General features: G+C 36.2%; 9 protein-coding genes across 13 annotated transcripts; 3 read left to right on the forward strand and 6 right to left on the reverse strand.

The window, feature by feature from the left end:
- The first annotated feature begins 2,197 nt into the window (after nucleotides 1-2,197).
- On the forward strand, nucleotides 2,198-3,283 carry LOC140157914 (BTB/POZ domain-containing protein 17-like). Its single transcript, XM_072181162.1, has one exon. It carries the CDS (start codon nucleotides 2,198-2,200, stop codon nucleotides 3,281-3,283), a length of 1,086 nt encoding a protein of 361 aa, XP_072037263.1.
- A 5,052-nt stretch (nucleotides 3,284-8,335) lies between these two features.
- LOC140157915 (uncharacterized) lies at nucleotides 8,336-8,695 on the reverse strand. The gene has a single exon (XM_072181163.1). It carries the CDS (start codon nucleotides 8,693-8,695, stop codon nucleotides 8,336-8,338), a length of 360 nt encoding a protein of 119 aa, XP_072037264.1.
- A 4,321-nt stretch (nucleotides 8,696-13,016) lies between these two features.
- Nucleotides 13,017-14,388, forward strand: LOC140157916 (BTB/POZ domain-containing protein 17-like). Its single transcript, XM_072181164.1, has one exon. The coding sequence runs from the start codon at nucleotides 13,021-13,023 to the stop codon at nucleotides 14,386-14,388; it is 1,368 nt and encodes a 455-aa protein (XP_072037265.1). The 5' UTR covers nucleotides 13,017-13,020.
- Nucleotides 14,389-16,634: 2,246 nt separating this feature from the next.
- LOC140157917 (histamine H4 receptor-like) lies at nucleotides 16,635-17,642 on the reverse strand. The gene has a single exon (XM_072181165.1). The coding sequence runs from the start codon at nucleotides 17,640-17,642 to the stop codon at nucleotides 16,635-16,637; it is 1,008 nt and encodes a 335-aa protein (XP_072037266.1).
- Nucleotides 17,643-26,495: 8,853 nt separating this feature from the next.
- Nucleotides 26,496-62,002, forward strand: LOC140157273 (MORN repeat-containing protein 1-like). 4 transcript variants are annotated; one of them, XM_072180401.1, is made up of 13 exons: nucleotides 26,496-26,620; nucleotides 28,979-29,050; nucleotides 29,809-30,018; nucleotides 31,489-31,579; nucleotides 34,279-34,366; nucleotides 34,973-35,069; nucleotides 35,874-36,102; nucleotides 42,797-42,942; nucleotides 44,579-44,797; nucleotides 46,583-46,698; nucleotides 47,213-47,387; nucleotides 58,106-58,210; nucleotides 60,483-62,002. In XM_072180401.1, the coding sequence occupies exons 1-13, from the start codon at nucleotides 26,557-26,559 to the stop codon at nucleotides 60,650-60,652; spliced, it is 1,782 nt and encodes a 593-aa protein (XP_072036502.1). In that variant the 5' UTR covers nucleotides 26,496-26,556; the 3' UTR covers nucleotides 60,653-62,002. The 4 variants fall into 4 exon arrangements, with proteins under 4 accessions (XP_072036502.1, XP_072036504.1, XP_072036505.1 ...); XM_072180403.1 differs by lacking the exon at nucleotides 47,213-47,387 and adding an exon at nucleotides 48,201-48,354; XM_072180404.1 differs by lacking the exon at nucleotides 47,213-47,387 and adding an exon at nucleotides 48,201-48,354 and having other exon boundaries at nucleotides 58,124-58,210.
- A 12,309-nt stretch (nucleotides 62,003-74,311) lies between these two features.
- On the reverse strand, nucleotides 74,312-76,527 carry LOC140156393 (histamine H3 receptor-like). Its single transcript, XM_072179351.1, has one exon. It carries the CDS (start codon nucleotides 75,725-75,727, stop codon nucleotides 74,639-74,641), a length of 1,089 nt encoding a protein of 362 aa, XP_072035452.1. The 5' UTR covers nucleotides 75,728-76,527; the 3' UTR covers nucleotides 74,312-74,638.
- A 4,800-nt stretch (nucleotides 76,528-81,327) lies between these two features.
- LOC140157274 (histamine H4 receptor-like) lies at nucleotides 81,328-82,935 on the reverse strand. Its single transcript, XM_072180405.1, has one exon. It carries the CDS (start codon nucleotides 82,428-82,430, stop codon nucleotides 81,330-81,332), a length of 1,101 nt encoding a protein of 366 aa, XP_072036506.1. The 5' UTR covers nucleotides 82,431-82,935; the 3' UTR covers nucleotides 81,328-81,329.
- Nucleotides 82,936-85,668: 2,733 nt separating this feature from the next.
- LOC140157918 (N-acetylglucosamine-1-phosphodiester alpha-N-acetylglucosaminidase-like) lies at nucleotides 85,669-98,096 on the reverse strand. Its single transcript, XM_072181166.1, has 7 exons — nucleotides 98,014-98,096; nucleotides 92,284-92,787; nucleotides 90,702-90,841; nucleotides 90,402-90,513; nucleotides 90,075-90,203; nucleotides 88,303-88,442; nucleotides 85,669-86,008 (listed from the first exon to the last, which is right to left on the reverse strand). Exons 1-7 carry the CDS (start codon nucleotides 98,094-98,096, stop codon nucleotides 85,914-85,916), a joined length of 1,203 nt encoding a protein of 400 aa, XP_072037267.1. The 3' UTR covers nucleotides 85,669-85,913.
- A 7,823-nt stretch (nucleotides 98,097-105,919) lies between these two features.
- Nucleotides 105,920-116,397, reverse strand: LOC140157276 (uncharacterized). 2 transcript variants are annotated; one of them, XM_072180407.1, is made up of 4 exons: nucleotides 116,287-116,397; nucleotides 109,934-110,983; nucleotides 108,216-108,563; nucleotides 105,920-106,839 (listed from the first exon to the last, which is right to left on the reverse strand). In XM_072180407.1, the coding sequence occupies exons 2-4, from the start codon at nucleotides 110,975-110,977 to the stop codon at nucleotides 106,633-106,635; spliced, it is 1,599 nt and encodes a 532-aa protein (XP_072036508.1). In that variant the 5' UTR covers nucleotides 110,978-110,983; nucleotides 116,287-116,397; the 3' UTR covers nucleotides 105,920-106,632. The 2 variants fall into 2 exon arrangements, with proteins under 2 accessions (XP_072036508.1, XP_072036507.1); XM_072180406.1 differs by having other exon boundaries at nucleotides 105,920-106,929.
- Nucleotides 116,398-141,405: the final 25,008 nt, after the last annotated feature.

Raw genomic sequence — 141,405 nt, forward strand, 5'->3', positions numbered from 1 at the left:
TGCACATTTTAGGTGGGATAGACCTAAGGGGGACCCAGCTGTGGCTGCCATTGAGGTGTAGGAATGCGTGAAATATATCAAGAAGTATTTTTGTAGTACCTGGTACGGTTAGGGTTAAGCAATAACCCGTGTTTACTTGAGAGGCATCCCCTTTATAGTGCCAATAAAATAATGCTGTATTCAAACATCATGACCACGTTTATTTCATTCTACTTCATACTTACTTTTTGTTATTCACTTGTCTTAAATACTTGATGTAAAATGCACCTTGAACATACAATAGAGGATCATGATGCAGTCATGTCTACAGTAGAATTCATCTCGACCTTTGCAGGACTTAACCCCATTAAAAGCTATTAAACCAAGATAACACTCATTGAAACAGCTCAACTGATTAAATCGGATCTTCTCTGGTTGTGCACAAGTGACTGTTTTCATGTGCGATATCGCAATAAATCTGGTATTCATAGCTTCAGTTTGGTAACCGATTATAAAGGAAACGAAAGGAAACAATGTTATGTGTGGCTTTGTTCACGAAATCAGACAATGTCGTGCTTTTTGTAAACCAGCATTCTTGAAAATGAGCAACATAATGATTTTTGACTTAACACGGTTTAGAAATAATTTCTTCATATTTTTGGTGTTATCTGTCGTTTACATATCCTTCCTAAAACACCAAAGTACGAGTATTTCCAAACATCTAAATTTGCTAAAATTTAGGACATGTTACAAAACTATATTGTCTAGAATTTTAGAAGAGTACTTTTAATATTGGCCGGTTATTTTTCACACAGCGACGTTAACTAGGCAATGTACTATTACCTATAACATTAACTAAAACACCAAAGTACGAATATTTCCAAACATCTAAATTAGCTAAAATTTAGGACATGTTAAAAACTATATTTTCTAGAACTTTAGAAGAGTACTTTTAATATTGGCCGGTTATTTTTCACACAGCGACGTTAACTAGTCATATCCCCATACTGTTAACGTAGGGCTATTTGTAAAGGTCACGCGTCAATGGGAAAGAGCACTGTGTATTGTGTATAGGAAAACGGACAGTAACTGCAGTATGTATAGGTGCTCGGGTGTGTTTCACTAGCAAGGCGCATGTCCAGGGGTGACGCCACGGGGACATGGGGGGGAATGCCATTGTTGATCCCCCCCCCTGAAATTTGTTGATCCCCCCCCCCCTGAAATTCACTTTGCCCCATGCCTGGCGTTGACAAAAAGATGATAATTAGTAGTAATTATTAATGTGATATATATTAAAAGTGTATGCTTTTCTCTTATGTGTATAGAATCATTACCAATCACATTATACGTTGTACATAATGGAACGAATCTAAAAAAATGATGAAGAAATCCATTCCTTTCTTTACTGATATAATAGGTTATAATGAAGATACAGCTTCCCAGCAAACACAAAAACGTTTTAAAAACGTTTTAAATAAGTTATATTTTGGCTTTTGGTTTAGGTAAAAACGTTTTAATAACATTAAAATGTCGGGTTATATACAGGTCATGATAACGTTTTAAAACTTTGTGTATGAAAACACACTACAACAATATTTTGAAATGTTTTCAAAAAATGTTATTATAAACTATTTTTGAAAACATTTTTGCCAAATATTGTGTCAATACGTAAATAACATTATGTTGAAATATTGAAACCAGCAAACACAGAAATGTTCTTAAAATGTTTTTTTCAAAACCTTTTAATAACATTTAAATGTCGGGTTATATAAAGGTCATGAAAACGTTTTTAAAACGTTATTGAAAATATTTTAGGCAAACATTTTTCGCAAAATATTTTTTCAACCTCAAAATAACATTCTGTTTAGAATGTTTTGTATCAAGTTTTCAAGAATGTTGTTGGAATGTTATTAAAACGTTTTATACCATTTATATAACCCGACATTTACACGTTTTCTATAAAACATTTTTGTTTGCTGAGGAGTAGATTATCAAAAAATGTTTTTAAGGTTATGAAAACGTTTTATACTCTTAATATACCCTTTATATAACCCCGACATTTAAACGTTTTCTGACAACCTTTTATAACCTTTTGCGAATAATGTCGAAAACGTTTTGTGTTTGCTGGGTTAGTACAGCACAATGGTAAAGAGGTCTAGAATTAACATATAAAATAATTTAAAAATATTTTCCCGCTTTTATTGTCACAGATCATAACATGGCAAAACCTACGAAAGTTGACACTATTGATGAAAACTTACAATCCAAAGTTGCAGAGTCAACTTTGGATGGCAAAACGGCTGTCTTGGAAAACCTGTCTCGGCAATTATTTGTAACTGGAAATTACTCTGATGTTACCTTGGTAGTTGCCGAGAAACGCTACCCGGCCCACAAGGCGATCTTAGCCGCATCCAGTCCATACTTCCAGCGAATGTTCTATGGCAGTTTTTGGAAGGAAGGCAGTAGTAGCGAGGTAACGCTGGTAGAAATACCAAGTTGTGAAGAAGCCTTTGAGACGTTCTTGAGATATTTCTACAGCGGTTCAGTAACTGTAACTAATGCGACTGTAATTCCTATTGTAACTTTAGCTGATAAGTATGATGTACAAAGTCTCAAAAATACATGTTCGAAGTATATGGTAAACATGCTTTATAACAAAGGAGATTTTGAGGCAGCTTTGGGATGGGTAACATTCGCTGAACAAATGAGAATGCATGTTCTGCAACTAAAGTGTTACGATATGATTTGCTTTGAATTTGACAAAGCATCCTATCTCACCAGCTGGCTTTTATTATCATTAGAGCAGATTTTGACCATACTGAAAAGATCAGATATTGTAGCTTCCAATGAGTTCACCGTATATCAGGCTGTCGAAAAATGGTTACTAGGCCATACCATCACAGTAAAAGAAGTCAGAAGTGTTCTCTCACATATACGATTCAAAAACATGACTGTTGACCATTTGTGTCAAGTCGAAAAGTCTCAGTTAGTGTCTCTCGATGTGTGCAAAGAAAATCATTTACTGGCTCTATGCTTATCCAGAGCTTTTAGATATTTGGCAGTTCAAAAGTCCTATCCACATGATGCAATTAGAGGTGATAATAAGCCAGCAGAATATCAGCGAATTTACATGGAAAGCAGTGGGTCTCTATCGACTGCAACATTCGAGTGGACTGGGGATGGAAAATGTGCGAGCTTAAAACCTAGATGCACAGCACAGTTACATCTGAAACAGAATATTATACATGGGAATTGGGGAAGTTTGATAGCTCTAGCAAGTATCAGGTTAGGTTTCCAAGCGTAACCAGAGTTGACAAAATGTACTCGCATTATCATGGCCATAAAATATCAATGACCATTGATCTGTGTTTCCTTCTTCTTCTTCTTCTTCCTTATAAGTGCCTCCCTCATATGTATGAGTATTGTCGCACTGCGTACAGACAAGCTGTACTTATTTTTACTCTGGAACCTAGAGTAGATGAGTGTATTTTGAAGTACAGTCAACATGACCGGGATGATCCCCTGCTCTTTTCGAATAGCCTGTGACGTTTTTTAACGTGCACACTACATTAATGTGAGAAAATATGCATGTACACGGGACCGACAGCTTAAAGTGCCCGCCGAAGCACTAAGCAAGTAGAGTGAAGTGTCTTGCTCAAGGACACAAAGAGCCGGACCTGGGATTCGAACCCTTGACCCTTGGGTTCACAGTCCTATGCCTTAACCGCTAGGCCACGCTCTCCTCTTTAAATATGCCAAAAAACATTTGCGTCAAATTAGTATTGCTCATACGCAACAAGGCTGGTCACACAATTGAAGCTATCAGTGGCTCATTTGTAACCCAAATTCCTGAAGAAAACGAGAAAATAATTGTAGAATTTCCTGAATGTGCCAATACTTCTAATCCTACAGACAATCCTGAATTTGCACCTCATGATGTCATGTACTCTTTTACTCATGTACTCTTTTTGAGAAAGTGTGAATTCGTTGGTCGGGATATGACCTGAAAAGAGGATATAAGTGTTACGATGGGACATGGCAATTACAGGCGCTATTTTTAAGGGCTGGGGTATGAGCGACCTTGAAGTTCCGGTATCTGGAGAGGGGAAGCAATGAGTTACCCCAAATCACAGCGGCAGGTAGTGACTGGGCCGCCGAGTGCTAATATATATTTATTTTGGAAGGTTCGTGTTTGTTTTAAATTTTGGGGCGTTTTTCCAAAATTTGATATTTTTGGTCATATTTCAAAAAGCGACATGCCAAAGACAACTCTTTGGGCACATAGTTTGTTATTGTTATTGCAGTTCTTTTCCACATACCTACGTTAACATTCGATTGGGTGATTTACTAATATTATATATTTTATGACTGCAATTTGGCGTTTTCAATGCGTTTTACACGTATCATGAAATTAACGCAAATATCTAGTCACGCTGCTTTTAGAATTTTTACCTGATCGTCGGCTTTTGCAGGCAACAGAATGCAGATTGGCTCACGATAGATGTCGTATTCCTCTATGTGGTTCACTCATTGATAAAATGAGTTTGCGTTCCTTGTAACAACACACACATTGCCGTCTGGAAACCGGGTCTGGTACTGATTTTGGGACAGCCAATAGACTTCAGCGCCGTATCAAATCTCATAAAAACCACACGACTGACGACTATGTGTTTATGTTTCCCGCACGAAAGCTTGTGTATACATCTATTACTATACTTCTTTGGAAACGTTGACCTTTGACCATTCTTTGTATAACGCCCTGATATGACCTTGATATGTTCGCTTGATTGGGTACGTTATAGCACCATTTCATTGAGGTGTTAGGACTTGGTCAGTATAATACTTGCAGGGATACAATAGTTTAACATGGTGTGTGAGCATGGTGAAAGACTCATTATTGATTAGGCGCGGACATATTAAAGGCACAGGTCCTTTGCGTGTATAGCAGAAAATTATAATAGAATGTGTGAATAGAATGTTTGGAATTTTGCAACTAAAATACTAACTGCATTCTGCATTATGTATTTATTTATTTATTTAGGCCTATGCCTATTTATTTATTTACTGACTTATTTATTTATTTTATTTATTTGGTATATTAGTTAGTAGGCCTAGTTAGTAATATTCCATGATAGGCCTACGTCGGTTTATTATTGATTGTTGATAACTTGACAACTTGATTGATTGATCGATTGATAGTCATTTCACATTATATTCCTAGTTTATAGGCCAATTTGAATAACATCGTACATTAGATAAATAGACCTATCAGTATTGATTTATTCTATTCAGCAATATCAAGGATTACTATCAAACTTCTCATAGCTGATTGTCAGTTGGCTCAGTGGTAACGCAGTAGGTTTTACAACACCGAGGTCCCGGGTTCGATTCCCACCTCTGCCTATTTTTTGCAAGGCTGAGAAAAAATGAAATTTCTGGACTGCAAACTTATTTGGCGCGCGATCTGAGCTGGTCCTTTTCTGGTGGCTGTGTCTGTTACAGGCACACTCCCTCTGCATCCAAACCAGGTTCACGCTCATTAGACCTCCCTTAATCACGTCAGACCAATTAAATATCAGTGAAAGGATTTATCTTACCATGCTGACCGTGTTCAATTCCTATATATTGATCCAAAAGAGCCAACCAATGTATCGCATGCGACGTTAACAACTTTTTATCATCATTAAAATGATGATAAAATTCATAGAGATTCTTGTCAAATATTTATAGTTACTGCCTGTGGTATTAAACCATCATTGTTTTTACTGAGATCCGAAATGTTCATTTTGCCGAATTTTGGATTCCAAAAATGGTTACAATAATCAAGATGCATATATTATTATTTCATTATTTCAACGTCATATTTGATAGGTTTTATATATTTGCGGATTTGCCGTAGATCAGCATTATTGCAAACGTATTTCATACTTTCTCAGATTATTCCTAAAGGTCTTCATTCCCTATTTTTGTTATTCCGAAATTAAAGTAGGACCAATTTTTCGAAACAACAGTAAAATTTGATACTCCGAAAATTGAAGGATCAAATTATTCAGAACATTTTATTTTATAAATGTGACTGGACGCGGCGAATCAGCCGTAAAGTCGGCCCCGTGTTTAGAAAATATATACCATAGGCTTTAAAATGGTATATCATTTGACTTCAAACGATATCCAAAAGCGGGGTTATGATTTGTTGAACTCTGCTCCTTCGACAAAATTGTATTTTTTATCGGTTCTACGTGTGTCTCTTTTTCTACATTTCTGGCAATAAATATCCAACAGTCATAATTGGCGGTCATTTCAAATCATCCCCAAGTCAACGAGGTTCAGAAATATCCTCTCATTGTTCATTGTTGATTATACATACCTAGACAAAATACAATGCTTTGTTATCTACCACTTGAACAGGATTTAGCCAAAGCAAACAAAGACAAGAACTATTCTATAGAAATAGGTAGAAGCTTATTATCCTCTTCAGCAGTAGTATTATTGATTGATTTAAACAGCGTTTGATAAGATACTTGTCGCAACGAATTGATACACCTATGAATACGACCTTCACATACATTTTACACTTTAACTCAGAATACAATTTGCCGAGTTTACGGCTGATTCGCCGCGTCCACTCACAAATGTAGTTAAAATATTAAACTTTGTCAATGGTTGTGACCCAACTGTCTTCCATACGAAAACGTTTTCTTAAACTGGTTTCTAAATTGCGTATTGGTAGCAACATAGCGAAACGGGTTTATTCCAAAATATATCAACAATAAGTATTTTGTAAAAGAGGCAACTGGTTGAGAAACAAAGTCCTCGGACAAAATCTCCAATAAAATAATCACATCCATGACGTTATCATTGGATATCCAATCGGTCATCACCAGACGCTGGAGTGATAGGAACAGCTTCCAATGTGTCTGTTGTCGCACTCAGGCCAACAGCCGATATTTCGTGAACTTGCACAACTTGCGCAATTACATATCATTGCTCTTTACAGAAAGTCGCTAATCACTTTTTTATCCAAGACGCACCTGAGGCAGACCCAACCTTTTCTGATATTGGGCTATTCCAGAAAATAGGTGCACACCCCCTATAGAGGAGTAAATTTTCAATCAAAGAAATGTCCGGATTTCCAAGTCTGCTTTCCTGGAAAAAACTTGGAAATCCAATCAAATGTGGGGAAAATCACGGAAATGAGCTCTCAAATTGAGGATTTCTGATTTTAAACTATTTTTCTGCCGGATTTTTTTGTCTTTGGGCACTTTAAAAGTCTGGATTTCCAACAGTCACGAGTGGACAAAAGTCCGGATATCCGAACTCCTCTATAGGGGTGTGCATCTATTTTCTGGAATAGCCCATTCTGCACCAGCCTCTGTACTGACTTGGTCCTCGAAAATATGCTTAATGCAAGGAGATCACGGGTGTACTGAGAATGAAGGGTGTTTAGTACTGAATTTAAGTCTGCACACAACATGCAACTTGGGCTTATCTACCATGAAAGTTGGAGATACGATTGTTTTGACTATGTTCACGCTGCTCAAATTCCACGCATTTCACTTCTTGATCCTAGCATCCTCTTTTTATGACATTTTCAGTAGATATCCACGAAAAAGGCTTATTCCTAAAATTTCAGTTGATTCCGATTTCGCGTTTGCGAATCATGCATGATTATGTGTATTACCAGATTCTATCTATCTATCTATCTAGGCTATGTCAATCCACTGTTGGATGTAGCCCTCCTCATGATCACTCCATACCTTTCTATCTATATATCTATATATTTCTGGCGACATGTCCAGCCCATCTCCATTTTGATTGTTTGAATTTTCTCAAAATGTCTGCAACACCGGTCAGCTGTCTGATGGTCGAGCACCTTACTTTGTCTCGCAGTGAGATGTTTAAAATTTGCCGTTCCATTGCTCTTTGAGCGGATTGTAGTTTAGTTTCTAAGTATTTAGTTAATGACCATGTTTCAGAGCCATACGTCATTGTTGGAAGGACACATTGATTATATACTTTCCTTCTGAGTGACGTGGGTATATTTTTGTTGCATAAGATTTCTTTATGTCTTCCAAAGCAACTCCATCCTGCTTTTATCCTTCTCAATATTTCTTCCTTCGAACAATCCTTTAACCTCAGTGTTTGGCCCAGATATTATACTCCTCAACTCTTTCAATTTCCTGATCTTCAATAACGATCTTTTTATCTGTTGCCATATTTGTCATATATTTTGTTTTTCCTTTGTGCATTTTCAATCCCACCTTCTTACTTTCTTTGTTCAAGTCATTAAGTTGTATTTCCATATCCTCCACTGTTGAGGTAGTAAGGGCAACGTCATCTGCAAATCGGAGGTCTGTTAATTTTTCTCCATCAACATTGATTCCTCTTTCATCCAAAGGTAGTTTTTTAAGATAGCCTCCATAGCTGCAGTGAATATCTTTGGTGACAACGTATCTCCTTGTCTAACTCCTCTGGATATTTTAACAATTTTAGAAACGTCAGTATCCAGATGGATTCGAGATGTTGCATCTGTGTATATATCCTCCAGAATACAAACATACCCTTCATTTATTCCTATTTCTCTCAGTGCTCGGAAGAGATCCTGATGTTCTACGGAATCAAATGCTTTCTCGTAATCAATGAATCTAATACATAAGTCAAGTTGGTATTCGTTTGACTTTTCTATGAGTTGGTTTATTGCAAGTAGATGGTCCATGGTTGAGAAACCTTCTCTAAAACCTGCCTGCTCTCGTGGTTGATGTTCATCCAGTTCTTTCTTTAGTCTATTTTGAAGAATATTTGTGAAAATTTTGTACAGATGTAAGAGAAGACTAATGGGTCTGTAATTCTTGATGTCTGCTTTGTCTCCCTTCTTGTGAAGAAGAATGATTTTTGCTTCCTTCCAAGATTGTGGGATGCATTTTTGATGATGATTTGGTTAAACAGTTTTGCTAGATGGGTTATTACTTCACTTCCTCCCTCCTCGAGAATAGCCTTTGTTATCTCATCTAGTCCTGGTGCCTTGTTTTTCTTCATCTCCTTGATTGCTGTTTCTACTTCACGAAATGTGATGTCTGGTAATTCTGAGTTTTCTGGTGATGTTATTTTGGCTTCTTGGCTCTTGGCCTCCGTGTGTGAATTGTATAGTTCTTGATAGAAGTCTGAACATATTTTGAGGATTTCCTCCCTATTTGAAGTTGGTGAACCATCTTTTTTGCGCAGTTTTTGGATTCTGACCTTCTGTCGACTTTTTTTTATTTATTTCTTTGGGACCTTTTCCCATTTCCAGTATGTTTTGAATTAGTTTCTCCTTCCTCTTTCTATTTCTCTGTCTTCGTTTCTTTCTGGTTGTTTTAACAAGTTCAGCATATTCTACTTTCTCTCTTGCTGACTTGTTATTTTTTTCCCTGAGTTGCTTTCTTTTTGAATTCAATTGGTCGATTTCAATATCCTCCTCTGTCTTCTGTTTGGAGCTTTTACTTGGAGGTGCTACAAATGCTGCCTCTTCTAAGATGATGTTAGTTATCAGGCTGCATCTGTCATCTATATTGAGATGTTCATCTTCCAAGATATGAAATCTATTTTGCAATTGGATTTGAAATTCTTCCTTCCTTTCTCTTAGTTTAAGCAAGTTAACTTTCTTCTTTTTCTGACTCTTGATGAATTTAACTCTGCCTAACTTTCTGCTGATGTGAATGCAGGCTCTCACCATTCTGTGGTCACTAGCGATATCTACTCTTGTGATGACTTTACAGTTTTTCACAATTCCTCTCTGACTACTGAGTATAAAGTCAATTTGATTTTTGGTATGGCCATTTGGGCTTTCCCAAGTCCAGTATATATTCACATTTTTCTTGAAGCAGGTATTTGTGATCACAACCCAGCAAACACAAAACGTTTTCGACATTATTCGCAAAAAGTTACAAAAAGGCTGTCAGAAAACATTTAAATGTCGGGTTATATAAAAGATATATTAAGGGTATAAAACGTTTTCATAACAATAAAAAACATTTTCTGATAATCTACTGCCCAGCTCACACAGAATGTATTACAGAAAACGTTTAAATGTCGGGTTATATAAAGAGTATAAAAACGTTTTAATAACATTCCAAAAACATTTTTGAAAACTTGATACAAAACATTTTAAACATAATGTTATTTTGGGGTTGAAAAAATATTTTGCGAAAAATGTTTGACAAAAATATTTATAATAAAGTTAAATGTTATTAGAAAGTTTTGTAAAAAACATTTTAAGAACATTTCTGTGTTTGCTGGGTGCAAATATTTTAAGATAATGTTATTTAAGTGTTGACAAAATATTTGCCAAAAAATGTTTGCAAAAATAGTTTCCAATAGCATTTTTAAAACATTTTAAAAATATTGTTGTAGTGTGTTTTCATACAAAACGTTTTAAAATGTTTTCATGACCTTTATATAACCCGACATTTTAATGTTATTAAAACGTTTTTACCTAAACCAAAATCCAAAATATAACTTATTTAAAACGTTTTTAAAACGTTTTTGTGTTTGCTGGGATGACTGTGTTGGGCAGCAAATTCTATCATGGTCTCACCCCTTCTATTTCTTTCTCCAACTCCAAATTTTCCCAAGATATTTTCTTCACCTTCTTGTTGTTTACCAACTTTAGCATTAAAGTCTCCCATAACTATGGTATAATTTGATTTGTGCTCTTACCAGATTACCATATTACACTGCTTCATAGACAATGTGTTGTAATTTCGTTCTGGTATACCAGAACGAAATTCAAATTTCACGATATCTTTGCTAAACGAATTAATCTGCAAGAATTTTTTTGTTCATAAACATTATGTAGCCAGAGGTTTCCAGTGATATAAAAATCGCAATTTTTTTGGAGAAAGGTGGGGGGGTGATGCTATGGATCACGAAATGTCCTTTTAAGTGACGCGATAACGATCGATCTTCGCGCACCTAAAAGACTCTGAATTTGATAAACATAATATGCCTATAGTTTGCAAACTTTTGTCCATGACTCAAAATCGAATTCGGGAACAATGTCACCAGTAACTCATTTTGTTAGATGTACGTAGAGAGCTTTGCTTTAATTTATTAGCTTCTACTAAAATGTGTCATCCAAACCTATAGTCATTATCAAATGAACTTTCATTGTGTAATTCAAGTGACCAAGTCACCGTAAATCATGTGACTATTCTCGCCCACGTGTTAAATAAGACTTTGAACTTGGTAAACACTTATCGTAACAGAACTTTTATACTTGTATAAATGGTACGTTTGGTCTACTATTTACATGATGTTTAGCAGTTCTTATTTTTATAAAACCTGCTGAAATTAATAATTGGTTTTCACGAGGAGTCAAAAGAAAGGGCTTATAATCAAGTCATCGGCAACCTCATAAATAATCAAAGCATCGCTACGGTAAGTTTCTATATTGATATATCAAATGTTAAACCTCAATATTGTATTTTTTTTTCTCATGTTGAATATGTTCAGACGTGGCTTAGATTTAATTTAAAAAGCCATATAAATTTATATTGCGCAATTACATATAAAGATCATTGCTCTTTACAGAAAGTCTCTTTCAAAATCACTTTGGTCCAAGACGCACCAAATAAACCTTTGAGCATCATTCGAAAGCTCTAATCATAGTCAGCCTTCATAATAATAACCATCGCAACCAGGATCAGCTCGCCGAGTTTCGTGGGATAGACCAGAACAATGCGGGCAGTGCTTTTCAGTAATCATTCAACATTTGATGGAATATTATGTACGGTAAATTTGGTTCACAACAAACAGGACAAGGGAGCATTGTGACACACTGGTTAAGGTCTTTGCCTTTGGTGCGAGAGGTCCCGGGTTCAATTCCCTGTAGGACCAACAAATCTAATTTCGCTCTCCACCTGGCTAATCTGTTAAGAGACGCGGCAGATGACCGATGATAAAAAAAAGACCTCGTTACAGACGGTTCCGATCAGGTCACTTTTGCCTAGCTGAAGTTTCCTCAGTGTTATCTACTAGATATCAGCTGTTAATGCCTAGATATGCTTGACATTAAAAAAAAAAAAGAAGTTGCGGTTTATTAAAACTGTTTTAAACGATGTGATCAAAACTCAAAAGCGTAATTTACTTCAAAATAATACCTTTTAATGGGTATCGACATGCACAATGCTCTCCAGGTTGAAACGACCGCCCGAGCAGCAGTTGCCGATCGATGGCACTCGTTCATGGCCAGTAGCTGACTTTAGAGGAGTGGGAAATATTAGGGTGTGCAATTTCATACCGTGAATCTGTTCGAATTTGCAAACTTTTCAAAACGCACCGAATCAATGATTTTAAAATTTCTCACCCATTCGGCGAATTTGTTTTATTATTTATTATTATCATTATTATATTTATGAGTAGTCAGAGTTATAATCACCCAATCAAGTGTGGGCTTTTTTTTATGTGTTTACTATGTTTACTAAAAATGATGTGATATTAGATATTAGGTGCACACTCTGTTGTTTTGCCATAAAACAGATACATGGCTACAGCTAAACATTCTGATCGATTGGACTTGGCTTCCATCAAAATAAGAACTTCAATGAGGTTCTGGGTAAATATACCAAACAAATGGGTCAAAAATTAAGCTGCTCTAATATACCTTTCTCTCCCATAGAAACATTCATTAGGAGTTGCGCAATAATCATGCGACTCCAGGTAAAATCTCTCAACGTCGTGCCAAATTTATTTGCCTTCATAGTTGTGCTCAAATTCGCCCCCCCCCCCCCACCCGCCTATCAGCTTGCCCAAAAGTCATCCCGGCCCACCTTTGAACACGATAAATTTGACAGAACCCAAATTTAAGGCCTAAAGTGTTGACGCCCCTGGCCCCTGGTCTTACATAATGGGACGAATCTAAAAACAAGAAATTCTTTTCTTTAGTGATACAATAGCTTATAATGACGATACAGTTTACTCAGCGCAATAAACGAGTTATAGAATAAATATATAAGATAATTAAAAAATGTATATTTCTCCGCTTTTATTGTCACAGATCATAACATGGCAAAACCTACGAAAGTTGACACTCTTGATGAAAACTTACAATCAAAAGTTGCAGAGTCAACTTTGGATGACAAAACAGCTGTCTTGGAAAACCTGTCTCAACAATTATATGTGACTGGAAATTACTTTGATGTTACCTTGGTAGTTGCCGAGAAACGCTACCCGGTCCACAAGGCCATCTTAGCCGCATCCAGTCCCTATTTCCAGCTAATGTTCTATGGCGGCACTTGGAAGGAAGGCAGTAGTGGCGAGGTAAAGCTGGTAGAAACACCAAGTTGTGAAGAAGCCTTCGAGATGTTCTTGAGATATTTCTACAGCGGTACAGTGACTGTAACTAATAAGACTGTAATTTCTATAGTAACTTTAGCTGATAAGTACGATGTACAAAGTCTCAAAGATACTTGTACGAAGTATATGGTAGATATGCTTTATAACAAAGGTGATGTTGAGGCAGCTTTGGGGTGGGTAACATTCGCTGATCAAATGAGTATGCATGATTTGCAACAAAAGTGTTACGATCTGATTTGCTTTGATTTTGACAAAGCATGCAATCTCACCAGCTGGCTTTCATTATCATTAGAGCAGATTGTGACCATATTAGAAAGATCAGATATCGTAGTTTACAATGAGTACACTGTATTTCAGGCTGTCGAAAAATGGCTTTTAGGTCATTCCGTCACAGAAAAAGAAGTCAAAAGCGTTCTCTCACACATACGATTCAAAAACATGACTGTAGACTATTTGTGTCAAGTCGAAAAGTCTCAGTTAGCGTCTCTCCATGTGTGCAAAGAAAATCACTTACTGACTCTATGCCTATCCAGCGCTTTTAGATATTTGGCAATTCAAAAGTCTTATCCACATTATGCAATTGTTAGAGGTGATAATAAGCCAGAAGAATATCAGCGAATTTACATGGAAAGCAGTGGGTCTCTATCAGTCGCCGCATTCGAGGGGACTGGGAATGGAAAATGTGCGAGCTTAAAACCTACATGTACGTTTTCATCTGAAACAGAGTATTACAAATGGGAATTGGGGAAGTTTGATAGCTCTGGCAAGTATCAGGTTAGGCTTCCAAGCGTAAGTAGAGTTGGCAGTAGGCCTACGTACTCGCATTTTCATCGTCGCGAGATCTCAGAGACCCTTGATCTGTATTCTGATTTGCCAGAAGACATTTGTATCAAATTGGCCTTGTTCATGCGCAACAAGGCTGGTCACACAATTGAAGCTATAAGCGGCTCATTTGTAACCCAAATTCCTGAAGAAAACGGACAAATAATTGTAGAATTTCCTGAACATGGCAGTACTTCCAATCCTGAATTCGCACCTCATGATGTCATGTACTCTTTTTCAATTGAGGAAGTTTGAATTCGTTGGTCGGGATATGACCTGAAAATAGGAGATTGGTGTTAAGATGGCACATGGCAATTACTGTTTATGAGGCGCTATGTTTAATTAAGTTAAAGCCATAAAAGTAATTTTTCTCGAATTTCTACTTTTTGCATGATTGTAATGCCCAATTGTGTACTAAAATACCACATTAATAATTACAGGAGAATTTAAGTTTTCATAATAAACCCGGAGATCTCCAGTTTCCTTTCGAGTTCACCGATCGAATGATTGCTAACACTTCTCGTGCGTGAGAGCTCATGTGTACATTGAATCAGAAACTGTGTGAATATCCTCCGGGGGTCACTCCCATTGTGGCCTGTACACCATCCGCGATAATGAAAACGCGTAAAAAGGGTAGTTTTTCGTGGGTAGGCACGATACGCGCGTAACGCGTTTAGGGTGTCAAAAACATGGAAAAATGGATAAAAGGGTAGCAAAATTGCAATGGCTATTACGCTGAAATGAAATTTAGGGTATGAAATTTGATGCAAGGAATAAAATCCCTGTTTAGGGTATCGTTTTAGCCAAGGGTTCAATCCTTGTTTAGGGTACTTTTCAAAAGTTGATTATCGCGGATGGTGTACAGGACACAATGGGAGTGACCCCCCGGGCATATCCCTATTCGTCTTACGTCTAATACGTCCCAGCTGCATGAAGCTCCGCTGAATAATACAATCATAATACGATTGGCGAGCTAATACACACATCGGAGGCGATGGAATGATATCGCAATTTTCTTCGTTGAACCTCATTTGTTTGGCTTGAAATTCAAAGGGGACAATGTGATCAGTGAAAACTAACATCTAAAAAATTATATAGTAATCCATTCTTTATGTAAATCACTTATTATTGTTTTAAAACGACTAAGTATCAGTGAAACGATGTACCTTACCATGCTAACCGTGCTCAATTCCAAAAGAGCTATTGAATATCAATAATGATGATAAATTAAGGGAAGGGGTATGAACGTTTGGACAGTATTTATTGTGGGACATTAGAGCACATCAGACATATCGAATTGCATTCTGAATACGAAGAATGTCCTTCTTATATCAAATAATTTTGATTTTTGAAATTCGCAATGTAATACACATTTTATGGCAAATCATTAAAAATTGATATTTTGATATTTAACAGTACTCGAAGTAAACTTTATAAATCTGATGATTTATACTAAGTTAAAGTGTATGTAGGTGGTATGAAAAGCCGACGATCAATTGAAAAATTTGACCTTTCGTATTGAAGATATGGATTTTTTTCCCAAAACACCAAAAAAAATTAGGGCTTTTTGGGAAAAAATCCATATCTTCAATATGAAAGGTCAAAATTTTCAATTGATCGTCGGCTTTTCCTCCCAGCTACATACACTTTAAGAATATATCATTAGATTTTATAAAATTTACTTCGAGGACTGTTATATATCAAAAATTTAACAAATATAAATTTTTTATAATTTGTCATAAAATTTCATATGTCGTGATTTTCAAAAATTATTTGATATCAGAAAGACATGCTTCGTATTCAGAATGCAATTCGATACGTCTGAGGTGTTCTCATGGCCCCTAAAAATACTGTTGAAACGCTCAAAACGCTCATTCCAGATCCCTTAAGTAATTGGCTCCAAAAGTAAATCGGTAACAATGTAGTAAGAATGTGCAAGAATCCATGAAATAAGAATAACTACTACCATGACTACTTTTTGTCTCAAAGTTGTTTGGTTTTGAACATAACATTGTCTCTTATCATCCACAATCGATCCCAGCAGATCAGCAATATCGCGATCATAGATTCTAGCGTAGCGGTGTAATCCACGATTACCCACCATTTACACACGTATTCACCGAAGATCTAATCTCCGTAGTGCCACCATAAGTTACATAATCAGATAATGGTAACGACACCCATCCAACTTTTAAATCGGCAAAAGCCAGATTCAAGATCTGAGATGAGCAAATTAGCCGGTTTACTACGGATGTTCCTATCCCTTAAGACCGCAATAACTGTCAGAAGATTACCACCTGATGGTAAGATTACGTTAAGCCACATGAGGAAGAATATCAAAGGATAGAGAGAGGCATCATTGACAGATTCTACTCCGGTTTCAACTGTTCCCATTTAATCTGATCCAAGAGAATGCTTTCAATTATAACTTAGGATGCAGATGCTATGTACTGGTGTAAGTAGCAACAACTACTGACACATATTGGTAATTCCAACAGGCTCTATCTTCCATACGAAAACATTGTCTTTAACTGGTTTCTAAATTGCGTATTAGTAGCAACATAGAGAAACGGGTTTATTCCAGAATTCATCCACAATAAGTATTCTGTAAAAGAGGCAACTGGTTTAGAAACAATGTCCTCAGATAAAGTCTCCAGTATAATAACCACATTATAGGGTGCCCAACAAAGTATATAAGTAACAACCAACAAAGTCAGAGTTATGGCTGCTTTGCGATCTTTACGAAGACTATGTTTCGGGACTTTCGGAACACTCGTTGAATCTTCATCACGCTGCGATCGTGCATTCATGTCGTCATCATTTGTGGGTATGTCAGTCAATCGGTCATTACCAGACGCTGGAGTGATAGGAACAGCTTGCAATGTATCTGCTGTCGCACTCAGGCCAACAGCCGATGTTTCGTTAACTTGCCCAACTTTCGCTCGCTTACGAATAACATAAAACACTCCGAGGTTGAAATAAGAAAGTGCTAAAACTGGAATCGTAAATTGCGTCATTACTTCAAAAATAGTGAAGCTTAAGTAATAATTTGGAGGAAAATCACAATCACTGGTGTAATCGATGTTACGCTTTCCCGTAATTGGCTCCAAAAGTAAAACGGTTACAATGTAGTAGGAATATGTAAGAATCCATGAAATAAGAATTATAACCACTACTTTTTGTCTTGTTTGGTTTTGAACATAACTTTGAATGTTTCTTACCATCCATAATCGATCCCAGCTGATCAGCAATATCGCGATCATAGATTCTAGCGTAGCGGTGTAATCCACGATTACCCACCATTTACACACGTATTCACCAAAGATCCAATCTCCGTAGTGCCACCATAAGTTAAATAATGGTAAAGACACTAATCCAACTTTTAAATCGGCAAAAGCCAGATTCAAGATGAGCAAATTAGCTGGTTTACTATAGATGTTCCTATCTCGTAAGAACGCAATAACTGTCAGAAGATTACCACCTGATGTTAAGATTACGTTAAACCACATGAGGAAGAATATCTAAGGATGGAGAGAGGAATCGTTGACTGATTCTACTCTGGTTTCTTCTGTTAGCACGTCTAATGTTTGACTGGACGTGCTGGAATTGCTCAGAACGGCAGTTGTAAAATATGTTTGATTTGCCATCCTTGTGTAATTTGTATACAACTATTTATTTTCGTGAAAAAGAAAAGCAGTATTATAGTCGCGGAGATAATGCAAGCGAATGAAGAATCAAATTATCTGTATATAAACCGCTATTTGCGATGAGAGTATCTCAAAAATCAAAAGACTAAATCAAAAACATGACCATAACGCAGATATATTTTTAAAAAGGCGACTTCATTTATAATACTCAAATCATTTCATCCCAACTTCCGATGATACAGGCTGTATCAAAATTATTGGTACCCATCAGTTTCCAGTGATTATGGACAAAACTGTCATATCAATATACAGCATAAGATCCACCTCATTTGTATATTAATGTTATTACCGGTCATCAAACTGTAACAATCTAGTCATTTGAAGGAGATCCAATGCTGCATTTGTGAAGATCTGGCTGTTCATTAAAACATCCAAATTGATGGGTACCAATCATTTTGATACAGCCTGTACAACAGTTCATGAAATTGAAGCACATTGTATGAAGCAGCAATATGTCGTTAAGTTTCACCATCATTTCTGGCGTATCCAGACATTTCCACGTGAAAATTATGAAAAGGCGATTAATGGCACCGGCATAGTAGATGAAATTTATAACAGAATGATAATAATGATGTTGGATTTATACAGATTACACACTAATTTATTGGTGAAAAACTCCAAGGGCAATCTACCCGCAAGGCAGACATAACAAAACAGACAGAAATTAATTCAAAATAACAATCCACTCAGTTATTATAAACGATATACAGGGTGTAACAATTTTGTACAATTTTGAAAATAGAATGACACAAGTATGCCGCTTATTTTTTGGTTTGATATTTATATGTCTATCAAGATAATTTCTTTAGCCATCAGATAAGCTTTGTTTCAATAAAATCGATGATATACAAGTGAAGATATGGCCAATTATGTAACCTAGTCTTAAAACCGCTTGGGCCACTTTTGTCTAAATGTTACAAAAGTGACTGAATAGAGTTGAACCATGGACCAGTTGTACAGTGCTCTTATGATAGGTAGTTTTAAACAATGGGGTATTCGAAGTGGTAGAAATGATTACATAATATATAGAATATCTCCCTGAAAATCACAACTAAGCACTGACATAACAACTTCATTTACTGGAAAACGTGGCTGCAGCTCAACAACTTCAACCCAAATTCACGTTGGAAGAGCGTATTTTTATGGTTGTGATTTTCGGTAGCACATGGAGTCAAGCAGAAACCATACGATTTTTTATAGCTCATTTTTCAAACTCACGTCTTCCATCAATGCATACAATTACATAAAACTATGAGATTTATGTAGAATTTGTTAACAGAAATGCTGCAAATGTCTCTAATTAAGCTCATAATTACAACTCTGTTTAAATTACCTTGGATGACAAGTGTTCAGAAGCGTATCCAACATTTTAGTGTGAGGGGGCATTTTTAATTTTGTTGTCCCATTTTAGGCATTTTTAGTCATTTTAAGAACACTTTACTCTGCGCCGTCCCCATTTTATCCCTCAAAATTTTCTGTGGGAACCCCCCCCACACACACACACCCCATCCACCCTCTTCCCACACTGCCTACGCGTCGCCCCTGCAAGTGTTGACAGATGCGACAGAACTAGCAACACCGGTAACAATGTAGTTTTACCAACACTCGGAATATCGTTCACGAACATTGTAAAAGCATTGCCATTGATCATGATCATATAATAATAAAATTAATAATAAATTACGATAAATAAATATGCCACGTGCATATACACACGGTATTTCTGACACATGGTGTTTCTGGAAGATGTACACCGGAGTTGTTTGGCCCTCTGGTTTGGCTCCTATCGATCCTTTGCTTTATACTTAAAGTTCCAAATTGCAACTCGGAAATTCAAAATTGGGGTTTTACCATAATTCTTTTCAATTCAAATCATCAAATTAAGTTGCTTACGTTGTGTATAAAATATGTCAAGCTCCATTCTATTAAGGGTTGGTGACAACGTCCGTGCGGATAACAGCATCTGAAATTGACTCAAATGTCAAATAAGATCACTTTGTCTTACTTGCAGTGTATATTTTGCTTACCTGCTTCTTACAAAATGTAGCGGTGAGAATGTTTAGATTTTTTTAAAGGCGACTCAAGGGCTTGTTAGACAAGTGGGTAAAAACCCGTTGGGTAAAATATTTTACCCAACATTGGGTACCCAGCCCATGAAGGTTGTTCATTAGACCCAACTTCAGTAATACAACCAAGTTGGTAAACTTTTACCCGACATTTGGGTAAAAAAATGAAAATAACCTAATGTTGGGTAAAATGTTGTACCAACCAGTTGTTTACCCATTGTTCTAACAGTGTATACGATGTACGTATAGGTAGGCTATTCGTAGGATGCACATAAAACAATTCAAGCAAAGTGTAACGAGTACCTCAGTCTCTTTGTGGCAAATTTTATTTACAAATACAAATTTGGATTTGAAACTTTAAAAATGCGATTTTATTAACATAATTATTGTACACCATATCAAAATACATCACTGTGCAACACTTATGAAATTTAGTTTTAAAAATAGGCGTGACATGAGAAATTGAAGACAATGTTTTTGTTTTTTTCATTTTTTTCAAAATTACCATATTCCACTGAATTGACATGATATACATGTACGAATTTGAAGAATATTTTCATATGTACACGTATAAAAAAATCTTACGATTTCAACATTTCAGCCTGGGGATAAAACATAGAAAGAACACGCCATATTCAGTCCGCTTTAAAAGGTGATAAAAACCCGCGTATACGATAAACGTAAAAAAGTCGGCACCCTTCGCCAATACCGTATTTTGGATCTCTTCATCGCCGCTAGTTCAGTGATGTATTATAATAAGTGATACAGGGTGTCAAAATGCCAGTGTGCCAATTTAATCATGCTTATCAAGATGCTCAAATAGTGATAGTATAATTTGTAATTGTCATTTTAATGTGTCTTGGAAAATCAAATCAGTTCTTATATTGTGCTAGACATGATCGTGCAGAACATAATTATTCCTAACTGTTTATAAAATGCCCCCTTTCCGCCATATTTCTTAAGGCGGGTTTACACGATGAGTATGATTCCAGTGAATGACTTTCTTTTTTAATATTCCAAACACGTGCACGACTCTGATATTTCAATATGTGACATTTGATCTTCTTCAGAATTGTGCATCTTCCATTGGCGCATGGTGTGAGCTTATTTTCTTCTTTTTCTCTTCTTTTTCCTTCTGCTGCATTTCCAAAAAAATCTTCTTTAGTCTGGCACTATTATCTCTGTGAGGATTACATTTCTTGCCCAGAATGAAAAAGATAATCCATATCAAGAAAATCGTTGATGCTATAGCAACAGCCCCAATGGCATATCTGTTCATAGGATTATATAAAGTCAAAAAAGTGACCGAGGCCATCCCGAGTGTATCTCCAGAGGTACCATTTGTCACTAGTGTGTATGTAAAAATCTTGTGATATCGCAAATCTGTAAGTGTGAACGAGGTTGTCCCAACATCAGTGATAGTATCATTCCGTGTATTGTCATCATCGACAACTTTCATTAGGACGTAATTGGAAATGCCTGAAGTATCATCTGGAGTGACCCATGATAGTTCTGCGGAAGAGGTTGTGATGTCGGTGACATTAAGAATGTTGACGTAATTTAAGGCGTCTGCTGATTGGACGATGATTACGGCAAATAAAAGAATGAGGAAAATGAGGACTCGGTGAAGTTGTGGAAGAGATTGGTGAGGTGACGACATTGTTGGTTAGGTTCGAGTCATCAGTAGCGTAACTCAAAATATGTCAAAACTGCAAAAGAAAATAAAATAAAACAAAACCGAAAATGATTTTAGGTATAACTGTTTGATTATCTATAAATTATGCAAAATAATAAGATAATGATGACACTGCACCACACTGTAGAAATTCAAGAAAAATATATTACATTTTGTGGGTTTTTTTTAAATAAACAAATGTGTTTTTTTTTATTAAACAAATATTGGAAACAATGGCCAAAATCTTGCCATATTTAAGTGTTTTCCGCATGATGTGGCAAGACTTGTTTTGTACTAAGACGAGTTTTTGGTTATGCTTTTAATTGTATTCTGATTTTGGAAAACACATTTTCAAATTGTCGATTCATGTCCATTATAGTCCTACTCAAAATGTTGAATTCGTAGATTTGTGCCAATCTTTGAATTTTGTGTGTGACTGCAATTGTACGAAATATGCAAAATTGTAGGTTTTGACCTATTTTCCCTCAAATTACAAAAATATTCAAATTGGACTTTTATTGCCAGAGTACCTAAACGCTATATTAGATATATTTCATTTTGTAAAACAAGATAATATTTTTAATGCAAAAAAAAAAATGCTGTGGTTTTCTGGAATCGGGCTGGATGTAGCCCTGTCTTCAACATATTTATTTCAGAACTAGAATCATACATAATAATAATAATAATAATAATAATAATAATAATAATAATAATAATAATAATAATAATAATAATGCGCCATCTATCTAGACAACCTATTCCGAGGCGCAAACATTGAACAATTAAAAATTAACACACAATTATAAAAACAGTCACATATAGAAGTCAATTGTCATATAAGCAATCTTAAACAGATGAGTTTTTAAAGTCTTTTTGAAAATATAAAGTGAATCACAAATACGCAGATTTAAAGGAAGCAAGTTCCAAAGTGCAGGTGCACAAGCATACATGTACAATTTAAGGTGGTACTACACCCCAAAAAATAATAACACACTGGTAACAAAAGTTAATAAGGTTCTAAAAAGAACCTTATAAAGTTCTACAAAGAACCTTTTCCTTGGCTACAGAACTTTTTTGGTTCTACAAAGAATCACATTGGCTTCTGTGGTAGAACCAAAAAAGTTATGTAGCCAAGAAAAAGGTTCTTTGTAGGACCTTAAGCTTGAAGAACCTTTAAGAGAGAACTCTCAAAAGGTTCTAGATAGAACATAAAAAAGGTTCTTTATCCAAGAAAATAATTTTTAGCACCCGAAAGGGTTAACACTACTTTTTACTTTTCTTAACATTGTGATGAGTCCCTGAATGAATGAATTAGAATGTCCCTAGGCCTATTTAAATCTTTAAGGTTCTTTATAGAGCTTTGTAAGGTTCTTTTTAGAACCTTTATCACTGCTTATCACTATACATACAGGACAAAAAAATGTTCTAAGTTGAACCTTTTTTTCTAAGAGTGTACAAATCAAATAGGATACCCCTACATGATAGGCCACGATAAAGGGAACCAACTGACATTTTGGCTAAACGGAGTTATTACCTTAATTGTTTAAGGGTCGTGGTCCAAGCAAACCAGTATCTCACCAGAATCCAGAAAAATAGGCCTACCCCACTCAAAATGGGTCATTCTAGTAACAAGTCTATGGGAGACTGGTTACGGTGTTTACCCATAGGCCGTATCGTCCCCTCCCTCCTCCATTTCTTGGATTTGTCAGATTTGTTTAAAGATTTTTTTTAATTGTTTAGACTCTGGAATATTTTAGGAAAACTTAATACATATAAACTATGTTTATTAGAAAACATGGATCACTTCCAAGACGTTTTGTGGTATAGGCCTACTCTTGGGAGTTTATCCCTCAGAATCTCACATTGAAAAAGGGTCCTCCTCCTTTCCTCGAGCACTGTTGGAAAAGACCGAAAAGTAGGCCTATTAACAATGCTAATTTTACATTGGGGAAAAACCTCCCTGCCTCATCAATTCATGAAAATCCTCTGGACAAGAACCAAAACATTAATTTTATATACGGCCTTATCTCAAAAACGTCAATATTTCAGTTGATTCCTTCTGTCGTGGTATAGGCAGTACTGTTAGTGTTGGGCTATAATGCCTCATCTGATATTATAAAACGTCTTATTTCTGAGAAGATAATATCTTAGACATTAGATGTTATTTAGCCTATAATATCAGATGAGGCATATATGGCGATTATACATTTTTTCATCTTTAAATTAATACTATGGTATATCTCATTATAGGACTACATACTGGATCTGCAGTCTACCATGATAGTCCTGCACAGCATTGTGAATAGGGCCTATACGTATAGACCTAAAGCCTAAATCTTAAATAACACATGACATGCATAAAAACAAACTTACCATCATAGATATTTGGCATCAAAAATCCGTGAAAATGTCAACCACCTTCATTTGTTGATTACGATGTTTTGTATAAAAGACAGATTATTAGATGAAAATTACGTGTATATTTCGGTTTAAAAGCTGCAGTGGTAGTCTGTGCAGTCACGGAAAATTGTCAATAAATCACTTGTTATATAATTTGGGTATTGTAATGTAAATAAGTAGATATTTCAAGGTTTTCATTCTATTCATATTGACGTATGTCACGACAGTCTATGTTGGCAAGGATACATGATGCTTTATTATGCAAATTATAATGTCCTCGCAAGTATCCGCTAAAGTCTATGGGATTTTATGCAGTGTAGGGGCCTATATAAATTGCCGGGAATTTAATTTAAGTGATCCGAAACAAAGTGACCTCCTCGACGATTCGACCCAAACACTGTCACTGATGTACATGATCAGGACTCCAGTTACATTAGTTGTACAATTATTTAAACTCCTCAATGGTTGTACAATTATTTAAACTCCTCAATAGAATAACCCCGGGGAGAATAACATTATTATTGAAAATGGCACCACAATTTAAAAAAATACCATGATCACGAGATATCACTGTAAAATAATCGAATGCAATTAAATAAACTGTGAATAGTATTTATTTCAGCCGCAAAGTAGGCCTATAAATATAGGCCTACATGCCAGTATTATAAATTAAAAATATATTATAAATTGGTGTTCAATAGGGAAGACTTTATCTTATTGTATGATAACTGACGTGGAAAGTTTTCTGTCGAAATAATGTAAAATGAAAGAAACCACTCTAGATATTTTTAAAACATGCCGTTTAGGCGACGAAAACAAGCCGACCCCCGACTGACCCAGACTTATGGCGTTTGTGGAGATTTTTATCTTATTTTGATAAAATCATGTAAAATCAGCCCCTTTTTTTGCCCAAAAATTGATAATTTTGGCTGAACATTTTTAGAAAATATGTTTGCAAAAAGGCAAAAAATATTTTGGTGAAATTTTGGTGAAAAATAGACAAATGGAGACGAAAATTTGACTTTCCCCCGAAAATGGGGAAGAAAATTAAACACAAAATTCAATGTAATTGTTAGGCCGTATACAATTAAATGTTTTGGTTCTCGTCTCCTCCGTCCTCAATTTCTGGGATTTGTTAAGATTTTTTTTTTTTAGAATTTTCAAATTTTTTTAGACTTTGGAATACTTAGTAAAACTCCCTTTCTCATCAATTCATGAAAATCCTCTGGACAAGAACCAAAACATTAATTTTATACGGCCTTAAGGTGGTACTACACCCCCTTGATAGATTTGTGACAATTTTTGCATTTTCTCACAAAATAATAACACACTGGTAACAAAAGTTATGTATATTATAGGGGCAAGGAATCCAGTTACTACACTGGAATTTCATTGACTCAAGACAAGCGGTAGGCCTACGTTATTTATGATAAGAATGTAGGCCTACCTCATTTCTTAACATATATTATAATGAACCACTTGTCTTGAATCACTAAAATTTCAGTAAAGTAATTGAATTCTTATGCCCCTATAATATAATAACTTTTGTTACCAGTATGTAGTTATTTTTTGAGAAAAGTGCAAAATTAGTCACAAAATTTATCAAGAGGTTTAGTAGGCCTACCACCTTCAAATAACCAATCTGCCGTGAGTCTCAATCATAATCAAACAATCAACTATGATTGAGCAAAAATTATTTTACTTGAAATCTGTCTCTTTCGCATTTGCACATGTAATTTGCAGTACATGTAATTTATTTCTTGGTGCTGTCTGTCTGTCTGTGTCATTCTTTCTGTCGTTCTTTCTTTCTTTCTTTCTATCTTTCTTTACTTCATTCATTTCATTTAATTCATTTAATTCATTTCATTCATTTCATTCATTTCATTCATTTCATTCATTTCATTCATTTCATTCATTTCATTTATTCATTATTCGTCCATTTCTTTCTTTCTTTCTTTCTTTCTTTCTTTCTTTCATTCATTCATTCATTCATTCATTCATTCATTTATTCTTTATTTTTCTTTCTTTCTTTTTTTCATTCATTCATTCATTCATTTATTCTTTCTTTCTTTTTTTTTCTTTCTTTCTTTCTTTCATTCATTCATTTATTCTTTCTTTCTTTTTTCTTTCTTTCTTTCTTCCTTTCTTTCTTTCTTTCTTTCTTTCTTTCTTTCATTTCTTTCTTTCTTTCTTTCTTTCTTTCTTTCTTTCTTTCTTTCTTTCTTTCCTTCCTTTTGTTCCTTCCTTCCTTCCTTCTTTCTCTTTCTTTCTTTCTTTCTTTCTTTCTTTCTTTCTTTCTTTCTTTCTTTCTTTCTTTCTTTCTTTCTTTCTTTCTTTCTTTCTTTCTTTCTTTCTTTCTTTCTTTCTTTCTTTCTTTCTTTCTTTCTTTCTTTTCTTTCTTTCTTTTCTTTTCTTTCTTTCTTTCTTTTCTTTCTGCGCAGTTTCCTGCTGTGTTGTTGCTATTCACATTTTGAGACAGCCACTGTCATTGGTGTATTCTGCAATCAATTATAACTTTGAGCTAATCGTGTACCGTGTAACATTTGAAGTCGGTTCCGTATTTGTGTACAACAGAATGGCGTCTGGGGTTGCCAAAGTGCACCGGTATATGGGCGAGACGAAAAATCAACTGCGAAATGGTAAATATATGAATTAAATAAAATTTATGAAATGTAATCTATTCTTTAAAAGGTATTTGGCAAGCGTTAGATGATTTCACTAGTCAAATAAAGCAATAATTTATGCGTTTTACGATGAATGAAGTGCTGAAGTCGAAGTCTAAATTGCTCGAAAGAGCAGAATTCGTCACCCTAAAAATTGGGATCGTCATGATCGTTTTGTTTCTCGCAGACTCGTTTCTCGGGCATCCTCCCCAATGTGAAAACATCTGGTTAAAAGCATGAAAGCCTCCAATGACAAGCGTCAGCAGCTCAGCTCATTTGTGGATTATTTTATCTCAGACTCAGCAGTCAAGAGTAAGACTCAAATCTACTAAAGAGTTTCTGCCAAAAGAACGGCACTTGTTGTTAGTGCCGTACTATTACGCTGACTTTCAGATTCGGCAAGGAGGGCGATTTCGACCTCCTGGTTTGTTTACAAACAGAGAGGTAGACAAAAGACCGTTCCGCTTGTCCAAACACTCAAGTATCAGAAGGATGGTCCACAATAGCGTGATTCACGTAACATGAATAGGGATTAAAAAGCTGTCACGTAGAACCATGTGCTTCTATTGTCCAATTTGCCATCAAGATTTCATATGGAAACAGTTCAGACCCAGTACACGATCATGTCAGAAATTAATATTTTGTTCTGGGTCTGATTATTCGGACTAACTTGTTGTAAACATTACATGTAGACTAGAGTGTGCAGAGCGTCAACACAGAAGTAGGGTTCTGATTAGATAAATCAATTATCTGACAATCATAGCAACAGACCGATAATTTGATTGGCCGATTGGCGATTACGGCATTTACGCGTCTTAAATGTATTATGTAGCAGCGATGTTCGTTTATACTATACTAATTTATGAAGGAAAAAAAATCTATGCTGTAAGTGTGAGCTGGATGACATCGCGAAAACATATTTTCGTGTTACGGTAGTTGTATTCCCAACTAAGCAAATTGTAACAAAATAATTAGATGAATAAAGTAGTGCTTGTTATTAGGTATAGTACCGTAATTGTAGTCCTTTATGAGAATGACAGCTAATTGCAGTAAGTCGACTTTTACACAGTAATTTGGCTCAACTTAGATAAAGTTGGGTGCCGAATTTAGCATACCATACTTTAATGGGTCCAACATAAAAAAGTGGACCCGGTTATTTGAGAGCAAACTGTGAACCCTGTTTGTAGTGACAAGATGGTTAATGAATGAGGGCAGCAGTCTAGAACTCAACCCTTTTTAAGAGTCATACCCATGCGCGATGGAGTTCTTAGACCCCAGGAGCAGAGGTCAGTGCCAGGGAGCTGCCATTATGCTCTACATGCCATCTTCTCACTAGATACAGCGGGTGAGAAAAAAATTTCGATAACGGGTCATACTAGGATTTTAATTTCTAATGAAGTTACTTGTTTGAGGAATTTGACAAAGCTTTTTTCAGAAAGTTTTGAGTTTATTTCATTTTCAACTGGTGGTGTTGGATCGCTGTAAGTGAATTTGTGATAAGGTTTCCTTGTTTCAACGATAGTAGGATACAAGACGTAGGCTAGAAAGGGTCATACGCATGCGCGCCGGTGGTGTTCTTGAACTCAGAATTCGCTGGTATCGTTTTGTACTGTCTTGGGTAACCTATAGTTAACCAGTCAAACAAGGCCATTTTAGTTAACATCATAACATTTTGGCTAATATCAGTGGCCTGGATTGAGGAAAGACTTCTTGATCAAATCATCAGCATCACTTCCGCTGTACGCAAAACTGTCCAGTTGGTACAAAAGAAGGGATTCCAAATGAAAGATTTGCTATCTTGGAATTGTGAAAGCCTGCATAGTAGATTGTGGAGTGTGTGGCATGAGTGAAAGTGGAAAACACATTGCATTTACGCTCAGCGCATGCAAGCGCGGTAGCGTAAATTGCCAGAATATAGCAGATGTACAATACATTACAATATGCTAACACAGAATACACAGAAGACATAAACTCTGCATTGTCATCATCGAAAGCTTGAAATACCAGGGTAGCCGTTTAGTGCATTATAAATCTGTATTACTTTACTTACTGTAATTTTTTTATTTGAAGAGTGTTATAACCGAAATAATATAATGATAGTCAAGTTATTATTAGTCAGGGTATGAGAATCTTTTCATCGCCTCCATTTACATTTAATGTATCACACAATTTTTTATGAGAATCTACCACTGCTATTTGGATTCTTGCAAATCTACTCAGGAGATTCTTTGCATGAAATTAACAGATTCTCACAGAATTTCTCGCCCAGTGATATACCGTACCGTAATTAAAAAAGTGATTAATATTTTAACCTAAATCTGTTTTTGCTCCTAGGATATGGCGTTTACCGGTACCCAAACTCATTCTTTCGCTATGAAGGAGACTGGAAAGAAGGCAAGAAACACGGTAAGTTTAAAAAAATTTCAATATTTTGAAGCATAAGTTTTAAAGTATCGGTATTGTGCAGGAACAAGAAATGTTGAGGAAAAAGTTTGCATAACACAAAATTAACAAGTTTTCATTTTTATCATAATGAATGTCAAATCAGTTCTTTTCGAACAGTCAAATTTAGAATACAAAATAATTGATTAAATGTGAACTTGTAAGACTTGGATCTATAAGTATAAAGATGCATGCATAACTAATAACTGTGTCATTGAATGTATACGTGCTGGTGATAAACAATTTCAAGAAGTTTTTAAACTGACTTTCAGCACCAAAATTCACTAACCTTGAATTTTTTATGTGTGACACACATCAGCATCATCAGAAGTCCTAAGATGTTGTGAAGGACTTACCCTTTTGTTAACCATTGTTGACTTTTGGTCGAATGAGGGTGTTGTATATAAGGTTGGCAATTTGAGTCCTTAATCGCGATAGAGAGTACCCCCCGTTTAGGGCTGGAGGCCATCCAGATCAAGAAGAAATCGCCAGAACTAAATCGCGATCAAGGACTGGAATTTCCAACCTTGTACAACGCCCTCATTCGAACAAAAGTCGCCAATGGTCAACAAAAGGGCAATTCCATCACAACATCTTGGGACTTCTGATGATGATGTGTGTCACACATCAAAAATTCAAGGTTAGTGAATTTTGGTGCTGAAAGTCAGTTTAAACTTCTTGAAATTAACTCTATCATATCTTTATTCCTCAATATCAACCAGGACATGGTAAATTGATTATGAATGATGGCAGCTATTATGAAGGTGAATTTATCAATGGTGAGATAGAAGGACATGGATTTAGAAAATGGGCTACATCAGGAAACACATACTCAGGACAATTCCTCAACGGTGAACTCAATGGTCATGGGGTCATGACCTATGGTGATGGCTCTGTGTATGAAGGAGAATTTCAAAATAATAGAAAACAAGGTACGTCTGATAACCTTTGACCCCACTACATCCACTTGATGGCTGACCAAAATTGATTAAAAATCTATGAGATGTTTTCAAGGTCCTTTGCGTCACGTTTGCACTGTCAAATGACAACCCTTGCTGACACAGTAAAGCAATGTGCAGGCATGAGAATTTTTAGGCTTTTGCCTAAAATCAGGCAGTTTTGTTGTCCAAGTTTATGCATTTCAGCCTGTTTTAGGCCTTTTAAGGCCGAATTCACTCGCTTTTTCAGGCAGTTTTCAAAAAAGCCATTCCCATGCCTGAATGTGAACCTGTTATTGATCAGTGAGTTGCATACCGATTCTAATACCGATCAATCACTATATGGTAAGATGCACTACGTACAGCCAGCAAAATATCAATTAATCAGTTTGGCAATGCAATGGGTTAGCTCTGCTCTTTACTCCTGAAGCAATGTCCAGTGAAGTGTGTTCTTCTTTCTTTGATAGTCTTCGAAGGTATCCATACACCTCTTTATTACTGATATGACGCTGTTTCCAATGGGTGTTGAACACTGCCCTGAGTATTTACATTTGTGACAGTCATCCAGCTCTTCAGATAGTTTAATGGTTCAGGCTTCACAACCATTATGTATTAGCAGTAGGCCTGGCATTTTCGGGTAATTTTGTACCCGGGTACCCGCCGCATTTTTCGGGCGGGTAACCGGGTACCCGAAATTGCATTAAAAAAATGGACCCAGACCTAAATGCCAGGATCATTCATGGTTGACCTAAAAAAAAAAAAAAATAATAAAAAAAATTTCAAGATATTTTGTATTTTTAATATGAAAATCGATACTTTGTATTCATGTCATACTCTATTAATGATTTCAAAATGCATTCAAATTCAATACATTTTGAAATCATAAATACAAGTTATCAACTTTCATATTAAAAATACAAAACATCATGAATTTTTTTTTTTTTTTTTTTTTTTTTTTTAAATTCGGTACCGGGAGGGTATTTCCTACCCGGTAATGTAATCTCGGGCGGTACCCGTTTACCCGACCGAAAATGCCAGCCTTAATTAGCAGATGACTCCTTTGTTGTACTGAAGACCAGCAGTTTGAATATCTTTGGTCTAGAGTAGACTTCCCGATCTTGACGAGGTTGTTAAATGTTCTCCAAGCCGATTTATTTTGTAACTGTATAGACCACTTGACATCATTGTTTATCAACAAAAAAAGCGAGGGACTGGTCTATCGATATGCTTGAACGAACCGCTACACTGTTCAGCGGCTTTCTTGTACTATATGGAATGTGGTGGGCAATTTAAAATGCACATGCCCTGAGCAAACTACGATGCGCACGCACACTGCAGTGCAAAGAACAATGGAAATTGCCATAATTCGTGCGCATACTGCCGGGCAATGATGTCACATGTCAAGTGGTCTTGTCTATAGTACAATATAGTGAAAAAATTATATTATGTTGTACTTTTATTCAGGACGTGGTGTAATAAAAGATTCAACTGGTGCTGTATATGAAGGTTCATTTCACAATAACATGAAACATGGGGAAGGCTCAATGACATATAGGTAAGTTTATTTATTTATTTATTTATTATGCTTCATCACTGGCTCATATACAATTACAAAGATAAATATATTATATAAATATTGCACATACTAATAATCAAGACAAAGTAAAGAATAAAATGCCAGCGAAAAGAATGGGACAAACAGGTGCAAAATCACCTCTAGGACCATCCCACCTTTCGATTTTTGAAAACAAATTATTGGAAAAAAAAACCCATCACAGCCCCATCCCAAATTAAATAAGCCTGCAATTCGAGCATCTGCAGTAAGAGCTCCAAGAGCATGTTTTCAAAGAACAAAAATTTTGAGTAAAATGAGAATTCAAAAATTCAACCACCCCGGATTTGAAGGAAGAAAAGGAACCGGCTGTCCTTGTAGACAAAGGCAGCTGATTCCAAAGCTGCACAATGCGATTAAAATAAAAAGTCATGTGCGCTTCGGTTTTGCAACGTTGAATTTTGAGTTTAAATGGATCGGAAGATAATCTAGTGGTGGGATGGTCCTTCCCATTCCCTTGGCTGAATTTAACATAATTATTGACATTAATATCATAGTGACCCTCCCTACATCTGTAAAAAAACAAGAGATCACTTTTGTCTCTCCTGAGAGTAAGGGGGAGTAAGTCCAAATTGGTAAGCCTCTCCTTATAATCCTGATCAGGATAATGTAAAATGAATTTGGTAGCTCGTCTTTGGACTCCTTCCAACATTTGGATGTTATGTTTGGATGTACCGCTCCAAAGACAGCTACCATACTCAAGATCACTCCTGATCAGGGAACTATAAAGAGTTCTGGTAACTTTTACTGGGGCATTGAACCCTACTGTACGCATGATCATGCCCATCTTACGATTGCACTTTTTGACAACTCTATTAATATGGGTATCCCAGACAAGTTTAGTTGATATGTCAACACCCAAATCTTTGATGGTATCAATTTTACTGAGAGTTGTGCCATTCATATTATAATCATAAAGGATGGGTTTCCTGCATCTTGTCAAGGAAATGACCTGGCATTTGGAAGGGTGAAAATTAAGCTCCCAGGTATTACTCCAATTGACTAGTGCATTTAAGTCTGACTGAAGCTGCTCACAATCTGAAGGTTTTTTTACATTAATAAAACACTTAGCATCATCGGCAAATAAAGCAATCTTAGAATGTTGGGCAACACTAGGCAGGTTGTTTATGTATAAAACAAAAAGGAGTGGCCCAAGGATAGAGCCCTGTGGAACCCCGGAAACCACTGGAAGCCAATCAGATTGGACGCCATCAACAACAACACGTTGGTGTCGATTTGTAAGATAAGCTTTAAACCAATTAAGTAGACCAGAATGAAAACCAAAAGACCTGAGTTTGTATAAGAGTAATTTATGACTAACACTGTCGAACGCTTTGGAAAAATCAAGATAAACCATATCGACCTGCCCAGCGTTGTCCAAGGCTGCACTGACTTCATGAAAACTTCAAGCAACTGAGTGACAGTGGAACGCCCTTTTATAAAGCCATGTTGAAGATGATAGAGCCTCTCTTTTATATGAGGAAAAACCAAGTTGACAATTATTGCTCTCTCCATGATCTTCCCACATATACAAAGTAAAGATACTGGCCTGTAATTTCCAACCTGTTGTTTGTCGGCCTTTTTATAAACCGGTATTACATTGGCTTCAAGCCATTCCTGAGGTAATTTACCTTCACTCAGAGACAAGTTAAAAATATGGCATAAGGGAGATACAATTTGATATGCACATTCCTTTAGGACACGTGGTGATATACCGTCCGGCCCTGATGCTTTGGAAACATTCAAATTTTTCAGAATATCAAGTACATCATCATTTTGAAGTTCAAAATTGCCCAATGATTCATGTTCAAAGATGGGAATATTTGGAAAGTTCAGATCATTCTTTGGTTTGGTAAATACAGAAAAGAAATAACTGTTAAAGAGAGTAGCCTTTTCTTTAGCAGTGGAAGCGGTTACACCATTGGTATCACTGATGACCTGGGGCAAGGATTTTGATCTGGTTTTGGATCTAAAAAATGACCAAAAAATAAAAAATAAGTCAAAAGTAAATACACATAAGACATTGATACCAACACTATTTACTAGAGTTGCATGACTTCAGGTTTTTAGAAGTCGACTATAATCCAAGACTGAATTAAAAGATTAGTTTGCATCTGAAGTCATTGTCAATCAAACTCCCTACCCTTGATTGGTTAGTAGCACATAAGAGGGAGGTTGATTTGTGCCTTAATTGCAGAAAAGGAATCACAGTAAATGAAAGAAAATATGTGACATGATCAAGATATATATATCGATTTTGAGATATTAGCAAAGAAAGTGTTAAAATTCTTTTGTTTTTAGCGATTGATAAATTGACATAACTTTGTAAAGAAAAGTCATATTAACATCGGCTTTTCAGTTTCTGAAAGCTCTAAATGTCCTCTTTAGAAACAAATGTAAAACTCATTTTCGACCAGGGTCATCATGTGACTCATTCCCCTTGATCATGTCACATATAACAAAACAAAATGCAACTTTTCTAGGCATTGTGGACATGGTGCTTTCAGGAGAGAAAGTTTCCTGTTACTGAGGCATAAGGCATACCGTATTATCACTGAGGTTTAGGGTTCATAACTTAAATCCTATTAATGTTTTACTTTATTTTACCTGTCATAATGTTGTGGGCATCTTTGCTTTTGTAGTAATGGTGATAGATATGTAGGTGACTGGATACAAGACAAGAGGCAAGGCAGTGGGGAACTTACATCTCTAGATGGCACAGTATATGATGTAAGTAACAGCCAAGGGATGGGGTATTCCAGTTGAAATTCATACACCCTCAATGGATTGGAAGACACAGCCTTAATCTTCCACACAGGTGGTGTTGATTTCAAATAGAGTCACACATTCAGGTAACACTATCTGAAATTCACACTCCCTGTTCGGAAGATTAATGAGATGTATTCCATAGGGGTTGTATGGACTCAACTGCAATAGCCCAATTCAATACAAACTACTGAGTACAGTGCTCAGAAACCTTGGGATGCATTCTGGAGGTGTTAAAAATTTAAAAACTTCTAGAACGTGACAAAGAAGCTTATTAGTTCTTACCTCCAAAATGTTTCCGATGCATTAAACTTCTGTTACAATTCAAGACACCAAAACATTCAGATTTTGTTATCGTCTCTAAAGCTATCGTCAAAATCAAGAGCAGAAAAATTTTGCTCTGGAACACTTCAAGGCTATAACGTATAACTGTAAAACCTGGTTGTGAAATGCATGTTCCCTTCTGACAGCAGACCCCTGATACACACCTGGCTGCAGTCTGCAGGTGTATTCATTTTTAGTGGTTGCTATTACAGTTTTAATGTATGATTTCTTTCTTACGTTTTACAGGGTCAGTGGAGGAATGATTTATTCAATGGTGAAGGTACGATGATACATAGTTCTGGCATGACATATGATGGCATGTGGACCAATGGACATCCTTCAGGTAGGTTTTTAAAGATCATACGCCTTGAGGCTTGAATATAGTCTTTGTGTGTATATCGGAATAGCCAAGTTAAAATCCATATGGAGATTAAGGTCATGTCTTCCATGGGGTGTATATGGATTTCAACTGGCTTTCAAGTCATTGTCTCCAGATGAAGGGGGGGGGGTTCAATTCTAAGCCCATGGACTATACATGTATCAATCAGAAGTATTTAGCATGTGACATGATCTGCTCCATGGGGCCAAAGGAGGCAATTTCGAAAATTGATAGCTACATGTATAACTATTACCTTATACAAACATTAGGCCATCATATACTGAAAACATCAAAGGTCTAGCATACTTGGTTTTAAAGTAAAGTTTTTTTTTGTGATATATATTTTCTTATGTACCATATTTTATTATTCTTTTACTCCATATTTTTGCCTTTATCTCAATTTCAAATTTGCCACCCTTGGCCCCTATGGACCAGATCATGTCACATATATAGATAGCAGATCACCCATCATAAATAGGTCGCAATGTCGGTAGATCTAATTTTGAGGTATGGTTCATGAAACTTTCAAAAAATAACAGAAAACAAAGGATTTACTTACCTATTTTTTATTTTTTTATCACCTTGCAAACAAGCAATATAATAGGGGCATGTAATATATTATTGTAAAGCTTATTGTACGGAGAATTTATCTTTCCATTGTCTCAAAGGTTAGAATACCAACATTGCAGGTCCCATTTGTGGTGGACAGTCATATATCAGTCATATTCAGGCAAGCAATGACTGAATGGCCTTATTTTTTTTAAACAGAGGATGCTGCAGAGATTGTTATAATTGGAGACACTGAAGTCGACCTAACGCAAGGCACTCCATTTGATGTAGACATAGAGATTAGGACATCTGATGGCAAACTGGTATTATCAGAGCAAGCCAGAGAATTACACATCTCAGCTGCGTTTAGACATTACACACCCAATGAGAACTCTCCATTATTTGATTTAATAGAAGAAATGGAAGAAACACCAATGACTACACCATTGTAAGTACTTTATCCACAGAAGGGAGGGATCTTGCAAGGGCTATATATTCTAGCTCAATCCATACAACCTGTATGGAAGATATGGCTTTAATATGCCACACAGGGAGTGTGAATTTCAAATAGGGTTACCTGAATGGGTGACTCCATTTGAAATCTACACCCCTTGTGTGGGAGACTAAGGTCATGTCTTCCATAGGGGGTGTATATGTATAAATAACCCATTGTAGAGAATGATAATGGCTTGAAATTAGAATGTTGAAACTTCTGTTAATGCTAGAAAATGTTGTCAATGTGATTCATTTTGACTGGGTGGAGCACAAAAGTAATTATAGGGGAGCAAAGATTCTTTAGCAGGCCAAAAGGGGGAAGCATTAATTGGCAGGTTGAAAAGGGGTCAAGCGATTTTTAGCAGGGCAAAAAGGAGGGGGCAAGCGATTTTGGCACAGATATTTTGGGCACTGTTTCTATATTACACCCTAAAAGGTGTAGGAAAGTATTACTTAACATGTTCAAACATGCAAAATTTCCTGCTCGCTGCGCTTGCATTATATGTTAAGACAATTGAAGGTTTTAAATTTGGGTTCCCCAAAATCTTAGTGTGTAAAGGGGGGGGGGGCAAAGATTTTTTAGCACATCAAAAGGGAGGGCAAAGGGGGGCAAGCAATTTTTGGCAGACCACTTTGAGAATTCACCACCTTGGGGTACACATAATTATTGCACAGCCCCTTAGCTAGCCATCTCATTAATTTCTGATTATTTGGTGGAATGCCAATCTTATCAAAATTGGAATCACCCGAATCATCAATACATCTTCAAAATACTTCAGAACTGAAAATGTACCTCTTCACAATATGATGAGAATTTAATTATCAAAACCAATTTTAAAATTCATTCATGTTTTATATTTTCTGTCTGATTTCTGAAATTCACCTAGTACTCCATTTTTTAAATCTTGGCTCTATTTGGTCAATTTTTGGGGCAGTGATGATTTCTTGTAATACTTTCTTCCATAATACTCTCTCACAGAGTCTTTGTAAAATGACTGAATATAGACATTCATCTTAAAGAGCACCACTCAACACGGCTGCCACGGGAGAATTTGCTCTCCCAAAAACCAGCAAAATTACCCTATTATCATGCGTTTGATGGGTCAACATTTCGTAGTGGATGATCTGTAAGTAGTTGCTGTAACAATCTACGCGAATTTTGATACGGATTGATAACATTTGAAACTGTACTTTGATAATAATCTCTGTAACTGCATCGTTCATAGCCTACAAGCTTATTACCGTATTTCGAATTCGGCATACTTAACATCGATTTGCCAACATTGATTTGTGAACTATGAAACCACTAGCCTACAGTCGCAAAATTTTGTTACAGATCAATAAAAGTGTGATCAACAATGACAGTTTTTCTCGCTTGGACAATTGTTCATGGAATAAATTGAAAGAACTAGATATTAACAAACGTATGTGTGGCAGCCGTGCCGGTAGAAATAAGATTCGTATAATTGACAATTCAGTGACAAGAATACGTCGTGATGATTGCTTTACACCAAAGTCAAGATGTGTAAACAAAAACAATCTCATTCCAGTGAAATTTTCTTCCTGCTATAAACAATCAATTCGGCACGTTTCTCCCATTGGAACGCTTCGATCTATTGGAAACAAAACTGCATCTATATGTGATTTTGTGATTTCAAATAAACTTGATGTATTTGCTATCACGGAATCGTGGTTGAATGGAGATAGCAAAGATGATAAAGCCCTCGCCGATCTGCAAAGTACTTTACCTGACTTTGACTCTTATAGTATACCACGGTGCGATCGTGGTGGTGGAGGTGTTTTTCTCCTCTTGCGCAAAGGATTTAAAGTCATCCAAAATCCACGTCTCAATTTCAATTCCTTCGAAATGGGAGATTTCACGATTGCTTCAGCCTCGTCTTCAGTGCGATTAGTTGTGGTCTACAGATTGCGACCTGACAAGAAAAATAAACTCACTGCAAATATGTTCTTCAATGAATTTCCAATCCTATTGGAATCACTTGCTACTGGTTCCAGCAATTTGCTTCTCGTCGGAGACTTTAATTTTCACGTAGATGTTTCAACTGATCGTGAAGCAATTAAGTTCCTTGATCTTCTTGATTCCGCAAATCTCCATCAGCACGTGGTTGGGCCTACACATATCCATGGCCATACATTGGACTTGATTATTACGCCAAAGGATGTATCTCTTGTCTCAGGAGATATCGCAATACAACGTGAACTGCCCTCAGATCACTTCGCCACAACCTGTAACATCGACATTGCTCGACCTGCGTCAACAAAACAGCGTGTAAAAGTGCGGCGTTACCGCAGTGTTGATCTCAACTGAAGCAAGACATTCTAACATCATCTTTGACCACGGATCCTGAAAATGACATCAATTCGTTAGCTGTGCAATATGACGCTGTCCTAAGAGAGCTGATGGACAAGCATGCTCCTCTGAAAACACGTACGCGGATTCTACGACCCCACTCATGCCCACCGTGGTATTCGGATGATCTCCGTGCAAAAAAGCAAGAACTTCGTCGCAGTGAAAGGAAGTGGATCTCGTCAGGTCTTGAAGTTCACCGACAGATCTTCAATGACAAGTCAAAGCAATACAAGACTATGCTTGATTCTGCTAAGACAGCATTCCATAGATCTCAAATTTTGGATTGTGATCACAGCAATCTGTTCAAGGTGGTCAACAACATGTGTGTCGCTAAGGTTTCTAACGTGTTGCCATCTCATGACTCTTCTCAGACACTGGCTGACAACTTTGTCAGGTTCTTTGGCGACAAAGTTAAGAACATTCGTCAGAACCTTGACTCTGTTCCATCTTCGGACACATCCTACGATTCGTCACATCCACATTGCGCAGTTGAGTTTGGTGGTTTCCACGCGTTAGCTGAAGACGATGTACGGAAATTGATCTCCAACATGGCATCAAAAACTTGCTCCCTAGACCCTATGCCAACATGGATGTTGAAACTTTGTTTGAATGAATTGCTGCCTGTCATTACGCGTATTATCAACTATTCGCTCCTCTCTGGTGTCTTTCCAGATTGTTTCAAGATAGCGCATATCATTCCATTGCTTAAAAAGAGCAACGCTGGATGCTGAACAGCTGAAGAGTTATCGCAGTGTGTCCAATTTGAGCTTCATGTCGAAGGTTGTGGAGAAAGCAGCTGCTGAACAGATTCAAGCATATCTCATCAATAATAACTTGTACTCTAACCTCCAGAGTGCCTACCGAAAGCACCACAGCACCGAATCGGCGTTGTTACGTGTCATGAATGATATTCTTCTTACTGTTGACAAGAGGGAGGACGCGGTACTTGTACTACTTGATCTCAGTGCCGCGTTCGACACTATTGACCACAAAATCCTCCTCCAGCGTCTGAAGCATCAGTATGGCATCACTGGTACCTCACTTTCGTGGTTTGAATCATACATGCATGGACGTAAGCAAGCTGTCAAGATTGGTGACACTTTATCATCATTCTGTGATCTTACCTGCGGTGTCCCGCAAGGTTCGGTCTTTGGACCACAGATCTTCACGATGTATACAGCTCCCATCGAGAATGTTGTTAGAGATCATCAAGTCAAGGGAATGTTCTACGCGGACGACAGTCAGCTGTATGTGTCTCTCAATGCTGACAATAGGAGTGATAATCTTGTAAAACTTGAGGCTTGTGTTAACGACATCAAGAAATGGACAGTTGAAAATAAACTTGCACTCAACGACGATAAGACTGAGGTCATCCATATACGCTTTCGCGCCACGTGGATTCTGACCCCATCGGTGACTTCAAAGTTGGTACATTTAATGTTCCAATTGCCTCGCAAGCAAAAGACCTCGGTGTTGTAGTCGACACGCACCTCACCATGACCTCGCACGTAAATCAAATCTGCAAAAATCTGCCATCAGGAAAATCGGCCGTATTAGGAAATACCTGGACAGAGAGAGCACAGAAAAACTTGTGCACGCTTTTGTTTCTTCTCAGCTTGATTGTGGAAATAGTTTATTGTTCGGTCTTCCTGAGTTCCAGTTAGCGAAGCTGCAACGTCTCCAAAACTCTGCGGCTCGGTTGGTAACACTTACATAGCGACGCGAGCATATTTCGCCAATTCTCCGTGATCTTCATTGGTTGCCGGTGAAAAGCAGGATCACATACAAACTTTTGCTGACGACATACAAAGCACTTCATGATCTCGCCCCAGCTTACATCCGGGAACTTGTCGTCATCAAAGATCCTGTTTCGCTCGCTGAGATCTAACGTGGCTCCTCAACTTCATCACACATCTGTCAACACTGTCACCTACGGACAACGTTCATTCAAGTACGCCGCTCCCGAACTCTGGAATCAACTGCCACCACACATCAGAAACTCATCTTCACTTGCACTGTTCAAAAAGAAACTCAAAACTCATCTGTTCATACAACTCGACGCACCCTGACTCACGAACTTGAACTGAATTGTTTGTTTTCCCCCATGATTATATATGTTTTTAAAGTGTGAATAGTGTGTTTAATTTCGTGCAATAATGACTGAGTTATACATGTACTTGCAGAATGAATTCTCCAGCTTTTTTCCTGTTTTTAATATATAGTTCTTTTGTATATAAGTTGTTTTTGTATTTTACTTGTTTTTATAATAGTATTTGCCTATAAGGTTATGTGTATTTTGTAATTAAGGTATTTTAAGGCTTTTCATATAATTATTTTGTAAAGCGCACTGTGACGCTCCGTGGAGTGCGCTTAATAAAAGTGTGTTATTATTATTATTATTATTATCTCAGACCATCAAATTGTTGATACATTTAGGTTACTGGACATCAAGGTGTTTGTATATGAATAAACTTATTTGATCTCTCATATTCTTAGTTGATTAGGTGACAGGTTGGTATTTTTATGCCCGCGAGGCATACTGTTTTTGCACTGTCCGTGCTTCCATCCTTCTGTCCGTGGTCGCATGTCACAAATAGGTCACCCAAAAATGGAGGAGTCGTAACATGAAAATGCTTTCTTCACAATTCAAGTTTGGTTTATTCTAAAAGTATAGTACCTATTGTGGAAAGTTTGGTGTCATTTTGTAGATAATTATGTTCTTTATCAAATACAAAAAACCCCAAGTCAATTGGACAACTACTTTGAGATTTATACTTCAATATGTAAGATTTGTCAATGGGGAGCCGGGGCGGGGGAGCCCCATAGAGTTGTACACAAAATTGTGAAAATATGGCAAACTTCAAACCTTTGTATCTTTAAAAGTACAACTAGCATGGACCACAAATTGCACATATATCATCCTGGATTGTAGATCTACCTCATAGTAGATCAACTTTAACAAAAGATGTAACTAATTAATTGCCTAATTAAATGCTAGTTAATTCCTATATGTTACTGTACAAAGTGTGCACGTAATGCTCTGACATTTCTAAATGGCCTATCTTTGGCCCGAATCATCCTGCTTATTCAAAAGTACACATATTTTTAAGGAAATTTGATGAGGAATTCAATTATGCTATTAGTTTTAGTGCCAGAAATGGAAGAAAAAAGTTTTGATTGATAAATGTCATAAAAATTGTAAAATTATTTTACAATTTTTGACCACCCTGTATGTTTAACACAAGGGATACCAAACTCTTTCTTCCTAATTTGTTAGATGGGCCCATGAAATGTCTTTCTGAATCCATATTTATTTTGAGCTACATAGCTTTCAGAAAAGAAAAATATGGGGTTCACTGTGACAAGAAAGATACTAATTTTGTTGATGTTCCACCCTGTATATTTCTTACCCACCCTGTATTATGATGTTATATTTTGTTGATTTGGCATCCTTGTAATATAAGCTTTCCAGAAATATATACTTATAATGGTCTAAAATGTATTTATTAAAAGTTGTGTTGAAGTGAATCACAATTGGTGATATTTTCCTCATTTTACATTATGTTACACAAAAGATGACCAATTCATGACATGCGACCCCGTCCGGATGCTGTATCTCAGGCATGGATGGGCGGATTGACTTCAGATTTTCAGGATAGGTGGGTCATGGTCAAAAAGTCTGGCAACTTGTTTTGGGTGAGGTTCAAGGTCATATACTAAGGTCAAAGGTCAATCTGCGGTCAAATTACAAAAACTGTCGTATGGGCATGAAACTTGGTGGGTACAGTCAACATTTAGAGCCAAATTTTTGGAAGGTCATTTTGGGGTCATCCAGGGTCACCAAGGGGTCATCTGAGGTCAAATTAATAAAATTGGTTGTATGTGCTTGAAACTTGGTGGGTACGGTCAACATTTAGAGCCAAATTTTGGAAGGTCATTTCGGGGTCATCCGGGGTCACCAATGGGTCATTGGAACGTCAAATTAATAACATTGGTCGTATGGGCAACCTTATTTATGTGACTATTATTTTTGCCCATATTTTTTATGTTTGTTTGATTACCACTCAGTTGACTTTTAGCATTATAATATTTGTACACATGTAAATCGCCCCATGGTGGAGGCATCCCATTCGACGCCTTGCGTTGAAAACTGTGTCGTTTCTAGTTATTTTATTTTTTTGAAAAGAAAGAAGAAAAAAGAAGATATGTGCAGTAGCTATATTAGTTGGCAACAGATGTGACATAAAGTTTTCATGTTTTCTTTTATTATTTGCAGCGGTTATGAAGTGGTGCCATATCCCCTGACAGATTTCATTTACATGGAAGATAGGTTAAAAACGTCAGAGACACCCGGTATCAAAGCACCCTCCCCTACATCAACTATGGGAGAGTCGGTAGCACTAGATGGAACAGGTCCTGCAGGTGAGCTCTCAATTAGACTCATGTTTATAGTAGGAAATGTTTGCAAGGATTTATAATGCTTTTTTCATTTGTGTGGGTGTTTGTTTTCACCAACAAACGTGTATCATTTGACTCATAAAATGCGGAACCATGGCCATTCACAGTTGTAAGAGAGCGGCAGAGAGCGCAAGACACCGTAATGATGCATATGGGTATAGGTCTCCCATCGTAGGTGTAATACCAGGTCCATGGTTTGGCAGTTAAATAACATATCTCACCACAAAAGTTCTCACTTGCAATAGTGAAATGTCAGTGTGTAGAGGTTAATGGTTACGCTGTTAACTAGATAAGGAGGTGTATGCGTTTGCTGTCAATCGAGGACACTTCACATTTAAACTGTGGACCTCTCTGCAACCGGGTACTGTACTCTGTTGAAGGAGGTCCGCAAATGATCACAATTGCATGTATAATGCATTTGCAATATGTGTCTTCTGTCATACATTAGATATTACTTCTGCAGTTGCTTGGTAGAATTTCATCTTATACACAAACACACAAAAAATGGCGGAAAACGTCCTCGGTATGTCGTTGGAATGCAGATTTAGACGTACGAGTTTACATATTACTAAACTGTATCAGTGGTTGTAGACAGTTGGGGTGGGGATGTGTGTGTGAGGGTTGTGCACGCTAATACCATCAATCAAAGACATGTGCACATGTGAGAAATCTCTGCACAAAAGTGGATATCCATGGACCACCAACAATCTTTCCTTTCTCAATTACTAATCAAAAATAACATAAAAATGCAGTAGAAACAATGTCCACAGATGAAAGTGTAAGGAGAGTATACACTCAGCGGTAAAAACTCTTAACAGTCCACAGTAAGGCAAACAAAACTGTAATGGGTATGTCCATGGTAAGGTGAAAAAATGTTGTGTGTATTCCTGTCCACAACATAGCAAGGACTTTAATGAGCATGTGATGTGTACATGTATAAGGTCGATACATACAATTTAGTTCTAGCATTTTCATTGGTGCAATCTCATCAAACTTTGCTTTACAACCTCATCTAGCAAGTACTTTGTGGAATAGACATGATTTTAGGAGAATCAATTTTGATTTTCACAAACTAAGTTTAAGGGGAATCATTTCAAGAATCAGTTCTCTGATTCTCACTGAATTTGCAGCTCTAATAGACTCAAGTAAATAACATAGAATGCATCTAAGCACTTGAGTCTTGAGGTTTATCAAAGAACTACAGGTGATATCTACAAAGAGCTTAAAGAAAGAGAGCCGACACCTCCATGTTGGTGTGTCGCTCATGGAAGACAAAAGTAATGTACCTGTAGATTATTTTGCCATGTGCTTGTAAACTTTGATTTTAAGTGTGTGCTTGTTTGCATTGTAAGAGTAGTGTGTTCTGCCAATAACGTCTGGTAAGTGCTACAGGTGCAAACTGTTATAATGGTCAAGCTTAACTTGAAGATGCAAGTTATTGTTCAATATGGGGCCATAAATGCAATAGGTACACTGTATTTCCTCCATTTTTGACAAAGGAATATGGATGATTAATATTGCATTATGTGAGGGTAATTCTGAGTTGTTCTCTTTGGATATTTCTATGTAAGGAAAGTTATCATTTTGTTATATTCATCAGATGATGGTAGTGTCATGTCAACCAACAAGTCTGAATCTTCCAACATGGTCAATGCGGAAAAGCAACCTACATCAGTGGCTTCATCCACTCAGAATAAAGGAGGCAGTTCAGAGGTCAAAGGTGAATCAAAGAGTGATAACCAGGGTGCTAAGGATGATGCAAGTCGGATGACAACAGCACAAGGGGAAAGCAGACCCACAACTGAAGGTACAGCTGAAAGTGAGGACATAATAATTGGATATTAAATTAAATATATGATGTACTCACAGCACAGCAGGACCAGAGCAGAGTAGACCAGCATTGAAATCCATCTGAAGGTTATGGTATAATGGATGGGGATGTAGTAAGGAAGCTGCTAATGATAGTCCAGCTGTCAAGGGTCAAATAGAGGTCAGGTTTCTTAAAGCTCAGCAAGGGCAAGGCTTCTTAGGGAACAAACCAAAAGATAGATGACGTCCTATAAACGTAACTAGTTTTGTTTCTCAGCCGACCCCGTCCCTCCCTGCCAGAAACGTAATAATGAAATGTTGAAAATTTTGACATAATAATATTAATGACACATTCTTCAGACCGATGTTTTTGTACAAACGTAATCAAGCATTTTTACCCCCTCCCCCCTAAACGAAACGTTTATAGGACGTCATGGATCTTTTGGTTTGTTCCCTTAGACCAGTGTGCTAACTTTTGACATTAACTGTTTTCTGGAGTTATAATCACTGCAAACATGATTTCCAAAATGTTGCCTTGCTGCCAGCCAAGCTTAGAGGAACCATGTCTAATGCCTATGGGTGTTGTAATTCACAATGGACAAGTAGTTATGACAGGGTGGTTGCATGCAGGGGCATACCAAGGGGTGTCAGACAGGCAGATTGCTCCCTCTAACTCTGAGAAATATTGTCGGGTCAAAGCAGGACGTAAAGAATGAAAATTATGGTTAACTTAGCCTATTTTTTATCCTACTCTACTCAGGACATAGTTCTCAATGACTGATAAGCTTATGGTCCTTGGAATGACCAGGCTGGGTATTTGAAAACTTGACATTTTGCTGCACAAAACCTAGACTATGCCATAGCCGAATTTTATTAAAAATATGTATGAACCCATTTCGTTGAACTTAAAATTATACTGATGTTTATTAAAATTAAAGTATTCAATAGTAAAATGGTCATAAAGAGTTAAAAATATCAGATGATTAGTGACAATAAAAGTAATTGAATGCAACATTATCTTGCATAATTATAATGGCTTACTTTAATACTGAACAATTCTGATTTTGGAATCTACCAGTTTATTGATAGCGAACCCGAAAATCCGACTATGGACTTTGAATTGTAAGCAGAACTTTACCCCCTGGACTTTGCTCTCTAAAAACACACTGTCAAGCATACTTGTTTATCAGTCCATTAACCACAAGTACTAAGCATGCAGCTGCATGCTATAGTACAAAACGCGCTTGATGTTTGATGAGAGATTAACTTTCGCGTCACACAAAAGCGCCGCAAATACCACAGATACTATGTGTACGGTGTAGTTAATTGTAATGACGCGGGCCCGGCAGATTTAAACCATAGCGAGATATGGGCGACCAATCACAAGGCAGATCCATAAAGATGCATTACATCATGCCCAATTTTAGTTAGGCCAGTGGCCTAACTCTCCATAGAGTCCCGTGTTAAAAATCTTAACCGCAAGGCAAAGTCAGTAGCCCACTTGGGAAGCTAACAAACAGAGGGAGTGCGGTGACTGAAAAGATCAGATACAGATGTGAAAATCTATCAGTTGCACACAAATGACAAATCAATATAAATCAGAGTTTTATGCTTAAATGTGATAGCCATGTGCAAAATGGGCAAGTGGACTACGGAGAAGTCTACACAAAACCAGAACAGCGTGACTTGATAATCTTTACACCATAGCAGTGGGATTGAAAATAACAAATTTCATTTGTAAGCATTGATGGTAAGGAAGCATTGTAAAATATGTTCTACTTTCTTCTTACTTTAGCCGCTGATGGTGATGTTCCACAAGAAGGAAGCAGTAGGGCACCAGAATATATAGATTCACCTGTACCACCACCTGTTAACAACAAGAGAACTGATGGAGCAAAGGCATCTTTTAAGGTAACAGGTTTCAGTCAATCAAGCAAGCTAGATAAGGGACAATTGCATTCTTTCGTATCTATTCTCAATGGTGCTGAACAAAAATGTTTTTCAGTTTCATGGGACATCAGTTTCAGGAAATGTATAGATATATGTGACAGGATCTGCTCCATGGGGGCCAAAGGAGGCATTTTTGAAAATTTAGTTACTGAAATTGTTACCATATACAAACACCAGGCTATCATATACTGAAAACACCCAAGGTCTAGCATACTAAGTTCTGAAGTTTTGTGATGTGTATTTTCTTATGTATCTATTGTTTTTTACTCCATATTTTTGTCTTTATCTCAATTTCAAATTTGCTGCTTTTGGCCTCCATTGACCAGATCGCGTCACATATGTGAAAGATGTGCAAATCTATTTTCAGACCATTTTCAGGGTGCAAATTGTTTTGTCACTTACATCTCTGAGTCTACATTACAATTTAGTGACCAACTTTGTTTTTATAAAACTTCACAAAATATCCCATGCACAGGATATGATTCTTCCTGGAGTGTCTGAACATGGTCGCCCCTATGCTCCCTCCCCAATCAAGTCATTGCCATCTGCTAAATCATCTGTCTCTCCTGGAGGAGGGGGTAAAGATGTAGGGGCCAAGAAGAACAAAGGCAAACAAGGCAAAGCATCTAAAGGAACAAAGCACACTGAAGGTGATGTATGAGTATTTGTGTTGCTGCTGTTGCTGTTGCCTCATTAACAAAGCGTTGACTTAATCATCATCAGCAGGAAACATGATCATCATCAGCTGTAGCTGTAACAAACCTGTTGCCTTAATCTTCAGCAATTTGCTTCTAACAAGTTGAAAGCATTACTGCATTTGTTTCCCATAGCAATACCCATTCTCAATAACATCTGTTTTGTGGCATTTATCACAACCAGCTTCCTCCAGGATCGGGTACCCTTGTGTGAGGGGTACTCCATGTGTACTTCTATGTTTAAGGGACCAAAAAAGGAAGGAAGCTGGTTCTGTATAACAGATTGAAAAGCATTTTTGCATTTGGCAAGGTTTCCAGTGACTAGTAGGGTATTGGCATGTGTTAAATTGTTAATCATTTATCTTGGATATGTGTTTAGGCAAATTAAATATCAGATAAATTGGAAATTATATATGGAAATTGTGCTTTCCATTCTTTTGTTATAAGTACACTGTAGAGTGTTGCATGTACATTACACTAAAAAAACAAAAATAAGTGGGAATGTCGGTTTCAAAATGATTAACTCTGACCAATTACATTTGAAAAACATACTCCCCCCTGTGGAAGATATTTCCAAAATCTTCCACAGGGGTAGTGTGGATTTCAACTGGAATAGCCCAATAAGTCTGAATATTTATGATATTTAGTTTAGTTACTGGAAACCATGTCATTTCATCGCTACAATAATCAATTACGTATTGCTTAATGATTAACTGACAATACAGCTTTTCCTTTTTGCTTTGCATATTTAATCTAATGCTTGCGCAGGATTTGATACTAGCACCGCCACCACCCAGCTATCGCCCATTCTCTATTCTTGACATACTAATTGAAGAAGAGGCCCGCCAGAAAGAGAAAAAATCAAAAACCGCTGGCCTTGCCGGTCAGCTACGATTAGGCGCCAAACTTGGGAAAACTGTTGGTAATGTATTAAAAATTTATGCTTTCTTATGCAATTTTTATGGGGTAGTCACTTGTAATATATGCTGTGCACTGGCTGTATTGGATGAACTAATATTAACTTAATAAGATATAACCTACTGCAATTACTAAATCAGTGTTTCTAACTTGACTTCGGAACAATTTGTGGATAATATAACATATGCATACTAATTAACTCTGCTACTAACTATAGCCTAATAGTTCATGATTTCTGAATAAAAGATTTTAGTTGTCCATTAGGTTTTGATTTTTCCCTTAATTTGGAGTAAAACAGAGCTATGAAAATGAGCCCTTTTGCCAGTGTTCTTAAGTCACTAAAATTCAGGTCAATTCAAGTGATTTGGCCTAGTTTATATAGCTCAAGTCACTGCACAAATTAAATGGGGTCAAGTCACTGAATGTCACTCAGGTTAGTTGCCTTATTTTACTTCAAGTGAGAAGTCATGACTTTTTACATCACTGCCTTTTGCAATTCCAATGGTTCTCATAACTTCTACATTCAGGACATAGACAAGAGATGAATGATCCAATCTCCTCCATTGCCAACTGTGGTGTGGATGGGAACTGCAACTTTTCAGGACTCAAAATTGATTAATAACATTTGCTGTTCTAAATCCAAAACACAAATATGAAACATTTTTTACAAAGTTCAATTTCACCCACACTGAATACTGTGTGAGTTCCATGCATATTACCCACAATGCAGTCTGTCTCATCGTGCATTATTGGAATTGAAAATTGGCTGTATAGAATTTAGTTACTGTGGCCTCAACCCTCAAGTGAACATTTCTAAATATGGCTAGCGAAGTATACATACCTTTTTATAGAGGTTATCCACTTTACTCATGCGTGACTTCTAACAAACGGCGCTGATTCCCGTAGTATTCCTCATTCAAACCAATTATAGTAGTCGCTGATAGGATATGCAACTTATAGAATATGGATAACCTCTATTACTTTCAAATTGATTTTACTGTTTTGATTTGTAATAATTCTCACATATGTTCAATGTTAAGAATGCAGAGATGTTTGCACCTTGTAGAAGTCGTTTAAGTCCCATTCTTCAATTTCTAACAACTAAACAAGAAAGCGTTGCTTTTATTTGGTACTGGTATCACTTTAATCATTGGGCTATTTCACTCAAAATCCAGATCTATAGAAGACATGACCTTAATTGCCCACACAGGGGTGTAGATTTCAAATGGAGTCATGCACCCAATCAGGTAACCCCATTTTAAATTCACACTCCATGTGTGGAAGATAAGGTCATATCTTCAATAGGGGATAGCCCATTTTTGCAGCCAATATTTACCAAAGGTAACAAGAAACTAACAATTCTAATCCATAACAATTAATGTTTCTTTTATAATGTCAATGTTTTAATCTTACTCCTCTTTGTTTCACCTTTATGTTGTGATTGTTTTCTTTCCGAAATCCTCACTCAGATGAAGAAACAAATGTTTCTTTTATTGATGTAATTGATGTTATTCAGGTCTTGAGTAAGTACTTAGATATCAGCGATAGTATTGTTGCCATGGTCATTTCGAGGATCCACAATCACTGTAGTACATGTGGCATTAGTGATCATTTTATATCAGTGTTAGTAAACACACAACATGAGATGATGTGTTGTCAACATGGAAACTTGTACATCCATATCACCTCCACACATGAAATTAGTATTCAATGTTGGTGTTGGCAAACTCTTATTGGATGTATGGATTAGCATATAGAAAATGAGACATATGCACCTAGTAATCAAGCATGTCATTTGTGTTTGTCTTATATTTGAGTGCAATAATAGCACTCTCTCCCATTAGGTGTGTAGTTAAAAGTAGATTATTCGGGATGGCCCATTAATCCAAAGGGTCATTAGTCCCAAAAGGGTTAAAGTTAGGGTTTAGGGCATTTTATGTTATTATGTTTTATGATTAGGGTTAAGGATGAGGTTAGGGTTCGCATTAGGGTATGGGATAAGGTTAGGTTAGATTTAGGGTGTTCGGATTAGAGTTATGGTTAGGTTTTTGGGTTAGGGCTAGGGCTATGTTTAGGGTTAGGATTAGGGCTTAGGTTACAGGTTAGGGTTAGGTTAGGGCAAAGTTTAGGATTAGGGTTTATAACAAAGTTATAGTTTTTGGACTCATGTCCCTTTGGACTATCGACCTGTGACCAGATTATTTTTGCACCTTTACCTGAGTAAATGGTTTTGCATTGTTTGTGAAATTGCAGCTATGGTAAATTAAAGAAATATCATGTTCAAAAGTGAGTATTCAAAAAAAAGTATGGCCGCAGCAGCCACCACACCACACCACATCAGCATGGGGGTAAGAAGGAGTGTTCCCTCCTGCTAAACAGTCGGTCTCTGCCCATAGACAGTCTATGTTCAACCATGTTACGCTTTTTTTTTACCCCGGGAAAAAAACTTCATTGTACACTCATATGCACAGTTTATTATTGTACATACTTGTAATTGGTGCAAAATAAGGCTTAAAATACATGAGGGAAATGTTTAGAGGTTAATAACTGCGCATCGGTTATTTGGAGGGCATTGTGAAAAATCTAAACATTTTGCCTTTGGAACCGAGGAATATCCCGAGGGGCGAGGGATATTCGAGGTCCAAAGCAAAATGTTTAGATTTTTCACAATGCCCGACTATATTACCGATGCAAAGTTATTAACCTCATTCATAACCGTCACTTTAATCTCTTCACCTTACAAAATAACACCAAATTTTGCTCAAAAGTTTATAACAATAGATGATTTTTACATCTTCCATTTCCAAAAATCGATCAGGCTAAAACAGAGCGACCAATAACAAAAGTGCGTATCACAATCTGTGCAAAATATGGTAGCGCGTAATCCAAATACGGGGAGCCAGCGCAGCAAGAGTTTGTTGGACGCACAATACCGCGCACGCAGAAGTCAATTGTGTGCGACATTGTAACAATAATTACGCATTTTGCGGTCAATTGTGAGATATTAATGACCTCGATTTGCGTTCGCGTTTCGCAAATAATAAAATATGATTGGATCGCACGCATCGCGTTTATTAATGAGGTTATGAATACAAAATAGCCCCTGTGAAAAATATTTGCCATAGTGGATATATACTGGAGGGCTACTTAATGTATCAAAATACATTGCAGATGAATTTTTGTAGAGATTTTTGTATCAATGAAAGTGCTCCAAATATGTTGCTACTGACAATCTGCTAATGTTGCTCTACTATAATGTCTTTCAATGAACATTAAAGAATGAGACTTATAATGCACCTATTACAGAGTAGGCAAACCCGATGCATCTATTCAGTCACACTGAGCACATACACTGTTTTGTCACTCGATATGTTAACTCTCTTCATGCGGGTGTCGACTGCAGACGACAAGTTTCAATTTTTTTTTTTAATTCAAAAATTTCAAAAATGTAAATTTTCATGACCATATTTGGAATCAGCATGAAAAATGCATTACAATGGGTACAAACAAGCCTAGTATTGATTCAGTAGTTCTTAAGATAGCTCTTGATATTTTGAGAAAATATTTCAAAACTTGAAAATTTTTCCATTGAAGCGCATGGATAGCACATAGAGCATTAATGATTCAATTAATCACAATGACCATGAACTATCTTAGTAAAGGGTTAGCAATTAATGGAGTTTTTGTTATCTATTTACATATAGTCCTAAACATCAATGATCAGAAAGTGGAATGACTGTCAGAAATGTTGACTGTGCAGTTTTACATAATATGTTACTATTTGTAGACAAAATTTTTCATCTTTCTTGCATGTTCTTAACATTTCTGTCTTTACTAACCATCTTGTGTTTTCTCTCTTTTTACTACTTTCGTACACACCCCCCACCCCCACACCCCCACACACCCCTTTCACAACCACATACCTTCTCTCTTTCTTCCGTCACTCTCCCTCTACCATTCCATATCTTTCTCCCTCCCACCTTTCCTTCCTCCTGCACTCCCTCCCACTCTCTCCTTCTCCCTCCTCCCTCTCCTCCGCCTCCCTCTCCTCTCCTCCCTCCTCTCTGACCTCTTGTTTCTCTCCCTTCTCTCTCTCCTCCTCCCTCCCTCCTCTATCCCTTTGTCTCTTAATTCCTCCCGTCTTTATCTTTCACCCTCCTGTTCTATCTCTCCCTCCCTGCCCTGCCTTCATGTGCACCAATCCATCTCTTTACTACAATAGAGTCACCTACTTTGTCATTTAGTGATGTAGCACAAATGATGCGTAAGTAATCTTACATATATCCAATATGCAGTGTATGCACATCATTCAGTTAAAAACAATAGCCTATTGGTAATAACACGTCAGAAACTGAATAGAATTGTGGCTCCAGAGTTGAAAATTAGATTGAAAGGGCTTTAACTTTTAAGTGTTCAGTCATTTCTTTATTTATTTGGTTAGTTCATGTAGTATATAACCTTGAAGCATTTTCAAATCATTCATTTAAAAATAGTAGCCTATTGTCCATAACATGTCAGAAACTGAATAGAAGTGTGGCTCTTGAGTTGAAAATTAGATTGAAAGGGCTTTAACTTTTAAGTATCTTATAATGTCTGCATGAACAGGAAGATTACTCAATTATTTCTTTTATTTATTTGGTTAGTTCATGTTGTGTATAACCTTGAAGAAAATAAAATCACAGGAATCAACTTGAAGCATTAAGAGTTATATATTTGATTGATTAATGCTATATTAGTCTGAATTGGATTGAGAGGGTTTTTAAAGTTTAAGTATCTAATATGTCTGCAGGAACAGGAGGATTACGCCATCATTTTTATTTGTTTAGTTTATGTAGTATATAACCTTGAAGCAAATAACATCAAAAGAATCAACTTGAAGCATTAGAGTCATCTATTTGATTGATTAATGCTATATCTGTCTGAATATCATGCATGGATGGACAAAGTTGCAAAATACTATAAGTTGCCTATGTCTGTTTTCTAACACTACATATTATTTTAGTCATATCTAAGAGTCATTTGACTGATTAATGTCATATTAGTCTGCATATCAGATGGCTTAAACGGAGCCTTTAAATGTTATCACAATTACAGATACTCCTAAAAAGGATCGACCAAACATGGATGGTCAGTCAAAAGATTGTTAAAGTTTGCCTCCATTGCCTATATAAGTTGCCTATATATGTTTTCCATTTAACATTACACATGCATTTTATTGTTGGAGTTGTTGGAATTTAGTCAATCACGCTATATGTCATTTTGAATGATCGTTGAAAGCCTTATTAAATCCACCTTGAAATTGCTGGCTGCATGTAATGCGTTGCATGATTAAAGGCTATTTTGATGAGCTTTCTTCTTGTTTTTTTTTACTTAATGGAAGCACACATGTCAAAATATTTTTGTGTATACCCGCCTAAAGCATCCAGAAGCTGCAAGACAAACAAGACTGGCCTTTCAAATGTGTGTGTAGCAGAGATTTCTCTTGAACTTTAAGCAATATTGCTTCTTTTTGCATGAATTTTTTTTTTTCAAACCTGATTTTTTTTTTCATTTTACCTCATTATTTTGGCTTAAATTTTTGACCATAAATCTTTCTGACAGTTGTTACTAATGTATTATTTAATAATAATTTTGGACAAAGAATAATCAAATTAAAATTTGACAGAAATTATATTAAGTCTACACTTTACATATTAAATTCTTATAGAATTTCAAGACAAGTTCTGAAAATCCTTTGAAGAGAGTGTTTTTAAATTTTCATATGAAATACTGATACAAAATATATCCCAACAACCCTTGATATGATGCATACAAACCTAGGCAATGATGAGGTGCGATCTCGAGCATCTCGTGATTCTTTGATAGATGAGGAAGGGAATAATGAGGAGATAAAGGAGGAGGAAGATGATGAGGGTATGTATAGGACAGAATCAAAGGGTGTAAATTGTAATTGTGGAATATCCCTTCCAGTTGATACCCATCTCAGCCCTCATCTGTAACTGTATAGTGTTCCTTAAAGGATTCAGCTAGCTATTCCATTTAGAATCAACACTCCCCCTGTGGAAGATTTTGGAAATATCTGCCACAGAGGGAGTATAAATTTCAAATGGAATGAACACATTAGCAGCTCTATTTGAAACTCGCTCGCCCTCAGGGGAAGATTCGGGTTAATTCTTTCTTAGAGGGTGTATGAAATTCAAATGGAGCTGCCTAATGTGCTTATTCCATTTGAAATTCATAGTCCCCCTGTGGCCGATATTTCCAAAATCTTCCACAGGGGTAATGTGGATTTTAAATGGAATAGCCCAACTTGTATGCTGTCAGTTATCATAGTATCGGTGCAGTCATGTTGTCAAGCTTTGGTCAGATGTGTCTCTGATTTCATCAGTACTGAAGAAAAGTTGGATAGCAGAAGTATTTATATGTGTAGGTATAATGTCTGTTTGATTGAGGGAAGGCTGCACAGGTATTGTGATAACTGACAGAGTACTCTATATAAGTTACTATGAATTCCTGTCAAGAAAGCCTCTACATATATACATATATATTCCTTTTGAACATCCTAAACCTACACAAGTCTTAAGCTTGCTCTAATCATAAACCTACACATGCCATGCTCTAATCCTAAACCTACCACTAAGTCACCAAGTCTACCCCCAGCTCACTAACTCTGAGTCTAAAATTAATCTGTAATGCCTAATCTTTCCCTCACTTTCTTTAGCATATAATCATATCTATACTCTGATCAGCTTGTAATCGGCGGAACTCATAACATCGTGGATTGATAGAGAATAGCGTACAAACAGCTTGTTGCAAAACCATGCGAATCATGACCATGGTATGGAAAGTTGCTTTTCAATAAGTTGTAGCTAGGGCCTACTGATAGTGGATATTCCATTTATAGGTGGATCTATGACATTATACCCATCCCATTGTAAATTTGGACCAGCCTCCACCTCATGTATTTTCATGCCATTTTTTTACTGTGTTTGCCATATTTATAGCAACCAAGAAAAAAATTATGTACGATCCTGCCAATTGGCACCCTAATTGTGTACTGCAAATGTGTATTGTCCTAGCTGTGTGCTTTTGTCCTGTCTGTCACTGTGCAATTGTCCATGTGTTATATTGTGTCATATTGTAAAATTCTTTAAATTGTTGCCTAGACATATTAGTACTTTGCACCTTGTTTTTTGCCAAACACATACCTAACTATTTTCACATGAAAATCATAAGTCACACTATGGACCACCACAACAGCCTCATCCCAATGCATAGTTCAATAACCTCAATTAAAAAATCATAGTGCAAAATGACCTCAAGTTCCAGAGGATGAGTTTTTGTACTCAAAATTTCAAAGGTCATGCTGTACTAAATGTATTGGGGTTAAAGAACTGTGCATTAATAGATGAGCATGTTGTGGATCCTAGTGGCACTACCCTCAATGTAGTCTCTTCCACCATCACTTTAATTCCGCTCACTCCACACAGTCTGCCAGTGATAACATTACAGACCCTATTTGATTTGAAATATGTTTATCGGCTACTTTATATTCATGAGTCACATGGAGTGATCATATATAGCATAGACCCCAATTCATACTATTTTTAGAATCGAACTCAAAGTTTCCAGATGTACCTTAAGTGGCATATCTGTAGCCAATCAGAAATGCTGTTTTATGTAAAAATTAGTAGACATGGGTTAGACAGTTTGTGTGGAGAGTAACAGAATCAATGCAGTAGTGGAAGAGACTATATAATTTATGTCAAGTTCACCAGCATTAATTATGTGAAAAATGTTTCCAAATAGGTTGCTATTCACCCATTGCACGGTTCTGCCATATGCAAGGAGAGCCTCGATCTGGCAGCATGCATGAATGGGAATTGAACCAGTCATATAACATTGCGTAAAGTTACGTAATTTACTTCCTTTCATGTCTATTGCCAGTTTGAGGCTCTCCTCGCATATGGCGGAACCGTGCAATAGGCGAATACGCTCATCCGTGAGGGTGTTGACCTAAAGCAATCAACATTGGGAGATATTTGTCAATAAATCAATTAAAAAAGGTTTATTTTTTTGCATGTTATTTCATTACTTTGGATAGTAACAATGCAGCTAAACAAAAATGAATCAAAAATCAATGATACAAATGTCAGTTTCAGCTTTGATGCATGTTTAACTTTGACTATCAGTTCAAAAATGAAATACTTTTAATCTGTATAATTTGAGTAATAATACAAAAGAAGTTGGATGGGTTGTCTCTGTTTAAGCATGCAAATTACAGAAATTAAACTGCATGTATTCATTAAAGTAATGACATATTATTGTTGTTTCATAATATAACTTTTCCATTATTAACATAAAATTGATTTCTTTTTTTACCAATTTCTAATACATTTTTTTGCATGTTTTGATTAATACAAATCAATTTAATTAACTCTTTTTTTAGTAACATATTTGACCTGATCAATTTTACTCATTGTATTGGATTGTTGTATGTATGTTAATTGCATGATTTTCATCTTGTATTTTTGCATGCACTCATTTGACCATTTGTCACCGTGATGGTAAGCATCTTGTTGTCAAAATAAATTCACCAAGATATTGTTTGTGGCTCATGAGACACAATTCATCAAAATTGATATTTGTTATCTGTTGTATATTCATACCTTCCTCAAACAAAATGATGGAAATAAGCCAAATCGGCATTGGAAATTTGCAATGCATTGTGGGACAGCTTGCCCTCTGACCTATTGGGAAAATTCACAAAAATTGGTTTTTGTGCATACAAAATATAATCTAAAATGTTTTACAAGAATGAAAACAAACCCAAAAAACAACATCATTGTATAAATTAATTATGTTAATATTTTCAATGATACCATTATGACGTAATAAATAAATTAGTAATAATTACAGCAATTTCAGCAGATATGTCAGATGTCAATGTGTCCCAAAACTGCTCTCAAAAACCGGAAGTTACAATGGCGATTGGTCTTATTGTCAATAACCTGGCCGATGAGGGGTGTCAACCGGGGGTGTCAAGTCTATGATATGTGTCAGTCAAAAGACACTCTGTTTTTAGTCATCACCCAGAGACCCCAATTTTTGTGTGGGTGAAAGACCCCGGCACTTTTTGATCAAAGTGGGTATCAAAGTCGTCCTCAAAAACAGATTCTCACCACAGAAGTACACCCACATATGCGTTACATAATAGACCCCATTTTCAAGTATTGGCCACCAAATGATCCCTAAAATTTACCCAAATACCCCAGTTAGTTAAACAAAAACAAATTCTAAATTAGTATTATTTCTTGTCAACATTTTATTAACTGCTAAAAGGGAATTACACTGTTTCTCCAACATCTGGTAAGCCTAATATGGAATATATGACTCGTTGCATGCTTGTGTTTTGTATTTCCCATTATCCATTATTTATGCATAAAAATCACAGAAAATGATTGAAAACTGGATTTTTTAAAATGTTTTGATCAGATTTGTCTGAGTATATTGTCAGATTGAGATGTCATCTTTTGTTACATTTTGCCATATAGGCTAATAAAAATACAGATTTGGAACTTTCTGTTCTTCCCAAAGACGCAACAGCGGGCAGGAGGGGGAAGCCCTGACAGAAAGCTTACAAGGTTTCTATGATTGGACAATGGACAATATAGGTACAGATCCATAAGACTAGTGTGATGTGGTAATAAATTAATTGATTAAATGTGATTTGTGTATGTTTTGATTCAATACAGGATTGGATGACTATCCAGACCAAGTTGTGCTGAAGGAGAAGGACCCTAAGGCATACAAAGCAAAGAGGGAGAAGTTGTATGGAGATGAAAGATTTGCAAGACCTGGTAAGGATGTTAATAGTGATGCGCTGTTTGTTTATGCAATATCAAATATATCGTTGGTTTGGGGTCTGAAGCGGCCTCATCATCAGCTTCAATATAATTTCATTTTACATGATAACAAACAGGGGATAATGAATTTATTATCTATCATTCAATAGATGTGAATTTAATGTCAACATCAAATCAATACAATCCAAGGATGATCAAAGTTAACCCCACAAAAAGTGCTTTCGAGGTAGACCCGTCAGGGGTAGTGAGTGTGATGCTCATTTCAACTGCCTAGTATGATTTGGGGGCATAACTCTTTCATCAACTCCAACTGAGTACATGTAGTATGAAAATATTTTAAATGGCAATTGACCAATGAAATTACAGTATTGAGCATTCATTGTACTGAATGCTGCATGCTAAATGCCTTTAGCTAGATTCCAAATATATAGATGGAGGAAGAAGATCTGTAGTGTAAGATCGAGTTGTAGCGTGAGTCATCAAAAATTGTTTTCTCCAAAATCAGTGGGGTGATGAAGAGGGGGGCTTCCCCCTAATGCCCATTCTAGGGTCTTGATTTTGGATGAGTAGGGTTGTGCAGCTGGAATGCACCAAATTGTATGAAAATATATGAAATTTCAGGAAAAAGAGACCTAAAAATAACTAATTTTCTGGCCCAAAGTTATACCAAAAAGCCTGAAAATGCACCCAAATCTGCAGCATATCCCTGTACCAACCTTTCCACTAAGACCCCTTAGTGCCCATTTAAATGCCAGTGTTATGAAGCTTTGCAGTCAAGCAAATAGAATCCATCTGCCCATTATGGTTGATAACAATTTCAGATCAGTGTGTGACTGTAGGTTACCTATAAAGAAAGTTTAGAAATTGGCTGGAAACATTTAGGAATAACAGGCATATATAATATTTTGATTTATGACCGTCTTTATCTTTGAATTCAATAAAACCTTTTCAAAATTTATGTAAAACTATCATCTGTCAACATTGCTTTTGTCCATATCAGGAACTAGGTCAATGACTAGCCAAATGAATAGAATTCATTACTACTCCCATGCTAAAACACTGTGTCATGTGTCCTTGTGGAGCTAGCCAACCTTAACTAAACCTTGAACTAAAGTTAAAATCTTGTTTTTGGTTTTGTTTTTCATGTAAAAAAACACTGTCTTTTTGAAGCTAGCCAACCTTAAAGGTCCATTCAGTGATTTGCTCATCCGGATGATCGTAAAAATTATTCAGATTTTGGTACCTTTGTCATTGTCATAAATGTGTTAACATAGCCTGCTAGTGGTTCAGCCGAAAGCCCAAGGAATTTACACAAATAATTTATATATATATTACTGACAGTATATAAATTAGCTACATGTATTTGAATGAGGCTTCAACTTCGTCATGATGTTTTCTTTGTTTTTATGCCAAATTTTTCATTTCAAAAATACCAAATGACAATATCCTTCACTTTTAAGCAATTTACAAACAATTTTGATTTTTTTTTACACTTTTGATGAGATCACTGAATAGATTTTTAACTGAAGTCACAAGTGTTTTTGCAGGCCAACTAAAGTCACAAATAAGTTTTATCTTGCAAAATATATGTGACACGATCTGGTCCATGGGGGCCAAAGGAGGCATTTTTGAAAATTGAGTTACTGTAATTATTACATTCCACATACAATAGGCTATCATTTACTGAAAACACCAAAGGTCTAGTCTAGCATACTTGGATCTAAGGTTATGAAGTTTTTTTGATGTATATTTTCTTATGTGTTTTATTATTTTTAACTCCATATTATTACCTTTATCTCAGTTTCAAATTTGCCGCCTTTGGCCCCCATGGACCAGATCGTGTCACATATTACCTTGCAGTTGTTAGTATTTAATGACATGCTGTGTTCAAAAAATAAAAATGGCATGAAAGTGTAAAGAACCAACATACACTCAGTACAAATGACCATACGGGGACGTGCTACCAACATAGCATTTTGGTATTTGGTATTGGTATTTGAAAAGGTACTTTTTCTTGATTTGTTCAGAAAATAGCCCAATTTTTCCTGATGGTAGCCAAAAATGTTGAAATTTCTCCAAATGTGGTCATGTAATTGATCAATGAATTGATCCTTTTATTTTGGGCAGTTGGACAGTATCTTAAAAATCTTTTTTAAAAGATTTAAATATATTTGAATCTTAAAAGGTTTATTTAGTTTTTACATTCAAATATCATTTAATGTCAATGTTAAAACTTTTCCTTTCATTTTTTGTTTGTTTGTTTCAGCCGAGTATGTAATTATGGTTAGTGACGTGACCAATCCACCATTTCTTGGTAAGAAACTTCCAACAGCATATATGCTCATCAAGATAGCACACCCAAAGAAGTTTAAGAAGGCTAAGACTCCAACTAAAGGATCCAAAGCAAGCTCCAGGGCTTCCAATAATAATGACTAGACTCCTGCCGAAGTATCCAATATAATGATTTGCAATCAAAATAATGCTTCCAGTACTCCGTACTTCCAGTCTACATAGACAGCCAAGTGCAAAGCTCTGATGTAAGCATATAGGCCTATAACATGGTAAAATCTTTCTTTGTTATTCATCAGACTGATCTGTAGCAGCAGAGTTCATTTGCAGTGTCTAAAATCAGTTAACAAAGACAAATTGATAACCGTGACACTTGATGTTGCAAATACCATGTTGGGTAGGTTTTGAAGCCTTTGTTTTATTAGGTTAACCCCTCACCATAGTTACACCCTCAACAAATACATACTCAACAAGCTTTTAAAACATTTGATCAAAATATTTCAAGCATTCAAATACTGGGTTATAAATCAGAGCTGAAATTATAACAGAACTTGGAAATAGTATACAAATATTGACTGCTATGAGGGACATGAGTTAATAAAATTATAGTCCCAAGGTGATCTCATCACCGCAGGCCTATAATTTTAACCATGTCCCGAATATAAAGCAGTCAATGTTCGTTTTATATACCGATTGGATGTATGCAGTTACGATTGCGCAGTTTGATCAGGACGCATGTGACCGGTCAATAGCTCATTTCCATCACCAGTCAATAGTTCATTTTGATGAAATTCTCTCAAATACAGGGCATAGTTGAAACAATGCCCCCAATTTTAACCAATCAGATGACAGGAATCTACATATGAGGTATATAATGAATAATAATGTAAAACCTTAAATCTGTGATGAACAAGTTTTCAAGTTGTTCCAGTTGTAGGTTTGAACAACACTGTTATGCAGTGATTTAGGTATAAATATGTGGCATGATCTGATCCACTCAGACCAAAGACAGATAGATTGAAAATATAGTAATTACCACTACTTACTTGATTAGTACCGACACGTATGTCTGAACTATATCAACAGCAACTATCAGTGCGATAGCGCTATTGGGTTGGCTCCGAGATAGTTGTTGACCTCCCACTAGAAGCTCAGCAGATGTTGAAACTCGTAAGTTCCTGGTATACTTTGTTGCAAAGTTACGAACTTTTTTTTTAATATGTCTGTTTTCTTATGTATTTTTTTTTCTCCTTATTTTTGCTGATCTAAACAACTTTGGTCTGACTGGATCAGATCGAGTCACATGTATTAGATGGTATAGAGTATGATGTAGTTAAAATCAGTTGAATGGACAAAAAAGTTGAATCTTTTGAGGAAATACAGTTATGATCGGGATTTCAGCAAAAGCTAGATCTATTAGGTCCTCGAGGTAAATGTATGCTGAACAAAATGTATTGCTTTGGTGACTATGCCTTATCCTTTGTAAACGTTAGTTCAAATTATATACCTCATATATAGATTCCTCTCATCTGATTGGTTAAAAGTGGAGTCATTAAAATAGCTGTGCCCCCTTTTTCTATCAAGATGACGCCATAAAACAACTGTGCCCGGGCACAGTTGATTCTATGCCCGGAAAATAATTGGATATAATTGGATAATCGCAACCCGAATACACAGATCGTCAGATACATTGCGCACTCCACTATACGGCCGGGCGTTGATTACGAGTGTTGAGACTATCGCGTTCACAGTTCGCAATGAATTTGACTTCTCCTTGCTTGACGACGATCTTTAACCGGCCGCCGTAGTGAGTGCAGTGATTGTTTACAAAATATTACATGTCAAGGATTTATACCTGCCAAATGTCACTTTTTAGACAAATTACTACGACCTGGAGACTCGGCAGTGTGTGATGTTAGCACAGAAACGGTAGGGTTGTTTTAGATTATGACATCGGTAGATATCGGTCCAAATTCTGCACCCTTGCTCTTGCATGCACTGTCATGCTGTGTGCATTTAAGCCTAAAGGCCTATGCAGTTAAAAGCTTGTAGGCCTTGTCAGTCAGGAAATCTTTTAACCAATCAAATGAGAAGAATCTATATTATTCGGTATATAAAACAAATATTGACTGCTTAATATTCGGGCACAGTTTAAAATTATAGGCCCTCGGTGATGTCAAAACCATGACTATGCCCTCAGCTTCGCTTCGGGCATAGTCATGGTTTTGACATCACCTCGGGCCTATAATTTTAACTGTGCCCCTCATAGCAGTCAATATTTGTATACTATCAAGTGTAATTTGATTTTGCCTTGTATTTATGTATTTACTTCATTTGTTCATTGTTTACAATTTGAGTTGGCAACCGTTTCAAACTATAATTTATTGCAACTGGACTATTCCAGTTGAAATCCATACACCCTGTGGAAGGCATTTCAAATGGGGTTTCCTGAATGGGCATCTCCATTTAAAATGTACATGCCCTGTGTGGAAGATTAAGGCCACGACTTCCATAGGGGTGTATGGATTTCAACTGGAATATCCCAATTAGCCACATAACTGCAGATTTGTTTTACCAAAGAAAATATGAAGACAAAATAAAGCAACTGATTATACACATACATTGTTCAGCCCTCACTAGCTAGCTTGTAATTCATCAAGCTGGGGGGGGGGGGTCCAACCTTCATGCAATTATTTTATGTAAGCTAATCCTAACCCTAACCATATTCATAACCATATTCATAACCATAATCCTAACCCTAACTCTAACCCTAATCCTAAACTAGCCCTAACCATTAGAATGAAAGTTCATCTGTGTTGGTAGTAAACATAATTTAGAGGTTTAAACCTTTGATCACAACACAAAAATTTGCGTACCTGGAATTTTCAGTCGACACTTCAACTTTCATCAGCAGACTGGCAACCCAATTCAGAGTTCAGCGACCTTTCGGACTCTTGACCCCAAAATCGGGTCGTACACTCTAGGTATGACCATGTACCTATATTACCCATTGGGAGATGAACTACTGGGAACGCTCGCTGCTTGCTTCGCTCCGTATTCATGGGCCTTAGCGGTTTGTGACTCAATCGCGAGTAGTCTTTGACAAATACTATTTTGTTCTGGTATTTAGAGCAAAGGGGCATAATTGCCCCTCCTCTTCCTGCACCCTATAGGGGATATTGGTTCACTGGGTGTATCATGATTAGGTCCACAATTTGGGTCCACATTTGTGGGTGTGCTATTTTTGTTCACAGTTGATGGGTCATAGCCATGTAGGGGTGTACGTGTGTATGGTGTTGTGCAAGTGTAAATTCAAGTTCATGGTCAGGTCAAACTGTTAATTCTTTGTTCCCCTACAATAGGTATCTAATCAAATAGAAAAGGCCAGAGATAATTTGGTATTTGCTACCGTAATTGTACTGAATCAGTCAAACAGAAAATATTGACCCATAGTCTTTCTGTTAATTTCACTTTGGAATAGACCAGACACAACATAATTTGCACTTTGGTAAAAAGAAGGTCATATTTGCTGTAACAATATTTCTATATTGACAATTTCATGCAAAATTTGCAGATCAAATTAGATTGCCCTATATTCTTATGATAGTTTTGAAGACAACATTTCATGCAATGTAATTTTATGGAAAACATGATGAGATAACAATAGCCTTGAAATGTCCCCAGCTCCACTCTTCCAATACCACATCTTGACTATTTTCACTTATATACAATTTGCTAAATTTAGATTTTGCTTTACATGTATATTCAATCGTTAAAAAGGGCATTTCATGATCCACAGCATCATCCCCCACTTTTCTCAAAAAAAGTTGAGATTTTTATACCACTGGAAACCTCTGGCTACATAATGTTTATGTACAAAAATTTCTTGCAGATTAATTCGTTTAGCAAAGATATTGTGAATTTGAATTTCGTTCTGGTATACCAGAACGAAATTACAACACATTGTCTATGGAGCAGTGTAATACACATAATCATGTATAACTCGCAAGTTACGCAAAATCGGAATCAACAGAAATTTTGGGAATAGGCTCTTTTCGTGGATATCTACTGAAAAATGTCATATAAAGAGGATGCTAGGATCATGAAATACTCCTTTAAATTAAATTGGTGTTTTTTTTCTGTATGTACCTATTTTCTTGTAGGCCTATTTTGTATTTATGTACAATTTAACGTGTGATATATTGTTTACAAAAGGTTTACTAATTGCAGCAAGTCATTCTCTTTAATAGATGTGTCAATATTTTCACATTTTGGAAGCAGAAAGCGCTTGTAATTGAATGGCCATGGTAATCTGTGTACCAAATCAAATGTTTGCATGATTTAGGGCAAGAATGAAAAGAGAGGATATTGGACATCACAAACAAAATGGAAGCAGGAAGGGGATGTAACTGAATGGCCATGGTCATCACTAAACCAAATCAGACGTGGCATGAAGAATAAAAAAAAATGTTGGAAATTAATATCTTGGACAAAACCACCCACATGATGCCATCTATAAAAATTACAGAGGTTCTTTTATTATATTAATTTGTGATGAAAGGGTTTTTTTTTTCACTTTGAGCAGGAAAATGTGTTTCTTGTGTCTTTCATTATTTTTTGGGTGAAATCTGTGATGTTTTATATCCTCACTTTCATTTGAAAACAAAATGTGGTTCTGATGTATATGGAATAAAAATATGGAGCCTTTTTGAAGACATCACAACTTTCATTACAAAACATTGTAATAATATTGTTTTGTGAAATTTGTGATGACATTTCCAAAAAGGTTTCATTTCTTTTTCCTAAATCATGCCATATCTAAACCAAATTGGCTTAATTGTTGTTGTTACAGAAAAATAAATGTAGTAATGAGTTTATATAGGACACTGCTATTTATAAAAGCAATATTTGACAAGATAGTGTGATAATTGCATATGACACAGTCACACAAAAAGTCATTTGTCACTAGCATAACAAGGGTTTTGAGTATGGGCTAAAAGAAGTCTATTCTTCAGTCATTTCATTGATTACAACAATATGAAATAATTGGTATCTCAGGAACCAGAATTTAGATTGAATTTTCAGCATATTATTTTTTTTATATCACTCTTACATACATTCTAGACAGTTCATTGGTTGGTTGCCATTTGATATTTTTACCAGCAACCAATGGCATTTGATAGTTTTCCATCCCAACGACCTTTATGCCGAGCAATACGTAACCATGGTAATGAGCCTCCGTGCTTTGGTCAGACACAGCATGCTACTATACTTTGCGCTATATTAGCATGCATTACCTTGTGGACTCGCCGATTTAAGTTGGGGGTGAATTTTGATATAAAATTAATTAAGCCAAGGCAGAATTGGTTGTTGTGTTGCATGTAAAATAGGAAATATTCTTAAAATGTTATTGAATTTCAGTATGAGTGATATAAAACAAATAATAACTGTCTTAAATTTGTGTAATGATCGAATTACAAGATGTATTGTTCAATTCCACTTAAATTTATCTTTCCCCTTATGCTTATGTTTCAATATCACATTTATAGGCGGCTAATATTAATATACTATTAAAAGTGAAAATTTATTCTTTTTATGAATAACTCATTTTGATACATGAATACATTATTGAGAAATGAGGTATAATTTGTTTTTCCTAGTGACATTACTCTCTAAATTCTAAAGAGTGAAAAAGTCAATCCTCCTCGGAGTGACTCTTAGGGTCAATCGAAAAGATTGACATTTCAATCTACCAAGAATGAAAATCGCATATTTTTCTCCATACGAGTAAAATTTTCACTCTGCAAAGAGTGAAATTTCAATCTTTTTAGAGTGAAATTTTCAATCTTTTCACAGAGTGTTCCCTCAGCACAATCTCCCTCGATTGAAGTTTATTTATGTTTATTAAATTTAAACACACTTCAATCGAGAGAGATTGTGCTGCGGGAACACTCTATGAAAAGATTGAACATTTCACTCTAAAAAGATTGAAATTCGTATTTTACTCGTATGGAGGAAAATATGTGATTTTCACTCTTTGTAGATTGAAATGTCAATCTTTTCGATTGACCCGAAGAGTCACTCCGAGGAGGATTGACTTTTTCACTCTTTGGAATTTAGAGAGTATACATAAATTGCACAATGGTTCATCACCTTGAAATTGTCAGTCGTCGTTCAGAAGACACATCTCCACACAGGGAGATAAAATATCCGTCCATTTTATATTTGTTATGTATATATGACCCATTTACATGGATTTGAATGTTTTATGAATAAGAAAGTTCAGCGACTAACTGCATCGTAAACAGGACAAAAAGGAAATTGCCAGTTAGAACTTACTAAAAGATTAAGATTGGCAAAACATGATAATATATTTTTAATTCCAAAAAAAAAGTGCTGTATTTATCTGGAATAGGCAAGTTCTCCTATGGCCAACAAACACATTGGCATTGAGCTAATAGAAATGGTATTGGGAGTGCAGTTAGTTGCTGGAACAGTCCATTGACTTCTGTTTCACTGAAATCATTGTCTCCTTCAATATTAATATTAGGGTTGTAACTTTGTAGCTCATTTAGTTGTAACTATGTATTTATGTTAAATTTGTTAATACTTATGTACATAAGATATCTTTATAGTATCTATTATAGCTTATTAAAATGTCACAATTTTGTATCGAAAATGTTGTCAATAAAGTACAAATTCAAATAAGAATGTCTTTTGTGTCATTAACATTTGTGACCAGGCAATTTCTCAGAGTAAATTACAAAATCTTAAAATATTGTTTTTTAGAATGCTTAATAATTTGTAAACGGTTTTAAGGTTGAATCTTTGTATGATGCCGCAAGTCCATCGTATATAATACATACAAGAGTCCTTTAAAAAGGTCTACCTCAACTTTCATATCTTTAGCTAAGGTTTCTTAAGTATAGTTGTCTTCTGATTTCCACTATCTTGCATGAAAAGTTTTAACTTTAATTTTAATTTAATTTTTTATTTAAAAATAGGTAACATTTGACAGAACTGAATTCTGAAGTTTTATCTAAAAGCAAAACTCACGTTCGTCCGTTTTCAGTTGCGTTGCTAGGAGCTAGGGCTTCGTTGACCCCTTTTTATTCCCCCCCCCCCACCCCCATGTGGTGCCCAGGGCACTTGCCCCTCCCCTCGCTACGCCACTGTCCATTTTGCCTCGAAGATTAAAAAAAACCAGAACTACGTAACACAATTTCGTTATATTGCCATTGTTCTCTTGAATCTGATTTTATCACTGCACGAGGGGTATCAAAAAGTTTTAGAAATCGCCCAGAAGTGAAAGAGCTATATCAATGAAATTTTGTCAGTGCAATCACTGGTCCTTATGTACACTATGATGCAATAATGGTCTCATAAGAATGTTTACTTTTTTTACAGGCGCTAGATGTCAGTACCTGCCTATGTAACCGCATAACCAGCAAAATGGAGAAAATTGAGGCATGTAGCATGATTAAGTTCCATTTTAAGGGTTACAGTGCCCAAAAAATCTGTGATAAAATAAAAATGCATTTTCCAAAAAGCAACAGTGACAATATCACAATCACCACCGAAGATAACTTTCATTTCATCATCGATTTTCTAGGCACTGCAACCCTTCAAATGCAGGATCTTAATAACGCTGTTTGCCTCAATTTTCTCAATCTTGCAGTTTATGCGCAGTAACTGGGGCAGTAGGTTATTAGCATCTAGCGTCGCCTGTAAAAAAAGTAAACTTCTGAGACCATTTTTGCACCATAGTGTACACAAGGACCAGTGATTGCACTGACACAATTTCATTGATATAGTTCTTTCACTTCTGGGCGATTTCTAAAACTTTTTGATACCCCCTCGTACATGGTGTTACACAGATACCAATATAATTTATGACACAATGAAAATCGATGACTTCGGCAGTTTTGTAATAGCTTTAATTGAATTTTGTTGTTTTTCTTCAAGTGAAGGTGTTTACCTAACATAAATAACATGTAAATACCATATATTATGTTACAAAACTTAACAATCAAGCTGTCAATTCGTAAGTGTTTGTACTACTGAAAATATAATGCCGTAACAACGATATCTGCTTGGTAGCTAAGAATGGGGTTGTCGCAATTTATTAAATGCTGTGTGATATTAACAGCATGTTTTCACAATAAACCTAAAATTTCAATAACCTAAGTTTGATAATAACTTTGAAATGGTGATGTGTGTATTTTAGTCATTATTTTCGTCAACGTCATTAGCTTCTCTCCATGGTATAGCATATAGGCCCTACGGGTACAATTGCACGATTGTCAAGGAAGTCCAGAAAATCATATTACAGGAATTGTACATTTCTACTTAATTTAAGTCACTGTGTGTAGAGTCAATGCATTTGAACGTAGTTTAATGAACATACACCTGAGATCAGGATTAGACTTTCTCATCTGGACACATCACACGTAGGTAAAAGCTTAACGTCAGTTTGATATCACTTCAACTGCTGTAACCAACTCGTCACTCTTTAATCACATCAAATTGAGTTCACATCCATGTGCGAAAATATAACCATGTCTAGTATTTATTCAATAAATGCTATCTTCCGTAGACAGCATTGTATTATTGAATGCTATCTTCCGTAGACAGCATTTAATCATTGAGTGCTGTCTTCCGTAGACAGCATTTAATCATTTGAATGATATCTTCCCTACAGCATTTAATCATTGAATGCCATCTTCTGTAGACAGCATTTAGTCATTAAGTGCTATTTTATGTAGTATGTGTAGACAGCATTTAATCATTAAGTGCTATCTTTTGTTGACAGCATTTAATCATTGAATGCCATCTTCCGTAGACAGTATTTACTCATTGAATACTATCTTCCATAGAGAGCATTTAATCATTAAGTGCTGTCTTCTGTTGACAGTATTTAATCATCGAATGCTATCTTCTGTAGACAGCATTTAATCATTGAATGTTATCTTCTGTAGACAGTATTTAATCATTGAATGCTATCTTTAGTAGACAGCATTTAATCATTGAATGCTATCTTCAGTAGACAGCATTTAATCATTAAGTGCTGTCTTCTGTAGAAAGCATTTAATCATCGAATGCTGTCTTCTGTTGACAGCATTTAATCATCGAATGCTATCTTCTGTAGACAGCATTTAATCATTGAATGTTATAGTGTAGACAGCATTTACTCATTGAATGCTATCTTCTGTAGACAGCATTTAATCATTGAATGCTATCTTCTGTAGACAGCATTTAATCATTGAATGCTATCTTCCGTAGACAGCATTTAATCATTGAATGCCATCTTCTGTAGACAGCATTTAGTCATTAAATGCTATTTTATGTAGTATGTGTAGACAGCATTTAATCATTAAGTGCTATCTTTTGTTGACAGCATTTAATCATTGAATGCCATCTTCCGTAGACAGTATTTACTCATTGAATACTATCTTCCATAGAGAGCATTTAATCATTAAGTGCTGTCTTCTGTTGACAGTATTTAATCATCGAATGCTATCTTCTGTAGACAGCATTTAATCATTGAATGTTATCTTCTGTAGACAGTATTTAATCATTGAATGCTATCTTTAGTAGACAGCATTTAATCATTGAATGCTATCTTCAGTAGACAGCATTTAATCATTAAGTGCTGTCTTCTGTAGACAGCATTTAATCATCGAATGCTGTCTTCTGTTGACAGCATTTAATCATCGAATGCTATCTTCTGTAGACAGCATTTAATCATTGAATGTTATAGTGTAGACAGCATTTACTCATTGAATGCTATCTTCTGTAGACAGCATTTAATCATTGAATGCTATCTTCTGTAGACAGCATTTAATCATTGAATGCTATCTTCAGAGACAGCATTTAATCATTGAATGCTATCTTCTGTAGACAGCATTTAATCATTGAATGCTATCTTCAGTAGACAGCATTTAATCATTAAGTGCTGTCTTCTGTTGACAGCATTTAATCATTGAATACTATCTTCTGTTGACAGCATTTAATCATTGAATGCTATCTTCAGTAGAGAGCATTTAATCATTCAATGCTATCGTCCAGAGGCAGCATTTAATCATTGAATGCTATCTTCCGTAGACAGCATTTAATCGTTGAATGCAATCTTCTATAGACAGCATTTAATCATTGAATGCTATCTTCTGTAGACAGCATTTAATTATTGAATGCTATCTTCTGTAGACAGCCTTTATTCATTGAATGCTATCTTCCGTAGACAACATTTAATCATTGAATGCTATCTTCCGTAGACAGCATTTAATCAATAAATGCCATCTTACGTAGACAGCGTTTAATCATTGAATGCTATCTTCCATAGTACAGCGTTTAAGCACTGAATGCCATCTTCTGTAGACAGCATTTAATCATTAAGTGCTATCTTTTGTTGCCAGCATTTAATCATTGAATGATATCTTCTGTAGACAGCATTTAATGATTCAATGCTATCTTCCATAGACAGTATTTAATGATTGAATGCTATCTTCCGTAGACAGCATTCATTGAATGCTATCTTCCATAATACAGCGTTTAAGCATTGAATGCCATCTTTTGTAGACAGCATTTAATCATTAAGTGCTATCCAGATCCCTTAATGTTATATAAAAGTACACCATATTTTCAAACCAATTACATACAAAGCAAAAAATTGTTTATAAACTGCTTAAAAGTGAAGGATAAGTCATTCAAATTGTCATTTGGTATTTTTGAAATGAACAATTTGGCAAAAAACGAAGAAAACATCAGTGTGACGAAGTTGAAGCCCCATTCAAATGCATGTAGCCAATTTATATACTGTCAGTATATAAATTACAGATTCATTTAATTCCTTATTTTTGCCTTAAATACACAGCTTTCGGCTGATTCACTATGTTAACACATTTATGACAATGACAAAGGTACCAAAATCTGAATTTTGATGATTTTTACGATCGTCCAGATGAGCAAATCACTGAATGGGCCTTTAATCGAATGCTGATATTTTTCTCCGACCAATTATCGTTTTAAGTGTTTTGTTAAGTGGCTTTGTTATTGGAGTAAAGGCAATAAATATGATAGATTGACAAGATATATAGGTCAATCTAAATCTGTTCATTCGCAAAATATAATTATTAAGTGTTTGCTTTCATTTCATGCTATAATCGAGAAATAAGCCAACTGGTATCGTCACACGTTCTAATCAACCGAGTTTGAAACTTGGAAATAATTATATACTTAAGGGATCTGGAATGAGCGTTTCGACAGTATTTTTTGTGGGACATGGGAGCACATCAGACATATCGAATTGCATTCTGAATACGAAGAATGTCTTTCTGATATCAAATAATTTTCATTTTTGAAAATCACGATATAATACAAATTTTATGACAAATTATTAAAATTTGATATTTTTCACATCTTGATATATAACAGTCCTCTTAGTATATATTATAAATCTAATCATATTTTATTAAAGTGTATGTAGCTGGGAAAAAAGCCGACGATCAATTGAAAATTTTGACCTTTCATATTGAAGATATGGATTTTTCCCCAAAAGACCTAATTTTTTGGTGTTTTACATATCTTCAATACGAAAGGACAAAATTTTCAATTGATCGTCGGCTTTTCATCCACCTATACATACACTTTAAGTATAAATCATCAGATTTATAAAGTTTACTTCGAGTACTGTTAAATATCAAAAATATCAATTTTTAATCATTTGCCATAAAATGTGTATACATTGCGAATTTCAAAAAAATCAAAATTATTTGATATCAGAAGGACATTCTTCGTATTCAGAATGCAATTCGATATGTCTGATGTGCTCTAATGTCCCACAATAAATACTGTCCAAACGTTCATACCCCATCCCTTAATAAGAGAAGAATGTCCTTCTGATATCAAATAATTTTGATTTTTTGAAATTCGCAATTTAATACACAGTTTTTCACAACTTCTTTAATTTCAATTATTGCGCTTGATCAAATTTGTGGATTCCGGCTGTGATGGTTATTCTATGTGTAGGCTGATTAGGGTACTGTGCCTGTGTAGAGCCGCGGCTGTGATGGTTAATCTATATGTAGACTGATTACTGACGTAAAATTGCGCTATATCCGTGTTGTTGCTGTTATTTTTGTTTTTAATTTGAATTAACTTTTGTTGATAATAACCTTTTGAAAACTAAGGCGCATAAAGAATGACCTTGCACAGAATTGAGTGGATTTGAAATAGCATTACTTTATCTCTCAATTGTGCTTTATTGGTTTGCGTGGCTAGAGAGATAGTATTTTGCATTAGACATTTTTGATTGCAAATAAATCGTAATCTATAGAAATTCGTATTTCTAATAACTCAGATGCTTTATTGTCATCTAATTAGAACCACAAGGGAAATTTCACCGGTTACCGTTCCTCGCGATTTCGTGTTGTTGTTTTTTGGTGTTTTTTGGTGTGTGTTTTTTTTCATTGGTATTTTGATTGCATGCCCAAGGACAAGAACAAGAACAGTTGAAACAACCTACGATTTTGACAAAAGATAATTCTTACAATGCTTTTGTTTTCCACATACACCCCCACCACACCTGAGTCTCAGCACCACGCCGCATCACACACCACTCACCATAGGCGTAGATCCCGGGGGGATGGGGGATAAATCCCCACAATATTTTGCCACGGGGGATGGTCCATACAATTCCCCCCCCCCCCATGTTGACGCTTGATAATGGGTTTCTGACCAAATTAACCTCATATTTGCCCATTTTAACCCCAAAAGTGCAAATGTTCTGCGCGCTTCGCGCGAATTTACCCACCAAACACAAAAATGTTTTAAAAACGTTTTAAATAAGTTATATTTTGGCTTTTGGTTGAAGTAAAAACGTTTTAATAACATTAAAATGTCGGGTTATATAAAGGTCATGTAAACGTTTTTTAACACGTTTACGTTTTGTATGAAAACACACTACAACAATATTTTTAAAATGTGTTCAAAATGCTATTGTAAACTATTTTTGCAAACATTTTTTGCCAAATATTTTGTCAACACTTATATAACATTATGTTAAAACATTTGCACCCAGCAAACACATAAATGTTCTTCAAATGTTTTTTCAAAACGTTTTAATAACATTTAAATGTCGGGTTATATAAAGGTCATGAAAACGTTTTTACAACGTTATTGCAAATATTTTGAACAAACATGTTTCTCAAAATATTTTTTCAACCCCAAAATAACATTCTGTTTAGGATGTTTTGTATCAAGTTTTCAAAAATGTTTTTGGAATGTTATGAAAACATTTTTATACCCTTTATATAACCCGACATTTAAACGTTTTCTGTAAGACATTTTGTGTTTGCTGGGCAGTAGATTATCAAAAAATGTTTTTAATATTATGAAAACGTGTTATACCCTTAATATACCCTTTATATAACCCGACATTTAAACGTTTTCTGACAACCTTTTATAACCTTTTGCGAATGATGTCGAAAACGTGTTGTGTTTGCTGGGTAATCTACTTTTACACCATATTTCATCAGTTTAGCTTCAAAATAGCAAACTTTTTCACCAACAACACACATAATTTATTATTAAAGTACTTTTACTGTGAAACAGATATGTTAAACTGCTATTTCGCAGTGATTCGTAAATACTATTGTGTTAGGCCATTACCCTGCGCGAATTAGCAAAATCGCCCACTTTTTGTGCGTTTTTTCAGCTGGATTGAGTAAATTTTTGTCGAAAAGCCCCACCAACATTTTGATTTAAAAAAAAAAAAAAGTAAAAAACAATTAAAAACACATTCCGCATGATGGTTGCAACTTTGGAAAGGCTTTAAGACAAACTATTAAATCAAGATGGCCAAAATCTATTTGGTAACATGAAACGTTTGCTTCGGATAAGACAATCTTATAGGCCTACTTCGGTTCACAGCAACGGTATAACTATCTTTTCACATTAAATGTCCGATATGCTTTCGTTTTACAATGAAATATTGTTCAAAGGCTCTGGTCTTTCACAGTGCAATGTTCTTTTCAGCGGTTGAAATCTATCAAACTGTCGTTTCACAATGAGTCGTTTTCTTAAAACGATTTCTACAACTTTCGCTTCACAATTAAATGTGTCCCATATAAACCCCTAAACTGCCGTTTCACAATGAAACGTTCTTTTAAGATGATTTCTAAACTGTCTATTAGTGGCTACATACAGGAATGGATTGACGGCGGAATTAAGCCACAGTAAATATTCAGTAAACGACGCTACCCATGTAGCTACATTATCTTTCGATAAGGTCTCCAAAACAATTACAACATTGTATGGAAACCAACAAATGGCGTAAGTCACTACTAACAAGGTTAATGTAAAAGCTGCTTTACGATCCTTTCTTTGCCGCCCTGAACTTTGTGAAGGTGGCTCAATATTAGCAGGATTCGCACTCGGGTCCTGCGTTGTCCTTCGATTAGGTTGGTGAATAGAAAACACTTGGTTTCTTTGATTTTCATTGCATGGTCCCACTAAAGTGTCTTGAGTGGACATTGGCTCGCTAGGCTGTATTCTTTTAGCTCTTTTACTGATTATAACAAACACTCCGATATTGAAATACGCTAATGCCAACATTGGTACTGAGAATTGTGATACAACCTCATATATTGTATATTTCAAGCTATAATTGGGTGGAAAATCACAATCGATGTTGTAATCGATGTTCCAGTCGTTACTCACCGGCTCCCAAAGTAACACTAATACAAAATAATGGGTGTAGCAAAGCATCCAACTAAGAATTATGATCGTCACAGTTTTACGCCTCGTTTGGTTCTGCACATAACTCTGAATATTCCTCACCATCCACAGCCGATCCCAGCCGATCAAAAGCATCGCAATCATTGATTCTGTACAAGCAGTGAAATCAACAATAACCCAAAATTTGCACAACTTTTCACCAAAAATCCAATCTCCATAATGCCACCATAAATTAAACCATGGTAAAGACACGAGTCCAACCTTCAAGTCGGCTATTGCTAGATTTAAGATGAATAAATTGGCGGGCTTGTGGTTGATGCTTTTATCGCGAAGAAATATGATGATAGTCAGTAAGTTTCCTCCTGAAGTTATCAGCACGTTTATCCACATTAAGACAAATATTACTGGGTGAAGACTGGACACTTGTTCAGTATCGACGAAATCATTCGGCGCATTTATCGTATCTGTATGGTTAATCATCGACATTGTAATGTTTGTCAAAGATTTGTGATTGATACTATAAAATGATATCGATATTATACACTAATGATAAAACGGCGTTAGTTCAGATATACTCAATTCAGTTTTATCAAACGGACAAGCAAAAGACAGCAGCGAGGGCATAGTATGCACCACACACTATTCGTACAGAACATAAGTTCTGCGCATGTACTACTGGCATTACAATAATAGAAATGTTATCTTCATATAGATACCCGGTAGCATAATCATTGAATGTTATTTTACATTTTAATCATATAACTTTTCATGCTATATAAAAATACACCAATATTGACTGATATTACGCTGTACAAGTTAATAATTGAATGTTATCGTCTATAGATAGCATAAAATCATTGAATGTTATTTTACATAATAGAGCATTAATCATTCAATGCTATATAAAAGTATACTAACTTTTCATGCTATATAAAAGTACACCAATAATGACTGATTATGGCGTTGACGTGAAAGTTAACAATTGAATGTTATCGTCCATAGATAGCATAAAATCATTGAATGTTATTTTACATAATAGAGCATATAATAATTTAATGCTATATAAAAGTACACCAATATTGACTGATAATTATGACGTGCAACCCAGCAAACACAAAACGTTTTCGACATCATTCGCAAAAGGTTATAAAAGGTTGTCAGAAAACGTTTAAATGTCGGGTTATATAAAGGGCATATTAAGAGTATAAAACGTTTTAATAACCTTAAAAAACATTTTTTGATAATCTACTGCTCAGCAAACAAAATTGTTTTACAGAAAACGTTTAAATGTCAGGTTATATAAAGGGTATAAAAACGTTTTAATAACATTCCAATAACATTTTTTTAAAACTTGATACAAAACATTCTAAACAGAATGTTATTTGGGGGTTGAAAAAATATCTTGCGAAAAATGTTTGCCCAAAATATTTTTAATAACGTTTTAAAAACGTTTTCATGACCTTTATATAACCCGACATTTAAATGTTATTAAAAGGTTTTGAAAAAAAAAACATTTTAAGAACATTTCTGTGTTTGCTGGGTTCAAATATTTTAACATAATGATATTTCAGTATTGACACAATATTTGGCAAAAATGTTTGCAAAAATAGTTTACGATAACATTTTTTGAAAACATTTAAAAATATTGTTGTAGTGTGTTTTCATACAAAACGTTTTAAAACGTTTTCATGACCTTCATATAACCCGACATTTTAATGTTATTAAAACGTTTTTACCTAAACCAAAAGCCAAAATATAACTTATTTAAAACGTTTGTATTTGCTGGGATCTTTCATAGACAGCATTTCATTATGGAATGCTATCTTCCGTAGGCAATATCTAATCATTGAATGCTATCTTCCGTAGACAGTATCATTTGAATACAATTTTCCGTATATAGCATTTAATCGTTGAATGCAATTTTCCATATGTAGCATTTAATCATTGAATGATATCTTCCGTAGACAGCATTTGATCATTTAATGCTATCTTCCGTAGACAGCATTTAAGGGCCAAGTGGACTTACGGTCTTCTTGCGCTCAGGTCTTCATTTGTAACAAAAGAACTGCGTTACATCTTTGACTGTGTGACATTGGTCCATTTTTAAAAATCATTTCTATATATTATACTCTGGAATCAACACAAGATGTTACAATGATATCAATTAGCACAATTTTGAAATACCGAAGCTTTAATCGAATGCTGATATTTTTCTGCGACCAATTATCGTCGTAAGTGTTTTGTTAAGTGGTTTTGTTATGGAGTATAGAAGTAAACATGGTAAAGGCCATAGAAATGATAGATTGATAAGGTATAGGTCAATATAAATCTCTTCGTTCGCAATATAATTATAAGTTTTTGTTTTCATTTGATGTCAAATTCGAGAAATAAGCCAACTGGTATCGTTACGTGTTTTAACCGAGTTTGAAACTTTGAAATAATTATATCCTTAATCCGAGCTTTTCAAAATTTGCTTCTCATATCCATGGTACACCTTGCATAGATTTTAATTTCTCGATTTGCAAAATAAGTCACTCAAAATTTCATAAAATAAAATGTCTGTCGGTCTGTCGTAAAAATAATTGTTTTCTGCACTATTCATGTCGATTGGCTGATTTGGCTGTAGTTTAATGACAATATAAATGGGTTAAAAGGCGTTTAAAGTCCTAGAAATTTCTGTATAGTTTTCTGCATCATGCGTGTTGATTGATTTGAGTGTAGTTTAATGGTAATGGGCTATTCCATTTAAAATCCACACTACCCCTGTGGAAGATTTAGCTAAAGTCTGCCACAGAGGGAGTATGAGTTTTGAATAGAATGAGACAATTGGGTAACTTCCATTTGAAATACTCATTCTAGTTGTGAAAGTATAAGTAAAGACATAATACAGAGGGAGTATGGGTTGCAAAATGATGAACCCTGACCAATTACATGTGAAAAACATACTCCCACTGTGAAAGATATTTCCAAAATCTTCCACAGGGGTAGTGTGGATTTCAACTGGAATAGCCCAATGTGAGGAAAAGTCGTAAGAAAAAGCTGTACAACCAAATAGATACCGACGAGAACAGAAAAGACTAACAGGGTCGTGAATTTTTTTTATTATTACATCTTGATTGTTTTTGCTTTGTTTTGTTTTTTTGGTAAAAAGACATTTCCTGTTTTAACATCAATATTAGCCATACATGCATTGACCGTCATATGATAAACAATTGCAACAAATGCACAACTACCCAATACAATTGAATTGAGAAAAAGCATTTTCCTATTTTCTTTTTCAAACCAGCACAAAGGTATTTTTCACAACTTCTTTGATTTTAATTATTGCGCTTAATCAAATCTGTGGATTCTGGCTGTGATGGATAATGTAAAATGTAGGCTGATAAGTGCCTGTGACTGCGGTCCAGGGCTGATATTCATAAAACCACGCTAGGCCTAGTTGACAGCTAAAATTGACTTTAGCAAGCTGCTAAGCCTAGCTGATTGCTAATTCTTATTCATAAAACCCAGTTAGAGTTAGCAACATTCTAAAATTTTGCCAAAACTTAGAGTTGATCTGGGGCAGCGCTAAGTCACTAGTTGACAACTAGTCTTAATGATTTTGAACTAAGTTTGACATGATTTATTGTTTTAATTTCATATTAACTGTTGTCAATTATGAAAAATAATGTTCTCAGAATATTCTGTTTCTGAGGTCTTCAGTGTGTTTTACACATAAGAAACTGTCTTAAAAACACACAACAAATTTAGGGTGAATGAATAAACATTGAACTAAGCCAGTATTGTTTAACCAAATTTGCACAAGAAAAATGATTATGATTATGATATACTGCAAGTAATCTTTAGTTAAGCAGATATGTTCAATCGAAGCAATTCTGTTCAATTGTTTGATACGTAAAATATATATTTTGGAGACATGTTACCAATGTTCTCTTTGGTAAAGATGCATGACTTATTTTCAATAACAAATTATATGTCAATTTGATAAAGATAAATCATGCTTGGCTTTTGTCAGGACAACAAGCAAGATATATCATATGCTATTAAATTATCTAATATTATTTACACAGTGTTGCTCATGAAGCTAAATGAGCAGCGTTAAGTGGATGCATGTTGTTTTCTATTTGATGAAGCAATATAGTATGTATAGTATGTTTTTACAACAAACCAAGGACTTAACATGTATATGAACTTTACTTGTTCAGAGTATCTTTTTTAATTTAATTTGCCGTAACAACCTTGTAGGCCTATATAGCTTACAAAATACACATGTAATTTTATTAACGAAATATCAATGAAGACCATCAGCAATGAGTCATTACATTTTGATCATTTTGACTGTGGTTCAGAGCTCAAGTATAATAGACATGTATTATATAAGCCTATTGTATTAGATGTTACACAACTGTTGAAGGCCATATCACCCAAAACACCCAAATAAGTTATCAGCTAAATATTTCTAGTTGATAGCTAGTTAGCAAAGTGTTTAGCAAGGTGTTATGAATAAGAAATTAGTTGATTGCTACGTAGCTATCAACTAGTGGATTTAGCATCTTGCTAAGCACTAGTTGGTTGCTAATTTAGCAAGGCTTTATGAATATCGGCCCTGGATGATAATAAATGAGTTTTGGTTGTGCATGAAAGCGTGATCCAGTCGCTATGGTAACGACAGAGACAACGATTTTATGTCAAATTGCGCTATATCCGTGTTGTTGCTGTTATTGTTGTTTTTAATTTGAATTAACTTTTGTTGATAATAATCTTTTGAAAACTAAGGCGCAGAAAGAATGACCTTGCACAGAATTGAGTGGATTTGAAATAGCATGACTTTATCTCTCAATTGTGTTTTATTGGTTTGCGTGGCTAGAGAGATAGTATTTTGCATCAGACATTTTTGATTGCAAATAAATCGTAATCTATAGAAATTCGTATTTCGAATAACTCACATTAGGTGGAGGCGCCGTATTTAGTGTTAGCTTTGGATATTTAATTATATTATTTATTTTCACCCGACTTATGTTCAAGTTCAAGTTTATTTCACCATCATCATATCAAATAAGACTTACCTGGGTGGAAAATCAAGAAAATAATTAAATGGTCAAACTAATGAGATTTGCGCTTTATCGATTAAGTCAAGTCAAGTAATACTTTATTAGATTCACAAGGGAAATGTCACTGATTACCATTCCTCTCGAGATTTCGTGTGTTTGTTTGTTTTTTCATTGGTATTTCGATTGCAAATAATAATTGCATGTGCCCAAGTAACAGTTGAAACAATCTACGATGTTGACGAAAGATAATTCTTATAATGCTTTTAATGTTGTCCACATACACACCCAACACATCGCATCACACGCCACTCACACACCTGCCACACCAACAGCAGACACAATATATTAGCGTAGAAATTATTGTTAATAATATGTAAGTAATGTTACTGTGAAACTGATACGTAAACTGCATGCTATTTCGCAGTGATTTGTAAATGGTGTTAGGCCATTTTATTGTCTGTCCCCACGTGCATTAGGTAAAGTCGTCCGTCCGTTTGTTTTTTGCGCGTTTTTTTTCAGCTGAATTGAGTAACTTTCATTTTCCACACTGGTTTTTTTTTTCAAAAGTGATAACAAACATCTCACTTCTGACATCATCAGATGTAAAAATAGCATTAGTCGTAAATCACAATACAATTCTTCATCTTGTAACAGTACGTGTGTATTCCCCGGCGGAGTTTTGTCAAAAAGCCCCTCCCACATTTGTTTTTAACCATTCCGCATTAGGGTTTCAATTTTGAAAAGGCTTTAAATTAAGATGGTCAAAATCTCTTTGGTACCATGAAACGTTTGCTTCGGGTGAGACAATATTTAGGTTCGGCAGTGAAATTTTACAGTAACTTACAACTTTTAACGTTAAATGTCCAATATGCTTTCGTTTTACAATGAAATATTGTTCAAAGGCCCTAGTCTTGAGCTGCTATTTCACAGTCCAATATTATTTTACAGCGTTTAAAATCTTTCAAACTGTCGTTTCACAATGAATCGTTTTCTTAAAACGATTTCTACAATTGAATGTGTTCCATAATTATAAACCCCTAAGTTGCTGTTTCACAATGAAACGTTCTTTTAAGATGATTTCTAAACTGTCTATTAGTGGCTACATACAGGAATGGATTGACGGCGGAATTAAGCCACAGTAAATATTCAGTAAACGACGCTACCCATGTAGCTACATTATCTTCCGATAAGGTCTCCAAAACAATTACAACATTGTATGGGAACCAACATATGGCGTAAGTCACTACTAACAAGGTTAATGTAAAAGCTGCTTTACGATCCTTTCTTTGCCGTCCTGAACTTTGTGAAGGTGGGTCAATATTGGCAGTAGCAGGATTCGCACTCGGATCCTGCGTTGTCCTTCGATTAGGTTGGTGAATAGAAAACACTTGGTTTCTTTGAGTGCGATTTTCATTACATGTTCCCACTAAAGTGTCTTGAGTGGACATTGGCTCGCTAGGCTGTATTCTTTTAGCTCTTTTACTGATTATAACAAACACTCCGATATTGAAATACGCTAATGCCAACATTGGTAATGAGAATTGTGATACAACCTCATATATTGTATATTTTAAGCTATAATTGGGTGGAAAATCACAATCGATGGTGTAATCGATGTTCCACTCGTTACTCACCGGCTCCCAAAGTAAAATTAATGCAAAATAATGGGCGTAGCAAAGCAACCAGCTTAGTAATATGATCGTCACAGTTTTACGCCGCGTTTGGTTCTGCACATAACTCTGAATATTCCTCACCATCCACAGCCGATCCCAGCCGATCAAAAGCATCGCAATCATTGATTCTGTACAAGCAGTGAAATCAACAATAACCCAAAATTTGCACAACTTTTCACCAAAAATCCAATCTCCATAATGCCACCATAAATTAAACCATGGTAAAGACACGAGTCCAATCTTCAAGTCGGCTATTGCTAGATTTAAGATGAATAAATTGGCGGGCTTGTGGTTGATGCTTTTATCACGAAGAAATATGATGATAGTCAGTAAGTTTCCTCCTGAAGTTATCAGTACATTTATCCACATTAAGACAAATATTACTGGGTGAAGACTGGACACTGGTTCAGTATCGATGAAATCATTCGACGCATTTGTCATATCTGTATGGTTAATCACCAACATTGTAATTGTAAGAAATGTGTATTATCCAGTCAACTGATATTGATATTAGAATAACTGATAATAACACGGCGCAAGTTCAGACATTTCAGTTTTATCAACCGAGCAAGGGTTACAAAAGACTGTGCAGTGAGGGCAAAGTGTGCGCCACACTATGTTTAATAACTACAATAAAATAATGTATCATTCTGCGCATGTATCACCGACATCACAATAACGTCTTGACCTTGTTGGGCTTGTTTGTTGGGGTTTTTCCTAACACAAGGTACCTCATAAAGAAAATACATAAAAGTCCAAAAAGATGCTATTAACAATAATGACTGATAACTATGCTGTGCATTTAATCATTAAATGCTATCTTCATTAGATAGTGTAATAATTTAATCACTGAATTTCATCTTCCGTAGACAGCATTTAATCATTGAATGCTATCTTCCGTAGACAGCATTTAATAATTGAATGCTATCTACCGTAAACAGCATTTAATCATTGAATGCTATCTTCCGTAGACAGCATTTAATCATTGAATGCTATCTTCCGTAGACAGCATTTGATCATTGAATGCTATCTTCCGTAAACAGCATTTAATCATTGACTGCTATCTTCCATATAGACAGCATTTAATAATTGAATGCTATTACCGTAAACAGCATTTAATCATTGAATGCTATCTTCCGTAGACAGCATTTAATCATTGAATGCCATCTTCCGTAGACAGCATTTAATCATTGAATGCTATCTTCCGTAGACAGCATTTAATCATTGAGTGCTATCTTCCGTAGACAGCATTTAATCATTGAGTGCTATCTTCCGTAAACAGCATTTAATCATTGAGTGCTATTACCGTAGACTGCATTTAATCATTGAGTGCTATTATCGTAGACAGCATTTAATCATTGAATGCCATCTTCCGTAGACAGCATTTAATCATTGAATGCTATCTTCCGTAGACAGCATTTAATCATTGAGTGCTATCTTCCGTAGACAGCATTTAATCATTGAATGCTATCTTCCGTAAACAGCATTTAATCATTGAATGCTATCTTCCGTAGATAGCATTTAATCATTGAATGCTATTACCGTAGACAGCATTTAATCATTGAATGATATCTTCCGTAGACAGCATTTAATCATTGAATGCTATTACTGTAGACAGCATTTAATAATTGAATGCTATCTTCTGTAGATAGCATTTAATCAACGAATACTATCTTTCGTTAACAGCGTTTAATCATTGAATGCTATCTTTCGTAAACAGCATTTAATCATTGAATGCTATCTTCTATAGACAGCATTTAATAATTGAAAACTATCTGCTGTAGATAGCATTTAATCAACGAATACTATCTTTCGTAAACAGCATTTAATCATTGAATACTATCTTTCGTAAACAGCATTTAATCATTGAATGCTATCTTCTATAGACAGCATTTAATAATTGAATGCTATCTTCTGTAGATAGCATTTAATCAACGAATACTATCTTTCGTAAACAGCATTTAATCATTGAATGCTATCTTTCGTAAACAGCATTTATTCATTGAATGCTATCTTCTATAGACAGCATTTAATAATTGAATGCTATCTTCTGTAGATAGCATTTAATCAACGAATACTATCTTTCGTAAACAGCATTTAATCATTGAATGCTATCTTTCGTAAACAGCATTTAATCATTGAATGCTATCTTCTATAGACAGCATTTAATAATTGAATGCTATCTTCTGTGGATAGCATTTAATCAACGAATACTATCTTTCGTAAACAGCATTTAATCATTGAATACTATCTTCCGTAGACAGCATTTAATAATTGAATGCTATCTTCTATAGACAGCATTTAATCATTGAATGATATCTTCCGTAGACAGCATTTAATCATTGAATGCTATCTTCTGTAGATAGCATTTAATCAACGAATACTATCTTTCGTAAACAGCATTTAATCATTGAATACTATCTTCCGTAGACAGCATTTAATAATTGAATGCTATCTTCTATAGACAGCATTTAATCATTGAATGATATCTTCCGTAGATAGCATTTAATAATTGAATGATATTACCGTAAACAGCATTTAATCATTGAATGCTATCTTCTGTAGACAGCATTTAATCATTGAGTGCTATCTTCCGTAGACAGCATTTAATCAATGAATACTATCTTCCGTAAACAGCATTTAATAATTGAATGCTATCTTCCGTAGACAGCATTTAATCAATGAATACTATCTTCCGTAAACAGCATTTAATCATTGAATGCTATCTTCTATAGACAGCATTTAATCATTGAATGATATTACCGTAGACAGCATTTAATCGTTGAGTTCTTCCGCAGACAGCATTTAATCATTGAATGATATCTTCCGTAGGCAGTATTTATTTTTTTTTACATTTGCTGAGCAAAACATGCTCAGTGAGGCTTATTAAACAAACTCTTTAGGCCACCGGCCCATGGAGAAAAAAACAAAATTATACAGTGTTGTCCTTGGAGGACTTTATACAAAATGCAATATACAAGAATTTGGCTAAATTAATTGAGATTTTTACATTTGTGAAAAGCGAGTATAATTTATTGCGGTTTGGACTTTGCCAGAATTTTTTAGCATTTAAAGATGCTATGCTACCATTGAATGCAATCTTCTGTAGATATGATTTAATCCATGGTAGCTGGGATGGTATCTTCCGTAGATAGCATTTTTAAATGATTAAATTTTCAGTAGGCAGCATGTAATCATTTAATGATATCTTATGGAGACAGCATTTAATCATTAAGGGTAGACTAAGTATTGATGGTCGAAGCAGCCAAAATAATCGATTTTGATTATCTGAATCAATATATTATTGAAAAATAACACTATGGTGTTTTGCCAAAGTTCATTCATATACTTTGAAAACTTGCTTGATTATGAATGAGTTATTTACGTTTACAAAAGTGTTGCTATTTCAGCCCTCTTGACAACATAACTCAAGAACCACAGGACCTACAAAAGTATATCTGTGATATTTGAATTCTTCTACACACTCGCTATGATGTGATCAATGCAATTTTTGAAAGATGTTTTGAAGTACCATATCGCAACAGTTTAAATTAGTTGCTAACCTTAAGTGTTAATCATTGAATGTTATCTTCCATAGACAGCATTTAATGCTATCTTCCGTAGACAGCATTTAATCATTTAATGCTATTTTCTAGAGACAGCATTTATTCATTGAGTGCTATCTTCCTTAGACAGCATTTAATCATTGAGTGCTATCTTCCGTAGACAATATTTAATAATTGAATACTATCTTCCGTAGACAGCATTAAACCTATCGTCTGTGAATGCCAACTTTCCTATGTTCTCAAACATTTGGAATGTGTTAAGGGGGAGGGGACAAGCGGGTTTTTTTTTGCAGGCCGAGAAGGTGAAGGGGGGAAAGCAATATTTTCCATACAGTTGGAAAATTTACAGCCCTTCAAGTGACCCGAATCGAGTTGACAACTACTAGTTCGGATTGAAATAGTTCAGATCTACCCAATCGTGAGGCGTCTTGTGCTGCAGTTCTGCGATGCTTTCTTTATGGTGACAATGGTTGTCATCTGAAAAGGATACACAGCAAAGATGATATGAATGGAATTAGAATATTCTACACAAAACAGACAATCGTAATTGGAATATTCTACACCACACAGACAATCGTAATTGGAATATTCTACATCACACAGACAATCGTAATTGAAATATTCTACACCACACAGACAATCGTAATTGGAATATTCTACATCACACAGACAATCGTAATTGGAATATTCTACACCACACAGACAATCGTAATTGGAATATTCTACACCACACAGACAATCGTAATTGGAATATTCTACACCACACAGACAATCGTAATTGGAATATTCTACACCACACAGACAATCGTAATTGGAATATTCTACACCACACAGACAATCGTAATTGGAATATTCTACATCACACAGACAATCGTAATTGGAATATTCTACATCACACAGACAATCGTAATTGGAATATTCTACACCACACAGACAATCGTAATTGGAATATTCTACACCACACAGACAATCGTAATTGGAATATTCTACATCACACAGACAATCGTAATTGGAATATTCTACATCACACAGACAATCGTAATTGGAATATTCTACACCACACAGACAATCGTAATTGGAATATTCTATACACCACAAAGACAATCGTAATTGGAATATTCTACATCACACAGACAATCGTAATTGGAATATTCTACATCACACAGACAATCGTAATTGGAATATTCTATACACCACACACACAATCGTAATTGGAATATTCTACATCACACAGACAATCGTAATTGGAATATTCTACACCACACACACAATCGTAATTGGAATATTCTACATCACACAGACAATCGTAATTAGAATATTCTATACACCACACATACAATCTTAATTGGAATATTCTATACACCACAAAGACAATCGTAATTGGAATATTCTACACCACACATACAATCTTAATTGGAATATTCTATACACCACAAAGACAATCGTAATTGGAAAATTCTACACCACACAGACAATCGTAATTGGAATATTCTGTGGTGTAGAATATTCCAATTACGATTGTCTGTGTGGTGTAGAATATTCCAATTACACAGACAGTCGTGATTGGAATATTCTACACCACACAGAGAGTCGTAATTGGAATATTCTACACAAAACAGACATTCGTAATTGGAATATTCTACACCACAAAGACAATCGTAATTGGAATATTCTACACCACAAAGACAATCGTAATTGGAATATTCTACACCACACACACAATCGTAATTGGAATATTCTACACCACACACACAATCGTAACTGGAATATTCTGTGGTGTAGAATATTCCAATTACACAGACAGTCGTGATTGGAATATTCTACACCACGCAGACAATCGTAATTGGAATATTCTACACCACACAGAGAGTCGTAATTGGAATATTCTACACAAAACAGACATTCGTAATTGGAATATTCTGCACCACACAGACAATCGTAATTGGAATTTTCTACACCACACATACAATCGTAATTGGAATATTCTATACACCAAAGACAATCGTAATTAGAATATTCTACACCACACAGACAATCGTAATTGGAATATTCTACATCACACAGACAATCGTAATTGGAATATTCTGCACCACACAGACAATCGTAATTGGAATATTCTACACCACACATACAATCTTAATTGGAATATTCTATACACCACAAAGACAATCGTAATTAGAATATTCTATACACCACACATACAATCGTAATTGGAATATTCTACACCACACAGACAATCGTAATTAGAATATTCTACACCACACAGACAATCGTAATTGGAATATTCTACACCACACAGACATTCGTAATTGGAATATTCGACACCACACAGACATTCGTAATTGGAATATTATACACCACAGACTTTCATAATTGGAATATTCTACACCACACAAACAATCGTAATTGGAATATTCTACATCACACAAACAATCGTAATTGGAATATTCTACACTACCCATGGTAAATTTGTGAAATTGTGCTGAATCAACCTTTTTCTTTGCTAAATAGACAAGGTCAATTACAATGCAATACTAATTGCAACCAGTATATTAAAGATCAAGGTAATCGCAAGAAGATATTCCAATGGACACTTAGCCTTGATGACTTCTTTACCTTTTTTTTTATGAAAAAGCATGAGCTAATAATCATCAAATTGAATGCTTTTTTGCAATTTGTGGAACAATTGATGATATATTTTTTATTCATAATATTTCTAAAATTCTTAATGGTTTATGCCAACATCCTTATTGAGAAATGGCTTCACATACCTATTGCGCAATCATAATGGCATTCTCCTGCTATGCATCGTGCATGTTCATTACGGCAGTCAGCTGAGGATGAGCAGTTTGGCTCGTGTACACATGCTATGTGGGCCACTGGACGGCTACATGTAAAATCGCTTTCCACACTATAAAGGATAAGGAAATATATAAGAAGGACCCCTGGAGTTTTCATTATTGTAGGTGAAATGAATCGAGGGTGTGTTGTTGATTGTTTTATTCAATGAGCAACGTCACGTGTGATGATATTTCAACAACGCTGGATTCGAGTGTGAGGATTCGCACGGTCAACTATCCGAAACACTCTCTTGTGCCTAGCTCCTCAATCCAAAAGTTTGATAACGTCATATCAGTCATATAAACGAAGTCTTTCGTTAGGTGGGCTTAGGCCTATAGTTGACCACCTTGGTGGAAATTTTCAACATTTGATAGGGCTTACTTGTATTTAGGAAGGATAGGGAGCCGAAAGGCCTCCTACTGAAAGCGCTTTCGTTCAGGCCTATAGGACGTCATCGAACTGTAAGTTTGTTCCCTTAAGTTAGATACGTGTTGTTGCAGAGGATGTCCTTTCTACGGAGCGAATAAGAGAAATGGCTTTATTCTAACCTAACCCTTGTTGGCAAATTGAAAAAATAAAAGTTGTTCAAAAAGACCTGCTTTTTGTGTTTTTTTAAAGTAAATGTATCACTACTTTCAGATGTAAAAAATTGCCAACACCACTTGCATATTTTTCTTTCAGGAAGTCATGATGTTTTTTAACACTAAAACTCAATGTAGGCCTAATGTGAGCTACGTTACCGACTATAAAATGGGCTGTTTTTACTCAATCCAAGGTCATAAAAAGCAAATTAAAGATCACTTGAGTGAAATGTAAAACAGATTTCACCATTTCATAGAAGTTTTGAAGATGCATAAATGAGTGTGTAACGTAGCTCACAGTAACGTAGTTCACTGGTTTTTAATGTTTTTAATGTGATTTGCGAACGTTAGAACGTTATGTCGGTTAATTCTAATATAAATGGGGTTCGACCACTGGTAGCTTTCAAATATTATTAGGAAGTACATGTAATACAAGTGCATACTATAGAATCCTGGTAACGTAGCTCACCAATTTTAACATGGTCGGTCGAAATTTCAATGTTTACAACATTTCTATGCCAAAAATGCTACAGCATCACGATTTTTACTGTGATTTTTAAAAACCTATGAGTGTTTCCTTTCAAAAACCGCAAATTACATTGATACCTCTGTTTTACTTCTTTCCAATAACGTGTGTTAAAAAAGGGTAACGTAGCTCACAGCGTTTTGGTGGAAAGTGTAATTTATTTTAGAATTACACAAAGACATTTTAATCACTAAAAAATAATGTTAATAAACAATATGATGATGCGTTATCTAATTAAAAAACAACAAATATGTAAAGAAATCGCATTTATTCAAAGAAAATATTTAGGGTTAGATGTGACACTTGAGCTGTGGAAACGCATTTTTAGCGATTTTTGAGCCTTTGCAAGGGTTAATCAGGCTGAAGAAAGCATTTAAAGTATGGAAAACTATATATGTCCGTGTAGATCTCGTTGAGTTCTACCAGAAAAACAACATATTTGATGCCCTAAATGCTCGACAAAGTTTTTGTGGACCAAAGAATGGAAAAAAGGCTATTGGCACCCGATTTTGTAGAATGAGCGATAAATATAGGCCTATATTGTGGGTCGATTTGAGATCTAAGTGTCGGCAACGCATAGCCATGCAGTGCTTACCAAACATCAGTCGGGTAGTTTATCACCACTCCTTTGTACACTAAAGTTGATGATCCACCTCCATCCAAGTTAACGGCATTCACTGCACCATGTTTGATAAGAAATTCTGCGAACTCGGGCAATGTTACCCTGAAACATCAAAGGAAACGTAAAAACTAAAACAATTCAAAATCGGCATAAAAAAATTTGCATTTCTAAACAGGTCCGCTCGTTTCAAGTCGATGATAACGTGAACAAGCCCTAAATCATTTATCATAGCAGCCCTCTGGCTGATCGGTATCGTGATGACGATAGGTTCTTCGTATCGCTTTGGATGTCTTCCCTTACCCAGTAAGATCCGTACGGCCGTCTATTTGCACTATCATCAGACGCCCATGTCGATCACTTGCAATAGCTGTTCTGGCAGAAATACTATTAAATAATCTATTTATGGAATACACTGCAACAAAAACAAAAATATAAAAATACTGTTAAATTATTAAGGTGTAAATTCAGTTCATTTTATATGTACATGTATACATTCGGTGCGACGTTCCTGCATTAGTAGGCCTAGCGGTAAGATTTTCTTCCTTAAGTATAATTATTTAGGCCCTATATTAAAACCAGTCATTGTTTTATGATAAATACCATTTATCGCGGTGTCATTGCATTCGATTTGTTTGGTTTCTTCTATATTTAGTTTGCCATCTCTTACGATCCATCCGACCCCAGTAACGAGTTGTGTGAAGGGATTGGTCTCGTTCGCGATGTCCTCTTTTGTCAGGTATCTGTAGTGTAAAATGAAACAAACAATTTTTTTAAGACTCTGTCAAAAAGTATGATTCTCAAGCAGTATTTCAACAAAAGTAGGTCTGATGCTGATTTCATACTTTCCTATCGCTTGCCGCTCTGACGACTATTTTGCTACATTGCGCAGTCGCGTCGCACCAGAAATGATAGCGGTGGTCAGCGACAAGCCGATATAGACGAATCCAAATCCACGCACTCCTACACCTGACTAGCAGCCTTTAGTTGGATAGCCGTCGGCTACAATGCACCCAAAATGTGAAATGATTCGCCCTTGGCGGAAATTTTAAACTGCATTCCATCACCCGTTTTATACCTTCCGCGAAAACACAGGTAGACAAAAGAATGATTAGTTTACAACACAATAGGCCCTACAGTTCCCTTCGGCAAAACACACAGCTTTTACATGAGCTTACGTGGTATATTCGCTGCTGAAGTGACATAATAATCGGATTAACTACACGCGGTATCTATGCATTGAACCATATCATTCTGATCACTCACACCTGTACGATAAGTATCTTTGAAAAAAGCGGTATTGTATTCAATCTATGATTGCAGACATACACAGGTGATGAGTGCTTTTATTTGCACAATGGGGCGCTCAAAACACCAGGTTGGTGCAAACGGCTACCCAAAGATGTCCGACCAAATCCTGACCATGACTTGGCTACTTGGATTCGTCTAGCGGAAGATCGCTAGGATTACATTAGAAAAAGTTAGAGGACATCTCACATTCACCCGTGTGTGGTGAATTGACTCCTAATAATCACACACTGAAGGGTATATGCCAACTGATCACACAATAGAAGTTGTGCATATATACCGTAGATATGGCGGACCTCAAATGCATTCAACAAAAGCATTATTGCAATTCAATCTACCGCGACAGTTCGTCTCACACACATAACAAATGCACTACGATCAAATAGGTTGAAGGCAACATTTGATTGAATAGACTGCACTGTGCCATGATTACGGTGAAGGACACCGGTTCAAATCCTTTGTTTGGAGCCAATCAATAATTTCATGCACAACCTCTATAATGGTCATAATACCCGTATTTGGCAAACCATTTCTTATACACGAGTACGCTAGAAATTCCCTGTCATTATTTGACACGGAAATCAGCTAGCTTCTGATGGACGTATGGCCGGAGGAAAGCATGTGCACTCAGCTAGCTTTTGATGTTTACTGAGGTATGAAGAGTATGGCCTTCAACACGTAAAATTGGGAAGGCTATTTAGCATAAATAAGGGTTTGTTCCCGATAGGCTATACTGTGGAGCAAGGAAAGTAGTTATTTGGATAGTAAATACACTATTAAACCCTTTTCTAGCGCATTTGTGTATAAATGGTAGGCCTATGTCATGAGACCAATCATGCCAATGGTGCTCCAATTGTATTGGTTGTGGATAACTTACCCAAATACAAAACTTCCATCACTTCTGATTCCAAAATGTGCATTCTGATACCTCTCATCCTTCTCCGTCTGGACAAATCTTCCATCACTGACAACGTTCCCGTAGCACCCCCCGGTACTTGCCCAGAAAAATCCCGCGTTAATTGCCAACAAACACTTCCGTTGTTTTGCCGAATCAATCACCGATGCTCGTACATTATCTTGACATCCGCCACGTCTGCCAGGCTCTAGGATCGAAAAAGTTCTCAAGGGATCATTGATGTAAGCTATATGTCCCGGTGTAACTCGATCGGAAAATCTTTTGTAAAATCTTTTCAAATACACGATAGGCGATGGCGTAGTAGAAGTTTTCGAAGCGTTATGGCTGTTTGATGGTAGCGTTGCGAAGTCTGTCGTGGGGATATCACCGAGGAGTTCACAATCAAGGTCGGGTCCCCAGTATGGAGTAGAAGATTCTGTAAAAGCTTCTGCGATGTTTGGGGGAATAACTCCAATTAGAAATGTCCTGTGATGGTAAGGAATAACAAAAGCGGATTTAATATAGGGAATATCGCGATATCGATCCACCGTTTCTTACTTGCACAACATCATCCATCAGCCTTAAACTTCAAAATAGGCCTATGTAATAGTTGGACGTCTTGTGGGCGTTAATTTTGTCGTTGCGACATTCCGTAGCGTCTTCCGTAGTGGGTAAAATTCCCATCATCGTCCAAAGACGAACAAAGCCCAAACAAAGCTGATCATTTGAGCGTAAACGGAAACATCCGAAGTGGGTCGAAGCGGACAACGAAAAATCGTGACGAACAACGGAAAACGCGACGTCCGACGCAACGGCAAAAACGGTGGACTATATTTTGACTTTTTTTGACATCCTACTTATACCCCATCCTTAACACCATGATTAGCTTGTGTTTACATTATACGTTTAGATATCAAACATCAACCTGTATTATAATCTAAATACAAGCTAAACAGTCTATAGCTGGTGTTTAGATTTATATATACAAGAGCTTACAAGTTGATGTTTGATATCTAACAATGTCGCTTAGGTCATATTCAGAGTATTTAGGATAAGTGATTTGGATGCGTTTAGATACAAATTCAAAGTGTGATAACTTGCAAACCTAGGAAGGGTATTGATTTTACTTTGCATTTGTGATGTATAGCAGAATGGTTTTCAAAATACGAAACCTTTTTCCTGAGAAGGTACAGGTAGATAATAATAACAATTTAGTTTAACGCCTGTGTTTTAAAAAGTATTACAACTAAGGATTTACAGTGAGAACATGTCATTTATGGGTGTACTACAGCCAAAAAGTAGTACATCGGTGATGTACCACTTTTTAGCTTCTACCAGTTTAAAAGCATGTAAGCTGATACCAATGCCACCGATAGAACGATATGATTCGCCCCTTCATTTTGTATACCACTTTGTTCAATCTTTTTCTCATTTCTTCACAAAATGCAAAAAAAAAATGCAATGGGTGTAGTATCCCCTTATAGTGTTGTCTTTTGTGATAACTCAAACAAAAAGAAAGGGAGATTTGCATTGAAGTTTATTTTGGTATTTTCACACCTATTTTCAAACCTTTTGGAAAACCCCTTGCTATCTACTGAAGATAGGAGACACATAAAAAACACAATCCAGTTTCCTCCAAGTTCTTGATTTCACATCTTTTGTCAAACCTTTTGGAAAACCCCTTGCTATATTATGTTATGTACTGTACTGAAGATAGCAGACAAATAAAAAACAAAGTCAGTCCTCCTATATCTTGAATAAAAACCCATAAAATAATATAATGGTCTTTTAGTAGGTCAATGTATGAGGGAGGGGTGGTGTGGGTGCGTGACCAAGGAAAGTTTATTTTGCTATTTTCATACCTTTTATCAAACCTTTAGAAGCTTGCTAAAAAGATGCCAAAAGGAAAAAGTGAAAGAAAAAAATATCTTTGGAATTCCAAAGGGGGATGTTCGAGAAGTTTATTTTCGAGAAAATCCTTAGCTGTCTACTGAAGATAGCAGACAAATTAGTAAGCAAAAGTTGGTTCCTCTAATTTTATAGATAACCGATAAAATGCATGAGTCTTTTGATGTGAGGGTGGAAGGATTGCGTGTGGAGGTGTGGTTGGGTGTGTGGGTGCGTGACCAAAGAAAGTTTATATTGATATTTTCACACCTTTTATATAAGCTCTTTTCAAAAACTTGATATCTACACAAGATCGCAAAGAGGAAAAGGCATACAAACTGTATACCATTTTGCTGTCTACTGAAGATAGACATGTGCCTTCTCAATTATTCCTTGTCTTTTTCTCCCTTTTCTTTTCTCTTTTTGTCCCTTACTCTTTCTCTCCTTTCCTGGGGGGGTCATTATTTGTTATCACTGACTGCATGTCATTTACAGAGGCGTAGCAAGCGGGTGGACAGGGTGAACGAAGTCCATGGACCCCGAGAGTTCAGGGGTCCCGAATAAAAGCGAAAATAAATCAGTGCCTTTTTGGTGGCCCTGGGCCAGGCCAAAATTTGGAAGCCCCCAAACTCACCGGGAGGAAGGCATGTCCTGTAAGATTCACCATAAGGCAGTTTAATAAAATTATACGCCAAAATGATACTCTTCAAATTTAACATTTCCATCTTTGTGGTATTTACAGCAAGAGGCCCCTAGTATGTCGAAAAAAAATGAAAATTGTATTGCCATGTTCAAAAAATAGTATCTTTCATTTGATCAATTTATTACATGATTATCATTAATGAAAAACACTGTTTTGTACTGTATTAAATGTCAGTAATTCCATAAAGAATTAGTCTCATTTACAAGGAACATTTGCATGAGTGCTTGAAAGGGACAACATTTTATATTATACATAAGTTTTTAAAGAATTTGATTTTCCAAATATCAGGTCACCTTCCTTTAACACTACATTATGAAAACGCAAATGTTCTGTAAGTACGAGTGTACGTGGGATATAATCGCAATTTTTACTTATTTCAATGCCAAATATATTCTATGGAAAATTAAACGGACAAATAATATTTGTTGACAAGGAATTATTTAAGCTGATTTATATGGGATTTAAGTTGATTTTTAACTGGTATTTATGTAAACATTATTTTTTCAAAGGTTTCCATGCCCGGGTTTCCATATGACTACTTGATTCATGAAAAGACGCATAAATAATTTCCATTGTATTTCACAATGATCAGGGATGTGAGAGTGGGAATTCTAAACTCCTCAACAAAAGTTTGGAAAGTTGTTTCAAGCATCTGTATCTCCAATTATTTGTGACATATTCATATCGTGTTGCATATCACTGGATTGCTACAATACTCCCCTTTACAATGACACCCCATTTGAAACCATAACATTTTTCACGGCAGAGTACATGCCTTGTGAATGTAGTGGGGTCTCAAAAGTCTCAAAATGAATTTGCCAAATTGACCATTATTCTGTGCAGCAAGCTGCAATCTCATAGCTTCACAATCTGGGACCTAATGCAATCCTCCAAGATGACACCGGTCGCCCCACATAGCCACGGTAGTCAACGACTACCTACAGAATATGGGAGTAGATTCAAAATGGCCTGCCATCAGGCCAGACCCGGGGGCCAGACCTCAACCCAATTGAACACTTGTGGGACCAGCTTGATCGTGCTGTGCGTGCCAAAGAAGCCCATAGGCAACCACATTGAATGACCTGCAACGAATCCTTGTGGAAGAATGGAATTCCATCCCACAGTAACATGTAACCAGGTCGGTGAGCAGCATGAGGAGAAGGTGCATGCCTGACTATTGTGGCTGCCTGTGGTTTTTCCACCCGCTATTAAGGTTAGTGGCTATAGCTTTGTTTGAGCACAGAATAATGGTCAATTTGGCAAATTCATTTTGATACCCCACTACATTCACAAGGCGTGTACTCAGACGTGAAAAATGTTGTTGTTTCAAATGGGGTGTCATTGTAAAGGGGAATATTGTAGCTATCCATGCAGTGATATGCAACACGATATGAATATGTCACAAATAATTGGAGATACAGATGCTTGAAAAAACTTTCCAAACTTTTGTTGAGGAGTTTATATAGCTAAGATTAAGAATTAAGTTCATGCACATGTTACAGGTAGACTTACTGGCCCCGAGGCTTTTGCTACGCCCCTGGACTGATTTTAATATGTTCAAGTGGAGACTTGAGAAGCTGCTTTAATGCTTAAGGTAAACTATATTGCGATTTGGTAGTTCACAGCATCTTGCGAATGGTAGTGAGCTTTGGCAAAACTTGCATTGATCATTTCATAGGGAGTGTGTAGAAGAATTCAAATATCACAGATATACTTTTTTAGGTTCTATGTTCTTGAGTTATGTTGTAAAGAGGACTGAAACAAAACTTTTGTAAAATGTACATAACTCATTAACAGCAATAAATCAAGCAAGTTCTCAAAGTATATGACTAAGAATGAACTTTTTGCAAAACATCGAAGTGTTGTTTTTCAATAGGCATACTCTGATATAGGTCTATTGATTTAGATAATGAAAATCGATTTATTTTTTTGCCAACAATACCGAGTCTACCCTTAAAAGTGTTAGTACAAGTTGTTGGGATTTTAACCCAAGGTCCAAAATCGTTGGCCTGGTCAACTGTCAGGTTTGTGCAGGAACTATTAATACCAACAATTACTCCCGGTACCCCAGGTCAACATAAAAAGTGGTAACCATGTGTGTTCTTCCTTTTTCAAAACCCCCTTTTCACTGATTTTTCATTGATTTTACCCCCTTTTTTGCCAAATCACTGACAAAATCAGGGTAAAAAATACCCCCTTTTTCAAGGTTTTCAATGAGAAGATTTCCAGACACCCCTTTTCAATGACTCCAACTATTTTAATATATTAAGTACAAAATGTGCAAGTATGAACATTACTTTGTGTCTGTTGTACTCCCAGATGATCCTGTGTTATTAACTGGGGTAATTACAATGCCTGTATAGGCCTACTGATTTTAATTGAAAATGAACCAAAGAGGAACAATCCCTCGAAGTTTTGTGTACAGAGGTTCCTTTAAAGTATTGTGGTACCCAAGTTTTGACACAAGACCTCAGGCTGCACAACACTATGGGTTGGATACTCAGATCAGATATATCTTAAACACATACAGAAACAGATAGTAGAAATTCAAATGTACAATTTTGTGGTATCAGTCCAGGTTCCCATCCAGGTTATCCCAGTTCAGACACCTCTGGGAGATCATCGTGCATGTACAGCTTCTACATTATCTAGGAACATCATGCATGTTCATATTATGTACATAAAATATTAAAATATCTTCTATAATAAATTCAGGGAAAGTACTGTCCACAAAACTGTTTTAAAATCCCAAACATGTAATGATCCAGGAACATTATTAACCTGAGTTATTAACACACCATTATCTCAGGCAGATTTACCAGATTATGAAGCTGCAGTTCACAACTGAAGCTTGGTTTTCCAAGCTCACTCAGGTCAATTAAGAGTTGCCACATGCCAGATCTAGCATCATATTATGTCAGAGGATGGAGGCTGAAGACTCGGGCTGAAGACATCGATCGAACGAACCTGTGAAATACCCCTTTTTTTTAAAATTTCGCGGAGACAATGCTCAGAATACCCCTCTTTTTCGCGATTTCGCGGTCCGCGATTTCAGTCAACAAAATACCCCATTTCCGCGAAATTTAGAACACACATGTAAATAAATGTGAAAATAAACTTACAGAAATTCGTCACTCCTACGGAATATTAACACAGATAGCACAGACAAGTAGAAAACATGCCACATAGGCCTACAGGGTGCCATTTGGTTGAAAGCATTATTGTCGAGATCCGAAATTGGCAGAACAACTCTTTTGCTCTCCGCCGCTGTCACGTATCGATCACCGAGTTTTCATAATGTTGTCAAATTGTGCTTTCACTCGAAACGTTGACATGGTTGAAGTCACTCGCTACGAGGACGGTCACAAAGTTCGTAGGGAGTGTTCATAAATACTTTGGTGGGGGGGGGGGGGGGGAAAAAAAATTGGGTCCTAAAAATGAATTTTAAGTAGGCCTATTCAATTTTGTAATCTCAAGCTACAAATCAACAAAATGTGCGCACTTTACTACTTGGGTGTAACACTATGACTCCAGCTCCAATGAGTAATATTATAACTCCAAACGGTAATTTTTAGCTAATGAGTTAATGACCATAGGGGTAGATCCCGGGGGGATAAATACCCCCCAATATTTGATAGGGGATGGTCCATACAATCATCCCCCAATGTTGACGCCTGTATATGGGTTTCTAACCAAAATTAACCCCATATTTGGTCATTTTAAAATAAAAAGTGCCAATTTTTTCCGCTTCGCACAAATTAATTCCAGTTTCGTAGGCCTACTATATTTCAACAGTTTGGCTTCAACATGGCAAAATTTTATGCGAGCTTTGCGCGCATTTGTAGGCCTACCATAAACTTATTTTTGTCGGCAAAAGGTGCTGGATTCTCTGGACTTTAAGAAATTTTCTCCGACCCCAATGTCAAAAAGAAATCTATCCCACTGTTAATGATGTATATTTTTGGTTTCTTTTTTAGGACATGAAGGGGGGGGGGGATCAAAAAAATTTTAGACGATAAAAAGGGGGGATCAAAAAAATCCACCCTTTTTTAGGGGGATCAAAAAAATGTTGACGTCCGAGGTTCAAACTTGTCCAATTATCGGGGCGAGGGGGGTGCAAAGTGAATTTCAGACAAATTTTGTGCAAAATTGTCACAAATAGTCGAAATTTATGTAATTTTGGGTTTTTTGGCTCAAAAGTGTGTGTGTGTGTGGGGGGGGAACTAGGGGAAAGGAAAATATTTGGGGGCTAATGCCCCCCGTAGCGCCGTCACTGCCCTTCAGGCTGAACTACTGTCCCAGTATTATATACTCATTGACTTCTTCTATGTTGCATCCATTGACAGTGACTATTCTTTCCTGAACGAGGGGTCCTGTTATTATTTTGTCTCGGCATGTTCATCTTGAGGCCACGATCCTCTAGCTTCAAAGAGCTCCCTGCGTATGATTTCAATTTCTTCCAGGTTTTCTGTTATGATGATTAAAATATCATCCACAAATCTGAGATGGTTGAACTTCTTTCCATTGATATTTAACACCCTTTTCGTCCCACTGAAGTGATTGGAATATGCTTTCCAGACATGCTGTAAACAACTTTGGCGAGATTGTATCCCCCTGTCTCACTCCTTTTTGATGTTGATCTTTGCAATTTCTTTGTGAAGAGTTACTGTAGTTGTGCAGTTTGTGTATATCGCTCTACAGTAGATTTATGTATTTGCTTTCTACTCGTTTTTGATGTTATGCATCCAACACAGACTGGGTTTCAATGGAATCAAATGCCTTTTCATAATGTAAAATAACAGGACATTATTTCAAAATTGACAAAAAATGTCACAATTCCGGAAATTCTGCCACACAGAAAAAAATATTTTGCTAACAAAGCCTTTTTAAAGAAACTTTTACATGTATTCATAAATTTAACAAATATTTCAAATCATTTGGAAGTTTAACATTTGTGTATTTCCCTTTTTTCAGATTAGAAAATGTGATTTCCAAAAAGCACAATGCATGAAATCAGTATAAGTGGCTTGATTGTCACAGCATACAAATAAATGCCCTAAAAACGCATGTTTTTAGCCATATTTCCAAAAGTTTACCAAATATTAAATTGACTTTCATTGCCAGTTAGAACTAACAGCATGAAGGATTAGGGTTTAGCTGTTTCATTTGGCAAAACAGAATATTTTTTAATCAAAATAATTGGTGCTGTATTTTTCTGGAATAGGGAGTAGAGCTGTTCCTATGTGGCTTTTATATCTTTACCAATGCTGACCAAGGAGAACTAGTAAAACATTCATGCAATATTGTATTATACATAAAATATACAATACAATATTGCATGAATGTTTTACTTAGTCCTCAAAAATGACGAACAAAACAAAGAAAACATTTTTCTTTGTTTTGTTCGTCAGTTTTGAGGACTAAGTTGGGCCAAGCCCCTCAACATGGATTTGATACTGACCCTGGGTCTGACAAAAATCTCAAATATGTGACCATCCACATCGAAACGCTCGAAAGTCGGCCCCTGGTCAATTTTGTTTTCTTCCATGTTTAGAAAATATATATCATAAGCTTTACAATGATATATCATTTGACTTCAAACGATATCCAGAAGTGGAGTTATGGCTTGTTAAACTTTGCTCCTTCGGTAAAAAGGTACATTATTTTGGTGCTACATTATTTCTCTTTTTCCACATTGCTGGTATTAAATATCAAATGGTCATAATTGGCGGTCACTTCAAATCATCCCCAAGTCAACGAGGTTCAGGAATGTCCTCTCATTGTTAATTGTTGGTTAATCCGCCACTTGAACAGGATTTAGCCAAAGCAAACATTGACTAAAGCTATTTACTATAAGTATAAGCTTATTATCCTCTTCAACAATAGGATTAAAGATTGGTATATGACTGGACTGAAATGAGAAACTTGTAGGACAATTATTAGGTACATTATAAATACAAGCTTTATGCACATTTTGGACTGTAACTCGAAATTCAATTTGCTGACTTTACGAAGCGGTTTGAGATGGATGGTCACATATGCCACTGTAATGGTGCACCCCTTACATGGCATGGCCCTACCTAATTTGTATTTTATCAAAGATACTAAAAATAAATACTATAGGATCAATTGTTTCAAAAAATGACCATGATATTTACAATATTTGATTGTGGTACACAATTTAATTTTTATGAAATTCCTGACCGGTCAGGGAGTTGAATGCATTCATTATTTTCTGTGTGTGTGTGTGAATAAGCGGAACATTCATTCAAGGTCTTTTTGTGCCATTGTTATACCAAGCAAAAACAACAAGTAAACTAACAAAGAGGCAATGTTATTTCTTATCTTGACATTTTATTAAAAGCAAGTACAGCTGACATTTTCAAATAATATTCTTTGTATACAAAGATATCAAATAAACAAAAATGCTCTCATTATTTTGTATTATTGCAGTTATATGGTAATAGAATACGAGGGGGTATCAAAAGTTTTAGAAATCGCCCAGAAGTGAAAGAGCTATATCAATGAAATTTTGTCAGTGCAATCACTGGTCCTTATGTACACTATGATGCAAAAATGGTCTCATAAGTATGTTTACTTTTTTTACAGGCGCTAGATGTCAGTACCTGCCTATGTAACCGCATAACCAGCAACATGGAGAAAATTGAGGCATGTAGCATGATTCAGTTCCATTTTAAGGGTTACAGTGCCCAAAAAATCTGTGATGAAATAAAAATACATTTTCCAAAAAGCAACAGTGACAATATCACAATCACCACCGAAGATAACTTTCATTTCATCATCGATTTTCTAGGCACTGCAACCCTTCAAATGGAGGATCTTAATAACGCTGCTTGCCTCAATTTTCTCAATCTTGCAGTTTATGCGCAGTAACTGGGGCAGCAGGTTATTAGCATCTAGCGTCGCCTGTAAAAAAAAAGTAAACATACTTATGAGACCATTTTTGCACCATAGTGTACATAAGGACCAGTGATTGCACTGACAAAATTTCATTGACATAGCTCTTTCACTTCTGGGCGATTTCTAAAACTTTTTGATACCCCCTCGTACATGTATACATTAATTTTGTGATATATTATTACACAATATACATGTAAAACCCAATATAATACTGATGCTCTATTCAATTCATATAATGCAGAGAAAAAATATTACAAATTGTATAATTTGCCAGCAAATGACAACTTGAAGATTTTACAAAAAACCTGTATAACCTGTTTACATGCACCCATTATTGTACATCATATTCTTTATAAGGCAAAAAAATGTATGTCTCAGATGCCGAGCATGCTGGGTAACTGTAAAAGATAGAAAACGAAATGACAGAAAAGACCAAAAAAAATAGGAGTTATGAATTATGGAGTTGACAGGAAGTTGTAAGAGTTAATGTGTGGTTCAAATGTGGTAACTGTTCTCATCATATTGAATGATGCTCTGTTGGATTGCCATGTGTCCATGCCCAACTACCAACCCTGTACATATTTTCACCAGCGTCTATGCCGACCACGCAACATAAAAACCAAGACCGTTTCCATGCAGAATAGCAAAATAAAAAACTATTGTACACAAAACATTGAAATAAAATACCCCTCTCACCCACAAAACTCCAAGTCAAGTATACCTACAACCACTTACCAACCAACAATGTATGATACTATACCCCTGAGAGGGGTATTCTATAGTTACTCCTCAACTCTCTAATTCATAACTCCAAACTTTTCTGTCTTGTCTCTCATTATTGTTTTCTGTCTTTTACTGCTACCCGAGCATATGTGTTTTTTGTAGCGCGCATTTGTCGTCGCAGAGGAAATTGACCAAATTAATGTTTTCCTTAATTTATTTTTTAAGCAAAAATATTGGTAAAAATGTTTTCAAAATGCATTTAAAGCAATATTATAACATTTTCAAACAAAATAGATTAGCATTTCTTTGCCATAAAATGTTAGCTTTTACTGTCAGATATATCCCCTTTATTTTTGAGCCGAACAACTACGGCAAAGCAAAGACAATTGAATTTACTACCAGCGACATATATGCCAATACGCACTACTCCTTCGGTCATGTTGTGGTACGACCCTTTGTTGTGTATATCACCGTCCGCATGCCGTGACGTACTGTGTATTATGAACATCGTGTATGCGTTCGACTAATAATTCCATCGTAATAATAAAGCGCTGAATCAGCGTTTAATTCAAAATCCCGGATTTTGACAAAACTACAGCACTTAGAGTCTTGATTTTTGCAGGGTATATTGGTTTAATAAAGTACAATTTAATCGTAAAAAAGGAATTTTAAAAATTCAGTGAGGGCGTCTTCCTCAGCAAATGTTATAATATGGCTTTAATGGAGGAATTGTGTTATAAACATTTACAATTAGTGAATAATAAGTTTTGAAAGTTTCAAGCATCTCAATCTCATTTTGACTGAGTTTGAGTCAGCGGAAAAAAATGTATTCCGCATTGAATTTTAAACACAAATGTGATGCGATCAAGCAAAAGCAGTCGGAACTCGGGAATATTGATTTTGAGATATAGCCATACAAAGGAAATATTTCCTTTTGTTTCCTCTTGTTTTGGAAACTCTCAAATTGCTCATATCTTTGGAACTGGTTGTTCAATTTCAATGGGGTTTACTGCCAAATCTAGATTTGTAAATGCTTTTTACTATCCTATAAGAAACTGAAAATTTATTATTTCCGAGTTCCGACTGATTTTGCTTGATCGCATCACAAATGACCATACGGGTATACTCCCCAGGAAAGACCTCTTTTGGATTTCGCAGCTCTGAAAGACCCCCTAAATTTGACCAAAATAGAGCTCCGAAAGACCCATTTTGATAATTCAGCTCTAAAAGACTCCTAAATTGCTCATTCCTCACACTTTTAGTTTTTTCAGGTGATTTTCAGGCAATTTTCAACCAGAAAGCCAAGAAAGACCCTTGATTTTGACTGTTCGTAGCTCCAAAAGACCCTCTTTTACTCTTTCGCAGTTCCAAACGCCATCAGCTCCCAAAGACCCACATCCTCAAAATTCTGGGGTGCATACCAACAAAATTTATGTGCCCCCCCCATGAGCAGAGCTGTCAACTTTTTGGAATAGCTTGGAGTGAGGTATTATCGAACAGGGGCATACTGGGATGGAAATATTGTTTGCTGACTAAAGTTGTTTATTGTTGACCCCTTTTTTTACCAGGTGCTCGAGAATCTAAAAAGGGGGGCGTTGGGACAAAAAATTCATGAATAATATTTTGACGATGAGTGCGAGTTTACTATCTTGGAGTGAGAAATTGCCCAAATGCATGAAAATGTGTGAGAGAGTTACCCGTCTTGCTTAAGGTAAAGTAAAGTGGAAATAAAAGATAGTGCCTATACCAAGAAACATAAGGAAGACTTGTGTTAACCGTGCCAAATTTGCATGAAGAACAAACTGCACTTTTGGAAGCCAAGAATGTGCAATATCGTTGACTACGATATCATATCATTGTGATATTATTTTCATATCAAAATGGCAATATTTTGCTGTTAACAATGTACCTACGATGTACAAAATGTATAGCGATTTTCTTATTCCTGATGTTAACACCCCATAATGCAATGCACAACCCTAGAACTACTTGTCATCAATCCAAAATGGTGCCTACAGCAGTGCTATCGGAAATTATGAAGTAATTAATTCGCCATATTTGATGGTACATAGCGACAGTGTCTGCAATAAGTGCGTAGCAGTAGCAAAATGCTACACAGTTTTCATCATTTTCTACACAATTTTGGAATGTGTAGCAATTTTGTACCATTCATAAGCATTCGCTCCCAAATTTAGTGAGCATCTTTGCTACACAAATAAAATTGCTTAATGCGGACCCTGCCAAGCGATTTTGTGGAAACCTGAGATAGATAATAATTGTGTAAAACATACTTCCATGTACAACAACACTTAAAGTGTTTACTATAGTCTCAATATTAGGGAAACTACAGCGATTTTCATTTAGCAACTTTTAAGGTTTTCAAGCTGTTTTGAAGCTTTAGGAAGCTCAGGAAAATTTCGCGATATGGCCAATATTGTGAAATTTTCCCCAGCGATGGGAATTTTGCAATATGGCCAATATTGTGAAATTTTCCTCAGCAATGCGCAATATGGAAAACGTAGGCGATGCACATGCCTATTTAAATAAATGCAATCATTTGTCTCTTAAATTGCCTCATGATTATGTTGCATGATCTACCATTGAGTAAAACATGTCTAATAACGGCTGGATACAAAAGGTGCAACTTTAGGTCACATCGTTGTGCTCATCATATTATTATGGTGAAGTATTGCGATTTATTTTCTGCAAGTTTTGGTATAGGTTTTAAACATCGTTCAAGTACCAAAGCTGAAAATTAAGTAATTAGTAATTAAATAATTAAATTGGCGTATGGTATAGAAAATTGTAAAAAGAACCCCAGAAATCTGTGTATTTTATCCTATGTTTACAGCATTTTCCTGTTTCACATGTATACTGACATACAACTTTCGGATCATTTTTTACCTGTTTAAAAGCTGAAATTCTAAGTAAAATAGAACAAGGGGGGTGTTTTGAAAACTTAGAACAGTTTTGATACTGTGGATTCAAAATTAGCACAAAAACACAGCAACACAACCCTATTATAATCAGCATTTTTTCAAACTTGTTTTTCTCCGAATTTGTACTTTCCTTACAATATGTCTCTATGTGATGAACTCAATGATAAGCAATATTTTTGTATTATATAAGTAGACAAATTCCTATATGATATTGGCCCTTACAAAAGAAATCTGCTGGAATATTTGGTTATCTCCCATGTATGACATTACAATATGGCAGATTTCATCATGAGGTTTCCATTCCCCCTTTTATATTAAATTATTTGACCTGTCATTTCCGCACCTTCTATAGGCACTATCCATATCCAATGGGGGGGCCCATTTTCTAAGTCACATCTATGACCCAATCATCTCCATGAGCAGTGCGCCTCTACAGGCCAAAATTACCGGAGGTGTGTGGACATAGATCACTCTGAAGAAGAGTGTCGCCCAAGGCACTCGAAACTGTCAGGTCAGTGAAAAACAGTACTTATTTGGTTTTGAAAAATGAACTTTGTATTCTCAAGTTCAATTAACATTTAAAAAAATGCATTTTTGCAAAATCAGTCCTGTTCTAGTATTTATCATTTATTAATATACATTTAAGCACAAATGAAAGATGTTGAAAGGACATGATTTCTTGTTTTCTGATTGGAAGCTCTAGTGAGAATTCCTGCTGCCATTTTGTAAGCCCAAGCCACCATGGACTAGCGGGACTGGCATTTTGTGGTGTGAGATCTGTATGCAAAGGGTAACAAAACCCGGGGGTGACGGGGATGTGCGGCCACATTGACCCCCATTTTTCAACTCCCCTCACCCAATGACTCCTTTTTTTGTTTTACTGAACTCTCTTTCACTCAATGACCCCCTTTTTTGTTTTTCTGTTACTAAAAGACCCCTTTTTTTTTTCAAAACATTTTCAAAATTTTTGAAAATTTTGTATCAACTTTTATATTTTAACCCAAAATTTTTCCCAGTCTCACTGAATGGACCCCGTTTTTGGAGTCTAGACTCTCACCGAGAGTCCCAGTTTCAAACTGATGTCCGCACATCCCCATCACTTCCATAGTCAAGTAGCCCCCAGGAACAAAACACATCAAATCTAACAACTGAACACCTTCAGTAATCGCTGTTATCATCACTCCAGACATCCCTGTATCCTCCGGTCTCCTCCATGTAACTATAATCCTCTTCCTCCTCCTCGTCATCTTCATCATCATCATTGATGGCTGATGAGGATAACATTACATCCTTCTCACCCATTACCTGCTGTAACCTCTCACTGGTTGATGGGGTTGATGTTGATTGAGACGTGCCAGGGGGTGTCTGTCGGGAAAACAGAGAAGTAGATTGAGACGTGCTAAGGGGTGTCTGACGGGAAAACGGATTAGTTGATTGAGTAGTGCCGGGTGGTGCCTGTTGGGAAAATAAAGAAATTTCAATATAGGATAAAATTATTAATTTACCAGTTAGAATTAGATTTAAGTTATTACAATGTGGGAAAAATCCTTGTGTTTGGACAATGATAATAACAGCCACAACAACACAACAACAATAATAATAAATAGAATTTTGCGGTTCTCGACATAACACGTCGGCCGCATTGCCTCCACCTTGGCGCATATCATTTTAACCATGGCAATTTGCCTGGGGTAGTGTAAAAATGAAAAATTAAGGGGAAAATGCAGGTGAAGGTGAGTCCAATATGCAGCAGGTCTCCTCAACCTAGATGGAAGAACATTGGCAGGTTTCCCTTACAGCAGATTTCCTTCCAAGTGCTATCATTTTACCAGGGGCAAATGTTTTGTGTTTGATTGGCCCTTAGGCCAAAAAAAAACTTGTTTGCTTGTCCTCGTCCAACTGACCGTCTCGGTACTCCCGACCATAGAACTTTTTTTTTGGTTGAAAAAAAGGTGTTTTTTTACAATTTCCACGAAAATGTCATGAACTTTTTGTTGTTGAAAGATAAAACACAAACCGGTATAAAGTACAACTATCCTACATACAATGGATTCATATGGAGTATATGGTTCACTCCACTCCTCTACTGTCTCTTCTATCTACGTGAGGATAAATTATAATATGTATTCCATAATGTGAACAGGCATGATTCAAAATAAGCAGATATAAGAAATATTGTATAGTTCATATATTCAGTTTATGGTACCTAAACTGTGTGTGTACACGTAAAATGAGTACAACTAACTTTCTTATCAGTTCTCTGATATCATGGAATAGAGTTTTCAGCAGCCACTAGCAGAGTTTAACTTTAATTATACCCTTCTTGTTTACACCTATTTTGAACCATATCCCACATCTATGTACCAAAGATATTATACCAAAGAGTTCCGACTCAAAATTGCAACATATGTAACACTATGGCAAATCTGCCATCTTGGTTTGTCGCTCAAAGGTTAGACAAGGTACCTCCGGCATCACACAGCAAGAGCTCAAAATTCAATGATAATTTGCATCTTTAAGCATGAGCATTACAAAGGTTTGCATACACAGCACTTAATTGGTGTGCGTTTTGGAGCAATGCGTTCTGCGCGAAACAGCCACACCCTTTGAATCTAAGTTTACCGGGCGTATGTAGGGAAATAATCTGGAGGTACGGTACATTAAGCTGCCTCCATGAACGACACATAAACATGGCATATAGCCGGCACTCTTTGGTTTCTACCTCACTGAATAATACTCACCAGGTCACTGATACTTGCTGATGATGAACTTCCTGAAGATGCTGCACTTTGTGGCAGACTCAAACGAGGTCTTTGCGGCTGTGAGAACCCAGGAGGTGGAGGAGGAGGAGTGAATGCAGTAGGCAAGGATACTTTCTGCCAACTGGATGAAGTCCACATAGTTGATGAAGGGGTATGAGTTGGAGTGAATGGATTAGGTGGAACAGGGAAGCCTGGTGGTGCCATCCATGCTGAAGATGGGACTGGTGGAAAGACATAATGTGCACTTGTGTGTGCTTTTGTTTTGGGCTGCTGTTGCTGAGGCTGATGTGATGCTGATGATGATGATCCAGGCTGCTGTAGCTGTGGCTGTGAACAAAGTAATATACAGTACATGTTGGTAAATAATTAGCTAAAGAAACTAATACATACATATGCATATTGTATGAACTTAAGGTGGTACTACACCCCTTGATAAATTTGACTATTTTTGCATTTGTCTCAAAAACTAATAACACACTGGTAACAAAAGTTATGTATATTATAGGGGCAACAAATCCAGTTACTACATTGGAATTTCAGTTTGGGATTTGCCTCAATTAACGTATGTACACCTCCCGCTGCCTACAAAAATACTGCCCCATTAGTGTGATTAGTCTAATTCAGACAGTCACCAAATCCAAAATGGCAATAGAACGACTCACGCAACCGATACCCCGTCAAATCAGAATTATTGTGCAATATATTACTGATGGAAATAAATTATACCATGATTTGCCATTTTGAGGGGGTTAGTTGCTTCAAAAATGGAAGTATGTCACAGTTGTACTTTCCCATGGAATATAGGCCTATCTTTTTCATCCATGGCAATGATATGGGACAAATGAGATACTACATATGGTGGCCACATGAAAATTTCAAACCCACCCCTAGAATTACTTTTTTTGTCAGGATTGTTCCTTCTGCAAAAATGATTTAAAAACACCTTTTGAATCAACTCATTCGGACAATCCATTGCGAAGATACAGCCTTCTAAAGATGTACAAAATTGGCAATTTTTACCCCATTTTTAGGAAAATCCTGATTTTGTCATAAATTTGCATATTCATGGAGTGATAATTGTGGGAATAAAGCTAAATAAGGCATGAGATGTATTGTTTTTTGTTTATTTAATGTTCTTTTATGCAAATATTAAAAATCTAGGGTCATATTTTCTTCTTTACAACATTTTTCAAATGGCTGAAATCACAAAAATAACTCTTTTGCCAGCACTTTTTTTAAATATGTGTGATTTTCACCGTTGAGGGTGCTATTATGTGCCAATTATGACCTTCAAAGGCTTGTATTTCCTAAACCACACAACCAAATTGTCTGGAAAATAGTTTTATTTGATGACAAAAAATGATTTTGTGGGTATCTTTTCATGCGTGACCATACAAAAATGCTATATTCACCTTCAGTACGTCGTTAGGTAGTCGGGTTTGCACAGAAATTACTAGGAGACAAAAATATATGGAATTCAAAATGCTCTCTAGTTTTCCAACTGCTGCAGATTCTGTTACATTTCCACCATACATTTGTGTATGTAAGCAGGGGTACACATAATAGCCTAGCATTGTGGCAACCCTATGACAAAATAAATACAATTGGACTCCTTTCAAGTTTGGGCTATTTCAGCTTGAAAATTTCATGCAAAAAAAAAAAAAAGGTTTTTGTAATGCACAAGTACAAACTTATACCTTCTTGCTAACTGGTTCAGATGATGTTGTTGGAGTAGGCTGACGGCAAAATCCTCGTAGCTGAGCCTTCACCTCAGCCATTGACTTACATATACGTAACAACCCTTCCTCCAACCCTGTGGATACTGAATTAGGTGACACATGTGGAATTTGCGGTAGAATCTCGTGAACGCTTGTTCCTTCTTCGGACGAGTGCTGTAACAGCTCTTGATCGCTTTTCTTCAAAATTTTATCAAGTTCGTCACTTTGCTTCTGGCACCTTTCTATTCTGTTCGAGATTGTGTGATTGTCGCTAATCATCCGTGAGACTCGGGTACTCAAACTACGGTCTACTTTGTTCATCTCTCGTCTGAAATCTCCCATTACTGCATATAGGGCATCAAGCTCTTGATTTGCCTTCTTACAATGATTGACCACCTTTTGCATGTCTTTGTGCTTACGCTGACAGGCCTGCAAAGATTTCTCAAGTTCGTTTTTTCTTTTCACAACACGGTCTCTTTTTGTTTTGAATCCATCCCGCTTCTTCTGTGCGATTCTATGAACTGAGGAAATGTCATGCTCAGGCGGGATGTGCTCATTAGCTAAACATAGCTGGCAGATTGGTTTATTACATGTCTTGCAAAAAAACAGCAAAGTTTCACCCTGATGCTCCGGACAACCTTGCTCCATTTTCTTTTTCAACATATCCAGTTGACTTTCAATGTGAAAGTTTGTCTTGAACTCATTTGCAGCTGCATTTACCGCTATTTCTCTTATGTTCAGAGGGTGTGGCACGGAAACGGGAAAGTTAACATCGGCTCTACAAGCTGGGCACGGAAACGAGAACATGATGCAATTGTTGCCGGGATAATTGACAGGATCCGGCATCTTGGGATGTGCTGAGCTTTGAATGGTTTCCTGGAGACACTCACGGCAGAAGTTGTGTAGACATGGAAGTGTTTTTGGCACCTTGAAGTGATCTAGACAGATGCTGCATGTAACCTGCTGTGAGATATCCTGCATCAATGTTGTTGCACTACTCTTTTGGTCTGTACCTGAAGCCATGGTTATCTGCAAAGGTAAGAAAAGATATGCATGAAATCATCAAAAAGGTCTATCCATATTACTCACCACAGGGTCAAAGATTTGGAATAATTTACCCCCGGGGGGGCCCACTGGTCATTGACAAGGGGGTATCATGCGTGGCCACAAAGTCTCAAATAGCACCCTAAACAAGTATTTACAAGGTCTGAAAATGCACCCCTTAACAAGTATGACAAGTGCAATTTTATACCCTCAATAAGTATTGACAGTATTTTTGCCCCCATTAGAAGCAAGTAAATCAGTCATATTTTGACTCTAAAACCCTTCATGATAACTGGGAAAACACAACTTCAAAAGTTCATCACTTTTAACCTTTATTCCATACTACATTTGTCTCAAAGGATCCAAAACACTGTGATTTATTGTACAAGGTCATGCTCATAAAACCCATAACCACATGACGAGAGCATGCTCTCAGGGAAATCTGGTCCCCCTTCATGCAAAAATAATTCTGACAAACGCAAATTTATTTCAAGAGGGGTGGTGTCTTTTAATGAATTACCTCAAATAGCAAAAAATCCCCTTCCAGTAAGTCTCGGAGCATTCAAGCATATTTTATATTCATAACACCATTTTTATTCATTACTTTTCTTCGTGCAATTTTGATATTTAAAATGCTCCTTCACTATAATTATGTGTATCTAATGTAATCCCAGCTGGCATGGGTATTTAAATGTATTTTTACATAGTGTCTTATTAAGTATGTTGTATACATGTGCAATTCTATCTTATTATCTGTATTCCATATTTAATTTTAATGTATGTGTTTTTAAAAGATTTTGATGTATTTTGTTTGACCCCTGGGCACCCCTGAAAAACAGTGCTTGCACTGATGGGGTTTCCCCAGGCAAAATAAGAACTTATAAAATAAAATAAAATAAAATAAGGTACCCCCGGTATACCCTTTTTCTTAAATTTCCTTGTTTTAGACACCCTATTCACGATACGTAAGTACAGTGCCTGGTCATGAAAAAAGACCCTTTTTACTTGAATCTTTGGCCACATATGATACCCCCTGGTCAATGACCAGTGGTCCCCCCTGGGAGTTTACCTGACTTCATTAAAATGGCTGTTAGGTTAGTGTGAATTCTTTCATCAAAAAACGTATTTCATCTCTCATCCAGAAAAATAATACCAGTTTAAATGTAATTTAAAATAAATCAAAATACTAGTAATTATATATTATTATATTATTTTGTCACTTCAGTATAATTGCAAGTTCTCCCCCTTCTAATATGGGCTCTTTATCGCTGGTGACTTCTGGGGTCCATGTGCCTTCTTGTGAGGTACATGGCCTACATGTTCAGTTCAGATTTGAATGAGTTATTGTTCAAATGTTTGTAATATGAATGATTCTTTTCTCATAATATGTATATTTTTGTGTGTGTGTGTTTCTCGGCCACCGTTCTTGTCTTGTTAATGTTTGGTTTTTTTAGTGTTTTATTTAATTGTCAGGTGGTAAAGTCTTATTCAGATTTCATTTGACAGCTTAACCATCGCGTATACGCGCACGACGTCAAGCGTGTGCATTGGACCTTGTGCAAATAATACGTGCTGGACGGCTAGCAGTACGCTTAATTTGTAAAAGGAAATCTGAATAAAACTTTACAACATTTTCTCAGGCTTTTGCTTTCAGTTCCACCTCACCCATCTTGTATAATTATAAAAAGTTGTTGGTGTTATAAATGTGTGTGATTTTGATGGAAATAAATTGAACAGAATTATTCACACAATACTGTGGCATAGCAGTAAACTGAATTGCTGATATTGTTCAGAAACAGTTCAAGGTCCAAACAACCCACTTCCAGTTTAGCTCAACGAGCTGTTATAGGAAGCCACCCACTGAAGACTGAAGATGTGCATGCATTTGTCGTGGACTCATGGTAATCTCGTACATTCGGTTTCACTTTCCGAGAAGAACGGCAGTCTCTAGCTCAGATTGATGCGAGCACCCAGTGCCGTACTATTACGATGACTTTCGTATTCGGCGAGGAGGATGATTTCGACCTCTTCGTTTGTTTACAAACAGAGAGGTAGGCAAACTTGGCAAAGGGCCTGTCAAAACTTACCCTGAGTAAGGATAAACACTTGTGCTGAACGTCAAATTGGTCATTTATCGCTCACTGTTCAAAATGTGACATCTACACCAATTACAGTCCCCGAAAAGGTCTACTTTTTAGCCGACTTCAATTCCGAAAGATTTAGTGATAGTTAAAAATGCAATCCCCAACCCTTTGGTTACCTTTGGACGAATTTGTAGAAATCTCTGCGGAGTCTCCGTGTCTGAAATTCCCCGGTACAAACATCGAAAATGTCGCATTTCTCAGTCCCGGTGATGATACTATACATCCGCATCACTGTTTTCATACATGAATATGCATATCTCTGACCCCTGTAAGGTCAGAAATGTGGCATTGATTTCAACCAATCCGATCCACCGATTGTGACCATGTAGTCGGTTTCATGAATATCTGCGGTGACCAGGAGGCAAGAGATAGGCCTACCATTTTGGTCAACTGAACTTGACTCGTGCGTTCTTTTGGTTGACGTAAATCGAACAAAATTTTCAATAACGGGTAATAGTAGGATTTCAATTTTTTATTAATGAAATTACTTGTAGTTTTGAGGAATGACAAAGTTGTTTTTGGAAACTTAGATGTTTGTTTCAACTGATGATGTAGGATCGCAAGGTGAGTGAATTCGTGAAGAGATTTGCTTACATGTAGTAGGATACGGGATGTAGGCTAGTCCTCTGTGTTTGACCGGCTCTGACGTCTCAATTCACGCGGAATTATTCGTACCTGCTTTCCAGACATAGTCAAAACTGTTCCGCTTGTCCAAATACTCAAGTATCAAAAGGATGATCCACTAGGGCCTACTATAGAGTGATTCACGCAACATGAATAGGGGATTAATTTAAAAAACTGTGAAGTAGGACCATGTGCTTCTTTTGTCCTATTTGCCTTCAAGATTTCGAATGAAAACAGTCCAGACCCAGAACAGGATCATGTCAGAAATTAATATTTTGTTCTGGTTCTGATTATTCGGACTAACGAGCACCCCCTGTTATAGACTAATTGAGCGATACGCGGTTCCCTTCCAGTGCCGACTAACGTTTTGACGTGTAAAGCGGCCAATCACATTATCGGTCTTATATGATCAGATTGTCAGATGATTATAATAATATCAGCCAATCAGAATCCCACTTCCGTGTTTACGCTGTGCACGCCTTCTCAAAATGTAAACAACTGCCGTTCTTCTCTAACAGTACGACGGCAACTTCGTGACCTCTTTTGTTCGATAGAAAATTTTTACGGGTTGGTGAACACGGGTTACGTAACTAAATGTTGAAAATTTGGCCGGCAAACATGTTTTAGCGAAATAGCTCCAGAAATGGGAGACACGGGTCGTTTTTTGCTTAAATTGTGTACCATGATCACAGATAAGATACCAAACATTTGTGCAAAGAACAAAAAACGAGTAAAAGTTGAATAATATTGAAAATAAAGAAGCTTGAACATGTCCAAAGTGGCCGGGAAAATGAGAAAAATTGCATGTCACGATCACCAAAATGGTTATATCTACAACTATGAGCAAACGCCGGTCTTATGCTTTTCTGTAATGATAGATATTAACTAACTTGAGCTTGTATTAAATTTTCAGCGAAAATGATTGGTGGAACAATCGAGTCGTAGGTTGTAAAGTTACTCTCAAACGGCCCGTGTCTCAATCATGCGTGTCCCGTTAGTGACAAGTGTCACTAGCAAAATAGCAGCCGGCCTTGTCATTATATCGAATAATAATCGTCAGAATCGTCCAGTTGACTCCAGTGATATTTCTTTATTCAAGTAAAATACTGCATTGACTTACAAAATATTGAAGTCAATATAAAAGGTAATATCACCTCATTTGACTGAACTTAAAAGCAGTTTTAAAAATATTATTGTTGATCGAGTCCCTGAATGAGAAATAAGGTTGCAAAAGATACGAGTATGTTACAGCAGGTTGTGATGGTCTAGTGGTTGACGCCGTGGTTTGAAGTGCGAGAGGTTGAAGGTTCGAATCCTACAGCATTTCGATTTTTTTTTTCTCTCTTGTTGTGTTAGGCCTATGGTGCATGTGTAGGCCCGTCAGTATTATGATCAATTAAAATATTTCTATGCAACACGTTTGCAATGTTTTTCTTTATCGTAGGCCTACATATTAAAAAAAAATAAGATAGCGTCAGCCATAATTTACTTAATTTCAAACCTGATATTTTGGCATAATATTATTTGTAATTTTTATACCGTTCTTACACCATACCCACTGGGGACATACACATAATTGGAATCAGCGTTTCGTTGTCTAGAGTAACTTTAATTATCTTCAATAGAACACCACAAGCGGTCAAGATAAAAAAAAATGCTTTCTTTCATTTTACCTCATTATTTCTGCTTCAGTTGTAGTCAACTGGACGATCCTGACAATTATTAATCGATTATATGGACAAGGCCGGCTGTTAATTTTCCTGCTGACACTGGTCACTTATGGTCACGCACGATTGCGAGGGGAAGCCGTTTTGAAAGCAACTTTCCAACCTACGACTCGATTGTTCCACCAATCATTTTCGCTGAAAATTTAATACAAGCTCAAGTTAGCTCATGTCTATCATTACAGAAAAGCATACGACCGGCGTTGGCGCATAGTTGCAGATATAACCATTTTGGTGATCGTGACATGCATTTTTCTCATTTTTAGGCTACTTCAGCACAATAAACATTCATTTTCTCCACAATAATTGGACTTTTACACGTTACTGTTTGCCTTATACTCATGTTTCATATCTTATCTATGGGCTCAATATGGAAATGAAGGAGAAACCACTCATGTATTCCATTTTTTGATGTTTTCTGAAAAACTGTATTTGCCACCTGATTTACAACATTACGTTACGTAACAGCAAAGGTCACGCCGGTAAAAATTACCGGAAGTGAGCTAAGTTGCTGTCGTACTGCTAACTGCCAGAAATTGTAATACAGTACATCATACAAATGATACATGTCGTTCATACAAATTGATTCGTATATAATCGTACCCCATAGTCATACATGTACACTATTAAACACTGCAGCTGTATAGCATGCCCATGTCGTAAGCTTACTGTTTTTAAAAGCTTTGTTTGCTGGCATGAACTATGGATTTATATTATTTTATCACTATAAGAATGTTCCCTTTCATTGTTTAATATATGGTATTATGTAAACACTTTCTGATTCATTATAACATACCAGAAATTCGTAGATTTGTGGGATAAAAACAGCTGCCTAAAATCACAAAAAATTCGACTTCGTCCCCCACTTCCCACACTTCCTGTTTTGTTTTGCTCTGGTAATAATCTCCTCCTGCAGTCGTTTTGAAGAGCATAAATTTTTAATGGGCCAGTGGGTGGCAGGCAGCGTCTGCTCTCACTTTGCCAGGCCCTGAGCTGCATGCAATACATGTATGGTAAAAACAGGGAATTATCAAACATTTTCCAAATTAATGTGTGAACATACCCATCAAAGTATTCTAGACTTTGATTGATACCAGTGATGATTTTGCATGCCGATGATAGGCACTTGGCGTAGATTTCCAGATCACCGGCGGCCCGTTCCAGCAGTGATCTGCTCGATCGTAAAAATCACTGAGTCAAAATTCAGATTTTGGTACCTTTGTCATTTCATAGATGTGCTAACATAGCCTGCTAGTGGTTCAGCTGAAAGTCCTGTATTTAAGACAAAATAAAGGCATTTGCATTTATTGATGGCATAATTTATAGGCCTACTGTCAGTATAAATTAGATATTTGAATGGGGCCTTCAGCTTCGTCAATACTGCTCAGTGCTTTGTTTTTTGCCAAATGTTTCATTTCAAAAATATGTGAATGACTTATCCTTCACTTTTAAGCAATTTATAAACTTGTTTTTACACTTGCACTGGGATCACTGAATGGGTCTTTAGCCTAAGCAGCGGTGCCCTTAGGCTCTGAAAACCTATATAGCCATTACCCTAAGTCCCAAACCCTAAATCTGAACCCTAAATTATATGTGACGTACGTCTCATGTCAAAAGAGACACTTAAGTTGGGCATGATCGTAAATGGAGAAATAGCCAAAAATCTGCCCGGATGATTTTTTCAAGTGGGTTTGTTGCGAATTTGCGATGCCTAAGTAATATTTAAAATATTGTCTAGTATTAGCTGAGATGAATATGCGGCCATTAGCTATCTTCAGTACCGGTAGATAGCAATGACTTCACATAGCCATCCGCTAACATCAGTTGGTCAGTAGCACTGACATCACGTAGCCATCAACTATCTTCAGTAGATAGCAATGACTTCAGATCATTTATCTTCATAATAATGACTATAGCCATCAGCTATCTTCAGTGGATAGAAATGACTCACAATGCCATCAGCTAACCTCAGTAGATAGCAATTACTTCACAAAGCAATCCTTAGTAGATAATACTTTCTTCACATAGCCAACAGCTTTTTGACAAGGATTCCATATTAGATATCAGCTATATCTTCAGTAGATAATAATGACTTCACATATTATAGGCCTACATTACCTAACTTCAGTAGATAACAATGACTTCATAGAGCCATCAGCTAGCCTATCTTGAATAGATAGCAATAACTTCACATAGCTTATAGCCATCAGCTATGATCTTTAGTAGATACAGTAATCAGCTATATCCTCACCATAATCAAGACTTAACAGAGCCATCAGCTATCTTCAGTATTTTATATAGAAATGACTTCACATAACCATCAGGTAGCCTCAGTAGATAGCAATGACTTCACAGCAGTGCACAGAGCAACCAGCTATCTTTAATAGTTAGCAATTATGACTTCACAGAGCAATCAACTATCTTCAGTAGATAGCACTGACTTTACTATAGCAATCAGCTCTCTTTAGTAGATACCACTGACTTTACATAGCCAACAGCTATCTACATTATAGATAGTAATGATTTCGCAGAGCAATCAGCTATCTTCATTGGATAGCACTGACTTTACATAGCCATTAGCTATCTTCATTTGATAGCACTAACTTCACATAGCCATCAGCAGCTATCTTAAGTAGATATAAATGACTTTAAACATGTTAAATAGCCATCAGCTTTTCTAAGTAGATAGCAATGACTTCACGTCACAGAGCAACCAGCTATCTGACTTCACAGAGCCATCAGTAGATAGTAATGACTCATCATAGCCATCAGCTGTCTTCATAGCAATGACTTCAGAGAGCCATCAGCTAACATCAGTAGATAGCAGAGCAATCTATCTTCATTTAAAAGCACTGACTTTTAGCCATCAGCTATCTTCAGAAGATAGCAATTTATACTTCACATAGCCATCAGCAACCTCAGTAAATAAATATGACTTTACATAGCCATCAGCTTATTTATATCTGATACATAACAATGCCTTCATATGGCCATCAGCTTTCTTCATTAGATAGCACTGACTTTACGTGGCCATCAGCTAACCCAACAATGACTTTGCGTAGCCATCACCTATCTTCAGTATATAGCAACGTCTTCACATAGCCATCAGCTATCTTCAGTAGATAATAATGGTAGACCCATATAGTCATTAGCCCTCTTCGGTAGATAACAATGACTTCGCAGAACTATCATGGGTAGAAGCTAGACATTTCGCCCCCCATTTCTAAATTGGCAAATATCAAGTTGACAATTGATATAGGGCCCTAACCTTAAACCCTAACCCTATAAGCCCTAACCTTAAATCTTAACCCCAAGTCATAAACGGGCTGCAGGTTGGAAAACGGTTCGTGAAGGGTACAGGAGTATAGTGAATCCAGCCCCTTTTGGCGACATAATAAGTTTATGGTACAAATGCGAGCGAAATGCGCAAAAAAAAATGCCATCTTGAGGCTAAACTGGCGGAATATGATGCAAAACTAGAATGGGCGGCACTTAGGCTAAAATGACCTTATATAAGGTTCATTTGTTGACCCTCAAACCCCACATACAGGCGTCAACATGGGGAGGGGGTGATTGTATGGAGCCCCCCCCCCCGATCTACGCCTGTGGAAATCATGGCGTACATATCATTTCTGCATGATATTCGAAATAAAAGTACTGATAACATTTTAGATAGATAAGTGGAAGGGGAAAATGCCATAGGGCCCATGGTGAAATAATCCGCACGGCCAATTCTGACTGACAAAACTAGACCCGTACGATATGCCTTATAGGGTTGGGAAAATAGAGAATATATAATTATTACTAGTTTGTTTGTTTGTTTGTTTACCCAGGTTGGTCCGTGAGGAACACATGCTAATCCATGGAAAACCATGGACCGTTCCAAGCTCATACAAATGCACAAGCCTGGTGTAGGCTAATATATGCATGCTGGCCTAGATAGCTTTGATAAACTAAGCAAGAAATGGAAGAAAATAGCTAGGAAAAAGAGAAAAGAGAGAAGGCCACTCCCAAACTGAAACGCTAAAAGTTAACCCAAAAAAAAAGCTTATTGGCCAAGTTCTGGTCTATGCCTAATTTTAACACCAGGTTATTTTTTAAAGCTATAAATCCAATCACTGTGGTTTTATCTGACATAAGGCCAATTACAATTGATTCTTAGTTTCCTGTTTCCCACCCGCGTCCAAAGTAGAGAATTGCAAAATATTTAATTATTTTATTTTTATTTTGGATTTTCTCTTTAAAAATAACTTTTAATGACTACCATTTGCTACTTTCTGACTTTGATCATATCATCTATAATGATGAATAAACATAGAACCTAATTGTACCATTACTTATGTATAAAATCGAACATAGTAAAATAATTAAATGCATGCTCCTTGTCAAAATGGGCTATTCCAGAAAATAAGTGCACACCCCCTATAGAGGAGTGAATTTGAAATGAGTGAAAAACTCGGATTTCCAAGCTTATAACTCTACAAAAGTCTGGATTTCCGGTTTCAAATAATCAAAGAAAAAACCCGGATTTCCATATTCTTCTTGAAAAAGTGAAAATAACCTGGAAATTTTAACCACTTTCATGTTGAAGTTTCGGAATTCCAACTTCACATTGTACAGAAGGGTATAGAGGAGTGGCATAAAATACGAGGAAAAAAATCCGGATTTTTTAGTGACAAGTGGGTAAAAGTCCGGATTTCCAAGGGGTATAGAGGAGTGACATCAAATATGTTGAAAAAATCCGGATTTCCAAGGGGTATAGAGGAGTGACATTTAATATGTTGAAAAAGTCCGGATTTTTTAATGACAAATGTCAAAAAATCCGGATTTCCAAGGAGTATAATGGGACAAATGGGTGGCCTTAGATACGATGATATGTCTTGATTTTTTAGCGACGAGTAGGAAATGTTCAGATTTCCAAGGGTTGTAGGGGAGTGGCATTCAATATGATCAATAGTCTATTAGAAAAAAAATATTTTGAGGTGATAGACATTAATTATGATAAAAGCAACAAAAATTTAAAAATTAAAATTTTTTGACTGTGAGTGTATGGGGAACAATTTGAATACAGTATTTGTATTTTTAGCCACAGCCTACATGGTTGATTTTTACTGGTTTAAAAGTTTAGGACTTATAATTTCTCTTTTATATTTTTACATATTAAATAAATGTCATTTTTATTTTTAACATGATTGTGAATTTAATATAAGCTGTACAAATGTGTATGTTGTTTATTATTGAAGTTAATGGGCTACTAAAGTACTATTGAAAATTCCTTTCTTTTCAAGACATATAAACCAACTGCATGATGTTTTGAATCACACTTCTGATAGTAATCTGATATGCGTGTATTAGGTGCGCTTCAGACTCCTTATTGTACGTGCAATATTGTATGTACAATATTTTTCGTGACGTCAAAAAGTATTGCACGTCCAATAAATATACGTGCCACGACGAGTTGAATCAGATTAAATAACGCGCTATAACCCTGACGGTTCATTGTTTGCTAAATCCAAGCGAGGTCACCCGAAAACCTATGCAAGAGAAATTTCTACTGCTGCTGATGAAAAATCCTAGAGTGCGTTTGGGGTTTTTTCTGCACTTTACCAGTAGGCATAATAAATTCATTATCAAATAAAAATAAAATAAACATTTAGAGGGAATGTTTTTACTCACTGCTCATCTGATCCACTTTCCCAGGAAACTAAATACCGATACTCCTTAGTTTTATCCCTGACTTTCCAGATATAATTATGAGTAAACATCAAAACAATCAAATATATATACATTCGTTTGCATTTTGTACATTAATATTAATAATGTACAAACATTAAAAAGGGGCCTAAGAGTATGTCTATTTTTAATCATATACTAATTCCGCCATGCCCAAACATATTTTATATATGAAATCGTGTAAAAACAGACCACTTGTAAATCTATGGAACCCCAAATTCCAATCAAAAATAAAAACAACTTTGTTATCAAATACACTAGGCCTATACATGCATGTGATTACAGGATTTTAATAAATAAATAGATTAACACGGATAACGGACGAGAAATATTTGGCAATACCGCCGGATTTACCACAGAGCCAGTGGATAAAGAAATTAATTAAAATTAAAACAAATTAAATGAGAAAATGAAAGCAAGGACATTTGGTGAATTATTGTTTTAGAATGCGCCGGGAAGGAGTCCTAAATGTTACCCAGGCCCAGGACACTGATTAATGTAAATTCGACCCATAGTTATTTTGTCTACTTTTGCCAGCATTCAACCTGTTCAATGTAATTTATGCCTATTTTCAATAAAATTCCGAAATCTGACGTACGGTAGGCCTATCAACGTTGTATCGTGCACAAATTATGATTCGAGACTATTTCATTTGACACGCTTGTATGGATTTCAAAAGATCGGTCCTATAATAGATATCGAATAGAGAATTACAGCAGGAGGCTTTGAGGATGCCGTAATCCTCTTGACAATCAACCAATCAGAGAGACATATTCAGAAATATGTTCGTATAGCTGAAACTCTTTCAACTCTGAAATATATATTTCAAGTAATCTCGTTTCACATTTAGCAGCACTTTGGCTTGCAATAAAGCCACGAAGGGACGGTAATGCTAATATACGATTTCAGTCAAATATTGGTACAAATATACGATTTCGGTCAACTATTTGGCTATTCTTTGCCCAAAATTATGAAATATTTATTAGTAACAACTCTTAGGAGGGTTTTCGAGTACTTTTAACGAAATAATGAGGTAAAATAAAAGAAAACCCACTTACAATTTCGGACGCTTAACTGTGGTGTTCTAGGGAATTAAGATATCACAATTAACATGTTTAATTCAAAATCGTTGTCCTACAAGCACATGTTAAATGGCTCGATTCACATTATGTATAAGTTGGGACATTGTCAGATTGTGTGAACATTACAAATACAAACAATAAGGTTGAAAAAAAAAAGCCATTTAAAAATGATTTTAAAAGATCGTCTATTTATTTTGTAGCTTACACTGATTAGACCAAATATCTGCCTCTGACGAAAAAAAAATGTTTTCCATGCTGATTTGTTTTTGTAACGAGTATATCATTTCAAAAAAGAAAGAAATAAAGGCGGATATTACTTTTTAAGATCTCAACGCATTACTATTAATAGGCCTATAATTAATGAAAAAGTATAGAAGGCGTTGCATCCGGGTCTGATGAGGGGGGAGGTGTTGCAAATTCATAACACAACGTGTTATAATGTAACAAATGCTATGCCAAAACTTAAAAAAATTATAAAAATATCAATATCAATAAAAAAAATAATAAAAATATCAATATCAATAAAATCAAAACCAGAATAAATACATAGGCCTACAAATAATACTTAAGAAACTGACTAAATCAATATATGACTAAATATAAATGAATCTCTAAATCAATTAATCAATCAGTAATCAATCAATCAATCAATAAATAAATAAATAAATAAACAAATAGGCCTAAATAAATAAATCTATAAATAAATAAATAAATGAATAAGAACTGAATGTGCCATTTATATTATCATTGCAATTTTAATTTTTTTATATTAATATCAGTATTAATATTATTAACTTTAAAGGTGCCCATTGATTATGTAATAATTCAAGTACAGTTGAATACAAGAAGACATAAAAAGATGTTCATTATTCCGTGCACGAACACTGCACTAAATTTAGCACTCTTAGAAATTTGGCAACTCCGTATCAATTTAAAAGCAACCAATGATTGTGGCAAAATATATATTTTCCCGGTACATACTTTTTATTGTACGTGCAATACTTTCTGACGTCACGAAAAATATTGTACATACAATATTGCACGTACAATACGGAGTCTGAAGACTATGCTTTATCACAGACACAGGCAGAGTATCTGATCTGGTGTTTGTTTGCAACTTTGACCTTGAGCCAACCACTAATTTAACCTCTAGCTCTTTGATACTGTATGTAGCCGGCAAATTTGATTTTTTAAGGTAGGGCCCACTGGAGTATTTGCACTGACATACAAATTGCATGTATATAACTATAAGTAATACTAGTAGGCCTACATGTACTTTCTATGGCATTGGCATTATGCTTTTGGCATTTTGCATATATTTTTTTATTATTTACACCTATTGAATATGTCATAGGCATTATAATTATAATACATGAATTTGTTTGTAACAATTTCCATGAGGAGGTTCTTTTTGCAAAAATGGGTTTATGGAAGTTCTATCCGGAGAGAAGTTCATTGCTTGAAGGATAGGAGTCATATAGGACTACTTCCAATTCCAGAATTTGGGATCATATTATCCTGTTTTGCTAACTTGCTAGCCCAAACTATTACTAACAAGAAATGTCTTTAAAAAAGACAACGCAGTGATTAAAGGAAACATGATGGATTTGCCTCGGTTCCGGAGCCACTGATTTAAAAGTAACAGGTTTTAAAGGCCCATTCGGCGATTTGCTCATTTGGACGATCGTATCGTGAGTCATCAAAATTCAGATTTTGGTACCTTTGCATTGTCATAGATGTGCTAACATAGTAATTCAGCTGAAAGCTATGTATTTAAGACAAAATCTACTTTCGCTGGAATCACTGAAAGCACTTAACTTAAGAGAAGTATAGAATAAATAATCTTTGAATGAAAACATGTCACATCTGAGACGAATAGTTATATTCGTCTCCGTTTAATGATTTTGTCACTGCAGGTTTGTCTTCAATGTTGTTAATGTTGTTAATTAATATTAATTGAAAGGTCAGCACAGCATTAACACTCAATGCCTAACAAAACTGAGATTTTGTATGAATGGAGTTACATGTATAGATGCTGTAGGCCTACAAGCACAATGGCCTATTTGACTTCACTTTAGTATATTCATATAAAGACAAGTAATTGAAATAACCAAGGGCGGCGGAACCGGGGGGCATGGGGGCCAGTGGCCCCCCCCCTTTTTTTGACTGGGGGCCCTGTCCCCCCCCCCACTTTTAACCCATAATGTGCTGTGTGTAACATGTCTGGGTGAACATAAATAATCAAATCTCTATTCTAGACCTTAACATGCTTAAAGAAAGTGTAAAAATTATGCACAAAATGGCTTCAATTGGACCTTCATTTTGCAAAATTTTCCAACTCCCCTGTATTAGGACACCCAACACTAAAAGCAATAATTTATACAATTATAGTGAAAACTTATCCACGAATGGCTTCAATTTGGGCCTTCATTTAACCCATTTTCGGAATTTTCAAACTAAAATTGTACACAATAATAGTGCCAGAATGGTCCACCAAATGGCTTAAATTGGGCCTTCATTTTGCAAAAGTTTCTCACTTCTGACGGGGGCACATCCCCCCTCAGACACCCCCTGTGTCGCGCAAGCGCGACGCGGTGGCCGCTTCGCGGCCATTATTTTAATTTTTTACATCCCCCTGACTGGCCCCCCCCCCCCCACTTTCAACATCGTTCCGCCGCCCCTGGAAATAACAGGTTGCTGTAATTGAATTTGTAACAATGTGTGATATCTGGTTTAGGGCCCAAGCCGGCAAATTTGTAATTGAGATCAAGGCAAAAATATGGTGTAGGGGCCAACAAAAATAACATTTAAGAAAATGGATACTACAAATCATCAGAACTCTACTAGAACCAAGCATATTGAAGTATGGCGGTTGCCCGGTAGGGGTCACTCCCATTGTGGCATGTACACCATCCGCAATAATAAAACAGGTAAAACGAGTACTTTTTTGGGTAGGCGCGATACGCGCGTTTCGTGTTTAGGGTGTAATAAACATGAAAAATTGGGGGAAAAGGTAGCAAAATTGCAATTGCTAATACGCGGAAATGAAATTTAGGGTATGAAATTTGATACAAGGAATAAAATCCCTGTTTAGGGTGTGAAACAGGCGCGTGTTACCTGGGGTTACCTGTTTAGGGTGTCGTTTTTGCCAAGGGTTAAATCCTTGTTTAGGGTGCTTTCAAAAGTTGATTATCGCGGATGGTGTACAGGCGACAATAGGAGTGCCCCCCCCCCCCCTCCGGGAAATGAATTGTGAAAAATGCTTCCTTTGGGCATGATCAGATTGTGTCACATATATTTAATAGGTAACTTCTGGAATTTCACAGACTTTGTATATTGGGTTCAAAGGGTTGCTTTTAAATCAGTATACACATAACTTAACGGGAATCACAAGAATGTGGTTTTTAGTTTTCTTTAAAACAGCATTTTTGGAGTTATGATACTTTTTATCTGAGTAACAGGTTTGTAAAATACTTGAAACTATAATACTAACATAATACTAACAGTTCACATAAATGAACGCGCTTTATAAATCATGTGTGCACCGGTAATATAAATAGGCGATGCACATACTAAGTACAGTAATAGATGTTTGTCAACTGAAATCATACTATAGACCCTGTAAAGGTCTATAATTATGCTGAAAGCAGCATACAGAGAACGTACATGTCAAGTCCACTGTGTGAGAGAACATGCACAACTTAAGGCCATGCAAATGTTTACCTTGGTGATGCTACAAGAAGCAATTAGTGCACTTGAGCTTGGGTTCATAAAAAATCTTGATAACAAACTCGCAGTATGCACTGACGTGCTGACCTGGTCAAGTCATTTCGCATGGTAACCTTCTATATTAACCCCACTACTCCTTTAACCCCATCACAAAATGTTACGCCAGCCGTTATTCGCTGGTTTCCGATTACATCACAGTGATCACACGTTGTGTATAAAACGAGAAAATAAGTTTACTCCAAACCCGGAACAACAACCGGAGACAAAGACTTTTTCAATTCACGTGTCATCCACGTGCAAGCTGACCGTTTGACATTATCTGAACGTTAACTTAATGTCCCTCCACATTAAAGCAAAATATAGTCCCATGACAAACATTTCCTCATCATTCTTCATTATCTTCTTTGAATTGATTTTGTCAGCTTCAGTAGACCTATACAACAATTGTAGGCCTATACGACAATAAAACAATTTAACATTTCCCACAATTATTATTACTTGACATGCATAATTTATTGCACGTGTCTGCAACTCCATGTGCATGTCCACGTGACTTTGACCATTTCACGTTTACTGACCTCTATAGCTCCATGTCCCTCCGCATTAAAACCATAACAAATAGTCCCATGACATAAATTCGTCATAAATGCACGGTTATTTTCGAAATTTTACTGTCACTTTCATTGACAACAATTAATACAACAGTAAAATAAAAATGTCAGCGAAAATTTTACTTGACATGCATTATTTCTCAATCTAAAACAAATCACTTTTCGATGACGTCATATCTCTATCCCTACCTTTATCGTGAATTAAGTTATCCAACTTTAACTATGCCTTGCGCGAAGTAAATTAGCGGGGCTAAACTTTTCGAACAAATACAATACACTAGGACATATTATTACACGTAGTACAATATTTGCCATTTGCGACATGCCTGGACATTGTGCAGATTTACAAAAACAAATGTTTCAACAGTTTAAATATATACGCATTATATCATCAAACGCAATCGTGCAACTTCATTTTACTGGAACTCTACTATCACCAAGTACGCCACAGCCTTATCAACGAACTTATGCATATGCAAATGAGCCCAATTCTATACAAAATTGACACCACGCATGCGTCTAGCTCAGTGAAGAGGCCAGAGAGTTTCTAAAAATAGTGTGTTTCTAAAAATAGTATATTAAAATGAATGTTTTTTCCAAATTATCGTACACAAACTCAACGCATATACAACAACAATTTTACATAAGTCAATCTTGTTATACATAAAGCTACCAAACACAAAAACAATTTCCACAGTCACAATTATGTGTCAAATAATTATATTTTATCCCCAGCAAATTCCGTATTATATCCGCCTGCGGAAAAAAGTCATATTTATTTTGGTTATAGGTCTATACCAAAAACATGTGTTATAGGGTGTTTTTGTATGCTGTGATAATCAACCCTATAGTAAATTGTACATATTCAGTAAATACCAGTCTATCATGAATCATGATATCAATATGTGACCCGCACTGACAAAACCAGGAACAAGTCGCATTTTTGACATTTCATGATTTGAATAAAAATGTAAACACAAGACAATAAGCTTTAAAATGATACCAAAATTATATAAATAGCATCAATACTTTTCAAGATGAATAATTTTGTAAATGATACCTTGATATTTTTGTCAAATTGCTATTCTGAGTAATGGCCAATTAGTTTCATAGCATCAATACTTTTCAAGATATGGATAATTTTGTAAATGATACCTTGATATTTATTTACTAAATATTTATTTATTTATACCATGAAATTAAGAATTCCACAATTTAATTTTGTTATGGGAATGTAATCTTTAAAGGCCTATAACTCAAAAAACATGTCTGGTGACTTGTTCCGGTTTTGTTGGAGCTGGTCACATATGCAAAGGAGTGTTCAGAAATGGGGTTTGGAAATAATATTTTGTAATGAGTCGAAATGGGTCCAACTATTTACCAATAATGGAAATAGGTCCAAAATTACCCAAAATAATAATATTAATAATAATTATGATGATGATGATGATAAAGTTTTGTAACCTTAGGCCAAGTAAAAAATTTTCATTCTGGTAGGTAGACCCCTCTAATGATCACAAAACCTTCCAAAAGTGTTTCTTATATAAAGCATTTCAACTTCCTAGACATCTTTCAAAAAATGTTATAACTCAATTTCAAAAAACAAAATGAAATTGAAGTTACCAAAAAAAAAGGAAGCGGTAGGGGATGAGAAACATGTTTTTTACATGGCCTTATACTGACTGGTATAAAATGAACATTTTATTTTAAAAGTTGATTAGTTGAATATGAACCGACCACAGAGAAAAGGTCCATTGTCTACCCTGAGTGTTCCGGGAGAGGGGTACTCCCACTTTTGAGGTGACTTTTTGCATGCTTTGCACGCATTTTGGACTATTTTCACATTTTTAGCTTAAAAGTTATTTTTCAGGGTCACTGACAGCCAATTTTTTGCACATGTGCATAATGAACCCAATTTTCTTGGTGCCCTCTTTTTTCGACAAAAACTGCCATAAATTGCCTGTTTGGGCCCCGCCCCTAGTGCTATTTAGCCCCCCTAAGCGCAAGGAAAAAGAGGAAACAGGAGGAGAGAGAGAGAGAGAGGAAGAAAGGGAGAGGAGGGGAGAACAAAATGTGTTGCTCACCACGGGCTAGCGCCTATAATCGACACTTTTTCAAACCACCGGAAAAAAATTGGGTCAACCTTTTGATGAAGGCGGCAAATTTTTTTTGCTTGGTGGATTTGGGCCCCCCCCATACAGGCTTGCAAGTTCCCCGGCTTAATCCTTTAGTTAGTTTTAACTGGCAATAAAAGTCAAATTTCAATAGTTTTGCAATTTGAGGGGAAATTGGCTAAAAACATGCAATTTTGCATGATTTCTTACAATTGCAGTCACAATATTCAATGCTCAATTCTATGTATTCAAAATTTTGAGTATAGGCTATGAGTTTGTTCATAAATTTAATATTTTATGTTAATTTTGATAATTGAGAATAAAAGATATTTAGAAATTGTGTTTTCTGAAAATTAGAATCCATAACCTGAAATTGGTTTTAGTACAAGGCTGGTCTTGATTGTCACGGCCAGGATTAGGATTTAGCTAAGCCTATATCTCATTTGCCAAAACAGGATAATATTTATTTTATTACAAAAAATTTGTATTGTATTTTTCTGGAGCCGGAGTAGTGTGGGCATCGGTATTATTGGGATTTTAGATGCAAAAATTTAACATGGACTGCGAAAAAGGTCTAGTGTATATGGCAATTAAAGCCACAAAACGTTCTGAGAATTACTTGGGGAAAAAATGCAGACCTCTGTATTCATTTACTCAGATGCACTAGTCCAAGCCTGGGCACAAGAAATACATGTGATGTGGCTGGCGGAAAATCTCACACCAGTCACATTATCATGTAGTTCCACATGTGTGCACTGTGCAGCATAGTAGTAGTGGAGTGTATTTGGATGGGGAATATCAAAATGATTAATAAACATTGAAGCTATATAATAATGATATTTTAACATGATATCTTGAAATTCCCCACAAACGAACAAATCTTGAAATGTTTTCCCAGTTTGCTGGGTTTTTTTCTGTATTAATTGATCAGTCATTGTGTGAATATGGGACATGTAGCATATGCCGGGAGCATATGATGCATGGATATGGGTGGCAATGTGCACAGGCTGTTACAGTGTAGCAGCATTCATGATCATTTTGTCAGTGGAGCCAGGGCTGGGTTTATCTTTTTCAGGGCCCTGGACCAAGCTTAAATAAAATTAAGGGCACTTGCTATAGCTTTCTATCTGGATCCATGTGTTACTCCCCACCCAACACTGACACTCCTAGTCAGGACTTATGTCTGGCCTTGGAGGAATCTGCTTGTTTTTCACCTGCCGTGGTGTGAATTCACATACATTTGCACCAAAACTACATGATTTGGATGCATTTCTGTGTTATCATACTGCAGTTACTGTCCGTTTTCCTATACACAATACACAGTGCTCTTTCCCATAGACGCGTAACCCCTACAAATAGCCCTACGTTAAAACTATGGGGATATGACTAGTTAACGTCGCTGTGTGAAAAATAACCGCCAATATTAAAAGTACTCTTCTAAAGTTCTAGAAAATATAGTTTTTAACATGTCCTAAATTTTTAGCTAATTTAGATGTTTGGAAATATTCGTACTTTGGTGTTTTAGTTAATGTTATAGGTAATAGTACATTGCCTAGTTAACGTCGCTGTGTGAAAAATAACCGGCCAATATTAAAAGTACTCTTCTAAAATTCTAGACAATATAGTTTTGTAACATGTCCTAAATTTTTAGCTAATTTAGGTGTTTGGAGAGGGTCGCATACTTTTGTGTTTTAGGAAGGACATCTAAACGACAGATAACACCAAAAATATGAAGAAATTATTTCCTAACCGTGTTAAGTCAACAATCATTATGTTGCTCATTTTCAAGAATGCTGGTTTACAAAAAGCACGCCATTGTCTGATTTCGTGAACAAAGCCACACATACCATTGTTTCCTTTCGTTTCCTTTATAATCGGTTACCGAACTGAAGCTATGAATACCAGCTTTATTGCGATATCGCACATGAAAACAGACACTTGTAGGCTACTTGTGCACAACCAGAGAATTAAGATCCGATTTAATCAGTTGAGCTGTTTCAATGAGTGTTATCTTGGTTTAATAGCTTTTAATGGGGTTAAGTCCTGCAAAGGTCGAGATGAATTCTACTGTAGACATGACTGCATCATGTTAAGTTCACAATTACACTCACTTGGCACCACCAACGGACTAAATTCTATAATTGTAACTAATTATTATCAGGTAAAAAAAAAAAAGGTTTGTCTCAAAGCTTGCGCGCACGTTTGTACAATCGCATGATTTTTAGTTTTTTCCAGAAAAAATCGGCGAAAATCCGAAAAAAAGCTATGAGACAAACCTTTTTTTTTTTTGGCCTAATGTAAATTTTTACCAATACATATAGGTCCTATTGAAATTCAATTACAAAATTTTACCAAGCTGTATTACATTTCAATACTAGGCCTACATGCAGTAAGTTACACGGCAAATGAAATAAAGTGTCCAGCTTGTCCGAGTCCTTTTGTGTCCGAAGTCTAGACTCGAGTCCAACTCGATCCGGGGTGCCGAGTCCGAGCCAAGTCCGAGTCCAACAAAAATAAGACCGAGTCCGTGGACTCAGTCAGAGTCCATGCCGGGTTTGGTGTTGGGAGTCATTTAACTTTATGTGACAGGTATCTGTCTACTGGCATTGCTTAGTAGGGGTCTATTTGTATATTAAATGATGCTCTAAAAAGGGGTCACAGGGTATAACAAAATGAAAAAGGAGTAATTTGGTATAACATCTTGAAAAAATGGGTCATTTGGTGGAACATTTCCAAAAAAATGGAGAAAAATTTTAGATTTTGCTGAAATAAGAAAATTTGACAGTTTCCTCTTTATATTTTATGGCATTTTGAAAATTATAGAAAGATAGCCGACCTAAAAGTAAAGGGGTCATCCAGGGTATGACTGTGAAAAAAGGGGTCATCAAGTGTATTTGTTTTTGTTTTTTTTTTTTTTTGCCTATAGTGACAGACTCATAGTACCTGTCACTTGTAAAGTTAAGTGCCCCCTGTCAAATCCATGTCGAATATTAAGTTATAATGTTATTTTATAGCAAAGATTTTAGAGAATTTTGAACCAATTCTATTAATATACATGTACACTGTCACTGTAAACAATAGAGATAAAGATTAATCAAGCTGCTGCACAGTAATGCTGTGGTCAGACTCTTCTCTGTTCTTTTACAATGAGACAACTATACCACCCCACCCGGGCACCCCACACCACTTCCTCTATACACACCCACTGTCAAACCCCACCCCACACAGGTGTCACAGTCATTTCCATACCCTAGGTAACTCCGAAGGTAAAAACTACATGTATCACATGTCAACAGTCCGCTGCAGGGGTGTGGGGGTGTGTGTGTGACACACTACATGTAAGTGGCCAGGTACTAGAGAAGTGTCAGTAGGTTGCATGTGGGTAAAGTCATAAATAATGGCACCGTTTGGTTTTTGATGCCTGCTGTGCAAATGAAAAAGACCAGCAAAAAAATTCATCTTTCAAAAAGTGTGTTATGATTTTCTCTTTAACCACAGCAATTTGTAGTGTCATAGCTGTCATGTAAAAAATAACATGCCCAATTTTCTTCCCCATAGGGTCAGGAGTGTTACACTTTAGCGTGACAAGAAAAGAGGTACTTGTTTTTTATAATCATGCACTGTAAAAAATATACTTTACTTTACTTTACTTTTGTCCTCCGCTTGTTCCTCTCAGAGTCGCGGGGAAATGATGGGACGTCTGTCTTGGGCTGCATGGGTAGCCTCTGTCAGGTTGGTGTTGTGCCTTGTCAGGATTTTCTTGACCCCTCAATCCATCTTCTTCTTGGTCTTCCTACAGGCTTGGTACCGGACAGTTTGCTGTTGTAGGTCCCGAGGGCTGGTTGATTTGTGGGCATACGCATAAGATGACCAAACCATTTGATGCGCTGGCTTTCAATCTGGTCTATCATAGGCTTGGTGCCAACCATGTCTCTGATGACTTCATTTCTAATTTTGTCCGTCGTGTCTTGTTTACAGCTTTTCAGTAGGCATTTCATTCCACAGGTGGTGATCTTCCGTTCAGTCTTTTTGTTCAGCCCATGTTTGTGCCTGGTAGCAGAGAGTCGGAGTATAGATTGCATTGATGATTGTTCTTTTTGCATCCATTGGCACAGCTGGGTGGGAAAGTATAGGCCCAAGCATGAAGGTGATGTTGTTTGCTTTCTGGCATCTGGTTTCAATTTCTCTGTCTATCTTCCCGTCTTCAGTAAAGATGCTGCCCAGGTACTTAAACTACTTTGATTGCTGGAGGGTTGTGTTGTCAATCTTGATGTCCAAGGTCTTTTGGGATCGGCTGATCAGCATGGTTTCTGTCTTTGGGATGCTTATGCTCATGCCATACTTCTGGCAGGTTGCGTGCAGTCTGTTGGTGTGGTTTTGTAAGCTAAGGCTGTCTTGGTGGATGAGACATTGATCATCTGCAAACAGTAGTTCATTGAGAGCTTCTTCATCTAGATTTGCTTCTTGGGTGATCCTGTCCATAAAAATGAGGAACAGGAGAGGCGAGAGGACACATCCTTGTCGGACACCTGACTTCACAGGAAACCACTTGGTGAGTCCTGTCCTTGTCCTGACAGTACAGAGGCTGTCCCTGTAGATGGCTCTCACACTGTCCAGCAGTTGCCCTTTTACACCGTAGTCTTCTAGCACAGTCCAGAGTAGATCTCTGTTTACTCGATCAAACGCCTTTTCTTGGTCTATGAATATAGTGTACAGATCTTGGTTGTACTCAATACTCCTTTCACACAGCTGTCTCAGAGCAAATATGGCATCAGTGCACCCTCTGTTCTTCCTGAACCCAAATTGCGCTTCGCTCAGCTGATGTTCAACAACTGGTCGTATTCGTTTCTCTAAGATCTTTGCATAAATCTTCCCCGTATGGCAGAGCAGAGAGATTCCTCTATATTTACTACAATCTCTTTTACTCCCTTTTTCTTCCAGATGGGGACAATTATTGCACGTTGCCAGTCATCGGGTACAGCTCGCTCCTCCCAAGCCCTGTTGAACACTCTTGTCAACCATTTGACTCCTGGATCTCCACAAGCACGTATGGCTTCTGTTGTGATGTCATCAATTCCAGCTGCCTTGTTTTAGGGACTGGTTTTAATAGCATTTCTGACTTCCTCCTGGAGTATGGGTGGATCAACTTCCTCTTGGAACCGAGGATGGAAGGGCTGCTGCTGTTGTCTGTCACCGTCACCGCTTGGGTTGAGCAAAGCTTCGGAGTATTCTCCCCATCTGTTGGTGATTTCGCAGCTGTCTGTGAGGGGGTTTCCATCCTTGTCGTTTATGATGGCGGTTGGGTCAAAAGGCTCGTCCCGCTGTTTGTAGGCTTTAACTGCTTTAAAGAACTCTCTGCTTGAGCTATTTGATTTTTCTGCCAGATATTCCCCATATGTTTTCCAAGACTGGTCTTTGGCTTCGTTGATAGTCTTCTTGCAGTTACGCCGGGCTTCCCTGTACTCGTTGTAGTCTGCTTCCAGGTTGCTTTTGGACCATTTCTTGAAGAGTCTTTTCTTCTCTTTGGTTGCTGCTTTGACCGTGTCATTCCACCAGGATGTCCCTTTCACTTGTCCTGTTTTTCTTTTCTTAGTCCCACAGTATGCTTTAAGGGTGTCTGTTAGAGCATCTTTGAACCATGTCCACTCTTCTTCTGTATTTCCTTCCTGATCTGGTAGTTTTTGGAATAGCTGATGCATCTGTTGTTCGATGGCTGCCTTCACTGGTTCTTCTGCTAATTTTCTGAGGTTTATTGTCTCAGGTTGCTGCCTTTTATTTGGCCGTGGTCTTCTCCTGGCACTTAATTGTTTCCATCATGACTGGTCTGTGATCAGTATCTATGTGGATGTTTGGCATTGCTTTAGAGTCATTCACTTTGCATCGATCTGTCTTTTTAATGAGGATGAAGTCAAGCTGAGAAGCTTTGGTGAGGTCATTCCACTTGTACCATGTAAAAAATATACAAGTTGCAAAGTGTTGCATGGGTTTTCATGGCATTTTGTGAAGTGTCTGCTATTATCATAGACCATTTAAAACAAATGGTCTATGCTATTATTAAGTACCAAATTCTTTCATATTAGTTGCTTAATAGTCTACTTAGGAACATGTGAAGACTACATGGTGCGAAAAATAAAATATGTTCCAAAAATCACTTCTCGTCAGATTATGTAGCATTGTAAGGTTATGATGAAAGTAATAATCTATTTCAGTCTGTTTAAAGTAAAAGCAACATTTGGGCCAAACTTGGAAAAAATAAAACTTGCATGATATCAAAACCGTTTTCTTTTTAGAGCGGGTTGAAAAGAGAAATTCTGTCTCGTCAGGAGTGTTACATCAGAATTCAACTTGATTTTTTTCATACACCAAGTTGGCAATATTCATACATTACTTTTTATTTTATTAGTGCATTGGGATAGAAACTCAAAAACAAGAAAAATATTTGCCATTGCTTGAACATGTTTGCTACAGCTATCTAAATAGTCAATGTCAGGAGTGTTACACAGAATTAATTAATTGGCAATAATTCAAATTTCTGAAGAAATTACCAGTCTGTTGGTGTTCTTTTAGCCCTGAAACTATATTCCTGAAGCCAAACTGCTGCAATCATGATGTAAAGACCTTCATATTCAAGAAATATGTACATAAAAATATGGTTTTCATAGCTCGACCAAAATGTTACACTCCTGACAATCAATTGTAAGTAATATAGGCTCAACAATAGAATTAAACTAATGTAATTCAATTTTTTGCCCCTTTTTGAGATAGCCATAGATAGTGTCACCAAAAAATTACAAAAACTACTTTAGAAAATGTGATTTACAAATTTGTATATTTGAGGCTATACAGTTACTGTAGCAAAGTGTCAGGAGTGTTACAAAAACATGTAAGCTGGGCTCGAAAAACAAAAATGAACGTAAGTCACCTAAATTCTGTGCCTTTTTTGAGAGGGCCATAGATGTTGTCAACAAAAAATTACAAAGACTGTTTTAGAAAATGTAGTTTATAAAATATTTCAGGCCATACAGGTAGTGTACAGTGTCAGGAGTGTTACAGAACTGTACTACTTTGATGGATCCTGACATCAATTTGAAGAACAATGTGATGCTAAAAACTTCAACACAGTTTTTGCACATCATATTGCATGATATAAACTGAAACAGAAAATAATTCAAGATGTTTCTTTTGACAAATAAAAACTTTTGTTCATGATTTCCACAAATTTTTAGGTGTTCAAATGAAATTTTTTTTTTTCCAAAACTTTGTTTCCTTGACAAAAATTCTACATGACTATTTCAGTATAGTGTCTAAGCAATTAATTAAAACTCAAAGAATGACATATTTGCATAATTTTGTCAAAATATAACAAGGAATGACATGGATCTTTTTTGTGTTATGTTTCTGAAGATTTTGGACTACTTTAGCCTATAAACCAGTTGAAAAAATATATTTAGTAATATTACTGAAGTAATTTTTTTAATTTTTTCTTGAATTTAGATATGTTTTGCTTACAATAAGACAATAATTACATCTCTGAACACTGTTTGTAATTTTGACACTTTTGTCACACTTTGGTGCCATTATTTCTGATTATACCCATGTGCAGCATACATTGTCATCATCATCATCGTCTTCATAATAATATTAATACTTATATAAATTCACCGTTTCAGACTATGTTTTGTGTGATATTAATCAATTATTCTAAACATCTTTTTTAAAATTATTAAATTGGATAAATGTCCCAGACAAATGTTCAGTGATTGCCCGTAAGTAGTGAACACAAACACTAGCCCTATGGATGGGGTGTACATGTCTGTGTGCATGTTTTCTCTCTTTCAAGAGTTTAGCTCCATGAAAGAAGTTTTAGATATTTTTATACAGTCAAAATGTTTATTAAATTATGTATAATTATCAATTATTTCATTAAAGATTTAACAGTATTGATTCTGGGAAGTGACAGATAAATCTAAATAATTTGGTGGATATGTAGGATATTATGACAGATCACAGATTTGACAGCCCCCAATTAATTAGGAAAATGGGCAAAAGTGAAGTCAACAATTTTAATCAAATTTGAGATCTATTTTGACATTTTTAGTAATCATTTCACATTTTACATGGATTTAATTGGACATTTTGTGTCCAAGTTTGAGCCGAGCCAAGTCTGTTTGTGTCCGAGTCCAACAAAAAGTGGACTCGAGTCCGGACTTAGAAGTAGATTTCGCAACTCATTCATTTTACACTATATTCAACATGCAAGCTACATTATGTTGAGAAAGGACAGGCATAACTTCACTTTGTACCCGGGCTGTGCTTCACCCAGTATGAAAAGGTATATTGAGAAGTTGATGCATATTTACAATTTAAGAGACTGAAAATTAATAAATCAGCCGCTTGATAGCTTGATAAATGAAGAAATTTAACTTATTTGATTTTTAGCCTCTAATTATATTTAAAAAAAATTGAATTACCGGTAATAATTTTGACCCCAAGTTTCCAAACCTGCCATCTTGATGCAAAAAATTGTAACTTTAATCAATATCATGTGTGGTTTGTTCAGGGACCTGTGGTATTGAAGTACACATACTATATAGCTGGAGCATCAGAGCTGCTGGAGCACAGGGTGGCAGTTTGAACCAAAATCTGTGTACACTGCATGTGAAACAAATAATACTGTATTTAAACAAGTAAAATACCCCGTGTGGGGTTCTACCTGGTTGAAGGTATGTGGGGATATGCCATGATTTTGGGGGCCTTTTCAACGATTTTGGTATGATGGGTGGCTATTCAGTGGAGACCAATATTGGGGGAAGTGCCAAATTAGGGTAAATTTGGGTGCTTTTGTGAAAAATTGGAATACTGGTGGCCGAGTGGCGAAAGCAGCAAGAAGTAGGCATAATTTTTCAGCCTGATGTGTCAGCAGGCCCGTACGTTTGCAAAAGTATACAAAAAGTCCCAAAATTTCAGAATCTGCAAGCAAAAAATCAGGTTTTTTACATTTTTTTGGTCAAAAAAGGTCCAAATTTGGGGAAGAAAGTCTACTTTTCACAAAATCGCCCCCCCCTTGTAAAAAAGTCCACTTTTTCAAAATCAGCACCCAAAAAAAATCCTGCGTGACGGGCCTGTGTGTCAGTGGCGTAATGCGTTGAGGCAGCTGATCCATGCGTGCATCTATTGCGCGTCTTTAATCACATGTGTGCGTATGCCAGCACTTTAAGCGTCCACCAGCTACATGAAGCTGTGTAATGAAATGCACACTGACATCACTGCTACATCAGGGTGAAAAATGGTTTAGAGAAAATGCCGGGCACATCCCTGTAATCAAAATTACACCCCCTCCTCTCTTGGGAATGCCTTTTCTTGTTTGGTTGGCGTTAGTGTGTGTGTGGGGGTCATATGATTTTCATGTAGCTCGGAGGGGGGTCATATGGTTTTTATTATCGGAGAAGGGGGGGTCATATAGTTTTTGGCAGTGACTTTCTGTCTGCTCCCACCCCCCCTCCGGTAGAAATAATGAACGGTCCCTAAAATTTGTGAGAAGTTGAAGTAGGATATATCTAGGCAAAATATGTATTATAATTATAAATAAATATTCTGTTATTAATTGATAATATTATTACGATTCAACTATTGTGACAGATAAATCTAAATATAGACCCCTTTGATTAAATTGGCAAATAAGTGAAGCCAACCAATTTAGGATCAAATGATCAAATGACTTGGCTCCAAGTTTGAGTCATATTTTTGGGTGGTGGTGAGGGAGGTGAGGTGGTCATCTCCTATTTCATAAAAAAAAGGGATACTAACCCTTTTTTTATTATTGTATTTATGATCTTCTGGCCACTAGAAGATCATGGCCACTATTTTTATAATCTTTCCTGTTTTGAGACCCACCTCCTGCAGATACCAGACATTTGAACGACCCTTTCAATTCACAGACACAAATACCCAGATATCTGTATTATTTTGTACATGTACATTGATTGAAAATTGTCTTCTTGATGGTAGTAAAAAACAGTGACCCACTGGCCCCCTCCCCTTTCCGAAGATAATGACTTCCCCCTTGTGTCCGAGTGTGAGTATAGCCAAGTCTGTTTGTGTCGGAGTCCGAATCCGACAAAAAAAGTCCGAGTCCAGACTCAAAAGATGAAAATCTGGATTTCCGGAGCTTGGATGAATAGAAAAAGTCTGGATATCCGAACTCCTCTATAGGTCAAGCATATGGCTATGTCTGAAAAGTCTGGATTTCCGGAGCTTGTATGCATAGAAAAAGTCCGGATATCCGAACTCCTCTATAGGTCGAAAGCACGGTACTATGTAGGAAAATGTCTGAAAAGTCCGGTTTCGGAGCTTGTATGCATAGAAAAAGTCTGGATATCCGAACTCCTCTATAGGTCGAAAGCGGTACTATGTAGGGAAAATGTTTGAAAAGTCCGGTTCCGGAGCTTGGATGGATAGAAAAAGTCTGGATATCCGAACTCCTCTATATGAAAAGTCCGGATATCCGGAGCTTGATGGATAGAAAAGTCCGGATATCGAACTCCTCTATAGGGGTGTGCGCTTATTTTCTGGAATAGCCCAATGGCTTGATGTAGGTTGCGACCACTTATTTTAAAATAAAGAAAATAAAAGATAATTAATAATTAAAAGTCGCCTCATCCCTGGTTTTCAACCATGAAACAGGAAACTAAGAATTAATTGTGAAGGGCCTAACTGAACAAAATACAATCATTTCAAATTTTCAGTCACAACTTTGACCTTCATCTGGAGACTGGCAACACAAGTTCAAGATCAGTGACCTTTTGGACACTTGAGCCCAAAACTCGATCGTCCTTTAATTGTAGGACCATCAGTTTTTGGGAACAAAACGTTGATGATGTCCTATAATAACAAAACGAAAATGCTTTTGTTTGGAGGCTGACCCCTTCCCTCCCCAAAATGTTTGTGTGAAATGTTGAAAATTCCAACCTGAACGATTAACATTGACTGATATCCTGACATTTTCCCCCTCCCCAAAACAATAGGAATTTTGTTTACAAGATGTCAAACTAAGTTTGTTCCTTAAGCAGGTCAACTTGCACCACAAACCAGTTTTAGTGCCACAATACCCCCATGCCCCTCCAAACTCTACCCTTTCAATAACCATGGTCGATGCAGGACTATTCACCCATTGCATGCTTTTGCCATGTGCGAGCAGACCCGATCTGGCAGCATTCATGAATGGGAATTGAACCAGCCATACAACATTAGCCTTTTCGAAGTATAGCATATCCAAAAGGAGGGCAGTCTTCAAGTAGGGTAAAACCCGGCAAATTCAAAAGACTTTACCCACTTTGTGCAGCGCCATCCTATTGTGTCAGCCATATCTCAAAAAAGGCTAATTGTGTTAAGTTATGCAATTGTTCCTTTCATGTCACGCCAGTTCGAGGCTCTCCATGCATCATGGCGGAACCATGCAATAGGCGAATAATAAAGATCCACTGTAGCCATAAACCCTACAATTGAAGACCGAATCAAAAAGACTAGTTCGTGTCTGAAATCAGGGCAAGGACGCGGCATTGATTGCTGACCTGCGCAGTACAGCATTTTTGGTCTGGTTAACAGGACGTCATATGCAAACTAGTATTTTTAATTCGGTCTTCAATTATAGCAAGTTAATAGAGGTAACTAGTTTAAAATTCAACAAACACAATCCATACAAAATATGTTATACTTTATTTGTGTTCAGTATTATTTTTATTCTTGATTTATTCCACAGCATTAATAGTTACAATAACTTTACCACCATGTGTAAATGTAACATTTTATATCACAAATTATGCTAACATTTTGTTCCCTCATTCAAAATCGTGTCAGTGATTCAAAGAATAACATTGACTTGTGTAAAATACATAAAATATTAAGTGCCTGGAACCAAAATTACATTTTGTCACTTGGCATTAATTTCCTTAATTTCAATATCTTTATAATCATTAAAATCTATCAAAACAAAAGTGACATTCTATTAACAACCCTTACCCCCTCCCTCCTTATCCCTAATTGTTTGAGCTGAGTGGAAAGTGTTGAGGTAGCCATGCTCAGAGCTTGTCTGTGTATGCGATAAAACAAAATATTTTATAAGCTTCCGTAATTCTTTGCAAACTTAAAATTAAGTAACGCAAACTTAAAATAAGAGTTGCAAAATTCCCGGACAAAGAGCTATATTGGGTATTACACTTGAAACCACATCCCCTCTTGAGAAAGATTTGGAATTACTATCAAATGCAACCTAATTGGCCATTCCAAATCCAAAAATTTCATTTTTATAAAACAGTGGAAAACACAGACATTTTGAGATTCCTATCATCAAGGTTTCCTCAAGTAGGAAAAGATTGGGTAAAATGCAGCTGGATTTGAACATTGCAGCTGGCAATTAAAATGAGGACAAATCTCCCATCTGAATTGACCATTTAGTTCAAATAGAATTGAGGATACCAGTGCAATCTTGAAAGTGGAATAGCCCATTTTTACTGCCTATCAATTTGTTAAATGCACATACTCAAGCTGCAAATCTGACATACATAAAACTACATCACCCACCACCAATTCCAACAGATATTGATCATGGGGATACGCACTCAGGTTGCATGCACTTGCATCACAATTT

Source organism: Amphiura filiformis, chromosome 7, assembly GCF_039555335.1.
Source record: "Amphiura filiformis chromosome 7, Afil_fr2py, whole genome shotgun sequence".
NCBI lineage: Eukaryota > Metazoa > Echinodermata > Ophiuroidea > Amphilepidida > Amphiuridae > Amphiura > Amphiura filiformis.

What these genes read in the sequence shown, in the direction of transcription:
- LOC140157914 (XM_072181162.1), top strand. Translation starts at nt 2,198, where the DNA reads ATGGCAAAACCTACGAAAGTTGACACTATTGATGAAAACTTACAATCC.
- LOC140157915 (XM_072181163.1), bottom strand. Translation starts at nt 8,695, where the DNA reads ATGGACCATCTACTTGCAATAAACCAACTCATAGAAAAGTCAAACGAA.
- LOC140157916 (XM_072181164.1), top strand. Translation starts at nt 13,021, where the DNA reads ATGGCAAAACCTACGAAAGTTGACACTCTTGATGAAAACTTACAATCA.
- LOC140157917 (XM_072181165.1), bottom strand. Translation starts at nt 17,642, where the DNA reads ATGTGGTTTAACGTAATCTTAACATCAGGTGGTAATCTTCTGACAGTT.
- LOC140157273 (XM_072180401.1), top strand. Translation starts at nt 26,557, where the DNA reads ATGGCGTCTGGGGTTGCCAAAGTGCACCGGTATATGGGCGAGACGAAA. An exon ending in AGATGGAACAGGTCCTGCAG is followed by an intron (nt 42,943 to 44,578) that starts GTGAGCTCTCAA and finishes TATATTCATCAG; the next exon opens with ATGATGGTAGTGTCATGTCA. An exon ending in TGAAAGATTTGCAAGACCTG is followed by an intron (nt 58,211 to 60,482) that starts GTAAGGATGTTA and finishes TGTTTGTTTCAG; the next exon opens with CCGAGTATGTAATTATGGTT.
- LOC140156393 (XM_072179351.1), bottom strand. Translation starts at nt 75,727, where the DNA reads ATGTCGATGATTAACCATACAGATACGATAAATGCGCCGAATGATTTC.
- LOC140157274 (XM_072180405.1), bottom strand. Translation starts at nt 82,430, where the DNA reads ATGTTGGTGATTAACCATACAGATATGACAAATGCGTCGAATGATTTC.
- LOC140157918 (XM_072181166.1), bottom strand. Translation starts at nt 98,096, where the DNA reads ATGGCACCCTGTAGGCCTATGTGGCATGTTTTCTACTTGTCTGTGCTA. An exon ending in GGCCGTACGGATCTTACTGG is followed by an intron (nt 90,204 to 90,401) that starts GTAAGGGAAGAC and finishes TTGATGTTTCAG; the next exon opens with GGTAACATTGCCCGAGTTCG. An exon ending in CCATTATGATTGCGCAATAG is followed by an intron (nt 86,009 to 88,302) that starts GTATGTGAAGCC and finishes TATCCTTTTCAG; the next exon opens with ATGACAACCATTGTCACCAT.
- LOC140157276 (XM_072180406.1), bottom strand. Translation starts at nt 110,977, where the DNA reads ATGGCTTCAGGTACAGACCAAAAGAGTAGTGCAACAACATTGATGCAG. An exon ending in CTGAACCAGTTAGCAAGAAG is followed by an intron (nt 108,564 to 109,933) that starts GTATAAGTTTGT and finishes CTTTGTTCACAG; the next exon opens with CCACAGCTACAGCAGCCTGG. An exon ending in CAGCAAGTATCAGTGACCTG is followed by an intron (nt 106,930 to 108,215) that starts GTGAGTATTATT and finishes TTTTCCCAACAG; the next exon opens with GCACCACCCGGCACTACTCA.